The 144,179-nt window shown below is 38.8% G+C and overlaps 6 protein-coding genes and 1 pseudogene across 10 annotated transcripts in view; 3 read left to right on the top strand and 4 right to left on the bottom strand.

Moving 5' to 3' along the window:
• Positions 1–5,772: 5,772 nt before the first annotated feature.
• Positions 5,773–14,616, bottom strand: LOC128599973 (uncharacterized). Of its 2 annotated transcripts, XM_053612055.1 has the most exons (4): positions 13,274–14,616; positions 12,747–12,946; positions 9,871–9,951; positions 5,773–7,323 (listed from the first exon to the last, which is right to left on the bottom strand). In XM_053612055.1, exons 3-4 carry the CDS (start codon positions 9,885–9,887, stop codon positions 6,471–6,473), a joined length of 870 nt encoding a protein of 289 aa, XP_053468030.1. In that variant the 5' UTR covers positions 9,888–9,951; positions 12,747–12,946; positions 13,274–14,616; the 3' UTR covers positions 5,773–6,470. The 2 variants fall into 2 exon arrangements, with proteins under 2 accessions (XP_053468030.1, XP_053468029.1); XM_053612054.1 differs by having other exon boundaries at positions 12,747–14,616.
• An 8,207-nt stretch (positions 14,617–22,823) lies between these two features.
• Positions 22,824–66,299, bottom strand: tmem67 (transmembrane protein 67). The gene is made up of 28 exons (XM_053612151.1): positions 66,071–66,299; positions 63,913–64,001; positions 58,794–58,884; positions 52,980–53,079; positions 52,828–52,894; positions 52,600–52,671; positions 52,443–52,505; positions 44,403–44,554; positions 40,211–40,319; positions 37,349–37,435; positions 36,664–36,729; positions 36,436–36,592; positions 34,269–34,392; positions 34,077–34,182; positions 33,942–33,998; positions 33,753–33,851; positions 32,701–32,799; positions 32,165–32,251; positions 31,190–31,292; positions 30,795–30,934; positions 30,577–30,717; positions 28,539–28,619; positions 26,451–26,567; positions 26,245–26,361; positions 25,593–25,697; positions 25,407–25,509; positions 24,942–25,084; positions 22,824–24,242 (listed from the first exon to the last, which is right to left on the bottom strand). Exons 1-28 carry the CDS (start codon positions 66,267–66,269, stop codon positions 24,162–24,164), a joined length of 2,955 nt encoding a protein of 984 aa, XP_053468126.1. The 5' UTR covers positions 66,270–66,299; the 3' UTR covers positions 22,824–24,161.
• Positions 40,432–43,629, top strand: LOC128599774 (cytochrome c oxidase subunit 6B1-like; annotated as a pseudogene).
• Positions 66,295–69,993, top strand: rbm12ba (RNA binding motif protein 12Ba). Of its 3 annotated transcripts, none has more exons than XM_053612154.1 (2): positions 66,295–66,300; positions 66,776–69,993. In XM_053612154.1, the coding sequence occupies exon 2, from the start codon at positions 66,786–66,788 to the stop codon at positions 68,367–68,369; it is 1,584 nt and encodes a 527-aa protein (XP_053468129.1). In that variant the 5' UTR covers positions 66,295–66,300; positions 66,776–66,785; the 3' UTR covers positions 68,370–69,993. The 3 variants fall into 3 exon arrangements, with proteins under 3 accessions (XP_053468129.1, XP_053468127.1, XP_053468128.1); XM_053612152.1 differs by lacking the exon at positions 66,295–66,300 and adding an exon at positions 66,348–66,526; XM_053612153.1 differs by lacking the exon at positions 66,295–66,300 and adding an exon at positions 66,348–66,632.
• A 145-nt stretch (positions 69,994–70,138) lies between these two features.
• On the bottom strand, positions 70,139–84,329 carry LOC128600032 (uncharacterized). 2 transcript variants are annotated; one of them, XM_053612155.1, is made up of 13 exons: positions 84,139–84,329; positions 83,672–83,740; positions 81,083–81,113; positions 78,047–78,133; positions 77,828–77,967; positions 77,582–77,707; positions 75,799–75,844; positions 75,443–75,517; positions 75,208–75,333; positions 73,306–73,520; positions 72,999–73,103; positions 70,640–70,703; positions 70,139–70,494 (listed from the first exon to the last, which is right to left on the bottom strand). In XM_053612155.1, the coding sequence occupies exons 2-13, from the start codon at positions 83,726–83,728 to the stop codon at positions 70,472–70,474; spliced, it is 1,095 nt and encodes a 364-aa protein (XP_053468130.1). In that variant the 5' UTR covers positions 83,729–83,740; positions 84,139–84,329; the 3' UTR covers positions 70,139–70,471. The 2 variants fall into 2 exon arrangements, with proteins under 2 accessions (XP_053468130.1, XP_053468131.1); XM_053612156.1 differs by having other exon boundaries at positions 83,672–83,729.
• Positions 84,330–101,194: 16,865 nt separating this feature from the next.
• si:ch211-197h24.6 (uncharacterized) lies at positions 101,195–112,686 on the bottom strand. Its single transcript, XM_053612157.1, has 13 exons — positions 112,576–112,686; positions 111,939–111,993; positions 109,262–109,292; positions 107,915–107,992; positions 107,667–107,806; positions 107,369–107,494; positions 106,486–106,531; positions 106,303–106,377; positions 104,076–104,213; positions 103,181–103,389; positions 102,907–103,011; positions 101,583–101,637; positions 101,195–101,493 (listed from the first exon to the last, which is right to left on the bottom strand). Exons 2-13 carry the CDS (start codon positions 111,990–111,992, stop codon positions 101,471–101,473), a joined length of 1,080 nt encoding a protein of 359 aa, XP_053468132.1. The 5' UTR covers position 111,993; positions 112,576–112,686; the 3' UTR covers positions 101,195–101,470.
• A 415-nt stretch (positions 112,687–113,101) lies between these two features.
• The window catches only part of tex10 (testis expressed 10), a 34,194-nt gene continuing 3,116 nt past the window's right edge, over positions 113,102–144,179 (top strand). The window contains exons 1-15 of the mRNA XM_053611949.1: positions 113,102–113,204; positions 114,179–114,362; positions 115,704–116,230; positions 116,584–116,793; positions 118,765–119,011; positions 121,130–121,242; positions 122,269–122,528; positions 122,910–123,048; positions 124,292–124,461; positions 126,840–127,017; positions 134,691–134,779; positions 137,540–137,673; positions 142,106–142,186; positions 142,280–142,449; positions 144,173–144,179. The exon at positions 144,173–144,179 is cut by the window's right edge and continues 204 nt beyond it. Coding sequence (XP_053467924.1) covers positions 113,203–113,204; positions 114,179–114,362; positions 115,704–116,230; positions 116,584–116,793; positions 118,765–119,011; positions 121,130–121,242; positions 122,269–122,528; positions 122,910–123,048; positions 124,292–124,461; positions 126,840–127,017; positions 134,691–134,779; positions 137,540–137,673; positions 142,106–142,186; positions 142,280–142,449; positions 144,173–144,179 — 2,511 coding nt within the window. The 5' untranslated portion in view covers positions 113,102–113,202. The remainder of the gene's footprint in view (positions 113,205–114,178; positions 114,363–115,703; positions 116,231–116,583; positions 116,794–118,764; positions 119,012–121,129; positions 121,243–122,268; positions 122,529–122,909; positions 123,049–124,291; positions 124,462–126,839; positions 127,018–134,690; positions 134,780–137,539; positions 137,674–142,105; positions 142,187–142,279; positions 142,450–144,172) is intronic.

The raw sequence follows: 144,179 nt of genomic DNA, 5'->3' as shown, positions 1-144,179 counted from the left end.
AATATCAGCCTGGCCTTATGTGCTGCAGAACCAGCCTCTCAAGGGACTTCATTACATGTAATGTTCATGCCAAAGGCCTGAAGTTGTTGAGAGCATAAGGACATCCTTTCTTGGGCACAGGGACTATGCAGGATGTCTTCCAGACCTCAGGTACCTTCTTCAGCCTCAGGGAGAGGTTAAAAAGATGCCGGAACACTCCTGCCAGCTGCTCTGCACATACTTTAAGCACCCTTGGGGTTGATGTTGTCAGGGCCTCTGGCCTTGTTAATATGGGTCTTAGTGAGCTGTCGTCTCACCTGAGAGGTCGTGATTGTAATGACTGGGGTGGTTGGAAAAATGGTGTTGTGGGGATATGGGGAGGGGGTGATGGTGGGTAATGCTGTCTTCCTGGTTGTAGTATGTGTATTGATGTCATTCTTTGTCTTTGCATTGTCTGCTGGTGAGAAGAGACGGGGTGTGGCTGTCAAACCCCAATCTTGTGGTGCCGCAGGAAAGCCTATGAAGGTGGGGGCAGCTGAGGTGTGAAATGGGACAGCCATTTTGGAGGTGTGAATGGGGACATTTGAGGAGGAGGGGAGTTCAGCCTGCGTTGATGAGTCAAACCTGTTGAAAAACTGGTTTAACTCGTTGTCCCAACCCTTTGACCCCTCAACTGTTCCTTCTGGCCTTTTCATGCCAGTAATGGTCCTTACTCCTTACTCCTTAAAACAACCCCCCCCACACACACACACACACATACACACACACCTCTCACATTGTTCTATTGCAGCTTCCCCTCAATCATGTTCTTATAGCAGTCTTTAGCCCACCTCAGCTTCCTCCTCAGTGCTTTCTGTATTCCCTTCTTGGCCTCGTCGGAGTCCCCTGCAATGAAGGTGCTCTTCTTTCTGATCAGCAGGGCTTTGATGTCCCTGTTGATTCAAGGCTTGTTTTTGGGGAAGCAGCAGACCTTCTTGGTGGGGACAACACTCTCCTCACAGAACCTGATGTAGTCAGTTATACACGGAGTTAGACCTTCTATGTCATCCCCATGATTTTCCTGAAACAGCTCCCAGTCACTTGTCCTGTAACACACTGTTAGCACCTCCTCTACCTTCACAGACCACAGCTGCACAGTCCTGGTGGTGATAGGCTGCCTCCTAACAACAGCTTGTATGTAGGAGTGAACTGTATCAAACAGTAGTCTGATTTGCCAAGGGAAGGAAGGACAGTGACACTGTATGCCTCCTTGACATTAGCAGACAGCAAGTCCAAGGTCTTATCCCCTCTAGTGTTGTAGGTTACATACTGTGTAAAGTTGGTCAGGGTCTTTGAGATATTAATATGATTAAAATCTCTAGTACAGTAGCATAGACTTGTAGAATCTATGTCAATGTGCTCTGAAGCTGGTGGACAAACACCTTAATAAGATTCATTCATTCATTCATCTTCAGTAAGTACTTTTTTCTAGTCAGGGTTGTATAATATTTCTTCATTGTTGTTAATCCTGAGCACACTGATGGGAAAGGGTATAAGGAGAGATGGTCGAGGAGCCAAAGCCCTAATTCATTAATAAATTTCCTCAACATAATTAGGTATTAGTTAATAAATAGTCTGATTTCTATACTGAAACTGATTAATGATGGCTTACCATTAATGAGTTTCTACTTTAGAAATGTGTTTAAAAAGTACACTCACCATACACTTAGGAAAACCTGTACACCTGCTTATTCATGCAATTATCCAATCAGCCAATCATCTGGCAGCAGTGCAATGTATAAAAATGTTCAGATACAGGCCAAAAGCTTCAGTTAATGTTTACATCAAACATCAGAATGGGGAAACAAAATAATATATGATCTCAGTCACTTTGACCATGGTATGGTCGTTGGTACCAGATGGGCTGGTTTGTGCATTTCAGAAACCGTTGGTCTCCTGGAATTTTCATGCAGTCTCTAGAGTCTATATAGAATAGTGCAAAAAACAAATCTAGTAACTGGAAGTTCTGCTGCTGGTAATACGTTGTTGGTGAAAGAGTTTAGACCACTGGTTCAACCTGACAGGAAAACAACAGTAACTCAAATAAGCACTTTTACAACCATGGGGAGCATAAAATCATCTCTGAATGCAGAACAAATAAATCTTGAGGCGGATGGGCTACAACAGCAGACCACATCGTATTCCACTCCTGATAACCAAGAACAAGAATCTGAGGCACAGACTCACCGAAACTAGACAGTGGTCTTTTTCCAATCTTCATCTGCTCAGTTTCAGTGAGTCTGTGCCATTTCTACCAAAACTTTACTGGTTTAAATCTGGCTTTAAACAGAAACAGTGAGTGGCATTGCATTACAGTCCTAGTATAAACACACACTGTGAGCTACAAATGGGGATGGTGGGAGCTTATGTCATTATTCAGGATGTCTTCAGAGTGGACATTTGTGTGGACACACTCTATCCCTTTCTATTTATCTATAAGTAGCATGTACACATTTTTAATCCTGAGTAGTGGACACACCCACACACTCACTGGGAAATTGTTTAGGAGATTGTGAAGAAATTAGATGAGATTAGATTTGTGTCAAAAATATTCAGTTTAAATATTAAGTGTAACAAACAATTTATAGCCTAACAATCAAAACATTAACATAAGACTAAAGGCCTGCCTTTGTATACAGTATTGTTCACTTTGGGTTTCTGATCAAGAATTGCCCTAGCTATCTGCTCTCACATTTTGCTTTTGGGCAGGCACTCGATTTTTAGTGCTTCTTTTGAGTTTTCATTTGTGATAATATGCACAAGTTTAACAAGAACTGGTCCCCATTCGCTTCGCTAATAAGGTTTGAGCCATATTCTTTAGATATTACAGCGCATCGCATAAGTAATTCACTCTCTCAAACTCTTTTTCATATTGTGTAGTGTTACAAATTGACTTAATTAATTTTTACTATTTGATTTACACAATATGTCTACCATCTTAAGTTGAACAATATAATTTATTGTGACAAAGAGGTTGTTGCTAGTCATTTGTGAGTCGAAGATGACCATGACTACTTCGGAGGTGACTGAAGGGGCCAATCTGGGCCTGGAAGGCTCTTCTACATGTTAGGTACATGTGGGATGGTAGTGGGTTAGTGGCAGATGGTCACCCCTCACGCATGGCTGACTTCTGCTCTGCTGCTGTGATACATCTGACGTCATTATATGAGCTCCTTTGGTGATCTTGCTCCAGTTTCTCTTTGAGGGTTGCCTTCATGCCTTTCAGGTCTTCTGTACTTCAACTGTGCTCTTGCCCTGGTGTAGTTAACCATGCAGCAGCTCTTTCAGTAGGTGCCTGGGCCTTGTGCAGGAGCATGTGAATGGATACTGGCACACCTCAGAACTTCTGTGTCAAGGATCATATCCTGCGACTGAATATGCCGAATTCTTTGATGTGGAAGTGGATGAGCTGCTTTTAGAAGCTTCAGGTCCCAGTAGCCTAAAGGAGGGTGGTGAGAACCACTGCATGACAGATCTTTAGACTTGGAGAGTCCCACACTTTGAGCACTCCCAGTCATTCAAGTGGAGTCTGCTGAAAGCGTCACTGGCTTTGGCAATCCTACTGATTGTTAGCTTCTGTTATGGCTTGCCAGGCACAGGTAGGAGCATGACTTTTGTCTTTCTGGTGATAATGAAGTTGCCATATTATTAGAAGTAGTAAATCAGACTCTACACCTCTTGCTCTGGCATTTAGGGCACAGGACCACAGTTTCTTTTCACCTGCCATCTGTATCTGATATGTATCCATCTTTGCAGTCCTGAAATGTGACGGAAGGCATCTATTAATATGAATAAGAAGATGAAGAAGAAGAATGATGATGAAGAGCATACTAGGGGACTCAGGTTACAGGGAAGGTGTTGAATTCCTCTGCATTGTTTTACATTTACAATATTTGGCTCTCTTGTCTATTTTTAACAACCAGTCCTGATATCAATCAGGGGGTCATGGTGGCTTAGTGGTTATCATGTTTGCCTTGTACTTCCAGGGCTGGGGGTTTAATTCCCTCCTCTGCCCTGTGTGTGCAGAGTTTGTATGTTGTCTCAGTGCTTCGGGGTTTCCTCCAAGTATTCCGGTTTCCTGTCCCAGTCCAAAGACATGCATTGTAGGCTGATTGGCATGTCTAAATTGTCCATAGTGTGTGTGTGCGATTGTGCCCTGCAATGGGTTGGCACCCCATCCAGGGTGTCCCCTGCCTTGTGCCCGAGTCCTCTGGGAAAGGCTCCAGGCTGTGTAAAATAAGCAGTACAGAAAATGGATAGAGGGATGGATATATTAATCATTGTTTCACCAACTTCCATGTTTTTTTTTCCTTCATAAGATTGAACACGCACTCCCAATTTATGCTTCCTCACGCTGACTTTTAATTTTTGGTCAGTCTACAACTTTCCAGCTGGCAAATAGTGTCTGTGTTATGTTCCTGTAATTTCATTACCTGTTCTAAAATTTCTAAAATATATTGTTGCTCTGCTCAGCGACTTAATTACAACCTGATCAGCTGCAACATTTTAATAGCTCAAAATGTTTCATTTTACGGAGGAGTTTTTCATCCATCCATCCATCTTCAACCGCTTACTCCTTTTCAGGGTCGCGGGGGAACCTGGAGCCTATCCCAGGGAGCATCGGGCACAAGGCGGGGTACACCCTGGACAGGGTGCCTGTGAGGAGTTTTTTTTAAGGGAAATAATATTCTGGCCAGGAAAATGGTTATTGTACAACAATGGTTATTGTATTGTTATTGTTCCACTCTTTTTTGAAATGGTTGTGAACTTGCTTTGGCTACAAATGTACAAAAATAATAACAGTACAATTTTAATGGAGACATTAGAATCTAAAATATTTCTTTTAGAATATTGGGGTCTGTGTACATTGTGTTAATATGTTTTTAATTTTTCAAAACAATAACAAAAGGAAAATAAAAATTGGGTTTTCTTGGCACACACTAAAATAGGAAATGAATCATTTTTTTCCATAAAATGAGTCCGCTGCAAAGCACAAGCGTAGCTAGGGAGGTGGACTTTGGGTTTGATCACGCAACCCCTGCACTCTTAATCCATCTTCAATGCATATGGTTAGCTATAAAGCTAACTACAATTTGTTTATGAGTTAAACTGAAATGTAAATAAAATGCATGGGAGCCCATTCTATTGATATATAATGTACAGTCATTGGTTGGATGAGAGAAGAAGAGACCTGTGAGATTTGTAATGAGTACTTTGAAGGTCTAATTAAAAATGTAGAGTAACAAGAATGTTGTTTTTCTTAAAAATGTAAATAACATTTAAGTATTCCATTTTAATAATACTTGCTAAAGTATAAGTATGCCAAAATAATACTTAAGTATAGTAATGCAGTACACTACTGGTCAAAAGTTTAAAGACACTTGATAGAAATGTTTCTCATCTTAAAAACCTTATGATCTGAAGGTGTATGATTAAATGTTTGAAATCGGTGTTGTAGACAAACATATAACTCTGCCAACATATTCATTACTTTTATTAGAAAACTAACATTTTTTAAAAAATATTTTTTAAATGGATGATTTGGAGTGAAATATTCCGAAAAGCAGCCAATAAGTGTCCAGCATAGATGGGAACTCTAATACTGTTTAAAAAGCATCTCAGGGAAATTTATTACTATTCTAAAATGTGGAAAAATACAAATAAAAATAAAGAATGAATGTTTCTAAACTTTTGACCTGTAGTGTATGCTCAAGTATTTTCCACCCCTGACCACCACTTATACTACTTGCCCACCCAATATGCAGTTTTCAGAATGGAGATGAAAACAAAAGAATCCCATCATTACTTTTATTGCATTTTTGAGGGTGAATGGGCAAAAAACAAACAGAGCAATAAAAAAAGAACAAATGTACTTTTAAAGATGCAAAAACTACCATGTTATCAAAAACATTGAACAAAGTAACAATGAAATGCTAGCTGATATACTGTATATGTTATGAATATATGAAAGCATTTATGCAGGTTTTACATATTCAATATAATGAAAGGCAGAGCTTCAACAGCAGGCTTCATGGTGTTTCACAACCATCTTATGGACATCATTAGGAGATCAGATAGTCTTCTCCCATATCATCTGCGGCAACAAAAATTACTAAACAGTATAACATTATAACAGTGCTGATACTGAATCTCCTTCCATAAATGTTCAATAAACTTGCAGAAAGTGTCACCATATCAACAATTCTATGTATCACAAGAACATATTAATATAAACATGTCATTTTATATAGTGCAGCCTGTACTACTGTCAGAATTGTTGTTATAGAAATTAATCAGCACCTTCTGACCAATCAGAATTGAGAATATAACAGTGCTGTGGCATATTAGTTTCATTCAGACATACCTTCTGATTTTAATCAAGTGGTCTGGGTGTATTTGTCAGAATTACAAAACGTTTGTGAAATTATAGAAGCAAGAACAAACACTTCTGATCAAAAATAGATATTTTTCAATGTCTCGATTTCTGCCTCAGCCTCACGGAGAGACATTTTTTTTTGTGGCTCTCTTAACAGATTTACTGAATCCACCTCGCATGCACGCAATTTTTCAAAGAGCCTACTGTGATTTACAGGCAGTACCCAACCCCGCTTCATGTGGAAGGCCACGACTACATGATCCCATCTAAAATATTCACCTTCCTCATCATTCACCTCCTGGCTGTGTTTATAGTTATCTGAAGGAGACTGGCAGCACCAGGACATATGCCCTTGGCTGTATCCACACAAATGTTTATCATCAAAGGGTAGGCGAGGGTATTTCCTATAGTGCGTCATATATCGTGGATGCACCAAAACTGAATAGACAATCTCTTGCTTGTAGAGTCGTGTGTCTAACACACGCAGAATCGGAGCAGTTCTGTGGCAGTACTCCTTGCTGTATATCCTCAGGAGCTCTTTTAGATTAAAAGTGAAGCGGAAGTTGCCATAACGGGATTCACTCCGGAATGCAGGTGAAGTGGTGAACTTTTTCAAGTTTTTTTGGGGGGAGTCGAAGTCATTGGTCTTAGCACAGGCAATGTCATCATCAGTCACTGAAAGGCTCCACCACAGGAAGTTATCATGCCCTTTGAATCCTTCCTCTTCGAAGATTCCATGAAGACCACGCTTGTCAGTTACATGGCAAACATTGGCCACATTGAAGATACAGTCAGGATAACTGGGAATGTTTTTCTTCCCCAGGTAGCGGTCATTATTGAAGTCCTCTTTTATATCGGTTAATCTCACATGCTTCCTTTCACAGTATTTGTATTCACAGTGTCTGGAACTTGTGCCATTTTTCCATATTCTAAAAAGAAAACAATGTTGGGTTTAATTTGTCATGTATTTTATCTGTAGAGTTTTTACATAGTTGTACTAATTGAGAATGTGAATTCACTGAAATGTGGGCAAAAGTATGAAACAGTAGATTTGAGTATACTCAAAACAATGAGTCAGAGTGCTTCAAAACTGTTGTATATTGTAGCATTTCAAGGCATGTACCAAAGTGGTTGTAATGTTTTCTGGTATTACTTCCATTATTAAAACAATTTGACACAGTCATACATTATGGCTGTTTTGAAATGTTCCAAAGTTCTGGTGGTTTGGCACAAATGCTGACTACTGATCTCGATTCAGTTTTGTGAATCAGGGCTGACTAAAGCATAGCCAGTGTTCTGATAAACTGTCCTATCGAGACACCCTACCAAGAGTTTCTGAACATGTGCACTTCAATTTTGCATGCCCATAAATTTGTGGTTCTTCATATAGTATTTTAAAGCTGGAGACATTGTTCTGATAAAAAACAATTTAACACAATTTTACCTACTCCTCTACTGAATACATTTTCCTATAAGGTAACAGTAATAATGTACACAAAATAGCACAAAATAATTTGAGTATAGTTTTAACAGAGTACAACTGTTTGACATGGTAAAACAAATAGTTAGAACACTGGCTCTAACCAATAAATTACATAAGCGGCTGCTTAGGGGCACGCAACCACCAGGGGTCCTCTGACAAAATGTTGGCATTTAACCGTATGTTGCTGATAAAGATTAAAGCATAGTTCTAGAGGTTGATTGATCAGGTATACAAGTAATCATGTCCTGAATCTGTACTGCATACAGTACTGTGAAAAAGTATTTCTTCTGATTTCTTCTGTTTTTTTGTATATCTCATACTAAATTGTTTCAGAAATTAAAACAAAATCTAAGACAAAACAAAGGCAACCTGAGTAAACATAAAATACAGTTTTTAATTGTTATTTATTGAAGCAAAAAAGTTATCCAATACCAACTGGACCTGTGTGAAATTTTAATTTGTCCCCATAGTTAATTCCCCAAATCTATGAAACTGCATTCATAATGGGGTTCAGCTGGACTAGACACAACCAGGCCTGATTACTGCAAACCCTGTTCAATCAAATCAACACTTAAATAGAACTTTTTCAACAGCATGAAGATATCTAAAATATCTTACCCAGTAACACACTATGCCAAAGTTGAAAAAAAATTCCAGAAATGATGAGAAAGAAGGTGACTGATTGAAATACATCAGTCTGGGAAGGGTTACAAAGCTATTGTAACCCTTAGTCAAAGTCATTTTATTTAATTTTTAGTTTATTTCAAATAACATAATTGTAATTTTTTTTTATCATAAAAGAAACACTTTGAATGAATAAAGTGTGTAGTATTTTATATTTATTTTATATAGGCCTACTATGTATTTTTAACATGTTACAAATATAAAATTAGTTGTATTTCTCTGTTTTGTATTTATTAATTTTACAGCGCCATCTACAAGCGCGAGATCGTGACTACTGGATCTTTTCAGCTGTAACGGAATCTTTTGTCATTAAAATTTCAGCTTTTTTGTGGTTACTAAAAGTCATTTCGGGTCGCACTGGTGGAATATGTTTCGCTCACTGATCTATAGAGATCAGTGGTTTCGCTCCGCCCTGCTCATTGAGTCGAGGATTTCAAATGATTAACTCTGAGTCACTCAGTGGCTCGACCATGTAATTTGATTCACTCTGATTCAGTGAGTCGCGCATATAAACTGATTGACTCGGATTCACTTAGTGAGTCGAGTATGTAAACCGGTTCACCCTGATTCACTCAGTGAGTCGAGCATGTAAACCGGTTCACTATGATTCACTCAGTGAGTCGAGCATGTAAACCGGTTCACTCTGATTCACTCAGTGAGCCGAGCATGTAAGCCGTTTCACTCTGATTCACTTAATGGGTCGCGCGCGGTTGTGCTGAGTCGTTTTCGTTATGCTTTTAGCTCCGATATAATGGCCCTATTTTCAGTTTTACTTCGCCTATGATTTACTTTTTTTAATTTACAAAGAAGGAAAAGAACACAGGTTTCTTTTAAATGTTGCATCTGCGATTTTTTTATCATAAAAAAGCGAAAATGACGGGCTTTTTTTTTCTCTCCTGCCTGGATTTTGAAAATACAATCAAAATAACCTCCAATGTTTGTTTCAGTTTCTGACTTGAAAATACAATGACCAAAACTAAACAGACATTCTCCAAACTTGTTCGAAGTTACAAAATGTAGGCTATACGAGGCGTTCGTTGGTCTGACACTGAAAGCGAGGTTAAATAATAATAATAATAATAATAATAATAATAATAATAATAATAATAAACTGACATTAAACATAAAGAAACTCTGGACTGTAAAATTAAAAGCATTCCCAACACATGGTAAACTAAGTCTTGCACACACACACACAACTTATCTGGGTTCAATTATTATACTGCACTATAATTAGGCTAAGTGTGTTACAATTAATTAATCATTAATCAAGTAAATAATTTTTTAAAAAATATATTTAATTCATTACCTGTCATTACTAGCCATTATCACCTCTTGTTTTCTCTCCTCAGTGTAGAAACAACAAATGTTCCAGCTTTTTCTCCACCACCTGTAAATTACACACACGCACACACCCACACACGCACGCACGCGCGCACACACACACAAAGTCAGTGTGTGAATTGCTGTATAACCCTTAAGTACGATTGATTCAGATATCCGGACAGTTTGGGATTTTCCAGAGCTTTCTTGCCATGAATAAAAATAAATTCCCCACACGATACATTTCCGAAAACCTAAAGGTGCTGACTATTTACATGTGTTAGAAAAAAATGTTTCTATCATATTCTAAAGAAGCATATCCTAACCATTTGCCAAGACTGACTGAAAACTATTTTAAAGCCATGTTTGGTGATTTGGGACATACAGTATTTTCACTGGCCTTTACTTTCATCCACAACTGCATGTTTAAAAACTTATTTATTGGTGCCATACTTATTTATGACATCAATAAATAACATTTCAGCAACAGGATGTCTTCAAACCTTCTCCAAATTCATCATTAACATATTCTAATATTGTATGAACAGAGAGACGGAGTAAAAAATACTACATATGGCCTGAATTATATCCTACTACTTCATTTCTTACAGTAATAAAAATAGTAACAGGGAGCAGCAAATCTTCAGTACTTTCCAAGTTCATCTGTAAATGACCAGAAGTTCCTTTATAGAGACTGTGAAACAGAAGACAAGCCTGGAAGACATATGGAAGGCTGGGGAAGTGGTGAAACTCACTATCGGAGACGGCTAAGCTCCACTACACTAAGCACTGGGACTTTACGTGCCAGAACAAGGATTCTTGAATCAGCCATTGTGCAGGATGTCCTGGAAGTCATCCATGCAATTTCCCTTATTCTCTTATGTTGATATAGGCGATTTAGAATCAGTCACAATCACAATCATTTTATTCACAATATACATTTATATTTGTTAGTAATTTTTCTTGGTGTTTCATCACAACATGATACATTCAACACGTATCACAGATAACACAACACACAACACAATTTCCATTGTAATATCCAAATATTGCACCTTAAGCAGAAATTGGTAGTCTCAGTTGTAATTTATATTACAGTGGAGATAGAAATAGCAGCTGAATGCAGTTCAGAGTGCATTAAGAAGAGTGGTCCAATTGTGATATATAATAAATAATAATAACAATGATATAGATGAATATATTAATGAATACTATTTAAAATAATAATTATTATATATCTATCCATCCATTTTCTATACCACTTAATCCTTTTCAGGGTCACGGGGAAACCTGGAGCCTATCCCAGGGAGCATCGGGCACAAGGCGGGGTACACCCTGGACAGGGTGCCAGTCCATCGTAGGGCACAATCACATACACATTCACACACCCATTCATACACTACAGACACTTTGGACATGCCAACCAGCCTACCATGCATGTTTTTGGATTGGGGGAGGAAACCGGAGTACCTGGAGGAAACCCCCGCAGCACGGGGAGAACATGCAAACTCCGCACACACAGGTCAACGGTGGGAATCGAACCCCCGACCCTGGAGGTGTGAGGCGAACATGCTTAATTATTACATAATTAAAAAAAAATGTAATATTTAATTTGCCTTGCACCTCCAGGGTTGCGGATTTGAACCCCGCCTCTATTCTGTGTGCAGGAGTTTGCGTGTTTTCCCCATGCTTTGGGGATTTCCTCCGGGTACTCCAGATTCCTCTGTGCATTTCCAAATTGTCTGTACTGTGTGAATGTGTGTGTGTGTGATTGTGCCCTGCAACCCATCCAGGGTGTCCCCTGCCTCAAGTTCCCTGGGATAGGCTCAAGGCTCCCCTGAAACCCTGTGTAGGATAAGCGGTATGGAAAATGGATGGATGGATGGAATAATAATAAAATAATAATTTAGGACAATCAACTGGTAAATGAAAATAAAAAATGTTAAAAGGGGAAGGGGAATGGATAGAAGGGTGAAAGAGGCCTACAGGCTGAGCTGTAGCGCGTTATCACCTCTGACCTTGATGTGTTCTGTTACAGAGAACCACTGCACCATGACACAAAGAATAAGAAATACAACATAGTGAGAGACAGCCCTAAGTATAAATGTGTCATGAAGAATAAGAAATATAATGCACTCAGGATTTCAGGAGGTCTGAGTCAATCTGTACTATCAGTGAGTTGACAAAAGGTATGTGCAGTACATAAATCACATTTTACATCGAGTCTTAGAGATAAACATTAAACTTTACAAATTATCAGAAGCTCAAAGGCAGATATATAAAGGCAGACCTCCCTTAAGAATTTCACAAACTACACGTTACCAAACACCCATGCCTTGCAAATAGCCCAGCTTGGCATGCCAAATAATTATTTATTTATTTATTTATGTAAACCCAGAAACCTTGTTCCTTTATTCAGTACAACATGCTTAAATAAACTTCTATGAGTACAAACAGGATAAAGGTAAAGTAGCAAGCATAGGAGGATCAAGACAATTGTGCATAACATGCACTGCAATTTCAACAATGTTGTATCATAAGGATCAAATAAGTCCTTTTTCAATCATTCTGGAATCGTTCACTTAGTACCTGATGACTTGGACATTACAGTATTGTCTTTAAATGTCTAAAAATTTGGGGAATTTGAATTGATGTCTGAGACCAGAAATCTCTGAGTCAGCCTAATGAGAAATGAAACTTTGAGGCATGCTCAAACATGCCTAAAAGGAAATCCTAGCAGAAATTTTCATGCCAAAATTGTAACCAAAACCTGGTTAGATTATCTGTGTCCTACTAACTAAACACTATATATACTATATGTTAAGTAAAAGATCAACTGAGCCAGCTGAAGTATGTACTCACCAAATGAATGAGTCAGATGCAGTTTTCAAACCTGCTTTACTGATGAAACAGTCGATGGATAAAAAGAAATTCAAACCGACACAGCTCCACCTCTTCTGCTGACTTACTGCGTCCTCATTTGCTTGTGAAACTTGCTGATATACCTTCCATCCTGTCCAAATGAAGACTGCTTTGCTTCTGAATAAACAGATATATTTTTCCTTTAAAAGCAAAGAGATGATCACATCAATATTTTATTTTCATCCGTTTATTTCTTTGACATCCTCTTTTTTCTGCTCTTGATTTTTATTAATCTTATTTGAGAATAAAATAAATAAATAAATAAATAAATAAATAAATAAAGTATTGTGGACAAAACCAGACACTGTTGAAAATGAAAGAATGATTAACATAAATTGTGCTTGAAATAACATTTCACTTTTTATATAACAAGAATACACCTAATACATTTAATATATCTGGTACCAGTGTCACACTCTTACACACTACCATACTTCTGTGTTATTTCTGTGCTGAGAATAACCAACCTCTCAAATAATATCTGTTCAATGATTGACAGGGTAGAGGGGTCCTGGCAAACTGTAAACAACAATATGGAATATTTTAATCAATCAGTGAATAACCAACTCATGTATAACTAATGTATAAGGTGATTAAGACACTAGTTATAATCAAAGAAATTAGTTAATCCACCAGAACTTGTGCTTAAGAATGTAACTAAATGTTAATCAGTATACTGGTACCTGTCTGTGATGGGGATGTATGTAACCATTTTGGAGAGTAATCCTTTTTTTATAAAAAAAAAAAAAAAAAAGAGAGAGATTTGGTTTTACCATGCCAACATTAAAAAGAAGTAAGGGAGGGTAGGCTCAGGATTTCAGAAATAAATGGGGTGACTAAATGAAAAATGGGGACTGAGATCAGTATTTTAGAACTGTATAAATGATTGAACCAAGGCTGAACCCATCGGTTGATCTGCAAACCAGCTCGGCTTTGTTGTTTGACTAATAACGTGTCTTTGGGCATCAAGACCCCAGTGGTACAGTCAGAGACTGATACTCTTAGAGACTGTGTGCCTATTGTGTACTTATAAGGCCTCATTTATGAATCTTTCAGTGAAATTGTATGCAAATATTTGCATATGCCAAACTAAACTAAAAAACTGTACTCCATACTCACACGTGTATCTTGGTCAATGCAAATTACACGTAAGAAATTACCAAGCCTGTTCACAACACAGTTAATTTGCTATTAATGATGCCCACAAAACTCCATAAAAAGTAAAGCTCACAAAGAGCTGAAGACAAAACGATGCAGAGTGATGGCTAGTCACTGCCACCTTTCAATAAAAAGGGTATACAATGTATGATCACGGCAATCCTGGAGATAACACACATAACAGTTTCAACAGTGTTGTGCCAGAATGATCAATTAAGCCCTTTTTATTCATCTTGAAACTTTTCTCTTAACACTTTGTGGCTTGGACTTATTGTGATGTCTATAAATGTCTGAAATTGTCCTTTGAAGTTAGGTGAAGTCTGAAACCCAAAATCGAAACTTTGAGGCATTAATGAGAAAGGAAACTTTGAGACATGCCCCAACATGCCTAAAAAGAATTTATCATGACAAAACGTAAACCAAACTTACATTTACCATTCCCTGCTGAATAAATTCTTCGATTATATTCTGCCTCACTCATATGTCACTTTGGATAAAAATTTCTGCTGAATATGAAACATAAATGTAGCCTTCAACTGTTTTCATTTGATAGATGATCAGACATAAATATAATTTCAGTTGAATCAGTTCTGACTTTCAGACCAGCTTCAGTGCTGGAAGAAAACAATGAAGTTCAAACCAGTTCAAGAAAACACACAACTCCACCTCTTCCGCTGACTTATTCATTTGCTTGTAAATCCTGTATACCTACCCTCATCTTCAATCTTCTGACACTTCCAAATATATATATATATATATATATATATATATATATATATATATATATATATATATATATATATTTCTATTAAGACTAAGGCCATGTTAGTTTCAATATTTCATTCCCAACAATTTATTTAATTTAGCGATGCTCTCTTTTCTTTTTTCTTCTTTGCCCTTGATTTTTCTTCACCGTGGTTGAAAATAACCAAAAAATTGACACTGATGAAGGGTAAAGAATGATTAACACAAACTGTGAATGAAACAAGAATACACCTCATACACTTGTACTAGTGTCACACACAGTCTCACACTACCATGTCAGTGTTACTGCTGCGCTGAGAATGATCAACCTCCCAAATAATATCTGGTCAGTGGATTATTTTCCACTGATTGATAAGGTGGGGGGATTGAAGGGGGTTGGGGGGGGGGCTGACAAACTGTACACAGCAATAGATGGGATACAGTCAGAGCCTGTGTACTTGTTGGTATGTACAAGGCCAATGGGCCTCATTTATGAATCTTTCAGTAAAGTTGTTTGTAGAAATCCATACTTCCTACTCATGTGTATATGTTGCTAAATGAAAATTACATGAAAGAGATTACCAAGCCCATTCACAAAACAGCTGATATGTATTTAGTGATGCCCACAAAATGGTGAAAGTTAAGGGTCACAGATACTGTAGCTAGAAAAAATAAGATGACAAAATCGTGAAACGGGGCCTCTAAACATGATGTTTGCTGAATCTTCCAGTAATTCAGCTCAACCACTACAACATGTGAGGTATGTTGTGGATAAAAATGACATGAAATAAACATGAGGGAGACCTAGTATGAGTAATATGTAATTTTATTGAAAATTCACAGGACTGGTGGGTGCGTAATCCTGAGGAGAGCGGTAGGGGGAAGAAAATGGGGTGTGTCCTGGGGACATGGGATAGTCAGCAAAGGTGAAATAAGGAGAATACTGAGAGTAGGGTGGACTGACAGGTGAGAAGAGGGAAGAATGGTCAGAGCCCAGATCAGCGATGATGACATCATCCTCAGACTGAACACTGGAGGGAGGGTCTGTCTGTGTAGAGGCGTCAATACACACATTCACGGGGTGGATTCTGTATCTGAGAGGGGGGGATCCCCGCATTTCCATTTCCAGAGGGGGTGCTGCGAAGAACGTTAAGTAGCACCATGATGTCAGCAGTGAGATGTGCGAGCTGATAGTGAGTGTTCAGGTCCAAATCCAGCCCCTCCCGTAAAGAAGAGAAGGAAAAATGACGACAGGCACCTAGACACACAGAAGCGGTATTAGGCGGATATTGACGAATTGGATTCACACTTTAAGATCTTTTAAGAGTAACACACTATGGTTTATTAGTCAAAAAGAAGTGTAAGAGCTGAGGAGTGCAAACGCACACACACTCTCGTACAGTCAAGGGCAGGCATGTAGACATAACACACACACACACTCTCTCTGTCTCTCTCTCTCACACACACATATAACTTTATAAGAATAATAAAAAGGAGTATTAAGATATTATAAAGGTAATATAAAGAGTAGTAGGATATGTAGGATAGTAGAAGGGTAATATAATGATATTATGAAGTAGGAAGTACAGTAAACCATTTTGCAAGCAGTATAGCTATATATAAAATAGAGATATAGAGCAAATATGAAAATAAATTATAAACCAGAAATACAGAAAAATGTAATTTACTCATAATTCAGATGGTGAAGATTCTTGTCTCGCAAGGAAGGCCTTAATTTTAAGAGAAAACCATGAGGAGCCATTTATAAGGGTAGCTGAGTTAAGCTGCCCCCGCGCAATAATAGTGAGACCAACGTCTCTCTAAATTGTTTTGTCTCTCTCCACTTTCGAACCTAATGGTATCCAGAAAGTCCTCTTTCAAAACATAATGGTAAATTTCATAAGCCTCTTTCAAAACATAATGGTAGTGTAGATGAGCTCTTTTTAACCCTATTGGTATTGATATCATAGTCTTTCTGAAATATATTGGTTATCTACTGTGTAAATACAGTATAAATACTGGAGCTTGAGCTCTGGGTGTCAGATCACTTCTGAGAATTCTCATCGGTGTGGATCTCGTGTGGTGGAACGGAACCAATAAATCTGGACCCTTGCTTCTTCTCACTCACGGCTGGTGTCTTTTTTTTCTATCTCCAACTGGGTTTACAGATGTGAGTATTTGCTTCTATGTTGAATTTTAAGTGTTTTTCGGTAATAGGCTACATTTGGGCCAGCATTTGGCACCCCAGATGGGACTGGGCTAAGATCTATATGTCTGTAATCTCTCCTGTGGGACTTCACTCTCTAAGCAACAGATAGGCCATGTAGGAAGAAGGCATTGCAGATGCCTGTTATTTCAAAGCTCTGTTTTAGTGATCTGTTGTTACGATTGGGAAGCCCCGGGGTGGGAAGAAAGACTAAAGTTGGTCTCCAAAAGAACCTTGGGTGAGTGAGAAGAGGTAAGAGAAGTGTGAACCAATTGTAATTGTATAAGGGCTATGAATAAGGTTCATAAGACTGTTTAATGAAATTGTATGTGTTGTGAGTGAAAGTCCTGCAATACCGCTGGTTAAAAAATTCCAGGGCTGGATAGGAAGCAGGTGGATATGAGGCCTCAAACCCCAGATACCAGCTACTAGAGGTGGCGGCTGCATTGGTGGGGGACCCCTAATACCGCTGGATTGAGTCCAGGTCTGGATAGAGAGGGGTATAAATCCTGGGCCCAGGTCCGGGTCACGCAACTTAGGGAATGGACCCAGCGTGCCCGGTGTATGAATGTGTAATAACAAATGTGTGTGCTTATCGTATGAGTGTGGTGTGAGAGCGTGCATGCATGTGCGATAAGCTCTGAAACTTAGTTTTGGAGACAGTGAAAAATGTATTCATTAGTGCTCTGAACATGAGCTCCATACATAAGGAGATATGTGTGTTGGATAAGCTTTAAAAATTAGTTTTGGAGAAAGTTGCATTTAATTTATATGACTGTAAGCTTCATACATACGGAGCTGGTGTGAAGGCGCTTTATACTCTGAGACCACAATTGTGTGTATGTAATAAAATAAATATGTGTAATAGTGTGTGAATATAATATGTGTATGTGAGCTTGCGGGCGTTGTTTATAAAAAGGAGTGGTGTGTGTGTGTTCCTATCTGTTCTTATCTGTGTGTCTCATCTGTGTGGAAGAAAGAAAAAAAAGGAAAAAAAAATGTGTGTGTGTGCTCTTCAGATTGAGCTGGGTAAGAGAAATATCTTAGACAGAACATTGTGAGATATTTTTGCTTTTTTTGAATGTTTTGAATCTGGTACAGACTTTCTGTGAGTCGGGTGTGACTGTGTGTATTATGATTTCTTTGGTATCAATAACTGCTGTGTGAGTGTTTTAAAAAATTGGGGGAGCATGCAAGAACATTGTAAATATTTTAGACATCTGTCAGACTGCCCATTGTGTAAATAAGAACTTCCAAACCTGTAATATATAACCACAAAAAAAAAAAAAAAAAAAAAAAAAAAAAAGGAAGATTGAAGGTGGGGGGAAAAAGTGTGCATTTTCAGGCCATTGTTGAGAAATGAGTGAGTCAGTCCATGAATGTGTTGTTCAGTTAAATGACAAATAATAATAATATAATTTTCCCCTGTTGTATTCCTTCCCAAAAACACTTATGATAAGTGAAAAAGTACAGGCCCCAAAATTGGGTAATATTGAATAGGTGTTGTAAATATTATGTCTAAGAACAGTGTAAACATGTAAGAATTGCCGGATTGGCCGTTGTGTGAGGCTGTGTGAATTACCTAAATTTAAACTTAAGAATCATAAGATTAATTCAATCGTCTTAATTAATTAATTAATCGTCTTAATTAATTGAATGTATGTACTCTGAGTGTATGTGAGTCCCTAGGGCAGCTGGCTGGACCGAGTACGGACGGAAGGGAAAAGCAGACATAAATCGGTACGAGATAGGCTAAGCAGGCTGGAACAGTAGGACAAGGTAGGAGGAAAACATTTGGCTGTGAGGGATAACTTAGGGGATTTAGGGGGGGCATGTACAAAAGACTCTAAGGGCTGAGAGGTGTGAGACACGACCTGCAGCAGAGTTATGGCCGAATGTAAGAAAGAGATGAGCCCGATAGAGAAGGTGATAAGCAAACACTGTACAGATGAGAAGGACATTAGGCATTATTGTAAAAAATGGACTGAGAAGACTAGTGCTGAGTGGAAATGGCCCGAGGAAGGTACTCTTGATGAACAGCTATACCAGATAATGAAAGAGAGATTAGCTGTATGGAATGAACAGAAAAAAGGCTTGAGAGTGAGGGAGAAATGTGTGAAGACAGAGAAGATAGTGGACTGGTTTGTGAACGCAGGGAAGGAGGAAAAGGAGAAGGATAGACGGCAGAGAGAACGAGCAGAGGCAGTGGTACGGAAGAAAGAAGAAAGGGAAGCAAGCCTAGGAAAAAAGATAAAAGAGGCCATTCAGAAAGAATGGGCAGAGGCCCCACCCCCATATAAGTGATTTTTGAATGAATTTGTTTATATCCAGTTTGATAAATGAGGCCCACTAAGTGTAGCGTATGTTTCAGACAGACTTTTTTTTTTTTTTTTTATCAGTTGCACAAGGAAAGCTATGTCTGGTCCATCTGATAAGATCATAAGAGATTTTAAGTGGCCATCTGGACTATCTGTGACCCTCCTTCAAAGGTCAGATGGAGCTAGATAGTGACAGAAACTAGAAGCGACTAGTTACAAAGGGTCAAGCTAACTAACGGATAACAAATTCCCTTAGTCATTCATAACAATGGGTAAGACCAAGGAATATAGCTGTGATGTGCGGCAAAAGGTAGTTGAGTTTTACAAAATGGGATGTGGCTATGAAAATAGAGCACAAGCATTGAAAATGCCCATTTCCACCATCAGGGGAATAATTAAGAAGTTCCAGTCTACTGGAAATGTTATGAATCAACCTGGAAGAAGACGTATGTCTAATGCTGGCTCAAATTTAGCCTATTACCTGAAGACACTTAAAAAGTCAACATAGAAGCAAATACTCACATCTACAAACCCAGTTGGAGATAGAAAAATAAGACACCAGCCGTGAGTGAGAAGAAGCAAGGTTCCAGATTTATTGGTTCCGTTCCACTACACGAGATCCACACCGATGAGAACTCTCAGAAGTGATCTGACACCTGGAGCTCAAGCTCCAGTATTTATACTGTATTTACACAGTAAATAACCAATATATTTTAGAAAGACTATGATATCAATACCAATAGGGTTCAAAAGAGCTCATCTACATTACCATGATGTTTAAAAAAAGGCTTATCAAATTTACCATGATGTTTTGAAAGAGGCTTATCAAATTTACCATGATGTTTTGGAAGAGGACTTTCTGACTACCATTAGGATTGAAAGTGGGAGAGAGAGAAAACAATTTAGAAAGACCTTGGTCTCACTATTATCTCGCTGGCAGGGGGGCGGGGGGGGGGGGGGCAACTTGACTCAGCTACCCTTATAAATGGCTCCTCTTGGTTTTCTCTTAAAAATTAAGGCCTTCGTCTGTATTACTCCTGACTTTTTCCCGTGAGACAAGACTCTTCCCCACCTCCAAGTATATTATGAGTAAGTTTCTTTCACATTTTTCTGTATTTTTGGTTTATAATTTATTTGCTCTACAGTTCTGTTTCATATATGGTTATACTGCTTGGAAGTGTTTTACTGTACTCCATACTTCATAATATCATTATATTATCCTTATAATATCGTAATACTCCTTTTATTATTCTTATAAAGTTATAGTGTTCATTTATTTTATTTCTTTTATTAATGTTCTTATATATCCTTTTATTATTCTTATAAAGTTATAATGTTCTGCTTTCCTTCTGGCGGCACAGGCCTCTGTGTGTGTGTGTGTGTGTGTGAGTGTGTTATGTCTGCATGCCTGCCCTTGACTGTACGAGAGTGTGTGTGTTTCTCAGAGTGAGCTGCACTCCTCAGCTCTTATATTTCTCTGTGACTAATAAACCATAGTGTGTTACTCTTAAAGATCTTAAAGTGTGAATCCAATTCGTCAATATCCGCCTAATACCGCTTCTGTGTGTCTAGGTGCCCGTCGACATTTTTCCTTCTCTCCTTTACTGGAGGGGCTGGATTTGCATCGGAACACTCACTATCAGCTCGCGCTTCTCACTGCTGACATCATGGTGCTACTTGACGTTCTTCGCAGCACCCCCTCTGGAAATGGAAATGCGGGGTTCCCCCCCTCAGATACAGAATCCACAGAATCCACCCCGCGAATGTGTGTATTGAAGCCTCTACACAAACTGACCCTCTGCCTGACCCTCCCTCCAGCTTTCAGTCTGAGGATGATATCGCCTTCTCTGATCTGGGCTCTGACAATTCTTCCCTCTTCTCACCTGTCAGTCCGCCGTACTCTCAGTATTCTCCTTATTTCACCCTTGCTGGCTATCCCATGTCCCCAGGACGCACCCCATTTTCTTCCCCCTACCGCTCTCCTCAGGATTACACACCCACCAGTCCTGTGAATTTTCAGTAAAATTACATATTACTCATACTAGGTCTCCCTCGTGTTTATATCATGTCATTTTTATCCACACCACTATACTGTCTCAACGCACTGTGAAGAGGATGGTTCAAGTGGCCAAAAAAATCTCCAAGTATCACAGCTGGAGTATTGCAGAAATTAGTTGTTAGGATACATGGCATCATGGACTCAAATATCAACAGATATTAAATGAAAACCTGACCGCCTCTGCCAGAAAACTTAAAATGGGCCGTGGTTGGATCTTCCAGCAGGACAATGATCCATAACATACCTCAAAATCAACACAAAAATGGTTTACTGACCACAAAATCAAGGTCCAGCAATGGCCATCCTAGTCCCCTGATTTGAAACCCATAGAATACCTGTGAGGTGACCTGAAGAGGAGAGTCTACCAGCATGGACCTTGACAGTTGAAGGATTTGGAGAGATTCTGTATGGAGGAATGGTCTCAGATCCCTTGCCATGTATTCTCCAACCTCATCAGGCAGGAAGTAGCACAACGTATTCACTAAATGGATGCCAATAATTGTTACACACCTATATTTAACAAAGATATATATATATATATATATATATATATATATATATATATATATATATATATATATATATATATATATATGTATGTATATATATATATATATATATATATATATATATATATATATATATATATATATATATATATATATATATATATAAAATAAACCTATGTTTTGGTTGCAATTGTTTGATATCCTTGAGAGCAGAGTATCAAAAGGTTAAAAAAAAAAAGAAAATTTTTCACATCCTCCTTTGCTCATATGTACCAAGGGTGCCAATAATAGTGGAGAGCACTGTATGTTGAATTGATTATCAGCATTTAGTAACATAAATCAAATTTATCTGGCATTATTTAATTTTTTCCATGGCGGGTATTTAATTACAAATAGCAATTCAATTTCATGTTTATTAATGTAGTAAATAATATTAGTTGAGGGAACTATATGAAGTTGAATGAAGTTGTACAATAGTTTGATTATTTGTTTTTACTAATCAAAAAGAATTAAATTAAACCATACTAAGTTTAGTTAAATTTAATTAAAATAGGGTGGCACAGTGATGGTAGCGTTGCTGCCAGTTACTGAATTCCATCCATCCATAAATTTTCTGTTCCGCTTATCCTACACAGGGTTGCAGGAGCCTGGAGCCTATCCCAGGGAACTTGGTGCATGAGACAGAGGATACGGGCACAATTGCACACACACTCATACACCCATTCAGACACTACGGACAATTTGGAAATGCCACTCAGCCTATAACGCATGTCTGTGGACTGGGGGAGGAAACCAGAGTGCACAAAGGAAACCCCCAAAGCACGGTAAGAACATGCAACTCACACAGGGCGGTGGTAGGAATCGAACCCCCAACCTTGGAGGTGTGAGGCAAATATGCTAACCACTAAGCCACCCTGCTCCCCGGTTATGAAATGATTTAATTAATATTAGATTAAAAAATTAGGTTAAATCAAACACTCAGTCTAAAGTTTAGGTTCATTTATAGGTCAATAAATTGAAAAGGATTTCTTTCTTTCTGAGTTTTATTCCAGTTTTCTCATCTAGTTTTATGTACACTTTAATGTAAATCTCGATAAACTAATCTATATTTATTCACTTCCCTAAACAAATTATTATATAGCAGGCCAAAGAAAAAAGCCCCAGATACTTCACAATAAACATGCAGAGATGGAAATGTAAGCCTTGATCTGTTAAGTCTGTTTGATTAACTCATTTTTAAAAATCAGAAAGGAATGTCCGGTTCAGTCGTTATTACTTCAGTTCATCCTACTTTTCTTACCTCTGTTATCATGGTTCATGCCCGTGTTTGGCCTTGACTGTCTGGGTTCTAATCACAGGTGCAAGGAATGTGAAAGTTATGAGAATGAGCTCTCGTATCTGAGGCAGCCTAAAGAGAATGGGGGGAAAATGTGATCTCAGTGACTTTGGCCATGACATGGATTTTGGTGACAGACAGGCAGGTTTTAGTATTTCAGAAACTGTGGTCTGGGATTTTCACACACAACGGTCTACAGAGTTTAAACAGAGTTGTGCAGAAAACAAAACACATCTATTGAGCAGCAGTTCTGTGGCTGGAAATGACTTGATGAGAGAGGGCAGAGGAGAATAACTAGACTGGTTCCAGCTGACAGCAAGGCTAAGGTAACTCAAATAACCACTCTTTATAACTGTGGTGAGCAGAAAAGCATCTCAGACCACACTACATGTTGAACCTTGAAGCAGATGAACTTCAACAGCAGAGACCACATCGGGTTCCACTCCTGTCAGCCAGACAGCAATGTGAGTCTACAGACTCACTGAAACTATACAGTGGGAGGCTGGAAAAAGACCAGTGTTTTTTTTCCTATCTTCAACTGTGCAGTTTTGGTGAGTCTGTACCCCCTGTAGTCTCAGATTCCTGTCCTTGGTTGACAGCATGTTGTGTTTATAAACCCTAAAGACTGTTATGCATTAAAGTCCCATTAGATTAGTGGTTCTAAAATACTCAAACCAGCATGTCAGGTACCAATAACCCACAAAGTCACTGAGATCACATTTTCCCCTATTCTGATGTTTTTTTAAACGAATATTAACAGAAGCTCATTCGGTATCTTCATGTTTTTTACTTCTATTTACTATACAGCAGTCAATCAATCAATCACTCAATCAATACAGTCATTAATGATGTAGAAAAATACAGAATTTTATGTACTCTACACAAGAAACAACAAACTTTTAAACAAATCCATTAACAACATACAAGGCATCAAAAGACAACTAGCTTTGAGAATTAAAGTTGGCAAAGTAAGAACTACAATAAAACTGGCATTAAGGCAAAATGAAGAAGATTAAATAAATAAATTAGATGAGGAATCTTTTGTCAACCAGAGTTTTTCTGGCCAGGTTCCTGCGACCGGAGACATTTCGAATCAGCCTGAAGATCTGTGAGAAAACACACACAGATAGATTCTTATGATCATCTGAATTAACAGCTATCACACTTTGAATTTGTAACCTATACAGACCTAATTAAAACATTTGGCTTAAAATACAATATATAATTGTAATGACTCAATTATGTGCAAATATAAACTGTATTAAAAAAAAAATGGACATATGAAAAATTAAACTGAGCCAGGCACGTGACGTGTCATGTTGGGGAAAAGAATTTTTATGTTAATTGGACAGATTATTGGACATTAATTGGACATTATTCATTAAACACACTCAGAAACTCCCACACACAGATATTAAGTGGACTATGCCACTGGCTTGGACCAGCACAGCTAGAAAAAAGCACTGTCAAAAGACAATGGGTATTTTTCTCTCTCATCTCTCCCTGGCCAGAGAAAGAGAAGGGTCTGGGGTCATGAAGAAGGTGTGAGGGACACAAAGTCAAACAGACAATGGGCTAGAACACTCTCAGTATGCTGAAAAAAAGAAATGGTCCATGGTATGTATGTTCTATGTGACTCTGAATGTATAAGACTACATGATGTGAATGTCACTTCACTTAGCTATACACCTTAGACAATCAAATAAGCCATATATGACATGCATGTGGGTTTAGAAAACTACATCCCTTAGACATCCACACACACACCCACACACACATATATACATATACATATATATACTGACCATTTGCTGTACATATGTTAGTACAGCTGCCAGAATAAAGCTCTGGCTGCAGAGATCAACAACAGAGAAAAAGAGTGTGTCAAAGATCAACAGCGTCGCCTCGTTCCCGTAGAAAAGCACCTCAGCGAAGGAGTGAGAGTCATCTGGGGGAAAAAACACATCAAGTGATTCAATTCAATTAATTTTTTTTTATATAGCACTTTCAACTATGGACATTGTCACAAAGCAGCTTTACGGATATCCGGATATAGATATACTGTACAGTGTGTCCCAAAAGTGCTAGTCCCGTATGTATCCCGAGACTTTTGGGACACCCTGTAGGATTTAGATTTATCCCTAGCGAATGACTTGCCAAATGTATGATTTTGTAAATGAACAAAGCTCCTTGTAAAAAAATTAACAGTACCTGACAACCACATATTGATTCAGTATCACACAGTGTTATGTGTATACAGTATAGCTTACCATTATAAAAAATGCTTTTGTCCAGAGGTTCAATGAACTCCATTCCAACGACTCTTTCAAAAAACAGCTTATCTTTCACAATGTAATCCATGTCACGATGAGCCTGGTAGAGAAAACAAAACAGGATGACCATGCTGAACAGTGTCACGTGCATGAGTAATAACGATGTAGTCCACAAAGTCTCACGTGGTCAATAAAAGAGGCGAGAAATCGGTTCATGGTGTGATAGGCTTTTGTGTTCTGCTCGAACGGGTTGGCCGAGGCATCGATCAATCGCGAGGGCCCATTTCTCTGTGTGGTGATGGAAAAGACATTAATAATCTGCTCAGTAATGATAACCAGGACCTGTAAAGCTGTACGTGTGCGTTCACTCCAAAAACTAGCTTTTAATGGAAAAATCCACCCTGACCTACTTCCCTATCAGTCCGAGATTTCACTTTCTTTTGTTATAATTTCTTTCATCTACATGTTGGTCTATTCTCATTGCTGTTAACAGATTCCTACATTACCCACAATGCAGTTCAACTACCTGCTGATAGTGGCAGCATTAGGATTTAGCCCTTGCTTCATCTCTACCTAAAGAGAGTCATCTCTGCCTATTAACTGCTATTATAACTGCACTAACATTGTCTTTATGTGGCCTCAGTGTGGCACACAACGGCTACCTTCTTACAGGAATAATAAAATTACATCAACCAACAATTAGCACCAGAATCCCTAAGAACATCGCAATTATCTCAATATAAACATATTTCATGTGTTTCAGGGTGGAGTTTTCCTTTAACAACACAATTCATATCCCAATGAGAGAAACTAAACACTACTGATGTATGCTTACTCTACTAAGTGGCTCGAATATGCGATCATACTGCGCCCTCAGACGGCTTGTTATGGAGATCTGAAAAGTCTGAATGTCAGAATTAGGTAATAGTCCTCTCTGGCCACAAAGATTCTCCTATGGAAAGTGGAAACGCACACAAACAGAAGACATTAGTATCCCATACCGTCACATATTCTCAAAATTACGATTCAAATAAATCTTACGGCCTCTCTCTTGAGGTTTGAGTTCATCTCGTCCATATTAGTGTCGGCATGGCCGTGCACAGATCGGCCGTGGATGTAGTAGCCAAAACAGCGTAGAGAAAGCAGCAGGACTGATACCTAAAACACACCCAATCATGAAAACTTAAATACTTTTACAATAATTGAGATGCAACTTAATTTGCTGCAGGACAGCAAGTCCCAGATTTACTAAGGTACCAATTTAAAGTATGAATATGTGTGTGATAAATCTGATAAAGGACACATGCAAAGTGCGTGTTGTGGGTGACTGAAAAAGAACAACTGCATAAAAGTGCAAGTAAGGGGAATTAACGATATTTATTTATTTTTATTTTTGCATGTGCTAGTTAGGAAGAGTAACTGAAACTTGCCTACCCTATGTGTGTAATTGCACATCAGCACAGATTAAAGGGGATGACATGTCAAAAACAGTTCAAACTATGATACAAATGCAAAATAAAAGTGTGCAGAGTTTAAAGAGAGCATGTGTTCTGATCAGGAAGAATGTGTAAGGAAAACAGGCCATAAAACTAACTATTAATTGTTGTAAAAAGTCATCCCAATGTATTTGCATATTTCCAAATTTTAGGTAGGCTCACCAGACAGTCATTGAAGCAAAATATGCTAGAATCACTAAGAACTTTATTAAGAACACTATACTAATACTGGGTAGGGCCTTCCTTGGCTCTCAAAACAGCCTCATTTCTGCATGGTATGGATTCCACAATTCCACAAGGGCAGTGGCGGCTTAGCGGTTATGACTCTGGTTACTGATCGGAAGGTCAGGGATTCCAGCCCGGCGCTGCCAAGCTGTCACTGTTGAACCCTTGAGCAAGGCCCTTAACCCTCTCTGCTCCAGGGGCACTGTATCATGGCTGAAGAAAAGAATTTCACTGTGCTATAACCAATAAAGACTCGTTATCATTATTCAGATTCTGGTCCATGTCGACATGATTGTATCATGCAATTCCTAGACTTTCATGCTGTGAATCTCCCATTCTGTCACATCCCAAAGGTGTTCTATTGGATTCAGATCCGGTGACTGGCAAGAGCACTGAAAAACATTGTCATGTTCATGCCTTTGCTTTGTGACATAAAGGTTATTGTGGCTATGAAGGGATGCACATGGTCAGCAACAATACTCAAAAAGGCTTGTGGCATTCAAGCGATCATTGACTGATATTAACAGGTGTTCCAAAGTGTGCCAAGAAAACATTCACACATGGACTGTCGACACAAGGTAGGTTGGGTCCATGGATTCATGCTGTTGGCATCAAATTCTAACGCTACTATCTGTGTTTCTCAGCAGAAATCGAGATTTTTGCAGTCTTTGACTGTTCAGTTTTGGTGAGCCTGTGCGCCCACTGCAGCCTCAGCTTTCTGTTCTTTGCTGACAAAAGTGGAACCCGACGTGGTCTTCTGCTGCTGTAGCCCATATATCTCAAGGTTCATTGTGATGTGCATTCTCAGATGTTTTTCTGCTCACCACAATTGTACAGAGTGCCTATCTGCGTTACTGTAGCCTTTCCGTCAGCTTGAACCAGTCTGGCCATTCTCCGTTCATCTCACTCATCAACAAGGTGTATTTGTCTGCAGAACTGCCGCTCACTGGATGTTTTTTCTCTATTGCGCCATTCTGAATAAACTCTAAAGACTGTTGTGCATGAAAAGGAGAGTTTCTAAAATACTAAAACCAGCCAGTCTGGCACCAACAATCATCCCATGGTCAGAATCACTGAAATCACATTTTTTCCATATTCTGATGGTTGATGTGAACGTGACCCGAAGCTGATGGCCCGTATCTGCATGATTTTATGCATTGCATTTCTGCCATGCGATTATCTGGTTAGATAATCACATGTATGAGTGGGTGTACAAGTGTTCCCAATAAAGTGCTTAGTGAGTATGTTGCTTATTGAAATACAGAATTCTCAGAATTCTCCCATGCACGTTGTTTGTGCATGTTATCAAGCTTGCATATGGTTTTATACATGAACATTTTAAAAATATGTTCAGTGTGCTTACATTCTCTCCACATTCATACAGATTAGAACTGTTATGTAGACTCACATTACTGATGGAACAGAGATCCACAAACTGGCGAATCTTGTCTTCCACAAAGCGCTCATAGAAAACTGAGAAAAAGATGATCTGGAGAAAAGAAACATATAACATAGCTCAATATGGTGAACCCTGGATATGTAAGGAATAAAACGAGACAGGATTACTGTTGTTTTTACTGCCGTGAAGTTGATTATTTTCAGAACATCCCAAAGTGTTTTATGCCATGTCTGCGCTTACACCTTCAATGACATTTTTAACCATTTCTAGTTTCTTTCAATGTTGTGAAATTCCAGCAAAAATGTTGCTGATATGGTGGATGATTAAATTTCATACCTTCCTTAATTTGTTAATCATTTATCCATTAGTTAATTCTTTAATATTCGTTAATCCGTCATTATATTCTACAGTCACACATTTTTGTTGGTAACCAGTAGTTTAGCACATCTGCTTTTAATTATTTAGGCTTGTGTGTGTGTGAGGATGTAGGTAGAGGTCCTTGAAGGCTTTATTTAAGGCATAGAGGGAGTCCTACTCTATCAGGACTTATTTAAGGCACCTGTACCGAAGGCGAATGAAGGTGTAGTCATGTCCTCTTCTCTAATATGATGGATGGAATAGACCTGGAAACTAAAGACGTGTAATTCTCATGTTCTTGATGTTATGTTAGATTTTTACTATGTACATCTTTACTTTCCTGTGAGTTAGGTGTTACAAAAGACACCATGTATTAGAACGAGTGCATTGATATAAACCTGCGATTTAAATTACAGCGGACACTACTATCAGAGCTACTTGCACAGAAAATTAAATTAAATAGAGCAACACACATCCATTAGTAAGTGTAATAAACTGATTTTCACTCGTTTTTGTAACTGTAATACTGAAGAGACAAGAAAACAACCGCAGCGTGTTCTCAGAGTTGTGAATACTACGGCTGCATTCCAAATTGAATATTACGGCATTTATGCTGTGCTGGTTTGTTTCACACACAAAAAAAATATGATTATGTTTCTTATTTTTCAGGAATGAAACATTTCATATTTTGTGATGCAGGCCTCATGCCCAGTGTTCCCCGGCTCTGAATCCATCACGACTCTGACCAGGATAAAGCGGATACACTGTATAAAATGACATCTTAGCAAGTGAAAATATAGTCACTTATCTAGTATTTCCTATTGAAATATTACCCAAAAAAAACAAAATATAACATTATTAAACCTATTTCTAAGCTAAAATATCTGCCTATAGTATAAGAAAATGTGAAGCTTAAAACGAGTAAAAATGTCTCAAAATAGGTTTAATAATCTTATATTTGGTTTATTGTAATCTTATAATGGGAAATACTAGACACATTTGACTATATTCAAGATATTTTCACTTGGTAAGATGTCAATTTTTGCAGTGTACTGAAGATGAATGAACGAATGAATGAATGAATAAAGGAAGTAATAATGTAACGTCACTTAACACCCCTACCATTTCCAATCCAAATTTTTTGTTACATTTTTGAGAAATAAAACTGCAAGTTTATGGCAAATCTGCACTTATATAGCGCTTTTTTTTTTAACCTTAGCGGTTCCAAAGCGCTTTACACTGGTTCTCATTCACCCATTCACACACACACACACACACACTCTCACACCAATGGTAGAAGACCTGCCATGCAAGGTGCTCTTGGGAGCAATTTGGGGTTCAGTGTCTTGCCCAAGGACACTTTGGCATCTGGAGTCACGTGGGCCGGGAATCGAACCACCAACCCATAGGATTTGTGGACAACCCTCTCTACCACTTAAGCCACAGCCACCCAATCTATCTTATTTCGATAGTATGAACACAGCATAAGCAAAACAGACCATTTAAAATATGGCAGGATATTCTGTGAAATCCTGAATCATAAAACACAAGATTTCATGTTCAATTTTTTTGTTGTTGTGATTTTTGAAGTTCAGTTAATGGTTTAGTAGGCTATGTTATATTGTAGGTGTGTGCGAGAGGTGTCTTGTCAGTTCCATAGAGGAAAAAAAAAATTCTGGTGTGTGGGTACCTGTATAAAACCAATGCAAAGCCACACAGCAGTTGCCACACCGTAGCGCAGTATGCGGCTGTAGGCGGGTATGTATCCCTCGTCTGAGCGCTGAAGCTCCGAAGAAGGGTCTCTCAATGCAAGGCTGGAGAAACTCACCACCTGTCAACACCCCCACACACAAACTCTAACCATGCACATACACATACATCCAGGGCACAGCGTGCAGAGCAGCTCACCTCCAGGAAGAAGAGCACAGAGATGATCTGGAAGGTGGGGTTGATCTTACGGATGGTCTGGATCTCATTCCATTCATTAGCCACAAAGTACGTTCTCCAGATGCTGACTGTAGGTGCTGGGGTCTTTCCTTCACCACACCCTGAAAACATGCGCATATGTACAATACTGTAGCTGCTGTATCACTTAAGCCGCAGGTTTCATTTTGCTAAAAGAAAATTAAGCCCAGTAAAACATTGTGCGAAAGACACAAATCTGAATTATTGCACACTTGCTAAACCAGAGGTCTTAAAGCTCCATTAGCCTCACAGCTAAGTTGATAACTGTTTAATTAAGAAGACAAGAGAACTGGAGCATAACATTGTCACAGCATTACAAGAAAGATGATAAGAATAACCTTCTACAGATTTATTGGACTTGCCACCGCGAGGTCTCTCCCAGTCTATAAAGAATATATCCACTGACATCTGCAACCACAACTCATGAAGGAACTGCACCGCCTGAAGAATATGAAAGACAATCGAAATTACACAGTTAACGTATGCAGCTGAGTTTCAGAAATGTATACTGCTGGTAATTTACACAGCTGAGATTCAGAAACTTATCCAAATCGTATTTTTTTTCTGTGCACTACTGAAAAACAAGTGCAAACGATTAGCCACTCTTGCATAATGCATAAAGAGAAACTATCTTCAAAGAAATATCTGGTGTTAATTGGAGTTTGCATGGTTTAAATATTCTTCACTGTTGTATAAATTACAGTCGAATACAAATAAATTATTTAGAATGAAAATCTGCTCTAAACCAATACAAATACAGATATGAATATGAAGTGCACTTTATTTTTTTAGAAAGCTACAAGAAATGGTCACAGGCTATCTCGGTTGACACTTCAGGGGTACATCGAGACTGGGATCCCGCAGAACAGAAAAAGCTAAAGCAAGCATTCAGATATAAAGCTTGTGGGATGTTCATTAACAAGAACGTGTGGTGCGAGAGTATTTAGTTTAAATCTAAGTCAGTGTGGCAGAAGTTTAAATAATGCTACTAGTCTGTTTACATTTGGGAGCATAGAACCAACTGAATTCATGAGAAAATATGACCGAAATTGAACTGGAGTGATGTAGCTGAGGTTGATGAATCGTCAGAGCCCGAATTCACACACCATTGTGTCCAGGGACATAGTGGAGGGGTTCATATTTAATAATAATAATAATAATAATAATAATAATAATAATAATAATAATTATTATTATTATTATTATTATTATTATTATTTCAGGTTTAAATCAAAATACAAATTCAGATATCTGGAGCACTAAACAGATAACTACAGAAAGTGGAATTGCGTTACACACCTATTATATATTACCTTAAGTGCAAAAGCACATCCAACATATATCACAAAACTGTCCTCTTGAGCTGGTAATGGCAACAATACAGACACAAATTGCTGAGCCTGTAAGACAGAAGGAAAAAAAAAGCTAACTACTTAATCAGAATTTCCTACACAGCGTGGACAAAATATAGAACAAAAATATCAGAAGAGCAAAAAAGAGAAAAATACACACTTGTTGATATTATCATTATACTGTATAGAGTGTATACATCTACAATGTAGAGTCTGTATATACTCTTATTCCAACTGTGTACCACATTTTATACCAAAGCTTTAAAACATCTTTTAAATGAAATAAAAAATAAAATAAAAAACTTCTGCAAGTGTAAAGAACATCTCTATAAATAATGCAGTGTTTACAGTGTTAATATTATTCGTTATGTTATAGTTACAGTTAATAAAGCACTGACAAAGTTCGGCCAATTTGGCCTTTTTTCATATTAGAGATCAACCCAATATACAAAATTCTAATCAGGTAATTCAGTAATTATTGAGCAAAAAACACTGACCTTATATAAAATGAGCCAGTACAGACCAGTTCCCACGGTGATGAAGAAGAAAACATTTGCCAAATCTCCAGCATAGAACAGCAGGAACTTCAAAATGGTCTGAATGAAATAGAGGTAATAATAATAATAATAATAACAATAATAATAACCAACAATAGTAAGAATTTTGTTTACACATGTCAATACAATACAAAATCACCAAAAATGAGAAAATTAAAAAAGGTTTGGAAAAAAAGGTTAAAAAAAATAAACATGAGAGTTTTAGCATTTAGACACCATTATTAATTTTAATCAGTCATGCCATTTATTATTCTCATGCTTTAAAACACTTCTGCATTTGAGCTGTGACTAAAAGTTCACTAAAGAAAATCTGCCCAAAACAAATGCATATTAATATTTATAATTAACATGTAATGTCCATCTTCAGTGATGTCCAAGATTTATTTTGTAAAGAAATTCAGTAAAAAAAATAAATAAATAAATAAAGTGGTTAGAATGTACAGTACATAAGGGGATGGATAAGTGCATACAATGAGCTAAGCCTCACTGAACACAAATGTATAAATGACCTCAAAACTTGCTATTGGGTAGTTTTTCACACATTTGGTTAGATAGGAAGGGAGACCAGTAGCGCGACAAGGCCGAAACAGAACTCAAACTACACTCCCGTATTTCTACATCTGAAGAATTATTGCAAACAGAATTCATCTGCTGTGAAGATCCTATCTCCAGACTTATCCGTCCACCTTTTGCATTTGACTGAAGTGTTATTCTGGTATAAAAGACAACACATGCTACTATCGGTGTTAATTCTAATTGCCCGAGCCAAGTTTCTACTGTAACGACTGCATCATATACCTGCATTGCATTCTAGAACTCTCTCCACTACTTCTACATTGGAGTTCTCATGAATGTGGTTTCAAATAATCCATACGTTTTGGATAGCTTTTTGTTTTTTTAAATGAAACCCCATGTGACAGTATTAATCCCTTCTTTTAGTGTGTACATATGTATGTATGTATGTGTGTGTGTGGGTGTGTGTGCGTGCTTGCCTGTATGTCAATGAGAGGGGATGCAATCCTTCTTTTCCAGCTTGCCGTCTTTAATAGAGTGTACACAACAGCCACTCCACCCAACACACCCAGAGCAATCTGGACAACATGCACATCATAATGATCATTATAAAAAATTTTTTTTATCAGTTTGAAAAAAGCCAAACATATACTCATTTTAACACTCACATCAGTTTTAACTCGAGCTTCGTTCTGATCCATCTCATACTCCAAAGAGAATGATATCTAAATACACATATGTAAAGGTTAGCATCTGTACACACATGCACGCAAATACTCAATATTTACTTTATGTATACCTACAGCTACAGTTTGCTTGGCCTGGTCAGTGATGAGAATATCAGAGTAGGACACAGTCATCAGAGGAGGGTACACCTGACCTTTCTGGGTGTTTGGCACAAGCTGGAAACTACAAGCCACACAACACTATTAAGAACATGAAGCATCACAATTAACATTGTGTGCTGATGGGTGTGAATATCGCATGCATTTGACCTCATTTTCAAGTTACTGGCCACACGAATAACTCTGGGGGTGGAATTCACACTCTTTTCTCTGCCACTTAAAGTGTCTATCATCATCAGCCTTCGGGTCAGGTACCAGCTATTCATGTTAGAGGCTAGGACACACACACAAACACACGCACAGACACACACAAGATGCAGATTAGGACAAAAAACAGTGGCGTTAATCAAGTAGTGTTAATATAATAACTTGGCACTTGCACTGGGAAAGTTCTGTGTATTCAGAGTCGGCTTACGCAGGTGCTTATGTTGATTTTCTGGAGGGCCCATTCAGCTTATTAAAATTGCCTGCATGACACTCTAAGCTGTGAGGTTATCAGTTTGTTCTTGAATAGAAGCGTTTGAGAAGGGCTTTTTTTTTTTTGGTGCGTGTTTAGACCATCACCTTTAAAGACAAGCTGTTGCCCTCAAAGCCCCAAAAATCAGGGGACAGAAAATACAGAATGATAAAGCAGACAGCTTTTTACCCCCACTGGTGTCAAGTGCAACACGATGTAACTTAAAAGCAAGAAAGAAAATAAAAATCTGGTTTACACTAACACAATTATACACAGCGGATATAAAAAATTTACACACTCCTGTTTTAATATGTTATATAGCAACCAACAAAATTCAATTGAAAAACCAAACAGAAACGTGAAATCTGCTGTTGAGAGGTGTAGCAGAAGTGTGCCGAGATTGTAAATTGTGCCCATAATTTTATCTCGCCAAAAGATAGTAACATAAGGTCATGTAATGTGCATGCATGAGCTAGACTAATAAAAGAATGCCCATGGTTTGGTTAATTTCATGCACTCTTCTGTAAAGAAAACATACCAACAGTTTAAAGGATAAGCTGACCAAGCACTCATGTTGGTATGGTTACAGCTCACTTTTAGTAAGTGTAGTTCATCCATAATTTCATCCATATAAAATTTGTTCACCAAGATAAGCATTCACAGTAAAATCCCTAGCGTTGAATTAACACCCAGAGTGCTTATTTGAGTCCAATGGACTTATAGAAACACTGTAGGGTGTAAATTCAACACTGTGGGTGTTAAATCAACACTGGTAATTTTGCTGAGTTGTCTCTGATTAAGATGCTGTCTCATATGAGCTTCTGGGAGAACTAGCTAGTGGCTGGAGGGTGGAAGGAAAAAATCTAGAACTATAATCAAAGAATTTTGCTCAGATTTTAACCTGAGGCACTCTTTAAAAAGTAAGGTAGCCTGTTTTGACAAAACATAAACTCAGCGTAAAGATAATATAATAAAGGGTGCAACAGAAAAGCGTCCGGAAATCGCAAGTTTCGAATCCCAACAATGCCGCAGCCATCCGTGGCCAGGGGTCCAAGAGAGCCAAATTGGCTGCACCAATTTTACATACTCTCTCTCCCTTATCAATTTACAGCAGCACAAATCAAACATGGGCATCTGTGAGCTCATTCATGCAGAAGGGGGGCGGATCACACTTTCGTGATTACTCTTTTGTGATCGAATAAGCAGCAGTTCAAAAAAATGTGTTTGACGACTTCGTATGTAAGTCAGAGGAAACACGATAGCCATCTCCATTCAGGATTGGTAGCGGTCATATGACAGGGGATAGGGGAGAGCTGGCTGGTGGGTGGGAATTGGCCAAAACTAAATCAAAGAGAAAAATAAAAGTAATAATGAAAGTAAAGGCTTCTAATATATATATTTTTTTTATATATATATATATATATATATATATATATATATTATATATATATATATATATATATATATATATATATATATATATATATATATATATATATATATATATATATATATATATATACATACACATACATACATACATACATATATATATTTGTAAAAAGATGAAAGTGTTATTAAAATGACAGCATTATTAAATGCTAAAGTAAAAAGAGCCCTTTTTAAAACTTTAAATGAAGAAAAATAGAGGGAACCTGCTTTATACCTGCTAAGTTGAGGAATTTGTGGTGCATAAAAATAAATGACGGCTCACTTTTGTGCTTTGCTCTTGGAATGTCACTAATGCCGTACTGAACCTTAAAACTCTGAACATTACAATCTGGAGCATTGTTCATAATATATTGCCTTTCCAACATTAATGCCTCGTAACATCGAAATTGTAGCTCTATTATATGTTACCTTGGTTGACAAACTGGCCATTGAACTGCAGAATGAGGTTGAGAATGGGCACAGCGAGGAGGCGCTCATCTCCCGCAGTGTTCTGCTGCACCAGGAAGATGTCATAAAACAGAGGCTCCGAATAAGCAGCCAGGAGATCCGACACTGAGAGGACACACTGAGAAGAAAGAACGTGAGCGGCAAAAACACATACTCCTAACTGCATACACATGCACGTGCGGTACTCACATTTTGATTGTAGGCCGTCCCAAATGTGAAAGCAGCCTGCTGTCTAGTTAAGGTATCTGGACAAAGCTGCAAATACATAAATAAGTAAATAAATAAATTCCCATGAAGCCATTAAAGCACTTAGTATCAGAATAAGCAAATTTACATGAGGATTTACCATTAGATGTTTATCATACATCAAAAGGCATAAATTGAGATGGAAAGACAAAATTTATAGTATATAGTTTCTCTCATCTCTCATCATATCACATAACTAAACTTTCTTAAACAAAAGTGGAATACTAAATGGCTCCCTATTAGGCCTGAATTAAATGGATAAAAATATCATACAGCAAATAGTTAGTTGCATATTGGGCATATTGGCATAAACTCATATTCAGAGTTTGCAAAATAAACTGCCAACTGAAGTACAAATATTAAGTCAATATCAATGTGGAGCAGTCAGAGACCAGTTATACATATACTTAAGTCAATTTTCTGGGCTGCACATTCAAATTTTTACAAATGAAAATAAAAAAAACTTCAAGTGAGAAAGAGCCAATATGAACGAACCGCAGCTTTACCGCTGAACATATTTCCTCATACATTGTCTTGTGGCTTTCGCTTTATTTTGTCATTCTCAAATCAGTGGTTTGCCTGAAATCTTCAATTCACGAGGTGTGTATAAACCACAGCGCTGGTTTACCTGCAGGTTGCTTCTGCCTACATTCTCCCATCTTATAAACTCTCCTCGAACGGTGTACACTGCAGCCCGCAGCTGTATGTTTGTGTTCTGCGGGGACACACACAAACACACAAGGAAATATTTCAATTATTTCATTAGTTCATCCTAAACACAAAATAATGAACTATATTACTGAAAGCATTGCAAAGAATTAACATGTGTTAGGACCATACAAGAGTGAAAAGAAGGTCTTTTAATTCCTCTATAAAAAAAAAATTAAAAAATAGAGGCCTATTGTTTTTTTTTGTTATTCTTTTGTTATTCTGTTATTCTAATCTAGTGAAATAAAATACAAACCACATGAGAAGTAACGGTCACAAAAAGCAGGCTTCTAGTCTAAAATTGGATCATTAACATATCAGATTAAATTCTACAATAAATTACAGACATTAGATCATTTTTTCCATCAGATATGGAAGATATCTCTGCTAGCATCTAATACTGTTCCAAACCGCAAGCTTTCTATATTTGAGACTGAAATGGAAAAAGGATTTTCTACAGGCGGATATTTCATTAATGACAGAAAATGACATCATGGGGTTTCCCATTAGCTGTTTTTTTTCAAATATTTTCAAAATTCATGTAAAATTTTTTGTTGTTGTTGAAAAGAAAAGAAAAAAAAAACACCCAAACACCGGAAAAGAATTACCCAAGCTTGTGTGCGGATTAAAAAGACGAGTTGTGATAAAGAGAGCAAATGGTTTTTCAAGTGGCGGGTGGGGGAAAACCCATAAACCCACCAGATTATGCTATAGCTGAAAAATTTTAAGAGGTCATGTTAGGTAAATGAGGAGCCTGTTTGATAAATGCTGCTGTAAAACCAGTAAAGATGATGTTTTAATTGCTAAATTGCTTTCTAACCCATTATGCATCTATGCCTACTGCTTCTAATTTTATTTTTTAAAAATGATCATCGGGGGAAAGACACTTCAGTAGAATCTTAGAAATATTTAGATTAATTTCAGAATTTCTTAGTATTTCATACCTCCCTCTTTTGCTTTAATGACAACATAAACTTGAGATGGAATGCACTCCACAAGTTTGTGTAAAACCTGACGATCCATGTTAGATCAAATTGACTGCTGTGCTATCTGAACATGTGCTTCAATGGAAGCGATACGGCTCAAGGAAAATCTGACTCTTTGTATAAAAGATTTAACATGGTCAATCAAAATTTTAATTGTGACTTAGAAATATTGCTGATTACTGAATATTGAATATATATTACACTATGACATTTGCTTTCTTTGTTTTAGGTTTATTTCCATTCATCCATCCATTTTCCATGCCGCTTATACACAGGGTTGTGGGGGACCCAGGGCGCTCGGGGTACAAGGCAGGGGACACCCTGGTGCCAACTCATCGCAGAGCACAATCACACACACACACATTCACACACCCATCCACACGATACAGACAATCTGGAAATGTTAATCAGCCTACAACGTATATCTTTGGACTGGGGGAGGAAACCGGAGTACCTGGAGGAAACCCCTGAAGTACAGGGAGAACATGCAAGCTCCATGCACACCGGAGGTGCGAGGCAAACACGCTAACCACTGATCCACCATACCCCCTGTTTATTTCGAGTCTTTAAAAAAAAACAAAGAAAAAAAAAACAAAACAGAGTCACTTATCCAGGGCGACTTACATTTATCTAATTTATACAACTGAGCAGTTGAGGGTTAAGGGCCTTGCTCAAGGGACCAGCAATGGCAGCTTGGAACGGCTGGGATTTGAATTTACGACCTTCCGATCAACAGTCCAATGTCTTAATGACCACTGACCCCTATTTTTCCTCAATTTTGTTAACAAAAGCAATCTCAAACGCGTCACAGGTAGCCTGACTGGTATAAAGTGGTTACTGAAGATGAATGAACATCAAACATTAAATCTTTCCATTACAATGAAGAACACTGCATTGCAATTTTGTTTCAAACACTGATTAATGTGATTATAAAAAATCTAATCGTAGGCACAAAACCTGCCTAATTAGCATTATCCTCAGCATTGTGCATGTTAATACTGTCATAAAAATGCCCTGTCATAATTCTCCAAAAATGTAATTAAATGTTGTAATGAATAATAAATCATGATATCAGAAAAGGAGAGTCTCTCTCTCTCTGAAGACAAGTGAAGAATGAACATTGAAAATCGGTATCACAAATATGCTATATGGCCAAAAGTTTGTGGACACTTGACCATCACACCCATATGTGCTTTCTGAACATCCCATTACATGTTCCCTTTTGCTGATATAACAATCTCCACTCTTCTGGGAAGGCTTTCCATTAGATTTCGTAGTGTGGCTGTGGGGATTTGTGCTCATTTAGCCAGAAGCGCATTAGTGAGGTCAGGCACCAATGTCGGTGAGGAGGCCTGGGGATGCAGTCGGCATTCAAGTTCATCCCAAACGTGTTCAGTGGGGTTGAGATCAGGGCTCTCTGCAGGACACTCAAGTTCTCCCACTCCAAACTAGACAAATCATGTCTATATGGAGCTTGCTTTGTGCACAGGGGCACTGCCATGCTGGAACATGTTTGGGCCTCTTAGTTCCGGTGAAGGGAAATTGTAATGCTACAGCATGCAAAGACATCATATACAATTGCGTGCTTCCAACTTTGTGGCAACAGTTTGGGGAAGAACAACATATGGGTGTGATGGTCAGGTGGACACAAACTACAATAAAACATCAATCAAAATGTCATGCAATAAAGGCATTCCACCATGCCAAATTAAATCAATTTCAGATAGCTCAAATTGTCTCAGGAAAAAGTGCAAAAGCATACATGAACATACAGTACACAACAAATACATGCCTACCTTGTTTGTGCCTTTAAAGCTGAAGCCTACAGGTAGTGGTTCAGTCTGCAGAACTCTTGATGCCAATCCTGGCTGTTCTCCATAATACAACCAGGGCAGGTTAATCCTCCTGTAGGTGCAACACACAAACACAAAATTCAAAATCCAACATTTTTTTGTGCCACAAAATGCAAGCACTGATTATCAGAACTTTCATCAACAGTCTCAAATAAGATGAAGAAATGGGTGCAACAATACGGAGTATCGGAGCTTTTGATATGCCTGCATATATGTGAGGTGTTAAACATTTAACTTTCAACAACCACACATTCCTACCTCTGAAAAAGTAAGTTTAAAAACACATTTCTCCTGACTCTTTCAAGGGGATCCTTCGCTAAAGACACATTGGTTGTGGATCTGTCACTGAGTTTTGGTCAGTGAGGTAATTGAAGACAAGATTAAGAGTTAAAGAACTGCTCTGTTCAATTCCCGATTTCCCAACACCAACCAGACATGGAACTGCTTCCATACCAGAACTAGCTTGAATTTCATAGGTGTAATAAGACAGTGTCAGAAAAAGGACAGGACCTCAATCCCTGTGAATGGTACAGTATCAGAGGGTTTACAAGAGCCTGTTCCCATATCATTTGGGTTGAGAAGTGGGATGGACAGATTCAGGATGGAAGCTTTCATGGAAAGATCTAAACAGATTGTGGCTGAACCGTCTTTTTTTTTTTTTTTAATAGATTACCTCATTTCTTAAACATGTTCACTATGCTTAGTTTGAGTGCATGAAGGGTGAACTAGTCATGACATCTTGTGACCTTCGACCCACAACTTTCAGTGGATCACACTGTTCGGTTTTGTCACTCTGTCTTTGTCACTAGCAGATTAGCTTGAGCTAACAGCAATGACCATGGTCAGCAGGAAGACAGAACTGGAAAATTCCCACAAATCTTTAACGTCTGGTGTATGTGAGTACTTTGGTAATCTACTAATATACGACGCTAATGACCAGTGAGAGGCCCATGTCACAGTTTTGGATCAGCACAGACAGAGAACAGCACTGACAAAAAAGGAAGGATGTATTTTCACTTCCTTATCTCTAGGAGAAGTGAATTGCTCTCTCTGGGGTCATAAAGAAGGCATGGGCGACATGAGGTCACCCAGATAATGGACCATCCGTCCCTACACAAAAAAAAGAGAAGCTTCATTTTGGCAGTAATGTCAACATTTAACTTTGTCATCACACACACACACACACACACACACACACACACACACACACCCATGTACATACACACACATACATACATACATACATACATACACCCGTGGCTACACTGTAGCTATATTATCATTCAAGAAATTGAATGATATGAAATAAAAATGCTGTATAAATCATATTTCACATATACCTGACAAAGTAACAAGTATATCATAATACATCGGTGTGTCATTGTAGACAACTGAAACTGGACAATCCATGATATTTATTATTTAAATGCATCCATATTTGGGTCTTGGTACTTTGGGTTCATTGTCGTGTCTTATACTGACACAGAAACATTAATTAAAATAAATAAGTGTAATGCAATGCAATGGAATCCAGGAGTGATTTTGGCATGCAAGGGTGGTGTGGATCTTTATGTGATGATGCAGAAAAGGTGTTATATAACAGTTGGCACCCTCAGGATGTTAGCGAGTTATTGTTTAATTGATAAATGTATGAATTAAAAGTAAAAAATTAAAGTAATGCGATTTGATTAAAATGTTCAGGAGTGTGGGTCAGAGAGACCATGGGAATTAAATCTCCTCATTTACATTGTGTCTAACCAAAATATTCCTTTGTTATCAGTCTAATCCTAATTTCATGTTGAACAATGTGGGGATTTCAAAACAGGGTGATTTTTCAGTAAATATATTTCCAATGAGGCTATTCATATGAAAATTTCACCAGACATCAATATTAACTCAAGAAATCCGGAAATATAAAGAATTCACAACATTAAAGTCCATAAATGAAGTTATGAGTAATAAAGTGGAATGACACAGGAAAAAAGTATTGAACATGCTAACTGAAATATATTTAATACTTAGTGGAGAAGCCTTTGTTTGTAATGACAGCATCAAGATGCTTCCTGTATGAAGATATTAATGGGCCGCAGTATTCCGGTGTGATTTCGACCCATTTTTCTAAACGTATTGTCTTTAAATCTTGTTCAATTGGATTCCAGTCAGGTGATAGACTGGGCCATTCTAACACCTTTATTTTTTTTCTCTGAAACCAATTGAATTTCCTTTGCTGTATGCTTTGGATAAATAAAACAGCTGAACTCATGAAGACTGGATTCAGATGAACAATCAGCAAATAAAATGGCTGATACCAGGAGCACAAGATGAAGCTTGCACTGAGGTTCCGTTGGTTACAATGTCCTTATATACATTTCATGCATGGCAACATATCCAACTTTAATCAATCACACATGGTTCCCCTTTTTGCACATCCAATCACAATCTTCCACATGTATCCCAGTTGCATAATTTCCCATTATCTCCATCAGACCTTAAGTGTACTTATTTAGTGCAGCCCTGCATTTCCCATGATGTTTTTCCTGGTTTGTTTCTTACGTCACTTGCGTCATTACACTAAGGGGCCTATATGTTCTCGTACCATTCACGTTCTCTTCATTTACCCTTGAGGCCTTTTCCACCACGAATGAGTGAATTAGCTTTTCTAAAACAGCTGCTTTTCTGCTGTGTGCCTGCACCACAAGTGGGTAAGTGGATTTTCCATATTATCTGTTTCTGTGCTGTGTACTTATGGGACCTCTATTTATATTACTATGTGTCTTTGGTCAGACTCGTATTCTTAACAGTTTTTCATGTTCCATGTGTTTTATCTGTGGCTAGAAGTAAGGTCAAACACCATCAATCCTGGTTCTTCCAAGAGGAATTCTGGGAATCCCCAGAATTGGCCTCCCATGAAGAAGGAAAGAACTGATGCATCTACTCAAACATGCTTTAAAGTGTTCAGGTACACAGACTCCCAGGTACCCTTCTAAGCCACGCAGATTCCCTGGAAGGTTAACAAGAAAATGATGTGTCCTATGAAATCTTGTGTGAAACCATTTCTTGTATAAAAAAATGTAATGTTCTTTTGTGTATCTTTTTGTCAATGCACAAATCTTACTTTAAACTAGTTTCTGTGTGTGTGTGTTCTCTTATTAGATTGACTGCTCATGTGTGTGTGTCCTCTTATCAGTACATCTGTCATGGGGCCCCTCTGCTCTCGTTCTCCTGCACACACACATACTGCTCAAACAGTACACCTTACAGTCTCCCTTACATTCAGCCGTTTTCAAATGTGAGGTGAAATTTTAATTCTTTATATTTTATTATTCTAAATCCCTACATCATTTCCCACACCCATAAATTGGGGGAACTTAAAAGATCTTGGGAGAATCTAACATCAGATCTCCAGAGAGACTACATCAATCTCTCAGTTTCAGGCTACGGGTCTGTTCCATTCATCCCATTGATTGTGTAACTTTTACACATTAATTATAAATTAGTATCCATGTTCTACTTGTAGTCTTGGATGTAGTATAATAAACATTTGTAATTGTTTTATCCTTAAAGTACTCAGTGATACGACACAGTAAATAATGAATAAGTTGTATTAATAATGGTTTGAGTAGATCAAAGTAATAGAAAGTTAGACAAATAAATATACTGTAAAAGCTAATACTTTAAAGTACTATTAAACCACTGACAAGTAAATATAAAAGGGGTTTTCCTGCGGTAGCAGAATAATTGCTTAATTAATGCCTCAGATGCAGTAACGTCACTTTCCAGCGGAAAGCTTAGTATTATAAAACTGGGTGTATTAAATCTTTGATTGAACACTGAGATATGATGTTTCCAACATTTTAACTAAAAGTTTGATTCTCCTTTTTACTTCCATGGTGAAAAAAACATGCAGGTAGGAAGACCGCATACTCTAAATTGCCCCTAGGTGTGAATGAGTGTGTGAATATGATCTGCGATGGCCTGGTGTTCCACCCTGGGAAAATTCACCCACCTGGCTCACGGGGATAGACTCTGGATTCATTGCAACCCTGATCAGGATAAAGTGGTTACTAAAGTTGAAGAGACGAGTCAGATATTTGGAGAGTGGTGGATTAATTTCTCTGTTTGCATATGTGTGTACCAGTATGGGTTGTCCTGGTTGTTGCCCTGAGCCGCTGTTGCTCTGTAGATAGTGTAGTACAGGCCGCAGGCATCGGTGCTGATAGTGCTTGACTGCATGTTCATCACACACATGTTCCCCAGAGCCTGGCATGCTGTCCGATTAGTGAACAACTACGAGACAAGGGAAAACCCAATGTTAATCCAGTCAAGCATACACATGCAAACACACTTACACAAGTGACGACAAGTCAGTCATTTCAAAAGTGAATTTATCTCCATGTTTCAGAGAGCATTTTGCATTTGTAGAACATGAGCTGGAGCTGTTCTCCTAAATGTCACTTAAGAGACCCTGGTATTATGGACGATGGTTACTAGGTACACAGATATGACTTGTACATTTATTTTCTATATATGTGAGCAATAAAGAATCACAATTTATACAACAGCAGCAAGCTTCATGCCAACAACATCACAAACAAAGCATGAAATATGATTTTCTCAATTCTGTGCAAATTAGGTATGATTTGGTAAAGTGACAAATCCAAATGAGCGCATTGAATAATTCTGTGGATCAATCATACAACTGTGGCCCCATACAAAACTGGAAGAAAATCGTATAATCGTCGTTTCATCTTATTCTGTTATATACAACCTTTCATTAAATGTGTACCAAGACATTATGAAGAAAAATAAAGATTGAAAGGAAGTAGAAGAGATTAATGGTGCCTCTGGTGATTGCAGATAGATGTATATGTAATAGAGTTAGCTTGCTTTCCCAATCTACAAATATAACTAGCACAAAGCCTAACACATAACATGTAAACTTTTAAACAACAGTAGCTACTACTGTTTCTCCATGGAATAAAAAAGTAAAAAATTTCAACGCTGGGCAGTGTATGTCCATGAGTAACAACAGTAGCAGTCAAACTACAAGAAACTACTACAACCTGCAAGTAGAGACAAACTACTAGAGACATGAGTACCTTGTTATTTGTGTGAACGTAGGGTGAGTAACAAAGGAGTGCAGGTTTAGGGCCTGCTTTTATTGCTAAAATGTTTTTTGAGTTACCGGTGGGGGGAAAAAAAAACTGAAAATAAGAGTCGGAAAATGAGATTCTCACAAACCTCCAGTTAGGAGCTAATTTTAGCCTCAAGAACTTTTTAGGCCCCAGAAAATGCTCATGAAAATGTATGTATGCATGAAGGAATGGAAATGGCCTAATAGCTAACCATATTAAAAGGCATGAGGGTTGGCAGGTTCTCTCTAAAACTGAGAAAACCATACAGCATACTTCCCAGACCACAAACTTTAAATGCAGCTTCTCGTATCTCAAAATAAATTGTTTCAGATTTTCAAATAAATTACAACATAAAACAAAGGCGACCTGAATAAACACACAATAGAGGGTTTTTTTTTATTATTATTACTATTGAAGCAAATTAAAAAAAAAAAAGTCATCCAACAGTAAAGCTGGATAAATTTTGCTGCTTAAATAAAAATTTAAAAAATAAATGAAAACTGTATCGTTTTATGTTGTATTTAATTTGAAGATCGACAACAATTTATTTTGAGATATAAACAAAAAACAGAAGAAATTAGGATGGGGCCCACATACTTTTTCACAGCACTGTATTTCAATCCTTTTCAATTTTCAGAAATTTTCAATTCCTCATCATTTCTGGAATTTCTTTCAACTTTGCCATAGTGTGTTACTGGGTAAGACCTTTTAATCACCGTCATGATGTTGAAAAAGTTCTATTTAAGTGTCGATTTGATTGAACAGGGTTTGCAGTAATCAGGCCTGGTTGCGGCTGTCTAGTCCAGCTGAGCCCCATGATGAATGCAATTTCATAGATTTGTAATTGCAGGCCCAGTTGGTATTGGATACCTTTTTTTTGCTTCAATAAATAACATTATCATTTAAAAACTGTATTTTGTTTTTACTCAGGTTGCCTTTGGTTTATCTAAGATTTTGTTTTAATTTCTGAAAGAATTTAGTCTGAGATTTACACAAAAACAGAAGAAATCATGACAGGGGCAAATACTTTTTTACAGCACTGTACAAGGGCAAGAGAGAAATAGTTTGTATATAATGTAACCTTATTTTTGACAGGTATAGGTCAAAGGTCAAAAAGATACATATTCTTACTCTCTATATCTAGGTCAAAGGTCATGATCATAAAATATATTTATAGTTATGTTAAATCGGGATCACATACATTCCTGACACAAATGTTACCATACCTGGTACGGCCATATGTATTCCAGACACCCACACACATTGCACACATGTTCTTTCTTTTCACATAGAATATGAAACACTCTGAGGTAGGTCATAAAAATATATATAGTTATGTTAAATCTGGATCACATACATTCCTGACACAAACGTTACCATACCTGGTACGGCCATATGTATTCCACCCACACACGTTGCACACATGTTCTTTCTAACACTCTGTGGTAGGTCATAAAATATATTTATAGTTATGTTAAATCGGGATTACATACATTCCTGACACAAACGTTACCATACCTGGTACGGCCATATGTATTCCACACACATTGCACATGTTCTTTCTAACACTCTGAGGTAGGTCATAAAAATATATATAGTTATGTTAAATCTGGATCACATACATTCCTGACACAAACGTTACCATATATGGTACGGCCATATGTATTCCAGACACCCACACACGTTTCACATGTTCTTTCTAACACTCTGAGGTAGGTCATAAAAATATATATAGTTATGTTAAATTGGGTTCCCATCCATTCCTGACACAAATGTTACTATACATGGAATGGCCAAGTAGGTTCCCATCCGTTACGGATAAACACAGACACACGTTGCACACATGTTCTTTCTAACACTCTGAGGTAGATCATAAAAAATATATAGTTATGTTAAATCGGGTTCCCATACATTCCAGACACAAATGTACATGGTATGGCCATGTGTATTACACACACACATCCAAACAAAAATATGACACACACAAACACACTTTATTTTCACATTATTTAAAAGGAATTTAAGTGTTATGTACTAAATTACCATAATTATGAACACAAGTTGTTAAGTTGACAATCATTTTTAAAATTACGTTTCTCCATCTAGATTGTCTGCAGTAGAATGCAGTCTTTTAAACCAGGAAAAATGACTGCCTTTAAGTTGTATAACAATAGTAAGTAAAATCTAGTGTGATTTACATTACAAATCTCATACGTAACATCTCTGCAGGATTTAAAGACGTTAAAGCACTGAATGAAATGAGCAATATAGACAAAAAAGAAACACTCTGTGTCTACTACTGCTAAATATGACTAGCATTAGCTACGTGTAGTAGTGCAAAATAGTCCATCAAATGTATTAGCAGGTGTAGCCTATACACGAGTCCACTATTGGTCATATCACAATTGAGAACATGCCCCAAATTCATTGCTTTAGTAGAATTTAATTGTAAGTGAAATGATACTCACATTGTAATGTCCTTAGTATTTGTTCAGTCTACAGGTCCTCTAACACTCTGTTAAATGAATAAATGTAAATGTACTACAACGTAAATTTTGTTTTAAATCAATTAATGCAGAAATTACACACAATATTAAGTTGATGTAATTATCAACATTATTATGTCAACACAACTCATCAAAATAATGTGTACAACTTTAAATATTTAATTAATTCAGTAAATTAGAATTTTTATCTTGCAACCACACATTAAATTTAGATTGTGGGGTTTGTTTTGTATAGCTCCGCTGTTAGAAAATACATGATGGTTGAATGTGAACATAAATGAGCAGAATGTAAGCTTGTGAAATAAATGAAACTTTATTGATTGCACTTTTGAGAAATTGGCATGAGTTTGAATAAAAATTTACTGAAATAAATACTCTAAAACATTGATATACCCGAAGAAATGTAAAAAAAAAAATTTTCAGCCATTTTCACTGAAATATTTCAGAGATTTTTTTTTTTTTTTTTACACTAGTTTACACTAAATGTCTAGTAGAACCTTTTAAAATAACTCGACTGCTTCTATAACTTTGGCTTGTAGTGTATATGACTGCTCCCGGTCATAAACCCCTACAAGGAAATAAACATTAATCATTTTGACTGCAGAGCAGGAGTGGGTAAAGACAGACTGGTGATCTGATCTACATTATATATACGTGTACCTTAGATAACGCCTCTCTGAACGCCATGGTGGGACGTTCCTGAGTTGAAGTACTGTACAAGTCCTAAGCATTAGATCACCCCAATTACTCTTGTATACTCTTTTTCCATACTATCGTGATCTTTGCCTGACAAAGCCATACACAAAACATATTTGACATTTGGGGCCTAATTCTAAAATCACCAGATACCAAATGCACAACCGTTTTGTCTTGCTGCCATCACAAAATAAAAATGTTTAAACCTTAAGTAACAGTCACGAAGGATGTATATATTTTTCACACTACATGAAGTTTTGGGATCCTTATAGACTGTGGAACAGAAATGTACTCAGTGTGTCTCCACCGTTTTATTTCATATTGGAGTACAACCATTTTTCTTTTTTACCATTAAGGATGAAACACTTGTTTCTTTTAAAACACCATCTTTAAATGTTTTTCTACCTCCTAACTAAACCCTCAGACTTAAGACATGATCTTTGGAGTTGTTGACGCCCTGCTCAAGGTTAAACAACAATGTCTTTACATTACTTTCATTAATAAATTGTCAAACTAACCTCTTGGTTTTTTGGGGTTTTTTTTGGAGCAAAAGTCAGATCCTCTCTCATTTCAACAGATCCTCTTGTTGGTGAATACACAGCAATCTTCTAAGGGTATTAGGATTTCTTGGAGCAGACATTGTAACAGATAGTTGCAGAGTTTCTTCTGTGTTTTAACTACAACGTCTTAACCATTATTTTAACACTGAGACACACGACTCCCTTTAATTCGTTAACAAACACATTTGTAAGAATTCTGGTCAGCGAAACCCCCAAAAGAACACCTGTGTGTGTCTCTCTCTCTCTCTCTCTCTCTCTCTCTCTCTCACACACACCCACCCCCGCACACCCACATGGTCACCAGAGGTCATAAATGTACTGCTGGGACATGGGATGTCAAAGCATAGACAAAAGCTTATGTATTTAGCGACAGTTCTGTGTAAGTATCCTCGTTGGCGAACCATTTTCTGAAATCTTGTTTATAGTTTAAACAAAATGCACGATTCTTTTAAAACACCGTCTTTAAAAAAGGATTTTTCACCCTTAAAATAACCTGGTTAGAAGGTAGGATATGTAATACATATTTTCATTTTCTTCAGACATATTGTCACTTCAGTCTCCACAACGAATAACACCGATGGTTTTGACCTTTCTTTCAGTAAAAGAGAACAACGACATCATACAGCCTTGAAGGACTGTAGAAATGTTTTACACATCACAATGTTTTTCTCAACAACGTAGCCAATAAATAGTTCAATTATTTCACAAACCTCAGTCTGTTCATTTCTTGACAGAAGGATTACACATAGATCATACACATAGGGAGCTACACATGCATAACATTGCCACAATTCTAATACATCTACCACATTCAGTCACCAGGTCTAGTATTTTCTGATAGATTAGTTACACAAACTGATAATTACCACAGAAGTAATTTCAGAAACAAAGATTCACTTAAACCACAAATGTACACATTGGTAGGGATCGTAAAACCCTGAAACACACGACTTGTCCCTTAATTCATTAACATAAACACACTGTAAGCATTCTGGTCAGCAAACCCCAAGGAAACACATGACTCTCTCTCTCGCTCTCTAACACACCCACACACACACACGCACACCCACACACTTCAGACACTGTCACCAGAGCTCATAAATGTAAAATTTACACTATCTACAGAACTGTCACCCCGGGAAAACACATGTGTAGGACAGTGTGTATAGGCCTACAAGACATCGCCCGAAAAATGTGTCTTCTAGTTTAAACAAAACTCTCGATTCTTTTAAGCAACACTTTAAACATTTTACATCCTAAAGGGTTAGGTTTAGAAGGCATGTGATACGCGCGTTTCTTATAAAACACCGTCTTTAAAACGTTTACCTCCTAAAGGGACCTATTTAGAAGGTATGTAAAAACTTTTTTTTTTTTTTTTTTTTTTTACATTTCTTCGGGTATATCAATGTTTGAGTATTTATTTCAGTAAATTTTTATTCAAACTCATGCCAATTTCTCAAAAGTTCAATCAATAAAGTTTCATTTATTTCACAAGCTTACATTCTGCTCATTTATGTTCACATTCAACCATCATGTATTTTCTAACAGCGGAGCTATACAAAACAAACCCCACAATCTAAATTTAATGTGTGGTTGCAAGATAAAAATTCTAATTTACTGAATTAATTAAATATTTAAAGTTGTACACATTATTTTGATGAGTTGTGTTGACATAATAATGTTGATAATTACATCAACTTAATATTGTGTGTAATTTCTGCATTAATTGATTTAAAACAAAATTTACGTTGTAGTACATTTACATTTATTCATTTAACAGAGTGTTAGAGGACCTGTAGACTGAACAAATACTAAGGACATTACAATGTGAGGATCATTTCACTTACAATTAAATTCAACTAAAGCAATGAATTTGGGGCATGTTCTCAATTGTGATATGACCAATAGTGGACTCGTGTATAGGCTACACCTGCTAATACATTTGATGGACTATTTTGCACTACTACACGTAGCTAATGCTAGTCATATTTAGCAGTAGTAGACACAGAGTGTTTCTTTTTTGTCTATATTGCTCATTTCATTCAGTGCTTTAACGTCTTTAAATCCTGCAGAGATGTTACGTATGAGATTTGTAATGTAAATCACACTGGATTTTACTTACTATTGTTATACAACTTAAAGGCAGTCATTTTTCCTGGTTTAAAAGACTGCATTCTACTGCAGACAATCTAAATGGAGAAATGTAATTTTAAAAATGATTGTCAACTTAACAACTTGTGTTCATAATTATGGTAATTTAGTACATAACACTTAAATTCCTTTTAAATAGTGTGAAAATAAAGTGTGTTTGTGTGTGTCATATTTTTGTTTGGATGTGTGTGTGTAATACACATGGCCATACCATGTACGGTAACATTTGTGTCTGGAATGTATGGGAACCCGATTTAACATAACTATATATTTTTTATGATCTACCTCAGAGTGTTAGAAAGAACATGTGTGCAACGTGTGTCTGTGTTTATCCGTAACGGATGGGAACCTACATGGCCATTCCATATATAGTAACATTTGTGTCAGGAATAGATGGGAACCCGATTTAACATAACTATATATATTTTTATGACCTACCTCAGAGTGTTTCATATTCTATGTGAAAAGAAAGAACATGTGTGCAACGTGTGTGGGTGTCTGAAATACATATGGCTGTACCATGTATGGTAACATTTGTGTCAGGAATGTATGTGATCCCGATTTAACATAACTATAAATATATTTTATGATCATGACCTTTGACCTAGATATAGAGAGTAAGAATATGTATCTTTTTGACCTTTGACCTATACCTGTCAAAAATAAGGTTACATTATATACAAACTATTTCTCTCTAGGGCACAAAAATGACAGAAATTCATCTCTGAAGTAATGTTATGATATCAGGGAAATAAATGAAGCAGTATGTGAAAAGCAGTATATTTTAAACAATGAAAGCAGCAGGAAGGATGTGGTTATAAGCATCCCTCCAGAGAAGCACAATCTGTTCTCTCAAATAGTTCCTTTAACTGAAGACCTGGGGGCACTGAAATAAGGCTAATATCACTGAATACTTTTTTTTCTTAAGTATTTGAAATCTATTTTATTTTTAGTATTAAAATTTTGAGAACAATTTTTTTCCTGGTTTATCAAATATATATATAAAAAAAACAGACATTGCAAAAATAAAACTCATCACAATTTGGAAGGTTAAAAAAATGCGAGTGAGCGAGTAGGTGTGTGCGTGTGTGCGCGCGCACGTGTGCGTGTGTGTATCTATACCTACCAGACATGCAGCTGCAGACGAATACAGGAAGTGAGAGAACCAGGCAGAAGTAACAGACAGGCCCTTAACGACAGAATATAAGAAATGAATGTATGACATTAGAGATGACAGAGCACTCCTGCTTATGCAGCAGTTTAACGTCAGATCAAGTACTTACCAACTGAGCAAAGTTGACTGTGGAAACAACCATAGGGGGCAGGGTGTTGGGAGGGAAACACATTCCTCCAGCCTGTAATACATAAGTATGTTTCACACATTAAAACTGCAAAATAAAAAAATTAATCTAGCTATATAAATGCTACATAAAGTAAATAAACTGGAGCATGTACATTATTGTAGCTTATACAATACGTCACCAAAGTATACCGCACATTCATTTTCTTACCAGAATGTTAGAGCCACATGTGCAGGACTGAGATGTGTTGATGAAGGAGTCCTGACATCTCACACATCTACGCATACAGGCAAAATAAATATACAGTATACACAGACAAAGAGAGAGAGAGCGAGAGAGAGAGAGAGAGAGAGAATGACCACCTGTTGCCTTTCATGTCTGGGGAAGAAAAAGCTGGATCTGTTCCATTACACAACTCACATAGGGCTTCTTCGAGAGGGGTTCCATCTGCATTTCTTTCCACTGATAAAAGACAGAGTGGCAAATATTTAAGGAATAAAACATGACAGTGTGTGATGTTACAGGAAAAGAGGGAATAATAGGGTGGTGTAATTATCACCTCGAAGCTGATTATTTTCATATAACAGCAAATCTTTCTAGGGACACCGGATAACGATCAGGCGTAGATACCACATGCATGGTGAGAACATGAACCAAGCTATGAAACGTCTGTATAACATAACGCAGTGGATTCTACTCCTCCTTCCTACATTGACCCAGCTAGCTCACAGATTCAAACCATAAGATTAGTCTAACAGATCTAGATCACATTCAAAAGGAATAAAAGCCGAGTTCACGAAGATTGGATTCAGAAGAGTTAGGTTTATTAGCAGTCAAACAAGACAGCAAACAAAATCAGGGTATCTTGTGCATGTTTCTACCTCTATCCAATCACACATCTGCCCCTTTAGCTTACATCCAACCAGAATTATCTACACGTACCCCAGCTGCACAAATTCCATTATATCCAGGAGCTCTTAGGTTTTTCACTTAGCACTGCTGAAAATTTTCCATTATCTTCACCTTGGTTTGCTTTCCATGTCATGACATTGAGGAGTCTATTACTTGCCCCCATGACCCATTTCCTCTATTTACTCTTGAGACTTGTTCTACCATGGGTGAGTGAACATTCTAACATTATCTTTACTGTAAACCTGTGGGACCCTATGTTTACTCTACGTGTTTTTTGGTCAGATTCATGCCTTCAACCTTATCCCTGTGCACGTGTGTGTGTATTTACCCTCTGCCTTATCAGTGCAACTGTTGTTGGGGCCCCTTTATTCTTGTTCTCCTGTATAACAATTACATCTCCTATTCTTACTTTCAGGTGATGTCATTCCACAGCATTTTAGGTTTTTAAAAAATATTTTTATCATCCCAGATTTCCTATAGATATATTTGAAATACTGTAAATAATGTTGTCATATGGAAATCATTCCTTGTTGCTGAGCTCCTGCCAGATCGGTACTGGTTCTGAATGAGAGGGGAACTTCTATTTCATCCCCCAAAACACCAGGGAGAGTTAAAATCACCTGGATAATCCATGCTGCAATGTCAGGAGGTACCGATCCACCTCAGGACTAAGTAGAAAGGTGTTCAGAAATAACCACCGCACTCATGGCATTCGGAAGAGTGATGTTAACCTTGTAGAACGTGCAGAAGGTACACTCTGACGCAAAAGCAGCAGCAGTATTGCTTTCCTGAAGTGGCACACTTTTAAGTAATACTCATAAATAGGAAAGGTTCTTCATAGAATAGCGTGCCCCGGTACAAGCCGGTCGTCCGACCTGCCTGAAGGCCAAGGTGACGTCATCCACCAGACTGTGTGCCAGTCTCTGTTTATAAAGGGGAGCTTCTTGTATCTTCCCTAGGTGGCATATAAAGAGTTGATCTGTTAGTCAAAATGGTACAATAAGTACCAATGGGCACATACTGGGCATTACAAGGGACAATCCGAAGATGAATCTTTGTGGAAGTCTGCGAGGTCAAGCAATTGGTTAATAAAAATAGGTTATATGACTTTGGGTAAAAACCCCAGGCTCAACCATGAAGTCATGTATCAACCCAGCCACAAAGGCTTGTCACAGAGGCACGTAGTTCTTCCACTGATTTTGCTCAATTGATACCAAAAAAAATCAAAAAGCCAGACTTTAGAGGAATGTATTTCAATTCTGTGTCCTGGATGAGCTCATAAGTGGAGGGAGGCTACAGTACAAAGCTGAGATCCCACACTGGGCTCTTGGGTGGCTGCCAAAGGTGCCCTGCTTCCTTCAGAAGGTCTGTGACAATTTATGAGCCCCTAGTGAGATACCATCCATGGTGCTATGATGCACTACAATGGCTGCCACATACACCTTCAATGAAGATGGAAACTTTCTGCTGTCTAGCAGGTGCTGTGGGTAGGTTAGTACTCTTGGAACCAGGCAGCAAATTGTAGGGTAGTGATGTAATGTATATAATTCATGAACCAGTTTCCATCTGAGAGCACACAAGACTTGTGTCCTAGACCTAGGTTCAGGAGTGTCTCTTAGATTGCATGGTCATGGTGCTCAACCAGTTCATCAATCCCAGGGGCTAATCCCACTTGTGCAAGTAACCTGGCTGAAGGTTAGGCCAGATTTTGTTTTTGTTGTTATGTGGCTAAATAAAATATATTTAATTGGCACAGAGTCAAAATAACGTCCAATTCTACCTCTGAGAAAGCAATTTTTGCTGTTTGCCTTTTAGGGAGTTTAGTGGGCGTCACCAAAATAGATGTGCTATGCATGCACCTAGTAATTTGCAAGTGATTAACATTCATCAACATACACATAGGACTATGAAGAAAATCATCTTTTCTAAAACTTTTGAAAATCTGACATTATTTACTTTGGTTTGGCTTAAGCAAACATTTACACAAGTTTAATAAATGAGGCCCATTGCTATTAATTCTAGACTTGAAGTGACCAAGGCATGAACAAGTATTTTAGTACTAGACTAAGAGATGAGAGGTGGAGTCTAAAGATATTGATACCACGAAGAATCATTTCAGTGTTATTGTTGCGTGTTGAGGTCATTCAGGTTCAATGGCCACCAGAAACCAGTGTGTTCAAAGAACACTCTAGGCATTACAAATAGAATAACACAGCAAAGGAAAAGGAGTCATCTAACCTTGAAATGTTGGTCTGACTCCCCAAAGATAATTCTGGGAAACATGTTCAATGCCTGGCATTGTCTTTCAAACTAAGAATTTCATGTTTGGAATATGAACATGCAAAAGATTCAACCTGCAGTTGAAAATCCATTACGGTCACAAATTTTGGCCCCCCTGCATTTAGAGTGAGGGGAAATAAGTATTCGGATGCTTTTGACTTTGTTATTTTAATATACTTCCAATGCATATGCATCTACTTCAAATGTATGCCTTTTTAACTTCAAACATAATTTTAAGAGTTTGTACTTGTAAATATGAATATATGTATTCATAATCATAAACAAAGTTAAAAAACAAAATTGATGGGGGAAAAAGGTATTCAGACATATGGTTGTTCATACGAATCCTAGAACACCATATCCACAGAGGTGGAAGCATTATATAAGCATCATGAGCTGCTTCTCTGCAAGTGGTATTTGGACTTTACAGATCATTGAAGTAGACATGAATGGAGCAACGTACTGGGACATCTTAGAAAAGAATTTGAACCCATCCGCCAAGAAACTGAATCTGGAGAAAAGATGGATGTTTCAATAAGACAACAACTCCAAACCATACAGCCAAAATAACATAAGAAGGCCTTCTTCCTTGCAAAAGCATTCTAAATCTTTTAGATTGGCTGGGGGTCTCCTGTGTACAGCCCTCGTCAGGTCACCCCACAGATTTTTCGATGCATTTAGATCTGGACTCTGTCTGAGCCATTCCAAAACCTTGAACTTGTTTTGGTGAAGCCATTCCTTTGTTGATCTGGAAGTATGCTTCGAGTCATTGTCATGCTGAAAGGGGAATTCCTCTTCATCTTAAGCGTTTTAGCAGAAAACTTAAGGTTTTGTACCAAAATTGAATGGTATTTGGAGCTATTCATTATTCCCTCCACCCTGATTAAAGCCCCAGTTCTAGCTGAAGAAAAGAAGCCACAACACATCATGCTGCAGCCTCCATGATTCACCATGGGGATGGTGTTCTTTTGGTGATGTGCTGTAGGGGGTTTTTGCACCAAACATAACTTTTGATATTATGGTCAATATGTTTTTATGGTCTCATCAGACCATAACACATTATTCCATATGGTTATGGCAGTTTGGATGTATTTTTTTGCGAACGCTAGCAGGGCTTGGCTGCATTTTTTCTTAAAAAAGGCTTCTGTCTTGCCACCCTACACCAGAACCCAGACATATGAAGAATTCGGGAGATTGTTGTCATATGTAGGAGCAACCAGTACTTGCCAGAAATTGCTGCATTTATTTTAATGTTGCTGTAGGCCTATTGGCAGCTTCCCTGACCAGTTTTCTCCTGATTTTCTCATACATTTTAGATGGATGTCCTGCTCTTAGTAGTGTCACTGTCATTCCATATTTACTTCACTTGTTCATTATTGTCTTTACAGTGTTCCATGTTACATCCACTGCCTTGGACATTTTTGTAACCCTCTGCTAATTGATCTTTTTCAACAATGAGATCCCGTTCTTGCTTTGTAAGTTCTTCGCAGCTCATGACTTTTCCAGTTAGATGTTACCAAGAAGATGTCAGGAACATCCTATAGGAACAGCTGTTTTCCCTAAAACATTTGTGATTGTTTTTCATTTGATTTTGATTGCAATTTCACAATAAAGGTGAAAAGGATTCGGACATGGTTAAGCTTAGTTGAATGGGGGTTTTTTTACATCAGAAAAAAACTGCCATTTTAACAGGGGTGTGGAGACTTTTTATATACACTGTAGTACCAATTTCTCCAGATTGTCCATCAAAGGGACACTTGTAACCTTGAGGAATTGAAGATGATTTGCCAAGAGGAATGGGAAAAAATTGAACCACAATCCTACAAAAAAGCTAATTACATCTTATCATAGATGTCACACGGCTGTAATTTACCAACAACAGCTTTGCAACAAAATACTAATGTTGGTTATCTATGGTGTCCAAATATACACCCATTTTGTTTTTCCCGATCAATTAAAAAAAATCTTTATTTATGCTCATGAATACATATGTTTTTTTTCCATATTTGTATGCACATCAAAATACATCATGCATGCAAATTTGAAGTGGATATTTCCAGTGGAAGTATATTAAATAATTTTTAAAATAGTATCCAAATACTTATGAGACTGGACAATACAGAATCTCTCCAGATCCTCCATGATCCTATCTCCTCTCTTGTGGACTCTCCTGTTCTTCTCACCCCACAGGTTTTCAATGGGGTTTAGGCCTCTGGGATGGCCATGTCAAAAGATTGATTCTGTGGCCATTGAACCTTTTTTGCTGGAAGATCCAAAGACAAACTAGTTAAAGAGTTCTAGAGGAGGACAGATCTTGGTCCTCCATGCACAATATTTTCAGCTCCTTTATATTCTTAGGTAGATGCAAATTTTTGTTTTCTTTGTCATTTCTTTGTTGATTTGGAAGTACTTCATGCAATAAACATCTTCCTTTGTACATGCTACATGCAACTTATCTGAAACATGCCATGTCAGAACAGAACACGCTCAGTACAGACTACATCTCCCGGTAAATGATAGTCTGTAATAAAGAGAATGGAGCAAAAAAGAGAACTCAAACATAAGAGAAAATCCAAATAATTACACACTCCTCAACAGAGTATTGAAATGAAATACTCTGGTATTTATTAGAATTTACTGTGCCACCAATTCATGAACCAAATCAAGTCATGAAAGAAATCTACCCATAATACTGAAGTAGCTCCTCTTTCCTTTTTTTTTGCAGTCAAATTGGCTTTGATTTTAATCATTAATTCTAAAATAAGTCCAGATCAATGCCATTTTTGTAATCTCTTCATTAGCATGACAGTGTACACTAAACTTACATTACGTAGTATCACACCATGTGATTCACATGGTATGAGTAAATGTAAACACTATCAGAGGGACAGCAGTATCAATATTTATGCATCCTTAATTATTATTATTATTACTACTATTAATATTGTTATAAAAAGCTGTAAAACAAAAAAACAAAAACTCACCAAGAACACTGTCTTCAGGACACTTGCATTTCCCATCCTCCCCCAGTCCGCCTGGACATCTGATACATTCATATCCATCCCGCGTAACAGCCTACCAAACAATGTGACAACTGTATTCAGTGTATGATATGATAACAAACTAGTCTAGATGTTTTCAGTTCCAGTCCTGGCACTATTCTCAACATTACACAGTTGGGAAATATGTGAATATCTAACAACGGGCATACAATGCACAGTTTGTTCATCATTCTGTGGTGATAACACTCACATTCCACTGCATAAAGGTCACAAATGACTTACCAGTGTGGACACTTAAAAAACATCACTATTCATTATATACAGATTAATAGTGAACATCCCCCTCAAAAGATACCAACAAAGTTTTTAGCATTTATAAAGGCAACAAGTTATTGGAAAATATCTCTATCACAATCAGAGTACAATGTGCACAAGAAGCTTCCAATAAGTCGATCATTTTTACGTTTCCTGCTGTGGTGCACTTTGATTTCTTGAGTTTAATGGATTCTCTACTATACTTTCAGTTTACAGACATGACAACATGATAGACTCCCAGAATGTAGTAAAGACAAAGTTTAAGATCAGTTGTAATTCACACACCTGATAAGCTGTAACTTATCAGTGAATTATAAAGTCTGATCTGGAGGGGGATTGTGTGTGTTGAAGCATTTTAAGATATGCATAACAATATGTAGTTTTGCTGAGGGTAAGATGCCAATAAAGCACTGATTCTGTATTATTATTATTATTATAGGATTTTTTTATTCAACATTTGCTAAATGGCAAGTATTTAATAATGAAAATGAAACAATTGATATAAAACTGGTGTTGCCTTCCAATGACTTGTTATAGCAAGTAAATATAGTAATAATGCCAGACACCTTGCCTTATGATTTTCACATGATTCTAAGAAACATGCAGTATAATGTTAATATATAATATAACACCAAGAATGTGGAGTGTGAAACTATAATCACATTCATTGTTGTTGAGATTCTAACTGAATTGTTTCTCTTTATAAAGATCTATTCAAATTCTTACGCTGAAATCTCTTAGAGCAATACCTTGTAAATGCATCAGTGAAAGCATCACTTGGCTGTGTACCTACACTCAATCTAGTGTCATAACTGCCTGTCAATGTGTGACTCACCTGGTTCTTTCACATGGAGTGATCTACCATCACCACTTCTATTGTCACATTGGATTTTGTGGGTTGGACTGTGAATCATCTCAAGTTATGATCAGACTCTGAGCATTTAAATGAACAACACTTGACTCAGCCCAATCAGAATGAAATATTTGTAAGTCGTACTCATTTGTAAGTCGCTTTGGATAAAAGCATCTGCTAAGTGAATAAATGTAAATGAATAAATGAAATATAATCACAGTATCAGTATTGTATTTTCATTTTGCCCAGACCTAATATGTCATTTCGCGTCCAAGATAATTAACTGTACATCACACCTACGAAACTAGGTAATCAAATGATAAGCGTTAGTCATGATAGTCCATAACCAAGGTGGATGATGTGGGTATAAATTTGCATAAAAATGAATACACAAGTCTAGGATGGGGAACACAGGTATAGTTTATTGATTACTGAATAAGATTGGTAGGGCTGTAGAGGTAAAATTAGCCTCAGTTTGAGTGGAGGCATGTGATACAGTCACAGCTGGCCGGATACGAAAAGGGAGGGGGAAATCCCGGAGGAATAGAGTGGTGCAGGGATGACGTCATTTTGTATGCAAAACCCAAATAGAGTTAGCATTTTAACCCTTCCGGTTCCATCGTCCACAAGTCAACGGGTATTTTGAATGAGATTTTGTTTAAAAGCCTGAAATAATTGTATGTGGTGAACACAAGCTCAAAATATTTTCACGTTTTATTTTATTTTATAAAATACACCAGTAATACCCCACGCATGATTTTTTTAAAAAAGCTTTTATGTGTATTGAAAAAGGTGGTTGCTAACAAGTTGCTAAATTGGACTACAGACATTGTCTGGGACATTAAATGTAATGCGATGCCGCTAGCTTTAGCAGAATACCCAGAGTCAACGAAAATACCTTTCTTGTTTACTGTTTAAACTGTAAGGCTGGTGCCAAGATGTCTGAACCTAGAAAGAACTACTCTCTGAGGACAAAGGACTACTACGAGAACGAACACTCGATCTTTCTCCCACAGAAGTAGCATCCTCACCTGAGATAGCACATCATGCTGAGTGGAGCCTGAAAGATCCTCACTTCCTCTCTTCCCACACCCTTTTCTTTCTCTGTACTGAGATCATCTTAAACACACCCAAGGTCTATATGCATTACATAGCATGTTTTAATGCAAAAAAGATGTAGATTATACAGGTTTACTGTATTATAAAAAGGGCCTCAGTGCGACTGGAAAATATGGTCTCATTCCCTCAACAGCAGTTCAAATAAAAATATTGCATGCCGTTAAAGGCATATTCTCCCAAGGTCCCTAACTCAAATTACCTCCTGTATGTAAATAAGGTACATCCTTCCGCAAACATGATATTATAATCACAAACTGCACCATTTGGTGGCCCACAGAGCATCTGGGTATTTAGGGGAGAGCTGGCCAAAGATTCGGGGAATCTGTAGGCAGATCTCCCATACGATCACTGTGTGTAGTTTTTCTCTACCAGGTATGTACATTTTGACTCTCTAATGTTGTATTATTATGTTTTGAATTAGACTGTAATGTAATGTTGAATGTAATTCTTTCTTATTATTATCAATAGTAGTATTGGGTTTGGATGTTTTCATACCTGGTTAAATAAATTATTAGACTTGATTATATTCTGAATTATTCTGAAATTATTGTCTCTAGTAGATTACGTTAAATCCTTGTTACAGCAAATCTGCGACCAGGTTAGTACAGGCTAAAATCCAGGTTTAGGTGGAGCACTGGGGCACACCAATTGAGATTTTAGTGTCCAGGCTAACATTTTTGCATTAAGTTAAGTGTACTTAGAGTGTACAGGCTCGATAGGAAATTTCCCTTTAGGACAACATAAAGTTGATCGACCAAGTCTAAATAGGATGAAGTCTAAACCTCTGATTACTGTAATATTCTTCTAGTTAATGTGTACATAGGAAACTATGGCATGATTATATAAAGCTAATTTTACTCAGATATTATTGGTCTATCTTTGTAGATTTTAGTGGTCATGACCTCTGACTAGAAATAACGTTACTATAACTAAGGGGACTAAATAAAGTACTATTTAGGAAAGGGCAAGCATGGGTCGGTCGTCTAAATAATATTAGACAATTACCTCTGGCTAATGACCAAGACTGGCGAGTTTGTGACCGTGAGATCCGCGTACATGACCGCCGCGAGACTCGCCATGGAACCCGAACGAACGAGCACAATTTAAAGCATAGAATAAACTAGAATTAATCAAATGTAGACCAAAAGTATCAAAATACAAATAACTAAGAAATAAATACAACATTGAGGTTTTTATAATTGGAGTCAGATTTAATTTAAGAGAATTAGAATGACAAATTTAATAATCTAAATGTATTCACATAGCTTCAAAAAGACAGAAGCACACGGGAATCCTTCTACCACGTCATTGGATACCGTCGTTGGACCAGTGAGTGGACCCCTACAATATCAACATTACCTTTTATCTCCAACAGAGTAAATCCGTATTATGGAAAATGATTTTAAGTCAAGTTTGGAAAACTTGTCGGAAGCTTGGTGATGGTGACATTGTCGAGCTACCCTGGTGTAGTTCGTTTATAGCATACTGTTAGCTTTTTATTTCTGCCGATTGTATTTAGGCATCAAAAGTCATAAAAGTTGTGTTAATTTGTGAAAATTACCTTGATGGACAGAACGTGTTATTATTCTAAACTTTTGTTGATCACAGAGCTTATTTTTTGCGATAATCCAAAAGTCTATGTGAAAATCCTATTGGGTTTTTGTCGAGGGAACCAGTGTGATGCTAACTTACAGGTTCCGGTACAAAATGACGTCACCCCTGCACAACTCTATTGAGGAAGATCAGAGTTACACGAATAGGGCAGTTAAGTCCACTGCCAAATGTGCCAGCTGGTGATGTAGGTATAGTTCCAGGCCGGAAAAGTTGAGCTGACGAGCAAAAGAAGGGCCAGTAGTAGAAGGGTGCCGGGCGGCTGACAGAAAAAGAAAAAAACAATAAGAACACAGTGTAGAAATATAATCGTACTAAGAAGCACTTAACTCACACTAGCATAAACACGAATAGGCTTGACACCAACAAAATATAACACAAGCACAATATGTTTTAACCTATAATATGAGTCATAAAAAATAGAAGGCATCAATAATAAGAGGGAAAAACTCACCCACAGTAAGAGGAGTGATCCAGAGAAACAACGCGCTTAGATCCACACAGCTTGATGCCTTACATGGGAATACCGAACAAGGGCCAATGGGATTTTTGTATATGCCAGGAGGAAGAGGTGCAAAAATAAGGGGAATGAGCCGAAATTGGAATACAAGGGGAATCCAAATGGATGACAAACGAAGATAAGGTGAAGTCAAAAAGTCAAGAAAGGAAAATAAGGGGACTCCAAAAAGCCATAAAAGGAATAATATGGGAAATTCCAGATAGGGAGACAGGAAAAAGACTTTTGGTTCTGCATAGAGGGGGACATGGTTTAAGGCCCGTTCACACCAAGATAAGGATGAAGACATAGTTCTAAAAATCGTTCTAAATATAAACAAAAAGCAGAATCCACACCACGACTATAACGATAAACGGCACAGAGAAACGATATTGTTGGGATCACTTTCAAAACCATTAACGATAAAAACATTGACAGCCAATCAGAATCCATCCTGCTTTAAAGAGCTTGAGCATTTAAAGCAGCAGACAAAATAACTGCAACACGTGCTTAGAATAAACAGAACGATATCGCGTGTTGGTGTGGACACTAATATAGTTATCGTTATGGTTATCTTGATAGTTATCGTTCTTGGTGTGAATGGGCCTTTAATCAGGTGTATCAGTGCAATTGTGCTTGACGCTGGTCATTTAGGATCACTGATGTGCTCTTCTAGTTTGCTCGCTCTTAAACATATGAGCTCATACCGGTTTGGTGTCTGTGCACTTTTGGCAGGTAATGAATCCTCCGTTGCTGCTCAGGACCTTGAAACCCGTCTGACACTCACAGCTCAAACCTGTTGTAGAGAGTACATAGCATTACACAATATGCTACAATATATTGACAGAAATAACTGATTTTTATATGTGTTTCAGAGTCTAACCAGTGTTGCCAACTTGCTGATTTTGTTAATAGATTTGGCAACTTTTTAGACCTCTTTTGCAACTTTATTTTTAAAAAAAGAACCTGGTGACAAATGTAGTGACTTTTTGAGGAGACTTTAGTGACTGTCCCGCACTCCATATGGCCCTCCAACTCACATTACAGCTGCTGGTTAGACGAGTTGAGAGAACAGGTTCGGTCTCCTCATCAATAATGTTTAAAGCCTGGCTGAGGGCGTTTTCACACCTGGCTCGTTTGGAACCTTGTGCATGTTCTCCCTTGGTCTGGTTCACTTAGACACATACGAACAGGCAATCACGCTTACATCCGCACTAAAACATTCGGTCCGGTCTGATTGCAAACAAACTCTGGAGCGGCCCACTTGGGGTGTGAAAGCAATCCGACAAACGAACCAACCTGTATAGCAATGCACGTTGGGAACTTCATTACGTAAAAAGTGTGTTTGTTTTACTAATGGCTCACAACATGAATCGTGGTTTGGACCAAACTTGTACCAAAGACACGGTAAAACCATTGAAATTTGGTCTGATGAACCTATTTCTGAACAAATTTCAAAAACGGATAAGGTGTTTAGCAAGCATCTCAAGGCTTTAATCGCTCTGTGAAACATTGATTCCCACTCAAACTGATAAATTATAGCAGCTACAGCTAAAAAGAAAGCCACAATAAGCTCTTAGAGCTGCTATCTGTCCATTTTGATGGATGACCACTATGGGCAGAACCCCAGAACATAAACAGGTGCATTGTGACCAATGAGAAGACAGTTTACTTACATGTGACTTGCATACACACATTTTGGTACATTTTGAAACATTGCTTTGACAAAGAGAACCGAACCAAGGAGAAAATACAACATTCTATCAATTTTCTATCAACATTCTATCAAAGTCCCCGTTTCGGAACAAAGCGCAGAACTACAGATCTAAAAACACTCGGAACTGCACTTCTGTAAACCATTATTCCCAGCAACCATTCAGTAATCAGTAGTAGCTGACCAAGACATTGGTTAAGACATTGGACTATTGATCAGAAGGTTGTGAGTTCAAAATCCCAGCACTGCCAAGCTGCCACTGCTGGGCCCTTGAGCAAGGCCCTTAACCCTCAACTGCTCAGTTGTATAAATGAGATAAATGTAAGTCGCCCTGGATAAAGGCATCTGTCAAATCCCGTAAATGTAATCAGCATTATTTCCAACAGCCAATCACTGATCACCATTGCTCCCAAAAGACTAACCACCACTGTGTCCCATCTGAGCACTAATTTGCTTTAAGACGCTATTACTGTCTATATTTACAAGTAATAAAAGAAAGTTATTCCATCTCTAACCATTTCCTTCATCAATTTCCAAACTACTCACTAAATTGCTTCATTTTGTCTGGTTTTTTTTTTTTTTTTACTAAAAATTATTTAAAAAATGATAGTATTTTTTTTTTTTTTTGAAATATGTAAATAGTTAGTTTGGTCAAATGACCAAAGCTGTCTATAAGAGACATCTTATAATCTATTTTCTATTCTGATCCAGCTCAATTTTGTTTAAATTCTACTCTATTGCCTTCAGAAAATTCTTCATGTTTTGATATGCAAAAGAGATGGCAACGCTGTGTCTAACATAAGCTTAAGTTTCAGTTTGCTTCCTGTGTTTATCAAAAAATACCCATGTGCATTTTTTTTTTGCCTGTATAAATCAGATTATTAAGGTTATATAGTTGACGGTTAGCTATTGCTACCATACCTAGCAAAGCAATCAGATGTAAACTATCCAACAAACTAACAGATAGCTGTCTAGCCAGCGCCATTGACTGAGACTGAATCCCAAATAGCGACCTGTCAGATAAATAGCACAATAACTAGGCTACAGACGACATTATTTCATAACCTACATATTGGACTTCTACAGGGACTCGGAGCTATTTGGGTTGAACCTCAGAAAAGAGCTGGTGTAGCATCGCTAGCTGGACTTACCTGATGTACTGCTGACTTGGTTCGGTCCACATTTCACACAAGTCAAGCTTGAAATATCAAAATAATTTTGGACCCCACAATCCGACGGTTGCGAAGAAGAAATAGAAAACTGTTGGCAATAAATCGGGTTTGAATTTAACAGGAAAACGAAAAAGTATCCGTGAATCAGCTCGGGTAACTTTAGCGTCCCCGTCGCCATGGTGCAGTAAGCACAAACGGAAACCACGTGAGTAAGTAAACCCAGCCTCTTCCAGTGTAGGAAAAGTCTTTACTCCACCCTTGAAAAGTTGCAGGCAGAATGCACCGTTGCACTTTGCTCGCGCGAGCTCGTGCTGGAGTAACGTCGGGGTTTAAGTGCGCACGTGAACGGTGCTCCTTTTTTCCCGCTCCGCCGACTGAAATAATTATTACGAATTAGACCAAACGGTAGTTCCGTCTTTCACGAAATCGTGAAAGGTAAGTTGTTTAACGAGACGATATGACTGTTTTCCCCCTACTTCGTTGGACTTCTATTTCTCTTTCAACTCCTGACGAAGAGACAGAAAGAAAAAGCGCGGGAGTTGTGAGGGATTTTTTTTTCCCTTTCTCGACGAATTTAATCAAGACTGGGATTTCCAGCCCCCCCGTGGGCTTTTGTGACATTTACACCAGCTGTTTATGTTGAATTGCTTATAAATGTTTGCTTTGTGTTTTGTCTTCTCTTAGCCAGGCAGACATGGTGATAGTAGTACTGCGTTTGCAGGGACTGACTATTGAAGCAGGATCTGAAGACATTCGCAGGTTCTTCCATGGCTTACCTATCCTTGAAGGAGGTGTCCATATCATTGGGGGCAAGATGGGTGAAGCTTTTATTATATTCAGTAGCGAGAGAGCTGGACAGTTGGCCATGCTGTGTTCTGGAAAACAACTCAGAGGGTCGACTGTTAGCCTTCATAAAAGCAGCATGACCGAGCTTAAGCACAAAATGGCGTTGAGTTTGAGGAAACGGAAACGTGCTCCTACTGAAAGTGAACCTGTGCCTCAGACAACAGCAGCAACAACAAACCCAACAGAATATTGCACTCGACTGAATGTAGTGGCTACAGTTGAAGGATTGCAATCTAACAACCACGTGAACCAAGATCAGTCACCACCAGTTATTACTTCTCAATTAGAAAATCTACCCAAATCGGGTAAGGACGCAATCAAAAAGAGTTCAGTAGGAAACCGAACACCACCTGTTAACAATCAGGTAATGGTTACAGAACCAACGAGACATCATGTGGAGACGAAACATGAGGGAGTAAGAGAGGCAAACTCCTGCAAACCGGGTTATCTTCGTCTTTACGGACTTCCGAATACGATCACCAGAGATGAAGTCTGCCAGTTCCTTGATGGACTCAAAGTGGTGGATGTAATAACCGATACTTTACAAGGCGAGGACCAGTGTTGTCTAGTCAAGACGTCTAGTTTTAAGGATGCCAAGGAGGGCCTGAAATCCAGCCGTAGTAGCCTGAGGGACTTCCATGTCGAGGTTAGACTGGCACATGAGAGAATGTGGGAAAATGCCATGGAGCATCGTGAAAATCTCCCACGCTCCACATTCTCAGAGGAGGTCAAATTCTCTGCAGAGGGCAGATTGCACAGGAATCCTCCGGCGAAAAGTCCCTGCTCATTTTTGGGATCGAAAAAACGGCGCCGCTCTAAATCGCCATCCTTTGACACGGAGTACTGTGTCATGGTGAAGAACCTTCCTAAAACTGTTACCAAGACTGAGATAAGGGGCCTGTTCTCATGTCATGACATACCAAACAGTAAAATCCTGCATCTACTAGACAAGTGGAAGGAACGAACATCTACTGCCTTTATAATATTTACAGAGCCAGAGGAATATACCTCAGCCATGAACATGAATGGCATTGCAGTTGGCTCACAAATAATTGACGTCTCCTCCATTACTAAGGAAAAAATGAGGGACCTAATGTCTCAGAACAGATGTACTGACTCAGAAAGGGCACGTCCGTGCAGCACACAAACTCGCCCGGTTTTGTCTTGCATCTACGCGCGGAATTTCCCTGCTGCTGTGAGGAAACCGGAAGTGAAAGCCTTTTTCGGTGTGCATGACGTCAGCGAAGAGGACATCGAGTTGCTCGAGGACGAAAACGGCAACGGAATTGGTGAGGCTGTTATTCGATTTGGATGCGAGGAACGTGCCAGGGAGGCTCGTCGTCTACACGGAGAGCGCTTCAGGCAAGAACACATTCTGCTTACCTGTATTTCACCACAACAAATGAAGGACATCTTGCACAAAAATCAGTGAACTCACATTTTGGGTAGGATGTACATCAGACTCAAAAATGACTCTGGGACTGTTCATATTTCAATGAATGTAAAAAAAAATGCATTGTATGGACTATCATTCTTTTGGTCCATTTGAAATCTTTACGGCCGAGTGTTTAGCGAAGGCATTCGATATACCTGTGTATATTTTGCACAATAAACCGTGTTTTAGATCACTGCCTGTGGATGTTTTCTCTTAAGTCATTTGTGCATGCATCTGATAGGTGGACACGACTAATACAAGGAGAATACCAAGAAGCCCTATCTCTGTCATTTCATCCAATGTTAAGGACATTTTTCACCTGAACTGGAAAATGTTTTTAAAAAATTGTATATGAATACAAAATCATGTAGTTCAGTGTCCATTGTTTCCCGACTTATTGGACACCCTGTAGCATGGCAGCATACAGAATTTTATTTTGTTTATTTCTTTAAAGAGTGCTTGATTAAGTTCTTGATTAACTAAAGATATGATCAAAAACTAAGTTTAACACAAATTTTCATTTATATTTGCTCATTTTCGGCAGATGCTTTTATCGCCAGTGATGTACAATTGAGAGAGGACGCAAGTGAGCACGAGGGTTAAGGAAGGCTCAAACAGAGGTGACTTGGTGGTGCCAGGATTTTAACTCACGACTTTCTGGTCTATGGGCCAAAGTCATAATCATGGACTCACCACCACCATTTGAAATACACAATTCTCAGGAAAGTGCAGTTTTATGAAGCTGATCTTAGAATCTTGATTTCCACACCGAGTCGTTAAACCAGGTAACAATGCACCAAAAACTACTCGAGCATTTCAGCTTAAAACTTACAGGTGCATCTTAAAAAATTTGAGTATTGTGGAAAAATTTGTTTTTTCAACTATAATTTAATTTTAAAAAGTGGAACTTGCATATATTCTAGATTCGTTACGCATAATGTGAAATGTCATGCTTTTTTTGTTTTAACCTTGATTATGGCTTACACCTCAACGAAATGAGATGAAATAGAAAAATACTGTCCACCTGAGAAGAGCTCTAATCAGTGAATTAACTCAAAACACATTTGTACTAAAAACACCATTGCTCAGTAGTCCAAAGTCCTCTTTTCAGATGAAAGTAACCTTTGCTTTTCATTTGGAAATCAAGGTCCCAGAGTCTGGAGGAAGAGTGGAGGCACAGAATCAAAGTTGCTTGAAGCCCAATGTGAAGTTTCCACGGTCAGTGATGATTTGGGATGCCATGTCATCTGCTGGTGTTGGTCCACTGCGTTTTCTCAAGTAGAGTGTCAATGCGACTACATTCCAGCAGGAGTTGGCACCTGCCCACAGTGCCAAAACTACTGGTAACTGGTTTGCTGACCATGGTATTACTGTACTTGATTGGCCAGCCGACTCACCTGACCTGAACCCCATAGAGAATCTATGGGAGACAAAACTCAACAATACAGATGAGCTGAAGGCCACTATCAAAGCAACCTGGGCTTCCAGAACACCTCAGCAGTGCCACAGGCTGATTGCCTCCATGCCACGCCGCATTGATGCAGTAATTTGTGCAAGCCCCGACCAAGTATTGCGTGCATAAATTAACATACTGTTCAGAATGTCGACGTTTCCGTACTATAAGTTCTTTACTACAGTAATTAGAGATTTGATTTTCATGAGCTGTAAGCCATAATCATCAAGCTTAAAACAAAAAAAGGCTTGAATATTTCACTTTGTGTAATGAATCTAGAATATATGAAAGTTCCATTTTTTGAATTAAATTATGGGGGGGGGAAAAATGAACTTTTCCACAATATTAAAAATTGAGATGCACCTGTAGCTTCAGGAACTATATAAATATCAGCTCCGGAAAAAAAGAAACTTTTTTTTGTTTACTTTATTGAAATCAGTGTACAAAACATTTCTAGAACTGCACCAACAATCATTAAGATTGACAAATCACTAGTCAGATCAATCCTTATTTATTTTAAACACATACTGCAAAGCGCAAGTCATTTAGTCTTCAAATTAAAACATTAAAGGAAACAGGTTCATACTGAAATACATTAAAACAGTTGCCACATTAAGAATAAGTTGGACAGGATCATGTGGGCTGCTCAGTTATAGAATCTTGAAGGGCCTGCAAGAGAGAGAGGAGAGATGAAATCAAGTTCATTGCAATTATTTTGGACTAACTTCTGATGTATAATTCTCCTGTAATTCTCAAATGATCACAACTGCTAAGTGCATGAGCAAGTTTAGTGGCAGTCACGCTGATTGAGCACCTGACATACTGCCGGAGAATCTGTCGGGGCTCAGTGGCAGGCGGGAAGAATTCATACTAGGTCCCTGGAAAACATATGAATTAACACACTTAGGACGGTGGCCAATAGGAACACCATACTGCACTACAAGGTTGGCCATATAAAATAATACATATTTTAGTCAATGCTAGATTAAGGAAAAAAGTTTTGTATGAAACCCTTGCAGTTCAATTACACAATAATCAAGTATTACCCAATGTATTCCTACTAATAATCCAAAGCAACATGCAAATTGATTACATGATCTTGTCTGTATGTGTATTACAGGAGCTTTCAAACATGAGCATTATTAAAAGCCAATCCAATTCAGAAGTAATAAGCTATTTAAATTTGGGCTTCAGAGTAGTGCAGTGATGAAACATTTGCTGTATCGTTGGGAGACTGAAGGCCCTTTCACACCGAGTGTGACGCAATAACACAAAGCGAATCACCAACGAATAATGCTTTCAAACCGAAAGCAAAACGATTGTTCGCCTTCCGCTAATTCACACCTGCACCATAGGTGGCGCTGACCGAGAATGCATTTTATGCCTACACACTAGGTGGCGCAACCCACTATTCAGCTGATCGGCCTATCGTCTTTGACCACCGAGAAGAATCACCACTTAAATGTCAGTGCGTAGCACCATAAGGTACACAGCCTGTTACGAAGCACAGAAAAAAAAACCAAAATGGATTTGAAAATGGATGTTGCTGTGACTTATCAAAAAAAGTTCTCTGTTCTCAGAGACCAATGATAAGAACTCATCATCCGTTCTGATCTCTCTTCTTCTGCGTTTATACTGTTTTTTCAAAACAGATCTCTGTGCTATAGCGCCACCAATCTCGCCATTTTGTGCAACAGCAGCGGCTCCGGACACGTGATCTAAATCTCAAATCTAACTGGATGGCCGGTTTTCATCACGAAGCGATGAGAGAAACAATGCTACGTTCACACACAGCAATTTTATCGCTGCAAGTCGCTGTACTATGAAGTCGCAGGTAGGCATTCCTACTACTGGTTGGCATAGTAACATCGGTGGTGCAACTAACATTCCACTTGAGACAACCAACCAGTTTTCTTGTTGCTAAAATAAAACATTATGGAGAGAGGATCTTATATAAAATTAACAAGTGTATATATGCATCATATCCTATGAGATGAAGGAGAAGCAGTGTGCTCGGCCATCTACCTGCGGCAATAGCACGAGCACTAGCTTAGCTTATGGCCTTAGTGCGTTTAAAGCAAAATAATAATAATGAAACACACTCGCTGTTTTGCAGTCGAGCAAAAACCCCAAGTAGCTCTCATCTCAGTAAGTGAGTGTCGCCATCATGGTTTCATTCGCTATCAGTTTGAAGATGACTGGGAGCCGGACCACAGCTCTGCGGCCATGGCCTCAGTGTTTCCTGGTGAAGTGTCTGGCTTGGTGCTGATCGTTCCCGGGCGCCGAAGCAGCAACAAGCCAGACACTTCACCCAAGATAGGAGCTACGCTGGGATTTTGTAGTATTGCAACAAAAAGTGAATGTTTCATTATAAATTTAATAAATTTTTTGCTTTAAACCCACCAAGATCCTAAGCTAAGCTAAACTAATTGATACTGCCAAAATGGTGTTCTGCTAGTGAGCGTCATCGCGTTGTACATTCACGTCGCTTAATCACACTCAGTGTGAAAGGCCCTTGAGAGTTCAAACTGCCATGATGGCATAGCTATCTGCGAAAGAGAGTCCAAAACTGTCCCTGCTCACTGGGTGGGATGATTGGCTTCTATGAAATCTTCCCATGATTCATGACGGAAGCTGCTTTTGTGCTTTTCTGCCAAAGCTTATGTACTGTCTGGGTAGAGGATATGATGCTATGCCAGAGGCTAGCTAACATGGGGTTAAGAGTTTAATTTTATTTTAAGGGCATGTTTAGTATCAAGTGCTACATTTATGGCAGGAGCAGGGTTAGTAATAATAAATGAATCAAAATATATAAATGAATACATAGGTAGATATACATAACAGGCACACAAATATAAATAAATACGCATGCCTAGCTAACGTGCGAAGTGAAAATCGGTGGATATTACTTGATTTCATGAACAGGCTCAGATGAGTGATTTGACTCTGTATAGTCTACCTACCAACCAAAATGCATTTTGATGGATGGAATTTAGAACAAGTAGTTTTAAACGAAAAGAAAGGGAAATGTGACTAATTTTGGATCCCTATAAAAGTATTAGAAATTGCTGCTCCTTTCTAAATGCAAAAAGCGTTTCAACGTCACTGGTAAGTTATCGTTAAAGTTACGGTGGTATAGTCCCCACCCCAAGTATTCCAGTTGCGTTTCTTACCGAGGAGATACTCCTGAGGCGGTATTCCATCAAGACATCCGTGAGCTTCTGTGTGATCTTCAGCACGATCTGAGCATCATCTTCACACTCAATGCGGAATGTGTCCTAAAATAAACAAGACCGAATAAACCCCGCGTCCACAGTGTATAACTGCTGGCTTCTTGACTCGAATTTAGCTTCATGTTTCTCCAGAAGATAATCATCATACGTTAATGGAATTAAACTAAGTTTGTTGTAAACTACAGTGGCAGTAGTGCAATGTAAATAAGCTTTTCAATATTCACAAGACAAACATATAGAACTATACCAGACATCTGAGAAGTGTTGCGAGGGTGTTGTTGGACTCTGGGCCTTTAGATCTCATCATTCTGTCGCTGCTATTAGTCAGCAGATCATCAGGGTAAGCTCTGCCCATGTCCTCGCTTCGTGGACCCATTCCAAATCCGTCTGAGCCCATGTGCATGGATCTGCTGTTGGATAAACACTGCATGCTCTCTGAACCTCCCATCATTCTGTCTGGTCCTGGTGAGGACATAAGGTCTCGCTTTAGATAGCAATAACTAAAATATAAGATCTGCACCATTACCCATAAATGCTCCAGAGCACTATGTCATACTCATGTTTTATGGTGTGTAGAAACTTGAACTGATATGCAGTCCATATTTACTACATGGGTGACCAAGTAAAGGAACAAAAATAAGGTGCTGGACCGCCACAATGTGCCTTGGCATGAATTCTTCCAGTCTTTGGAACAGAACTGGAAAGACAGATCACCATTCCTCCAAAAACTATTCCCTTAACAAGTGTCTTGATGATGGTGCTAAAGAGTGCATTCTAACACATCAATCCGAAATCTGCCATAGGTGTTCAACTAGGTTGAGATCTGGTGACTATAGTGGCCATAGCTTATGATTTGCATAATTTTAAAACATTCCGTGAGCCCCTGTGCCCTGCGAATGTGGGCACTAACATCTTGAAAGAGATCACTTCCATTAGGATAGAAATTTTTCATCATAGGGTAAAAGAGACCGGTCAGAAGAACTTTGTATAAGTTTGTAGTGACCTTTAACTATAAAAGGTAAAAGTGGACCCAAACCATGCCAGTAACATGACCCCCACAATATACCACAACCATCTGACCTCCTCAGGGTTTTTTCTTTAATTTGACAATGTGTCCTTTTTTCATCAATCTGCCAAAAATAATTCATAATGAAATCGAGGCTTCCAGGTTTTCAAAAAGATTAAATATCACAATTTGGGATCTTCTCTAATTCTGGTCTGCAAAACATCTCAAGCTCTAGATGCATCACTGTTCCACTATTCTGGCTGAATAGCTGCCCAGGCTGAAGCACCTGGCAAAAACACTGCTGCATTGTCTTGGCTGTATGTTTTAGGTTACTGCCTTTAATGTCGGTCTAAATGGTAAATGGTCTGCGCTTATATAGCAGTTTTATCCAAAGCGCTTTACACGGTTTCCCATTCACACACCAATGGTAGCAGAGCTGCCATGCAAGGCGCTAACTTGCCATTGGGAGCAACATGGAGTTCGGTGCCCAAGGACACTTCGGCATATGGAGTCATGAGGGCCGGGAATCAAACCGCCAACCCTACGATTAGTGGACAACCTGCTCTACCACCTGTCCATCTCTTGTTCACTTTCCTGACAAAACCCTTCTCTCCCATTTGCTTAGACTGGGTGGGTGGCTTCTCTAGTTAGAGCCTCAGTGGTCTCGAACCTCTTCCATTTACGAATGATGGCGGTCACGGCATTCTTCAGAACTTTCAAATCTGCAAAACTTTTTCAGTACCCTTACCCAGATCTGTACCTCAATACAGACCTGTCTCTGGGGTCTAGAAAGAACTAATTTGACCTTATGAATTGTTTTTAGCATATAATGTCAGCTGTGGGGATTCCCAAATCATGACAATGTGAATTTTAATCAATTTGGCAAATTAATTCAATAAATCAATGGTTTAGTTTTTTATAAATAAATTTACAATCCTGTTTTTTTTTTTTTTTTTGTATTATTGAGCATTTTTGCACACTAATGACAAAACATTTTATTTAAACATTTATAGAGCAAGTAAAACGTTTTTAAAAATAATCAATTAAGGGGCCTGAATGCTTTCTTGAATACACAATTTGTAATTCATTTTATATCTATCTGGGTAGGTCTAGACATGGAAATAGTCTATTAATTGGAATTACCGTAGCGGTCAGGGCTCCTCATGGGGGCATCACCCGGACCGCCACGAAAATCAGACATCATGCCACCCCGAGGTGTGAACTCATCTGCAAAGGGCGAGTCCGATAAACCACCACCAAAATGTCTACCTGAGAAAATACAAGAGAATGTAGATGCAAAGTTGTCTTTTGTTTCACTGAGACTCCCAAAATAGGTCCACAAAGTTTCAAACCTTCATACATATACAGCTAAACTAACCTTCATGAAAATCTCCAGGAATTGGTCCGAGCAGACTTGTAGGACCCTGTCTCATTACACTAGGAAATGCAGACTCTGATGCACACAAATACACAAAAGGACAAACAGTAAACACAGGGAATACGCATTAATACACAATTATTTGTTGCATTATCCTATCCATGTACATATTGGAACATAAACCACTGTGCTCCCAGGACCACGGTGCAACATACACAACTATATGTACATAAGAATAATTTCTGAGCACAACCAACTAATCCATGGCTGCCAGAGGTGGTGTATTGATAAGGTATAAAATACTAGCAGCCATTAGAAGTGCACAGCTGAATTTTGCAGAGTGAGGCAGGACTTACTCATGTGCTGAAAGGCTAGCACATCACCAGGTTCCCTAAAGACAATCTGAAGAGAAAATAGACAAATGTATCATCTGAAATTTGCATGATCTAAAGAAAGTCATTCTATGCAAGGATCTCTCCGGTAATAGTGACTCAGGAGGGAAAGTACTTCGGATACCTCATGGCAAGCTGATCACATTAAAAAAATTTTTTTTTTTTTTTAAAAAAGTCCTAGATAATGAAAAATGTGAGACAAATGTGATAACATGACAAATATCAGACTTCCGTAATTAAACACTCGACTTCCCTGGACCAACTTAAAACATGAGCGTTAAAAACAAGAATTGTGCCACTGTGCTTCCTTTTATTCACTATACATTAGGGGTGCATGATTATGGCCAAAATGAGCATCACAATTATTTTGATCAATATTGAGATCACGATTATTTATCATGATTTTTCATTGATTTTAGGGGCAACATATTTTTATTGCACTTTCACATTTAAATAAACAGACCGCTGCTTTCACCTCCATGATGTGCTACATTCCTGCTAATATATAAATCTATGCGTCAAATTAGACTGAACCTTAAATTTCATGATCTCGTAGAAGCAAAATATAAATAAAACTGTACCCAAAATATAGGATAAGTAAAAAGAAAAATGCCATCAACCAAATTAAAATATGCAACCAAATGAAAACAATTCAGGCGAATGCAGAAAGGGCAATAACAGTATTTACAAGAGGAGAGACGCAGCCAAATCATCCAATAGAGTTGTGCAGGGACAACGTCATTTTGTACCGGAACCCAGAAGTTAGCATCACACCGGTTCCCTCGACAAAAACCCAATAGGATTTTCCCACAGGCTTTTGAATTATCGCAGAAAAAAGCTCTGTGATCAACAAAAGTTTACAATACTAACATGTTATCCATCAAGATCATTTTCACAAATGAACACAACTTTTATGACGTTTGAAGCCTGAATACAATCACTAGAAATAAAAAGCTAACAGTATGCTATAAACGAACTACACCACGTTCGCTCGACAACGTCACCATCACAGAGCTTTCAACAACTTTTCCAAACTTGATTTAAAACATTTTCCATGATACGGATTTACTCTGTGGATGAATCTTCATACACAGTTTTTTAAATTTTTTTTTTGGAATTGCGCACAGCATACCTGAACCAGTTTATCTGCAAAGTTTTTTCCTGTTCAGCGTGATGACCTTTAATATCCCCGACAACATCTGTAGTCTCATTCAGCAACTTGTTAGTGTCATAATTTCCCCTCGTGCAAGCTCTGGAGCTCGAAGTGAAGCTGGCAGCTTGAGCACTAAAATGCTAACTCGTTTCTGGGTTTTCGCATTACAAAATGACGTCATCCCTGCGCCACTCGATGGTGATTGGCTGTAAGTTTAGGAAGCGCTTGATTTGATCTGCAGCAGAGTTTTCTATGAGCGGATGACGAACTTTAAACGTCAGTATCGCAGTCGATCATGTTCGTGTAATTGTGGGCAGTGAAAATCGTAATTGCGATCGATATTTGATTAATCGTCCAGCCCTACTATACATAATTTAACTACTATGTGACCAGGCAATTCCAACAGCAAAAAACAAACTGAACAACAAAAGTAATTTGATCTCATCCTAAACAAACATGCCTGAGAATGTGTACTGTATGTGATAAATGCTTTCTCTGAGAACATTTAAACAAAGGGGTTTTTTTTAATGCATGTAGTAGATTACAAAATGTAAATGAAGTGTACATGTTTAGATTGCACTCGCTGATTCCCACCTTGATTCGTCCTCTGCCCTCAGCATTCTCCACCTCAGCAGCAATTACTCTTATTTCCTTTTTGATAGCTGGGCTCTTGGCTGCTTCCTCTTCTCCATGAGGCATTTTTTCTAGGTGAGCATGTTTCTGTTGATCAAGGAAGAGAGAAAACTGTTATGGCACATATGGAAATGTTTTGCCATAGCCTCTCGTTAATAAACGGAGTAAACGATGAAGTATATTTGATTTGAGAACTACAAGCCTTACCAAGTATTTGAAGCAATGCCTCCATCCAGTAATATGAGCGACCATCTCATTCTGCAGTCGCTGCACCTTACATAGCCTACACTGGTAATGAGGAGCTACTGACTGGCTGGGGCTGCGATACTCCCATACATAGTGTAGACCTACACACACACACACACACACTCAGTACTCACATTTCCACAATGTGCTTCATTTTCTCATTAGGATTATATTACGTACCGATAACTGGGATAACTGGATCTGTTATAGCTTTCAGCCGTTTGTTGAGGGCGGGTATGGTCTGAAGGGATCCATTCTTGGTGAACACTGATGGAAGTTGCATAAATTAGAATGACAAGATTGCATCCCATATAGCATGATACTACACGATAAGAGAGCTCTAGACATTTTAAATCATTCAAAATGATTGTAAGTACACTTCAAAATCAACAGCGCAATTAATTACATTGTTGCGCTTCCCACATAGGCATCAACAGAGTGGAAAAGCTGTGGCAAACCAAGTGAGCCACATTTGAAAATGTACTACTGAACAACATATAAAAACTCAGTCCTGATTAATTCTACTGGTCAAAACACTGTGCTTACCAACAACAAAGTACGGATGTCCCAATCCAATATCAAGCACCACTATTTGTGCTGACAGTTGGCTGATTCTGTAGATATTGGATCAGATTTAAAATTTTCAGAACTGATCCAATGGCCTATTTTTTCCTTTTTTTGTTCACAAATTCTCTTAGACATCATGCTTGATGTTTTGCAGAACTTGCCAACAGAAACTTATGGAGAATTGGTTTGTGAATGGTTAACATTTCTCCATAAATTCAAGATGGGTAGGCTTTCTGGATGTGCACAATACCCATTCTGATGCCAGGGAATCTTAAGGCACATACTGAGTGGACTACAAGGAACTACCCTCCAAATGAGTCCTGATGGATTCCTGTGGTCAAAATGTCCACCAAGAAAGCACTGGTTTGGAGTCAATCACATTGCGGCTAAGGTGCTTGTAAACTATGTGGTCTTCCAGAAATTAAGGATGACCAGAACGAGGAAGGTTTTGTTAACTTTCCAGAGGATTCCAAGTTTCTTACAGATGCACTTCGACCCCAGTGTCATATTCCAGGTGGTTACGTTCTAGTTTTAACCAGTAGGCCGATCAATTTCTGCAAAACAGCACCCGAGTCAGACTTGTCCTTTACTGGATATTAGCTATCCTTTACTGAATGTTGTCAAATACAACATACAGTACAAAAGCTGAAAAAGTTCCTGCTTGAACTGGCTTTGGACCGCATCTCTCTGGGCCACTGCCCGCCACGTTTGTTCAACAGAAACCGATCTTATATGGACAAGCCATGAGAAGTCCACCTTTTCACCTGACAAATGACACTGACGCTTGTGAACTGGTCTTTGATTATTAGGAAAGCGTATCCCAATGCTTCCTTCAATTAATCTGCTGCAACATTAAACACTCCTGGAGATAATCTGGGCTTGAAATATTCATTAACTCATGTAAAATAACTCGCAAACGCCCCAAAGCAGACATCCAGTCAGTGATACAGGACATTACGTTTCTAATGTTGTTCAGGCTAAATTCAGATACCAGGGTGTCTGCAGGTATCAAGTTAAATTTAGGACGTTTTGAATGCCACTTCAAACATAATTTAATACCAAATTTGCAGTAATTTAAAATGTAATTATTTGTTATTTAAGCATTTTATAATGCAAAACCTGGAATGTACTTAATTGGGATGTTTTGTTTATCATTTCATTTACAAGGTCTACATTTGATGGGTAAATTTTTTTTTAAATGATGGCACAAAGATTAATTTAATAAAAAGAAAATGGCAGAAATCTGTTGGTATTCTTCCAGCAGGTCAATGCTTGATACAACCATCTTTGCCTCCAATTCCAGCTGCAAGTCTAACTGAACTGCCCATTGTACCATATTCAAATTCATGTCATTGAACCACTTCAGCATAGCTTTGGTAGCATATGTAGGATCACTGTCCAGTTGGAAGGTGAACTTCTGCCCCAGTATCTTGCAGAGAGAAACAGGTTCTCTTCAACATACTCTCACAGGAAAAACCGTTCATATGCAACTTCTTTGCAGTAGCTTCTACACATGAATATCAACATTCTGTCACAAGCACCCACTTGTGTGTGACTGGGTTGCTTTTCTTCCAAGACTGCTCTCTGCCTTGCCCTCAATCCTGACTGGTTACCTAATCCCTCCTGATGAGAAAAATCCCCGTAACATGATGCTACCACAACCATGTTTCACTCGGGGGAGGGTGTTCTGAGGTCAAACTTAGCACTTGGTTCAAAAACGAAAAAGGTTTTGGCCTCATCAGACCAAAGAATCTTTTCCCACATTTGCTGAATCGCTTGCTTCTTACATGCCTTTTGGCAAACTCCAAAGAACAACTTTTTTTTTTAAATCGGCTTTCTTCTCGCCACTCTTCTATGTCGTCCAGCTTTGTGATGTATCCAGGCTATGGTTTCCGATGAACAACTTCATGCAGCCAAGCTATGGATCTCTCCAGCTCCTTTACCTTTGGTGTCTTGGTTGCTTCTCTGAGTAACACCTCCCAGTCATGAAAATTTGGTGAGAGAATTGTGGTTATGCCAGATTTTTTTCATTCTTAAAACAATGAGTTTAATGGTTCTCCATGGGATGTTCATAGCATGGGATATTATTTTTATAACCATCACCTGACTGATATTTTTCCAGAACTTTATGGCTGACTTGTTTTGATAGTGTGTAAAATATTATTGTGGTGTAAAATACACATTATATTAAACAGCTGGTGTAAAACAAGCCGAAATTGATGCCTTTGGCAACTGACCAATCAATAATGCAATGGATGCAAAAGACTGGAGTAGGTCTAAAAACTACTGGACCATACTTTTAAGAACGCTGGTAGAGAGAAATCAAAGACCACGTGTATTCAAATTTATGACGATACTTGTTTAGGCCTAACATCTGTAAAACATATGCTAATTTCTGTGTAGGAATTTAAGGACCTACGGACACCCTGCAATAATAGTGTTAGAAAAATAAATGCAAGACACAACACTATTCATTTTGTTGAAAATGGTTCTTGAAAACAGTTAAATCCCATCATGGCCATAGGGGCTGGTTTTGTGTTACATTAAAGCTCTAGAGACCTCAGACATGGCACATGGCAATGATATCACCAAGGCCAGAGAGTTCTGAAGGTCAAAAGAAGAGAACAGGGCTCTGAGGGCAAGACTTACCTATGTCCCCACTGTAGACCTGCTGCTTTTTCTGTCATAGATGACAAGTAAACCCGTCGAAGAGAGAGAGAGATAAAGAGGAGTTAGAGAGACAATAGTAAGCGAGGTTGGGAACAATACCCCAACACTCCTGTGATCCGTCCTCCTCTTCGATGCTCTCCATTAGCAGAGGAGGCTGTTCGTGGGTATGAAGGTTATGGAGCCACAATCGACCCTACCAGTTAGTCATAGACTTGTACTGGAAGAACAGTAATCTGTCTCTTCCCTCTACAGCATGGGGATTATTTAGGAAGACATGAAAACAACAGTCCATGACTAATACCACAGGATAAAAAAAAAGTTAGGTAGCAAACTGCACAGGGTTTATGCTTAATATTGCATATGCACCAGTGCTCATGTGTGATTTAAAAATCAGAAGAGACGTATGGGGTTATGACCCCTGAGAAGCATCTGTCCTCAGTTCCTACTTGTGAGCATGCATTGAAGATCTTTGTTGTCATTCTGTTGACGAGAGCTTCACATTATGCAATGCATACACAGCACTGGCTCAACAATTTAATAAAAAAGAAAAAACTCAAAAGCTAGTAAGACATTTACACTGTAAAAAATGAAGCTGAAAAACAATGCTCCAATACAAAAAGTTGTTTTTTCCCCACCCATTTAAAGAGTAGGGTTTAAAATGAAGATAGTGGCAAGTGTAACTTTATAATTTTGCACGTTCATAGTTTCCAGAAAGTCATCTGATAATGACTACCTGCTTTTTTTTGGACATGGACTTCAAAGGCCATGAATTTTTACATTTTTGTTTCCACAGTGTTTACACACATGGTAATAACAACAACAACAACTGTTAATAAAAGTTATAAAAACAATAATAGGCATTTGCAATCAGAGTTGGAAGTACAAATCTTGCAAAATACATCTATACAAACTGTCAGCATGGAAATAATATGAAGATTAGAAAATCTTTTTTTTTTCTTTTGTAATAAAGCTAATTGTAGACCCTAGCAAGAGAGGTCAAAGGAAGAGAGTGTGTTTCAGTGTTTGCAGAACAGCTCCTCCACACACTCGCTTCATGCTTGTGAATACCTTTCTGTGTAGGCATTGTGCACTCATTTTTAATGACCACGCTCACAGGTATACAGTTGTGCCAAAAAGTTTGCATACCCCTTGCAGAATCTGCCAAATCTTAATAATGTTAACAAGAGGGATCATGTTTTTTATTTAGTACTGCTCTGAATAAGTTATTTCACACAACAGATGTTTACATATAGTCCACAAGACAATATAATAGCTGAATTTATAAAAATTACCCTGTTCAAAAAGTACATATGTTTGATTCTTAATACTGTGATGTTACCTGGAAGATCAACGACTGTTTTATGTTTTGTGATAGTTGTTCATGAGTCCTTTGTTTGTCCTGAGCAGTTAAACTGCCCACTGTTCTTCAGAAAAATCCTCCAGGTCCTGCACATTCTTTACTTTTCCAGCATCTTCTGCATATTTGACCCCTTTCCAACATGAGCTATATGATGTGATCCATCTTTTCACACTGAGGACAACTGAGGGACTCGTACACAACTATTAAATAAGGTGTAATCAAGGTGTTGATTATGAAATCAAGCGTATGTAAAGTTTTTAACTGGTTAATTTGTGTATATGCAGTTATTATCGTGTCTTGTGGACTTTATGTAAACATCTGGTATATGAAACAGCTTAATTGTACTGCAGCCAGCCACTAGAGGGCCTCAGAGACATTTTGCCTTCACTTTTGTCTCCTTGTTAGGACGCCCACTCTTACATACATTGTTTTAAACTATTAAAACAGGTACATTTAAGTAAGCCATTGTTCTGTCCATAGAATTACGTAATCATTTAACCTTATGTTGCTTAGCAACCAGCGCTTCACTGCGTGGCGGAAGAATATCAGTAATAATCAATTACACGGTTTACTGAGCACTGGATTTTTATAATATTGATATGACGTCATTTTGGAAGATTCATCCACAGAGTAAATCCGTATTACGAAAAATGTTTTTAAATCAAGTTTGGAAAAGTTTTGTCAGAAGCTTGGTGATGGTGACGTTGAAGTCGCGCGACCGTGGTGTAGTTCGTTTATAGCACACGATTAGCTTTTTATTTCTAGCGATTGTATTCAGGCTACAAACTTCATAGAAGTTGTGTTCATTTGTGAAAATTATCTTGATAGACAAAACGTGTCATTATTGTAAACTTTTGTTGCTCACAGAGCTTATTTTTGCGATAATACAAAAGCCTATGGGAAATCCTATTGGGTTTTTGTCGACGGAACCAGTGTGAAGCTAACTTCCAGGTTCCGGTACAAAATGACGTCATCCCTGCAACACTATTGTTTTTATAAAACCTATAAGCCACTCGGGGCCGCGCGTTAGTGATTTTATCACACATTTTAAGCGGGTTCAGCATCACTGTAACCCTCACCTTCTGCTTTATTAGGCTGCATGTAAACACAGCTAGTTCTCGCTAGCTCGGTCACTAGCAAACATGCAACACCGGCACACCGCCATGTCCTAATCAGTCAGCTCTGCTAAGTAGCCAGCATTAACTCACCTTCCCGGGGTTCTTCTTTTTCTGCTGAAAGGTTTGCGCTCGAGCTGAAGCATCCATCCTGTCAGAAATCTCAAAATGTAACAAGGACCAAAATTAAATTACACGAAGCTATTATCCATATTATCCCAACGCCAAAGAACGGCTTAGCGTCTTAGCTTGCTAGCATAAGTCTTATTAGCGGCTTAGCACTAGCATAGCACAGCGACCTTGTAACATTTAATTTTTTTACATTTCACAATGGGGAAAAAATCTCAGAAAATTACACTTAAATATAAATGTGCAGTAATAAACAGACACAGAGTCACCTCTGCATTAATAATTAAACAACAGCTAACTTAAGATTACTGATAGTATTAGCGATGATGCAGTAACATTAAGAGAAACTGCTTTTTATTAAACACATAGCACAGCTTATTTTAAATTAATTGAGAGAAAAAAAACTATTAACAATAACGTGCTGCAATTACCTCCGTTACGTCTTCAACAGGGGTACAAAATCAAACTGTTTACACCTAATACTTCTGTTTTCGTCCTACGCCTCGGTGAAAACAGGAAGCGTAATGGCTGGAGGACCGGAACATATCTCTCTCTATCACTCTCTCTCCATAGCCACTGGTTTCAAAATAAAAGTCATGCGAGCTCTCCTGTAGTTGCGCTGGCATTTAACCCGACAATCTCCTGAAATCAAAATTGGTGTTTCAGAGCTTTTTGTACCCGTCCCTTTCGGTGTGTCTCGATCAACTCCCTAGGTCATGAATCACTATATCCTGTACAAAAATAGTTCTGGAGATATAGCCATTTTTAATTTTTATAGTTTGTCAATTCCAAGAAAATGATTAAACATTTTTAATGACTCATCCTGGGCTTGCATTCTGTTTGTCCAATTAAACACAAACCCCCGTGCGAGTATAAACGGGCCACCCCAGGGAATGCTCTACATTAGCAGCATCTTCACAAATATGGTTCATCTGTGTATTTTTTTTTTATGCGTGTCTTCCCACACACTATTCCTTCTTCTAACCGTACCTTGGTTTATTTATTTCGAAGAAGGTGGAATTTGCGAAAGTTACATGACAGGAATTTTCAGAGAAGTGTTTTATCATCTTGGGGTTGTTCAGTACTGGAAGGTCTTTCTTTTTGGGTTTCCCCATCAATAAGGTATCCCGTGGAGGTGAAATTGGTGAAGGCAGTAGTGAAACAAGGCCCCCTTAAACGCCTCACTGTTCATATTTAGGTAGTTCTCTAAACTACTGTCAGGGGTGAGCGTGAGCAGTGGAGTGCATTGCCTAAAGTTATCTCTGTGACGATGGTTCCTGCTGCCTCCAAGTGTTTCTGGAGCTCTTTCTGGGTGGTCCTTGTCTCTCGGGCTACTCTTCTGACTACTCTTCTGAGTATGGGTTATGTTTTTGCAACAATAGAGTTGCGACGGTCTTGGGAGAGCTCTTTGCTTTTACCCATCATGAGATGTTTCTTGTGTGACACCTTGGTAACAAAAAGCCTTTTTTATAGACCATCAATTTACTAACCCAGCTGATATTAATTTGCACAGATAGGAAGAATAATTTCGTTCTAATTACTTACGGAATTTTTACGGACTTTTTCAAGGTATGAAGTTTAAGAACTGCTTTTTCCTAGTATGTTCAATACTTTTTTCCTGTGTCATTCCACTGTATTACACATAACTTTATTTATGGACTTTAATGTTGTGAATTCTTTATATTTCCAGATTTTTTGAGTTAATACTGATGTCTGCTGAACATTTCATGTGAATAACCTCATTGGAAATATATTTACTGAAAAAAAAAATGTTGACACTTTCTATATTTATTTCCCCCACTGTAAATTGAATAAATATGGAGAGAGTATGCAACCATGTCTTAAGCCCCTACACATTTTAAACCATTCTGTTTATCCTTTTCCCATTCGAACTGGTGCATCTTCTTCATTGTAAAGGTTGTGCATGAAAACGATCAGGTGTTCTGCTATACCCATGCTTCGTAGCGGGGCCAAGATTTTCTGATGATTCACACAATCAAAAGCCTTGCTGTAGTCGATGACATACATATAGATATCCTTTTAATATTCTTTGGCCTTTTCAAGGATTCATCTCACATTTGCAATGATATCCCTTGTCTCTTGCCCTTTCCTGAATCCTGCTTGATCTACAGGCAGTTTTGTTTCAAGTTGGGTTGAAGTCTCCACTGAAGGATCTTGCTGGCATGCGGGATCAAGGTGATTGTGCGATAATTCCCACAGAATCACTTTTTTTTTTTTTTTTTAATAATAGTATGAACACAGAACTTTTCCAATCTGTTGGCCACTGCACTGTATTCCAGATTTCTTGACAGAGCTTTGTTAGTATTGAAACAGCTGCAGTAATTCAATGGGAATACCATCAACACCAGGTGCCTTCTTCTTTGATAAGGCTTTTAATGCTGCTTCTACTTCTTTTCTCAGTACTTGTGGTTCTTGTTCGTAAGATATAGTTTGAAACACCTGTTGCTTTGCTTGATCTTCATGGTACAGTGACGTGGTGTATTCCTTCCATCTGTACTTGATCTCCTCTACAGCGTTGAGCATGCGTCCTTGAGCGTCTTTAATCATTAACAATTCGAGATTTGAAGTTTTTCTATAATTCATTTAGTTTCATGAAAGCCAACTGGGTCCTGCCCATGATATTTTCGGATTCTATTTGCTTGCACATGTCGTTGTAGTACTTTTCTTTGCCTTTTCTGGCTATCAGCTGAAATCTCTGGTTGAGTTCAATAATTCCCTCTCTTTGCCTTTTTACTTTAGCCTTCCTATGTTTTTTAAAAATATTCAAGGTTTCTTCAGTCAACAATTTTGGCCTGCTTTCTTTTTGTTGTCGGTAAAAGATTCTTTCACTTGCTTCAAGCATGACTTTCTTTATGTCTGCCCATAGCTCTTCTGGTGCTCTGTAGTCTGTGGCCAACGCAGTGAAATGATTTTGCAGGCACTCTCTAAACACTGGTGGTATATTCTCAAGGTTGTACTTTACCACTTGCCTGATTGACTTGCTCTTCTGCAACTCGAGTTTGAGTCTGTAAACTAGTAACTAGTGATCTGCACCACAGTCAGTTCCCAGCTTTGTCTTTCTTGGAAATATTGAGCTTTTCCATCTCTCACTTGCACATACATAGTTGACCTGATTTCTGTACAACCCAATGGTCCATGTGTACAGTCACCTTTTGTGTTGTTGAAAGAAGGTGTTTGAAATAAACATTTTTGCTCATCTTGCAGAACCCGATCAAATGTTCTCCTGCTTCGTTCCTGATCCCAAGTCCTTATTTTCCAACCACTTGGCCTTCTTCATTTTCTCCAACCTTCGCATTCCAGTCTCCCATAACTATCACTACATCTTGTTTGCATGCTTGGTCAATTTCAGCTTGCACTTGTTCATAAAACTGATCAAGTTCTTCCTCTTCTGAATCTGGTGTTGGTGCATACACCTGGATAACAACTGTATTGATGAATGTTCCTCATAGACGAATAGAGATTGCACGATCACGGAGTACATTGTATTTCATTTCAGCCTTTGTGAGCTCTTTCTTGATTATAAATGTGACTCCGTTTCTCCTTCGCTCACCATTTCCAGCATAGTATACCATATGATCATAGTTCACTTAACTATGCAAGCGTTTCATTTAGTTTTTTACCACAACCACTTTTCCTTGATTCGTACTTCTCACATTCTAAAGCTAGACTGTAGGATGCAGTTAAATCAAAGCCTTCGGGAAGTCTCACTGCTGATGTTGATGTGCATGAAATGAGGGTCAGAAGCTGTAAAAAAAAAAAATAATAATTTAATTAATTGAATTAATATTGGCTCTTCCCCAGTAACTTGCTGAGTGCCTTCCATCCTGGGCGTCTTATCTAACATAATATCAGGATTTAAATGACTGTTACTATCCGTACAGTTTTTATGGCAGGATAGAGAAGTAGATTGCCACGCATTTCTTCCACGCAGTTAATGTTGGTGTTGTTGCCGTCACTTGTACGTGATCCTCCGCCTTCAACACTGGATATACTTTCACCGTTAGTATAGCAGTATAGAATGATGTACGCACCCTGGTGGTGGATTGAGGAGAGGTAGACTGTAATTCTTGATCATCTTACCCCTTTTTTTGTTATTGTTGTCATTTTGGGGTTTTATGTTTGTTAGGGGTTTTTTTTGGTTTTTTTTGTTTGTTTTTGTTTTTTGTTTGTTTGTTTGTTTTTGTTTTTTTTCTCTGGTTGTTTGTTTATTGTTTCCCCCTTTCCTTTGGTTTTGGCTGTGGTTGTTTGTTGGGGTTGTTGGGTGGGGTGTTATGTAAGATGTAAATTTTCAATAAAAATTCTATGTTCATAAATAGTATAGCAGTATAGCCAGTCAGTATAGCCCTTTGGGTCATAGCAGTGCACAAGCCCGACCTCCACGACAAGGTGACAGCTATCGATCGTGCACCGTTATATACTATAGCAAAAATCATTCAGGAACTCACAGAGCACTTGGAAGAATGAAGGGGCATTGACCATCAATAAATGATGAATATCAAATATGCATATTGCCCAGAAGTGGTAATGAAGGTTCTCTTCCATTCGTCCCCCGTCTCTGATGCATATAAGTTTACAGGGGCACTAACAGAATCTACATTGGTGAAAACATTAACACCTCTCAGCTCTCGGATACATATACAAGTGCATCTCAAACAATTAGAATATCGTGGAAAAGATTTTTTTTTTTCTATAATTTAATTCATAAGGCCGATTAGAGCTCTTCTCAAGTTGACATTTCTGTATTATACATTCTTTATTCGAATACTTTGAGACAGATTTTTTACAAATCAGAATTTCATCTTTCATTTCCTGGTATTTACATCTAGATGTGTTAAACAACTTAGAACATGGCACCTTCTGTTCGAACCCACCCATTTTTCAAGCGATCAAAAATATTGGAACATGGCCGGTGTTTCTTGTTGATCAGGTGTACTCTGTTAGATTAATTGTTTAAACAATTAATAGCTCTGTATGTCTACTCTTGGTTTGAACCCTCAGTTTCACCTGGGAAGACTGCATTTGTTGTTAAAAAGGATAAACCTATATGAAGATGAGAGAGCTATCTATGGGAGAAAAGCAAGCCATTCTGAATCTAAGAAAAGAGGGAAAATCAATCAGAGTGCATAGCCTATACAACAATTTGGAATGTCCTGAAAAAGAAAGAAACCACTGGTATACTAAGAACCAGCCATCAAACAGCAACAGTTGATGACAAACACTATCAGAACTGTGAAGAAAAATCCAAAAATCACCAACAACCTCTACAGGGCAGGGGTGAAGGTATCACAATCCACAGTTCAAAGAAGTGCTGAATTTTGCCTATTACCTGGAGACACTTAACATAGAAACAGATACTCACATATTCAATTGGAGAAAGAAAAATAAGACACCAGCCATGAGTGAGAAGAAGCAAGGGTCCAGGTTTATTCGTTCCGTTCCACCACACGAGATCCACACAGTTTGAGACGCCCCAAAATGCGATCTAAAAAACCAGAGCTGAAGCTTTTCTATTTATACAGTTTTCTTAGGGTCAGGATGACCCAGACATCAATATGTTTAGACTTAGCTATCCCGGAACACCATTACGTACATCAATTGGCACTGTTGAGCGACCCTTATCATGCAGGTGCAGTTCCGGCTCCAAAATATATTTCGTCTTGTTTCACTCTTTAAAAATAACTTGACCGTGTCTGTGTCGCTTCCTGACTGGATTTTAGTCGAGAACGGACACTTTCAAACACACCATCTCTACATTATGAGTAAATTTTATGTTTGTTCTTCATTTAGTTTTTTGTTTATAGTGCTTGCATGTACATTACCCTATAATACTTTTTCATGAGATTAATTTCTGTTTTCTGCATACACACCAGGCCTCTGGGTGTGTGTGTGTGTCTCTTAGTTGACCTTCTGCCTGCGTGCAGACGTACTCCACCTATGCTCTGAGACCTGCCGCACTTAATCAAATACATGTATTGTTATCCTCCTGCACCTTGCTTATCTGTGTGTTGTGTCTTAGGTGAACATCAGTTCATACAGTCCACCAGCCCAGTGAATTCTCAATAAGATTACATATTACTCATACTACGTTTATTTCATGTATATTTTATATACAACATTTCCCCCTCTGAGGCTATAAAGCCTCACAAACTACACATATATATTGTTTTGAATCCTGACTCCTTTGATTACACGTTGATTAACTGTGCACCCCCTAAATAGTGATTATTACTACTACTGTCGTTAGTATAAGTGGCTGCTACGAGTAACTACTTGATTGGATCTACACGTCCCTATCTTTCTCAACTGGGCCTGCCAGCCCTCAGTTTTGTGTTTTTCGGTACTGTGCAGTGTGTTGCTTCTGCCCAAAAAACAATCCTCGCACTCAGGGGTGGGCGAAAAAACCTCTAAGGAGGAAAAATTCCCACCCTGCCAGCACCATGTGCTCGACAGCACCATTATACTTCTCTCGTGCCTGATTGCGTCACACTTCATTGCACATCACATGTCATATCACAAACATTTTATAACAACCCAAATTGACAGTCTCTGTTGGCAGTATCTCTCTGTATAATGGCTGTCTTCGGCCCAGGCACTTTACGTACCCTTGGGCCACCCTTGGGGAGAGGTTAGGCTTACACCCAGGGCATGGCTCATCACATCGTCTTCTCATCCTGGCCTGCCATTGAATTGAGAGTTCTGTGGTAATGTCTCTTGAGGGCAGACCCCCCGTTGACAGCTTCGTACAGGACCTTCACGTGTTCCCCGCCACCTCGTCATCGGAGGATCCTCGAGCATCCTCAGGGATCGGGGGTCGCATGTTCTTGTAGTCAGCTGCTTCAGCCATTCTCTTGTAGTCAGCTGCTTCAGCCATTCTCTTGTAGTCAGCTGCTTCAGCCATTCTCTCGCTGCTCATGGTGACCACCACCCCCCGTTGAGGCGGTAACGCCTCACCCTTCACTCCTGGGCTGGAACACCCCTAGGTACACAAGTCGGGGGTCACGGGACAAGGAACTTCTGTCTCCTCTCTCCGTTCCCAGCTCTGGTCCTGTGAATAGATAGCTTCATACATAGCAGTTCGTTATCTCATATATGCTCTTAGTACCATCTGCAATTACTCCAACAGCAGTCCTTCATAAGGAACAGACAGGCACAGACATGGGTCGACCCCTAAGCATTTCATGCGGTGTTAGATACATAGTCTGCATGCGATAGGTCACTAGTGCAAGAGGTAGAGCATCTACCAAAGCAAGTTCAGTGCCAGCACACATTGCGTTAAGCTTAGCCTCAAAGGTACCATTTACCTTTTCCATTATTCCCTGTGACTGAGGGTGATAAACACATCAAAATCTTAATTTATTCACAGTTACTGTAATACTGTTCTTGTTTTTGTTTTTGAAACAAACGCTGAGCCATTGTCAGAGCTACTCTGAGATATGCCAACTTGAGGAATTACCTCTCTGGTCAAAAATTGAATAACTGCTCCAGCAGTCTGTAGAAGGCACTGCCTCCCTCCATCTGCTAAACCTGTCTATCACCAAGTGCTTAAATGGTCTTTCTGGCATGTGCACTATTGATACTGATCTTCCCTTTCTGACATTGTTTTGAGCACAAATTTCACACTCAGATTATCATCCAACATTGCCTGTAAGTACAGAGATCATTCGTCTAGCTGTTTTATCTTTCCCCTACCTTCCCCATCACACACTGGTTAAAACCATGGGCATCTGACATTCATGCACTGAGAAGTGCATTAGGTACAATCAGAATTCAATTAAACTATTTGCTCGGTAAGTGGCGTTCCAACGCTTTTTCTAAAACTGCATTGCATTCAAACAACTCCAAACAGACGACACAATCCATGGGCATAAACAGAGTCAGTATTTATCTATATATATTAGCAATTCTACCCTTAACCAGTTTGCACTCTGTAGTGATAGTTTCCAATTCAGCCAAAAGGGCAGAGCAGGGTGCTCATAATGTTTGTGAAATTTCAGACACAAAATCTTTCAGATGGAACGTCCAAAAAGTTCAAACTTAGGCTCGAGGAAATATGAATTTCGTGTGTTCTCAATGACTGGCTCCACAGAATTAATTAGGCAATACAACACTACAGTTGGTGTATTAGGCACACTACTAGGTTTAATAATTAACTTTTGGGTGGCACATAGAATAACCTCATTGTCACGTATCGTGACGGAGCGGAGATAGGACGGATGCAAGTGCAGTATGAACAGTTGTTTATTTTAAAAGAGAGACAGGCAGACAAATCCAAAACGTGATCCATAAACGTAATCCAAAACAGGCGAAGGTCAGGCGATCGGCAAACAGGCATACACAGGGTTAAACATGAATCAAAACGAGAAACATGAACTATGACGAGGAACTGGGAGCGGATAACCCAGCATGAATTAACTCTAAACATGGAATGTGACTATGACTACTATACGAACTAATCTAACTCTACGATAATCTTCCGCGTTGTGTGCTGGGAGGTGCGCGGTATATATGTGGACATGATCAGCGTCTAAACTGCTAGCAACTGAGGGCAATACAGACACACGTGAAATCCCAGCCAATGACAGAACAGGGAGAAGACATGACAGAAACATAAACAAAGCACACGTGTCCAGATGTCACTACTGTCAACAATGGAAAAGCAGGTGCTCGCGCATTCGCGCTTAGAGCATGCTGCTTCAAGGGGAAATCATGACAGAACCCCCCCCCAAAGGCACTCCTCCCAGAGTGCCATGAGTCATCCCATTTCATTGGCGGCCCCGGCCCCCTGGGCTGAATGTCCCAAGCAGAGCCAGGAAACCGCACAATGTTCTTGGCGGCGCAGGGAAGCGGAGTGACGTCCCTGGCTGAACAGGGAGGCAGAGTAATGACCACAGCCGGGCAGACAGGCTGAGCGACGTCCTCGGCGGAGCATGAAAGCGGAGCGACGTCCTCGGCAGAGCAGGGAATCAGGGCGACGTCCTCGTCGGAGCATGAAAGCGGAGCGACGTCCCCGGCTGAACAGGTAGGCAGAGTGACGACCACAGCCGAGCAGGCAGGCTGAGTGAAGTCCTCGGCAGAGCATGAAGGCAGAGTGACGACCACAGCCGGGCAGTCAGGCTGAGCGAAGTCCTCGGCAGAGCATGAAAGCGGAGCGACGACCACAGCCGGGCAGGCAGGCTGAGCGAAGTCCTCGGCGGAGCATGTAAGCGGAGCGACGTCCACAGCCGGGCAGGCAGGCTGAGCGAAGTCCTCGGCGGAGCATGAAAGTGGAGCGACATTCACACCAGGGCAGGCGGGCTGAGCGAAGTCCTCGGCAGAGCTTGAAGGCAGAGCGACGTCCTCGGCGGAGCAGGAAAGCAGAGCGACGTCCTCGGCTGAACAGGGAAACAGAGCGCTGTACTCAGCAGAGCAGGGAAGCAGGGCAACGTCCTCGTCGGAGCATGAAAGCGGAGCGACGTCCCCGGCTGAACTGGAAGGCAGAGCGACGTCCTCGGCTGAACAGGAAGGCAGAGTGACGTCCTCGGCTGAGCAGGAAGGCAGAGCGACGTACTCAGCGGAGCCTGCAAGCTGAACTTGGCTGGTCATATCAGCAGACTGGGATGTGAGCAGAGCTTGGTCGTCCGTGTCAACAGACACTTGGTTATGCATGTCAGCAGACGTGGACGTGAGCAGAGCTTGGTTGTCCCTGTCAGCTGACTTGGGCGTGAACATAACTTGGTTGGTTGGGTCATCAGACGGGAACATGAGCAGAGCTTGGTTGTTTGTTTCAACAGACACTTGGTTGTGCATGTCAGCAGACTCGGGCGTGAGCAGAACTTGGTCGGCCATATCAGTAGACTTGGGCTTGAGCAGAACTTGGTTGGCCGTATCAGTAAACTTGGGTGTGAGCAGAACATAGTCGGCCATGTCAGTAGACTTGGGCGTGAGCAGAACTTGGTTGTTAGGCTTAGATATTAGCGGAACTTGGTCAACTGGATCAGCAGGATTGGACGTGACATCAGGAACTTGAGACTTGACTTGGACTTCAGGGACTTGAGACTTGACTTGGACTTGGACCTCAGGGACTTGAGACTTGACTTGGATTTCAGAGACTCGAGACTTGACTTGGACTTCAGAGACTAGAGACTTGACTTGGACCTCAGGAACTTGAGACTTGACTTGGATTTCAGAGACTTGAGACTTGACTTGGCCTTGGACCTCAGGGTTGAGTTCTGGTGCTGGAGCCTCCCTGTTGACCTCTAGCTGGAGCTCAGCAGGTGAGCCCACCTCGTGGGTCTCAGGTTCGAGCTCTGAGGTCGCCAGGTTAACCTCCGGCTGGGGCTCTGATGCTGGGGCCGCCCTGTTGACCTCTAGCTGGAGCTTGGCAGGTGAGCCCACCTCGTGGGTCTCAGGTTCGAGCTCTGAGGTCGCCAGGTTAACCTCAGGCTGGAGGTCCGGAGCTGAGACCTCCCCGTAGGTCTCGTGCTGGAGCTCTGAGGCTGCCATGTGGACCTCTGGCTGGAGCTCGGCGGGTGAGACCTCCTCGTGGGTCTCAGGTTCGAGCTCTGAGGTCGCCAGGTTCACCTCCGGCTGGGGCTCAGGTGCTGAGACCTCCGATGGGCACGCCGAGGTCACCCTGTTGACCCCGGGCTGGATCTCTGCACGGGCTCTCCGGTGGAGTTTCTTATGCTCCCGCCAGCTGCTCTTGAAGCATTCATGAGAGCAGTAGAATGCTTCCTGGAGACCCAGTTTTTTGCAGGTAGGGCATTGTAGCTTGGTCTCCCTCCTGCAGCCCTCAGACATGCATGTTGGTGCCACCTCCTCCACGTTGGCTGGAACCTGAAGCGGATCGGTGGAGGCTGACCTGTCAATCCCCTCATAATAGAGGTTAAAGGGCAGGTCAGGCTGGGGCTGTCCATTGACTCTCCACCCCAGTAAATCCAGACCATGAAGCTGCCCTGGTTGCGTGAACTCCTCCATAAAAAGTTCTGCAAATTGAGTGACATCCTGGAGGGCAGAGGACCCAGTGCTCACCAGCTGCTCCGCCCAGTCACGGGCCGGACCGCAAAACCTGGACACCAAGAACCCGATCCACTGTCTCTTAGTAGGCTTGGGATACGCCAGGCTGCAGAAATATTCCTGGCAGCTGAAGAGGAACTCCAGCGGGTAGCTCCCCAATCCCGCTGTCTCTGCCGGCAGTTCAATGGCGTACCGCTGAGGGAACTGCACGGACAAGAAATGCGGCCAGTAATCCGAACGTTTCCCGATAAGGTATTGTCCTGCTACTCCCATTGTAGCGTAATGTCTCCCCTGTCCTCCTGCTGCATCCATGTTAGGGCAGAAGATTCTGTCACGTATCGTGACGGAATGGAGATAGGACGGATGCAAGTGCAGTATGAACAGTTGTTTATTTTAAAAGAGAGACAGGCAGACAAATCCAAAACGTGATCCATAAACGTAATCCAAAACAGGCGAAGGTCAGGCGATCGGCAAACAGGCATACACAGGGTTAAACATGAATCAAGGTCGTGGTCACGGAAAACAGGGTCGATAAACAAAACGAGAAACATGAACTATGACGAGGAACTGGGAGCGGATAACCCAGCGTGAACTAACTCTAAACATGGAACGTGACTATGACTATTATACGAACTAATCTAACTCTACGATAATCTTCCGCGTTGTGTGCTGGGAGGCGCGCGGTATATATGTGGACATGATCAGCGTCTAAACTGCTAGCAGCTGAGGGCAATACAGACACACGTGAAATCCCAGCCAATGACAGAACAGGGAGAAGACATGACAGAAACATAAACAAAAGCACACGTGTCCAGAAGTCACTACTGTCAACAATGGAAAAGCAGGTGCTCGCGCATTCGCACTTAGAGCACGCTGCTTCAAGGGGAAATCATGACACTCATATCCTGTTCTTTCAAAATAGAAATGACCTGGTGTGATGAGTGTAAGATCAATGTGTGAGAGAGCAATTTTCCCAGTGATCTGCACTACGAGAACAGCTCCAGCCATGGCACGCAAACGTGCTGGCAATCCTTGTTCCACCAAATCCAATGTTATCAATAAATAAACTGAAGACTTGCAAGCGGCCCACACTCCTGAGCTGGGACCCCCTCAGCGGCGCCCCCTCTCTCAGTCACGTATAAGAAAAAGTCTTTGTTGTAGTTTGCCAGCCATAGTACAGGTGCAGAGCATAAGTCCATTCAATGTCAGGCTTTTCCTTAGAACACCCAGATCTCAGGATTTTGTCATGAAGAGAGCAATCAGTGATACACTGTAGACCATACTTGATAATGTCCAGGAAGCTTAACATTTGTTGTGCTTTATGGGGCGGAGGATGACCCCAATCATGTCCTGTCGGCCTTGGGAGCGTGCAAGGGAGTCTCTGACCACAGAGGAGTAAACCGCAGGGGAGTCCACAGCCCCTGAGGGAGACGCTCCCAGGTGTACTACTGATCTAGGAATGTTAAGGGGAGTAATAGCCTTGAGTTCTCATATGCAGGCACACTGGAAAAAGAGCTGAGCACAGTTCAACAACAGAAAAATATTAATTATCACATGGAATCGAATAGGTTACATTAGGGACATCTGGCAGTAATGGAGCTACTGGGATGACTAGTTCATTGATTTTGCAAATTTTGGGTAAAATGCCATCCTCTTCTAGCCTCAAACATTGGTTACTGGGTGTGTTGTATTGCAGAACTTATCACAGTTGTTATCACAGCTTGCTGTAATAATGCTAGACTAAGAGGGCATGTCCCTTCATCCTTTTCTGAGGATGGAGGATATTGTTTACAGGACACAGGATGAATATACTACACTTTAGCTTAATACAGTGTACATGTTACTTCCCATGCTTCAACCTTTTGTAGCCCATAATGTGCCCGGTATGTTAGCAAGTTCAGGATGAAGGATGAGGGATGAGGATGAGATCTAGACATGTTTTTACAGTTCTCTAGTCTCTTTTATCCCACTAATTTCTTTATTCAAAACAACCTACTGAATTTGTTTTTACTCTGTACAACAATAGTATTTAGTTTAAAGGCTAGACGTGCATGCACCCCCTGTCCGTTTAGAACTGTACCACACTCAAAATATCACTCAGACCCTTCATACATGACACCTTTAATTTTGTTCACTGTATTTTAAATATATCTAATTAGGAATAATGCGTAAATGTCTTTAGCTTAGTCTAGCATAAAATTTATCATCTATGAGCTTTGATTTAACACCCATTTGTTTCCTTGGCTGAGCGCCATTTGTGAAAGGCATAAAAATTCCCTTTATAAATGTATCCATTTCATTTAAACCATATTTTATCATATTAAGGTAGTGTTAAGTCTACTCATGTCACAAACTACATTTCCCATCCTACACTGCGGTACACAAACATGGCTGCCATGGACTGCAATTCCCAGATCACACACACCTGCATCCAGTTCACAGCTCAGTCACAGATACAGTATAAAGACTTTCAATTCTCTCACAGATTGTGCAGCATATGCTCCATTCCTCGTGTTTGTGACCACTGCACTGTATTATTTAAATATTGCAATTCATACATTGTATGACATATCCATAGCACACCGTATAATATATATATTTGTATATTCACACAACTACTTTATTCTATTCACCAATCTATGGTTCAGAAAAGAAACATCACTCAAACTACACTGTTGCAAAGAGACTGTGATTGAACTAACCTAACAAACATGTCCCTGCAGCCACATCAACACAACATGTCAGCAAAAGAAACCATTATGCAACGCTGCCTACTCCAGATACTCGTACTCCATGCAAAACCCGAATTCAACATTAACTAGTCACTATCTTATTCTAATGTGAAGGACTCAGATCACACATCTGTAATGGACATAAAACACCTTACAGAAAGTTTGAAAATAAGTGCAGACTAATATTACCATCAAATCTTACTAATTATTCATCACTGGACATAAGCAGCATTTAAAGAGAAATATGCAGCAAATTATTCACCATTGTGCAACATGAATACCACACGCCAAAAGAACTTACACCGCTCGACTTAGCAGAACAGGAGTTACATTATTATTATTATTATTATTATTATTATTATTATTATCAGTATTATTATTATATTTATTTATTTATTTTGAGTTCATTGCAATCATGACGTGAGTGACCAGTTGGCATGACAACATCAGGTCACATAAAAATGTATAGACACGTACACATATAGGAATCAAAGATACACACATTAGTTATGGTTATTCCAGCTCTTTTTAGTGAGTCAGTTCACTTGACTCAGCTCAGCAATAAGCTCCCAAACAACTCTTCATTCAGTATGACTAATGGCTTTTATAATTCAGCCAAATTTAGCAATATTTGGACCTATGGTTACTGTTTGTGCACATATATCACTTAAATTGTTCAGTTCAAGCTAATTATACTAAATCTTTAATCATACATAATTTTGGATTATGTTCAGCATAAAACCTTAAATAATATAAAAACATCAAACATTATTACCCATGGGTATTGAGCGTTTTATTTAGCTTGATCTATCCAAACCTCAACCCATTCCAAACAAATCACACTCGCACTCACTACACTGCTGGACTACAGGTCTAATACGGCTGTGAAGGTTGTCAGTACTCTCTAAAAACAAATGTTTAGGCTCAACATTAACTCAACAGGGGGAATGTTTTGACTTAGCCTGATAAGGAACACATTGCACATGTCCCACTTCGGTCCTTGTGATTTGGCCACAGAGAGTTAGGCAGAGACTGTAACCTTGGGTCTGATTTACTTTTCAGTTTTTATATCTTTGGTATTAAGTTATTAAGTACACCACTCACAAGGAACAGGTTCAAGTGTTAGCTGATCAATTTTATCGTTGGTCAGGCAAAAATGTCGATATGCCTGAGCAGAAGAAACAACGTGGCACAAAACATAAACTGCCATAAAAGTTCTCTCCGGACTGATAAAATCAAGAATACTGATTGATTTTAACTTTTGCAGAAATATGTTTAAATATTTATTTATATATCGAGTCACCTTGACTTTAATGTGTAGTGTGAAGTTTGATAACTAAAGGATTGTAAAAAGGAAAAAAAAAAAAAAAATCTTTCGCACACATTCTCGCCCCCTCTCGCGCGCTCTGTGTTTAGATGAACGTCATCATGGAATTCAAAAGACTTTCATTCAGTTTCCAAACAGGGAAACACACGGAAGTCAAATTAAAATGAATAGAATGATTTGGAGCTCCGGCGCGCAAGCCAGCCATGTATACAATCTAAATATGGAACTGTATACAATCCGCTCAACACAGTCTCAATCCAGTCTCCTGGTGTCATGCCAGGAGACGGAAGAGCCAGGCCGGACGGAGACCCTCCCCCATAACATGGAACACACACGCACAGTAACTCCATAATACTAAACAAACAATAAACACACATAAAACTCTCTCAGGCGAACCACACACAGTTTTGCAAAACACCAATAGTTTTTGAGTTATGACAACTTTAAATTAATTTCAACCAACGAACTACACTGAATTGGAGAAATCACCTTTTCCTCTACAATCAAATGTATTTTCAATTAAAACTCATTTAATAATCTGTATAATAAACACAAGTTTTTAACTTGATTACTCATAAAAATCATGTTGTTCCAACTAGTTTTTCCACATTATTTAAACGGAATTTAAGTGTTATGTACTTAATTACCATAATTGTGAACACAATTTTTTATAACTTACTAACTTCAAGTTGTATAACAATAGTTACTAAAATACTACAAATATTATACCTAACATCTCTGCAGGATTTATAGACAAGGCACTGAATGAAATGAGCAATATAGACAAAAAAGAAACACTCTGTGTCGACTACTTTTTATCTCCCATAGAACTATCCACAGTCCAAAGGCTGCTAAAAGAGCAAGTTGACTACAATTGAGCTATTGAGAAACCCTTTATTATCACTTAATTTATGGAATATAAACGAAAGGTCCAAATGGACTTTCTCCTCCACATTTCGAGCGTCTGACTCACTCATTTCTCAACAATGACTTCTGGGGCCTGAAAATGCACACTTTTTTCCACCTTCAGTCTTCCTTTTTCCCTGGATCACACAATCTGGGAATATGTTTTTATATATTACAGGTCTAGAAGTTCTGATTTACACAACAGGCAATCTGGCAGATGTCTAAAATATTTACAATGTTCTTGACTGCTTCCCAATGTTTAAAACATTCCTACAGCAGTTATTGGTACCAAAGTAATTATTATAATACAAACAGTCCCACCGGACTCACACCCCAAAGTCTGTACCAGATTCAAACATTCAATGAAAAAGCAGAAATATCTCACAAAGTTCTGTTTTACCCATCTCAATCTGAAGATCACACACACCTTTTTTCTTTCACACAGAAGCAGGCCTGCACAGAAAAGAACACACACTCACTCACACCTATCTCCAAAATTAATTTTTGGAGTTTATCACACACACCAACTCCTTATGTATGAAGCTTATATTCATATAGATTAAAGGCAACGTTCACATTCGTCTCCAAAACTATTTTTCAGAGCTTATCAAACACACATAACTCCTTATGTACGGAGCTCATGTTCAGAGCACTAATTAATACAACATTCTTCCTGGTCTCCAAAACTAATTTTCAGAGCTTATCACACACGCCTGCAAGCTCTCGCACCATATTATATTCACACACTGTTACACCTATTTATATTATCACACACACATTTGTTAATACACATTCATACACCGGGCACGCTTCTCTTGACGGGTTGAGAGCAGAAATATGGAACCTATACTAAAAGATGAAAACCACTCATCAGCAGTAAGAATAGGCAAGAGAAGGCCAGATTGGAATTTGCAAAGAAATACAGAGATGAGACACAAAAGTTATGGAACCAAGATTAACATCTACCAAAATGTTGGAAAGACCAAAATGTAGCGAAATAACAGATTTCTTCATGGCCCAAAACATACACGCTTATTGGTCAATCATGGTGGAGGTATTGTCATGGCTTGGGCTTGCATAGCTGCTTCTAGAACAAGCTCACTAATCTTTATTGATGACATGAAGTCATGATGCTAGCAGCAGAATGATTTCAGAAGTCTACAGAAACATGCTCTCTGCCAATTTACAGAGAAATGCATCAATTCTAATTGGGAGGAACTTCATCATGCAGCAAGACAATGACCCAGAACAAGTGGAAGTTTTACACTGGCCAAGCAAATCAACAGACTGTAACCCAATAGACCATATGTTTCACCTCCTGAAGAGGAGACTGAAGGGAGAAAACAAACAACAACTGAAAGAAGCTGTGATACAAGCCTAGAAAAGCATCACAAAAGAAGAATGCAACAATTTCGTGATGTCAGTGGGTCGCTGGCTTGATGCAGTTATTGCAAGCCAATAATATACAAATATAATAATATAATATAATACAAATTATATACAACCAAATATTAAGTGTTGTTTATTTTAAGACCATCTGTTCCAATGCTTTTGCTCACCTAACAACTTAGTGGTCTGCCACCAAAGGTGACACTTTCTAAATTATTTAACACATCTTTTGATCTCAAACCCAAATGTCTTCAGTATATATCCAAAATAAATAAATAAATAATAATAATAATAATTTGCCTTGTTTTCTAATACTTTAGGAGAGGACTGTACATTAAAAAAGTTGCCACATGAAGAAAATGAAAATATGTAGGACATCATCACATGGGCTGTTCAGTTATAGAATCTTGAAGGACCTGCAAGGGAGGAGAGAAGAGATTAGAATGAACATTTATCACAACACCTAAGTGTATGAACATTTAAACTGATGGAGCATCTGACATACTGTCGGAGAATCTGTCAGAGCTTAGTGGCAGGTGGGAAGAATCCATCCTAGATCCCTGGAAAACATTTGAATTAACACAGTTAGAACAGAGGTCAGTAGTAAAGCCATACTGCAATGGAAAGCAAGGCATATAAAAAAATACATATTAAACCACAATGTTAGATACAGGAAAAAGTCTGCTATATTTTGTGTGGAATCACTGCAGTACCATTACACAACAATATCTGTACCCATTATATTCTTACCCACTATATTCCTATTATAGTAATTCAAAGCAATGTTGCATTCACCCTATTGTTTGCAAGAGCTCAGATTGCAATTAGGCCACCATATAAGTATGTTCACATCATATCAGATTATGATTAGGAAATCTATATGGAGTTCACAGCCCCACCATTTATATCAGACTTTTAACTTTTTTTTTTAATCTTCATAAAGTCCTTGTTCACAAATCTATACATTTTAAACTCATTACCAGTTTTGAGTGAAACATGTGACTCTAAAGGACGTTCGCTATTTGACAGATATAAGCCAATGAGAACTGCAACACACGCTAATAGAGGTCCCATTGGGGCAGGTATACGCTCTGCCCCATGTTTGCTTTTCACTGGATGTGGAGCAGTAGACAAACTGTTAATGGCGAGTTTAAATATACTCTGCAGCCACCAAAATCTTGTTTTATAGCAAACAATTGGATTGACTTCTCATGAATTTTCACAAATGCAAAGTGTAAGTGCAGAAAGTGGGTCTATGATGCACAGAACCACTTCTATTATAATATATATATATTTTATATTATATATTTATATTTTATAATATATATAGCAAGGATTGGGATTGGACAAGGGGGCTTATGGGGTAATGTGTATGCATCAGAAATGTATGGGGAAACAATTATTTCACACTGTCTCCCTTTTTTGTGATTTGTAAGCTGTTGATGAGCTGGAGATGATGCTGAATTATGAAGCCTGTAAACCCTGATTAATGATATTATCTTGAACAGTTAAACAAAACTATGTCTAAAACCGCTCAACATGAGTTGCTAGACTGTACACTGGATGACTGCATGCTGTCAACTCTCAACTGCCTATTACAAGATTACTCTAAAAATTCACTTGACAATAGCCTATAGCATAAGTCAGGTGTGATAGACTCTTTACTTCACTTTGTTTGAGGCGATCATCTTGCCCCATTAAAATCTATGGTCACAAGCTGCTGCTGATGAACGTGTACATCTCATTGGACCCACAAATTAGTTGTTTTGATGGAAATGCCCACAATGCCCCCAACCTCCCCCCAAAAGTTTGCCATCTGAATTTGTTACCGAGGAGATAGTTCTGATGCGGTATTCCATCAAGGTGTCTGTGAGCTTTTGTGTGATCTTCAGCACTATCTGAGCATCATCTTCACAGTCAATGCGGAATTCATCCTAAAATAAACAAGACTGAATAAACCCCACTGCCAAAGTGTGTCCCATTTAAATTATGAACATCATCATTATGAACGTCAGTGGAATTAAACCTGCAAGATTTTTAAAAATCTTTTCAATAGCTATTCTATCTTTTCAATATTCACAACAGAAATGTATAGAACTATACCAGATGTCGGAGAAGTGTTGTGAGGGTGCTGCTGGACTCTTGGCCTTTAGCTCTCATCATGCCATCACTGCCGTTCATTGGTAGATTATCAGGGTAAGCTCTGCCCATGTCCTCGCTTCGTGGACCCATCCCAAATTTGTCTGAGCCCATGTGCATGGATCTGCTGGTGGGTAAATGCTGCATGCTCTGTGGACCTCCTCTCATCCTGTCTGGTCGTGGTAGGATATTAAAATACATTAAAAAAATATAAATTTAGAGCTGTAATATAAGTTTCGACCTATTTAGTTACATTACAGCATATTCTTTTTCTCCCCCCTAATATTGTTATGCATATAGACGTTTATAGTAAATTTATTATTTAAAAAACCCTGAAAATTGTATACTGCATATAAAATTCCATATAATACAAATACGCAGAGGGAGTGTTAGGGTTTCCACAGACTCGTACCAAAGCCACACCTCAGTCTCTGGATTTGAACCCTACTGAAAATGGTCTGTGGTCTGAATTACAGAATAAGTCCACATGCACAGACCTGAGCATGTAAAGCAGAATGATATGTTGTGCATGAAGAAGTGGACCAACATCCCTCTACAAGTGTCCAACCTTGTTAGACATTACAGGAAATGACTCAAAGTCATTATCTTACTACTTAAAACAACTTTGTGTTGTAAGAAAAAAAATACATGTTTAAATGAAACTATACAGTCCCCTGTTATGTTTGAGCTCAAAATACCACTTACCACCATCGGATCATTTTTTTTTTGCATTTTCACAAAGGATGCCAATAATTCTGGAAATATGTAAGCAATTAAAGCAAATAAAAAAATGTATTAAGATGTATTAACAAAAAAATCATAACGCAATTCTCTACTGTCTGGCCCCATTTCGAATTACCATAGTGGACAGAGCCAGAGAGTCCACTCGTGGGTCGACCACCATGCATGTTGGAAGGAAAATCTGTCATCATGCCACCCCGACTTGGGAACTCTTCTGGGAAAGGGGTGTGTGAAAAGCCACCACCAAAAGGTCCACCTGAGGATACATGAGAGACGCACAAATGTCTTTTGACCAACTGAAACCTCCAAAATACACAAAGCTGTTTGAAAAGAGTAATTACACCTCATTAAAAAAAAAAAAAAGTTAAAGATGGAAATTAATTGCTTTGTTAAAAAATAAATAAATAAATAAATAAATAAATCACATTAGTCTTTCTGAAAATGACAGTTAAATCAATGAGGGAAAAAAACCCCAAACAAACATCATTTGTCATTCAGTCTCTGTAAGTACTCCTCTGGTTCAGCTGTGCTATAGGCACAATGTGCTAATGTTTACTGCCTTCCAGTGACGATACCCTCCACACCTTCTCATGCCACAATATTTAATTGATTAGAGTTGAGCAGCTGAGGAGTTGGCAGGTGTTTTTGGATTATTACAATCAATGTGCCATACATAACCACAGGCTCCACTGGAGGGGAATGAGCACAGTACATTTTCAATAAGAGTCTTTTCATAAATTACTGGTCTAAGGTTGAAAATGAAGTGCACGTGTAAATGCTTATCTGTTTTAGTTAAGATGTAGACACAGAGAAAGATTACAATAGAAAAGAGTACTTTCATTGATTCTGAATAACGTTACAAACAGTAATTAATCAGAAAGACTGCAAGTTAACTTTTATAGCATCTAGACCTGAAATAAAACAAATGAGTAGGAGCTTTTTCCCAGCACTTTGTGATTAATGTACAACCCTGTATGTATGCTCACTCCAATTTCTACCAAGATTGGCTTGACTGCACTGTTTTAAAGGTGTCTGTGTTTTAGAGTGCAGGAGAACAAAATGCTTTTTAAATCACTGTCTAATTATCACTATGAATAGAATCTGCAGCAGTGTTGGGGGAATGAGTGAATTTACGTGGCACACTTGAAACCTCTTGGTGCTCATTATATTAACAAGCTGTTTGACTCTCTCTCTCAGCTCAGATTAAGAGCTCACATTCGCAATTACCCTGAGTACCATTCAGTTGTCAATGTCACACTTGTGACAGAATACTGGAGCTACTCAGAACATGATGAGACGTGAATTTGGAGCGGAGTCCTCTCTCCCAAATAGTCTATTCACTGGTCCAGAAGCAGGAGCAGCAACATCATACTGTGCTCTACGAGCAGGCTTTGGATCAATAATCTCCCTCTCCCACACCAGGTTGACACCTCAATATGACAGAGGCATACCTAAGAATGTTTGAGCGCACTGTCTTGGCCTGTGGTTGGCCAAGGAAGGAGTGGGGGCTTTGCATTCAAGTCCTCCTGATGGAAGCAGCCCAGCTAGATTACACACTAATCCAAAGAGTGGTGTAGCGCATCGGTCTCTCTCCAGGGGGACACTGCTGGCACTTCTGCTCTATGGTGTTGAAGAAAGGGACCATCTATTCACCTTTGCCCAGAGACTCCTACATGCCTGCAAACATTGGTTGAGATTGGACCTGGCACACCACAAGGAGGTCATGAAACAGACTGCATTGGAGCAATTCATCAGATGCCTTCTAGCCAAGACATGAGAATGAGTCCACTGCCACCAATATGACTTCAGTGAGGCTGCCCAGTTGGAGGAGGACAACCTACCCGTGTTCACAGACCCAGGGAGCAATACTAGCTTCTGAGGCCAAGGGTATGCTTACTTTTTCCACAGTAGAATAACACATCTATTGATATTTCTGTTAAATAAATTATTGAAAAAGCTAATTTTCCTTGTGGTTTTGTTCAAGTACATCAACTATATTAATAGGCACTATTTCAAGGATGATCAAATGCTTGTCCAAATATGTAAAGACATTCATAGATTTTAGTTCACATTAACCTTGACAGAAAGTGCCACTTCAGCACGTCTTTCAAGTGGGAAAATCAAAATAAGCGATTAGTAAAGTGGGTAATATTTATAATGTTAAAATGCAGAGTTTCTATGCAAAAAGTTTAAAGGATTGCAGGTCTATATTCTAGGACTGAGAAGGTTTCCATTATTAGCATAACGGTTTATTCATGTGATTGCTCATTTTGACAACCCCTCCAGCTTGCTTCGCCACTCTATTACTTTTTCCTTTCCCCTCACACATATACAAACAAACTAACCTGGGTAAAAACCTCCGGGAACTGGTCCAAGCAGACTTTTAGCACCTGGTCCTCCCGCATTGGGAAATGCAGACTCTAATATATGCACACACACACACACACACACACAAAACTTATGGTCAACGTCTAGCGGAGTCAAGTATAAAGGAATATCTGAATTTTTCAGAGTGAGGCAGGACTTACTCATGTTCTGAAAGACTGGTACATCACCAGGTTCCCTAATGACAACCTAAAAAGAAAACAGACAATTGTGCATTACAGAGTGAATCCTCCAGACAGTTATCCTACACAAGGATCTCAGCCTATGTTCTCATCTCACAGTGACTTCGGCAGGAAAGTGCTTTGGATATTCCCTGGCAAGTTCATCACATAAAACTCAAAAGCTGCTGCTATTATTTGTGTGACCTATTAAACTCAAAACTGGTGCAACATTGTGAAGGTGGTAGAATACAAACCAATCAGAACCGGAATCAGCTGCTTTATCCGAGTTCAAGATTTGAGATTAGAGTTAAAATGTCATATATTACTGAAGAACCTGAGAGAAATGAGATCCAGTGTCAAATATCAGACTGCTTTAATAAAACATTTAACTTAGCAGAACCCTCAAATGGGACATGGAGATGGTGTATGACTATCACAAGGAAAAAGAATAGCAGTTTTCCAGCCTGTTATCTAGTTAGTTAAACTGATTTAATGCAATGGTGCTTATGTTAACAGTTAGGAGTAATTCTTTCTTCTGAATAATGTGGGTTTTCATTGTATGCATGCTCACAGTAATGCTATGCAGAGTTGACAGCATATCTAAAACAACAAGATAACAGATCCTCTTAACGTAAACATAATGTAAACGTAAAGGACCTCCCCTTTTTGCTTTGAGTTAATGTTGGTGCGTTCCTGATTTTGCGGTTGTATTTTCTGAATGTGATGTTGCATTTTTGCTTTGTTAATGTGTGTTCTGTCGCACTGTACACTGTATGTGAGGAATGCTTACTCTTAGGGCGCTTTTTCCAGATTTTATGTACAAGTTCTAAACAACAGGATTTAAATCAAGTGCACAGCGTTTCACCTTGAGTTGACCTCTGCCCTCAGCTTTCTCCACCTCAGAGGCAATCGCTCTAAGTGCTCTTTTGGTGTCTGGGCCCTGTTTTACTTCCTCTTCTTTGTGGGACACTTTTTCTGGGTGAATGTGTTTCTGTTTATCGAGTGAAAAAAAAAAAAAAAAAAGGAAGCAAATTTATACAGCAGATAGTAATATGTTTTAGTCCCGCCCCCCATTTCTAATAAGGGTTAATAACCTGGGGGGTCGGGGGGGGGGGCAGTGTTCACACTTGACGTACAGTTGATTTGAGAACCACGGGCCTTACCAAGTATCTGAAACAATGTTTCCAACCAGTAATATGAGCCACCATTTCATTCTGTAGCTGCTGCACCTTACACAGTCTACACTGGTAATGAGGAGGGACTGACTTGCTGGGGCTGCGATACTCCCATACATAGTGTAGGCCTACACACACACACACACACACACACACACACACACACACACACACACAATCAATACTCAATCATTTCACAGTGAGCTTCATTTTTTCATTAAGAATACATTACATACCAAGAACTGGGTCTGTGACAGTTTTCAGCAGTTTGGTCAGGGAGGGTACAGTCTGAACGGATCCGTGCTTGGCGAACACTGATGGGAGTTGCATGAATTAAAATGACAATATTACACCCTATAGAGCATGATACTAAACATGTCTTAAGGTAAGAGAGCACTGATGATTATCATTCAAAACAGACAAGAACAAAAAATTTACGACATCATCGTAAATATACCTAAACTTCAGGGAACACTCAATTACAGTGCTTTTCCCGCATAACCATCAACAGAGTGGAAAAAGGTATGGCAAAGCAATTGAGTCACATTTGAAAATTTGAGCGATGAATATGCTGAACAACATATAAAAACTCCTGATCAATTCTTTTGGCCACAACACAGTGCTTACCAACAACACCTTGGTACAAAGCAGGGATGCCCCCATTCCATAATCAAGCATCTCTATAGGGCCGGCATTTGCTTGATTCAATACACTCGTATTGGATCAGATTTGACACTTTCTGATCCGCTGGCCTATTTCTTTATCATGAACACGATTCACAAATCCTCTGGCGTTTTGCACAGACTGGCAATGAAAGCTTCTACATTCATTCTAAATAACAATATAAAGCATGGTTAAGCTTTATCTTTATTCTTTGTGGTCCTCCAGAAATTTGGGATGAGAAAGAAGAAGGTTTTCTGAACCTTCCAGAAAATCCCAAGTTATAGATAGATGCCCATTCTATCTACAGGATAGACGCTCCAGCATCATACTTCATGTGATTCATTCTACGTTTAGCCAGTATCTATTTCTGCACAACAGCACCTGAATCAGACGCGACCAATTAAGGCCATTAATTAGATGGAACAATTGTTTCGCATATATAGGTTTAGAGCAGCTGATATTGATGGCTTGACCAGCAAACCTGCCCTTATCCTTCACATACAGTTCATGTTTGAACTGGCTTTGGAGCAGTGCTTACCAGGGCCTTGTACCAAAATTCTGCTATCAGTTAATCTGCTGCACCATTAACTATTATCCTGCAGCTAAACTGGGCTGGAAAAGTTAAATAACACAGGCCCAAACACGGCAAGCCAAACATTAAAATAGGGGATACAGTTTCTAATGTTGTTCAGGCTAGATTTTAATAATAATAATTCTTCTGGGGGAAAAAAAGCATTTTGTTAAAAAGGACAAACTGAAAAAGTGTTAAATGCCATTACAGCCTTATAAGCTGAATATGTGTTACATTGAAAACTGAAACTCTGAAGACCTCAGATATGGCACACTGGTAATGACATCACCAAGGCCAGAGTGCGCTGAAGGTCAAAATGAAAGAACTGGGCTCTGAGGGCAAGACTTACCTATGTCCCCACTGTAGACCTGCTGCTTTTTCTGTCAGAGATGACAAGTAAACCCATCAGAAAGAGAGAGAAATAAAGAGGAGTTAGAAAGACAGAATAGCATGTGAGGTTGGGAGCAATACCCCAACTCTCCTGTGGTCCAGCCTCCTCTCCATAAGTAGAGGAGGCTGTTCTTGGGTATGACGGTTATGGAGCCACGATCGACTCTACCGGTAGATCATAGACTTGTACAGGGAGAACAGTAATCTGCCTCTTCCCTACTACAGCATGCGGATTTTTTTAGGCAGACATGAAAACAACTATTAGTCCAGGACTAATAACTCAGGATAAATTAGGCAGTAAGCTGCACAAAAGAGACATACTGTATGGGGTTATGACCCCAGAGAAGAATCTGTTCTCAATTCATACTCATGAGTATGCCTTGATGATCTGGGTTGTCATTCTGTTGGATGGAGCATCATGTAACACGATGCATACACAGCACTGATGTTAGACTCCCACTAGCTTGTAAAGTCTAGTCATTTATTTATGATGGCAAAGATAACTTTTAGTATATGTGAAACAGCAGACACTGATATGTGTAGCTAGTTCTGTATTCTCTTGCAATTTCATGGTTTCTGCAAACAAAGCTTATATTCAGTCATCGGACAGCATTGAAAATAACAATATTAAGACACTTGGCGTTCTCATTTATAGGTAGATGCTTGCACGCACATTTGCCTACTAGCCCGTAGTACATAAATAACATGCAGTGCATTCATCCCCCTTGAACTTTTCTGCATTTTAGAGCTATAGTATTGAAGGGGTGAGGGGAGATTATTTATACAGTTATTTACTCAGCAAACATGTGCAAAAAGGTTCGCTGGCCTGACAAGACCAAAACAGAACTTTTAGGACAAAGAGCCTTGGACAAAACATTACGTCTGGAGGAAACCCAACACTGTGAAATCACTCTGAGAAGGATGGTGGTAGCATTATGTAGTGGGGTTGCGTTTCATCAGAAGGAACTGGGAAATTGGTAGTCGTTGAGGGCAACGACTTATAACCCTATAAGAAAAGCTCTTCCCATTTGCAAGAGACTTCAGACTGTGGCAGATGTTCACTCCAACTGGACAACGATCCTAAACATTTTGCAGTAGTAGGTATCCCGAAACTCTGTACCTGAATGTGCTACAATAGCCCTGTCAAAGCCCAAACTTCAATCCAAAATCTGTGGTTTGAAGATTGCTTTCAGTCACTGATCTATATCCAATCTGACACATTATCACACATTTTTACCAAGAAGAAAGGATCCACATGTGCAAGCTGATATGTGCAAAAAATATCCCAGAAGCTGTAATTGCAGCCAAAGGTATTTCTGCCAAGTATGAATCTAGGAGGTTGAATATTAATGTATCAAAAGATGTATTTTTGGTTAATTAACATTTGTGTCACAATACAAAAAAACTGGCGCTGGCCTGCCAGTCCCCTGACTTGAAACCCATAGAAAATCTGTGGGGTGAACTGAAGAGGAGAGTCCACCAGCGTGGACCTCGAAATGTGAAGGATGTGGAGAGATTCTGTGTGGAGGAATGGTCTCAGATCCCTTGCCATGTAATCTCCAACCTCACCAGGCATTATAGGAGAAGACTCAGAGCTGTTATCAATGCAAAGGGACGTAGCACAAAATATTGACTAAAAGCGTGCCAATAATTGTTGCATATCTATATTTAACAAAGATTTTCATTTATTTATAAACCTGTGTTTTGTTTGCAATTGTTTGACATCCATGAGAGTATACTATTTTTGTGAATTTATTAACAAAAGATCAAAAGGTTTAATCAATAAAGACAATTGTTCCACAGCCTTTTTTGCTCATATTTACCAAGGGTGCCAATATTAGTGGAGGGAAATGTATATATGCGTGTATATGCACCACCTCTGGGTACAATTGTTCATAAACATGGTATTAGCTTCCACTGCTATGCTGTTGGCATACAGCTGTAAGTTTCTGAAAAGCCAGATGAGCGTAATAAAATTAGCAACTGAGCAACTTCCTCAGTTGGTCAAGAGCTTTCTTATTATGTTATAACTCTAGATGGCATCAGTGAAAAATCTTGGTGTGATAATTGACTCGGTTTCAACCTTTAAGTCTATGCTAAAAACCCTGTATGCTTAGACATGCATTTACAGCTGTGTTTCTTTAGTAAAGGTGCAAATCTGCGGGTGTCCATGGTCATAGAGTATTCTGGTAAACCGGGAGGTTTCAATGCGGTCAGTGCCTCAGGTTCTCCACAACACGTGCATCATTTTATTTCTCCAAGCTATAAAAAGGAGGTGGATTGCCATTAACAGTTTTTAAAAAAAATGTTTTATGCAGGCTACCAAGTGAAACATCCCATGGTTTCCTTATGACCTGTCACAGTATCTTGTTGAAAATAAAGTGTAAATGCTATATCGTCATCACAAGAGGGCAATTTCAACAGTCATCCGAAGATCACGGGCTGTGAAAACATAGCATAAGATTTCTCCAATATATCAGAGGGCTTGAATCTCTTTGGCAGTGCTGTCCAACAGCTAAATAAAAGTGTTTTTAATATCACACAGCTCAGCATGGGTAAAACAGTTGACAGTGAGAAACTGAACTAGTTTCTGGAAGGAAACTATACAGAAATATATGAGTTATGCTTTAACCCACCTTGCCGCTGGTCTGTTTCAGCTGATAAGTTTGTGCTTGAGCCGATGCCTCCATTCTGTGAGAAATCCCAATATGTTAAAAAATTTTTTTTAAATGCATACAAAATATTTTAAATAATCTTATACCACAGCACTCTTGATTTTTTTTAAAATTCTGATTGGTCAGCAGGTGTTGACTAGGTTTCCTTTAACAGTACTGGCAGCTCTGACTTAAATCACAAGTTTATATTAATGCACTGATGAACAATTATTTATAGCTTCTATAAAGTAAGCAATACACAGGAACTGACTTGTTTTTGGACGTGCCATATTACATGTAACAATAAACGGATAAAAAGTAGCTAGTATAATTCCTTCGTCGCAAGACAGCCGCAGTGTAAAGTTTATTATTATTATTATTATTATTATTACCATTATCATTATTATTTAATTAACAAGAAAAAACCTTAAGGAATCATCTACATACATATTATGTTCAATAAACAGACACAAATATTCTTCTCTTCATTAGGAATTAAACAGTAGCTGATCTAAGGTTAGTAGTGATGCCATTAGCAATAATGCAAGAACATTACAACAGAACAGCTCTTTACTAAACACCTCCCTCAGCTCTGGTATCAATAATGTGCTGCAATTACCTCCGGTTTCTGCTAAACAAAATACCAAATTTTCCACAAAATGAAACACTTCACAATCAACATGTTTTGTTTGTTTGTTGGTTTGTTTTTGGTTTGTTTTTTGATCAGGCAAACGGCAGGCTTACCATGGCGGCTTTTAAAATAAAAGTCGTGTAGGCGCTTACTGTTTTTTTGTTCCATCTGTAATACTTTTTTTAATATATGCATTATAAACATTATAAAGTATAAAATACAAACTAGAGTGTATGTATAACGTTTATTTATTTATTTATTTATTTATTTAAAAAAAGGCTAAAACAATTTAAAGTCTGCACAGTTTTATTTATCAAATTATTTTAAAAAATCAGACATATGATTCTTCACAGACTACTTAATTTTATGCATATAATAACGTGCGAGAATATCAACTAATTGTAATTAATTACAATGTTTATGTTCTTGCTTGTGGCGCTGTATTTATAAATTTAATAGAATAAGTTGCTGTAATTATACTCAGGCAGATGCGCAGGTGCCTGTATACGTAAAGGACCCTAAATGTAGTAGATTGACTACAGAGCCCAGTGATTGCTCAAATTCATATTGATATTGATCAAAATCGTATTGTTTTGATTTCAAACCCAACCAAACATGTGAGTATGTGGTTATTTATTGCTCGTGTAGGAATTAAAGAAGGAAATGAGACCTGCAGTGGTTTGGATAAATATTGCCAGGACTCGCATGTTGCTAGTTAGCAGCATCTCTCAGGTATATGGAAATCCAGAGCTATATAAAACAAACCTAATGTAGAATAAGACCGATTTTAAATCATGTACGATTAGCGTTTTTTTGGTACATGAATAAGAATATACTCGTTCATGTTCCAGAAAGCGTTCACTCGTGGTTTTGCTCTAAGTTCATGTGGAGGGTTGCCAGATTGGGCGGAAGTCCTCCAGAACCGAGCGATTCGTGCTGCTGTTCTTGATGTAGGAAGGGAATTTAATGACCTTGAAGAGAAGCTCCACTCTGAAACATATTCACTTTGTTTATGTTGAAATATTTGTGTGCATAGCGGTGCTGGTGCTAATGTGTTGGCTGGTTCTGTATTTTTATTATTCTTGTGAAAAGTGAGCGCTTGTGTGCTTCTCTGACGTCACAAGGTGGCTATTGTAGCCCAGTTACTGTACTGTACTGTACTGTATATACACTCCTACTCTCTCTGTCTCTCTCTGGCTGAGACAGTACCTACTGCGTCTGATTCAGTACCTACTGCGTCTGATTCAGTACCTACTGCGTCTGATTCAGTAGCTGCTGTGTCCGATTCAGTAGCTGCTGCGTCTGATTGAAAAAAGACCAAAAAAAAAAACCCTACAGATTGTCATGTTACTAGAAACTGCCGTCATCTGTCCTGAAGACTTTCCCATGACGGAAAACGTAATATTAACTGAACTGAGTCGTGAGGGATCCTTAGTGAATTGAATAAATGGTTACTTGTTTAACTGTAAAGCGTCACGTACTACATATCGCGATCTTCTCATCTGTCAGAGCTAGAGTTACACCTCTAGCTAGTATTTATGAAATGGACTCACAGTCTGTTCTGTTTGATTGTTCCTTTCTGTTTTAACAGGAAAATGTCAAAGAAGAAGAAAAGGCAGGATGATTTCCATAAAGTTAAACTGAAAGTTGGCAAGAAGAAGCCCAAGGTGGAAAATTCAACCAACGTCAACTTCAAATCGAGGAGCATTCATTTACCGGATCAGCTGAAGCGCGATGATGGTGGACCGACTACACACCGGCAGCTCAGCATTAAGGTTCACTTATACTCCCTCATCCGAGTTAGCTGCCCTGGGTTGCATAACTAGCTACTCCTTATGGCTATGTTCCTAATATGCCACTGTATTAACCAGTAGATCAATATAGAGTTGAGTGCAAAAGTTTACATCCCATCACGAATGAGTATTATAACTGAGCGGATCTGTGATATGAAACCTTTTAGGTGGTTTAAAAGCCAAAAACTGGGCATAGAGCTTGTTAGTCGTGGTTGGCGATATGAACGAATGTCATATCGGGGGCAGTGGTGGCTTAGCGGTTAAGGCTCTGGGTTCAAGCCCCAGCACTGCCAAGCTGCCACTGTTGGGCCCTTTAGCAAGGCCCTTAACCCTCTTTGCTCCAGGGACGCTGTATCATGGCTGACCCTGCGCTCTGACCCCAACTTCCTGACATGCTGGGGTATACGAAAAAAAAGAATTTCACTGTACTGTACTGTAATGTATATGTGACCAATAAAGACTCATTATCATATCACGATTCTCGAAAGCATTTTTACAATATGTATCATGATATATCCAGTGCATAGGTTTGCTCATAAATTGCACTAAAGGAGTATTGATGCAAAAGCCGCTATAAATAATAATGCTTAGTTTTAATAAACAAATGTATAATAAATGTGTTTTTAAAAAAAATATATTTAAAGTTCACCTATTATGGTTTTTCAGATATTACCTTTCATGTAGCCTGTTATAGAGCTGTTTGTGAATGTAAAAACATCTGCAACGTTTCAAAAATCAAAGCGCAGGACAAACGGCGTTATTGACTCGCAAAAGAAGGAATCGATTCTGAACAGCTGAAACGAGTCGTTAGTGTTTCCAGACTTACTTCCTGTACTAATCTACGTAGGTTTATAACAAAAATGTCTCTAGACACGTTTAATGAGAGGGTATATATGACAAGATAAGATTAAATCACAGTTGTACGTTCTTCTTCCATTTTTTTTTGTGTGAGAGTCAAACTGTAATTGAGAACTAACTGCGGGTAAGAACAGAAGTTTTGAGTGGGAAACTGAAGAAACGTCTCACCTCATGTGGCATAGGATTGGTCCGAAGAATTGTTCCAGCCAACCGTTTGGATTTGTCGAGAATCTCAATTCGGATGTTGCTTGTTGCGCTGTCGCTGTCGCGCATATACTTAGAAAATGAACAGTTGCATTTCTCTTGCTCGTGTGAGTGTAGGGTGAGACAGAGCTCTCCGCCATCATAATCAAAACCCCATTTGAGAAATATATCTTTGTGAGAGATTGTTTTCATCGATACCGTTCCAGAAACCGGTGATCTAATTCTTTTGTTTCCTGTGTCTCCTGTGTTCCTTTCTCCCAGGATCTGCTGTCCCAGCTGCACCACTACAGCAGCAGCGTGAAGCAGGGTGCTCTCGTAGGCCTTCGGGAGCTGCTCTCAGCACATCCATCCCTGCTCGAGCAGCATGCGTCAGTCGTGCTCGCCGAAGTCGCCGCACTCTTCACCGATAAAGACGGCGCCGTGCGGGCAGCCGGTTCACGTCTCCTGCGTTTAGTGGCGCAGTGCATGCCAGCCGAGCGTGTGGCTCCCTTCTTCCCTCTGCTTGGCGCTCACCTCTCCTGCGCCATGACCCACGTCTCAACCGGCATCCAGGAGGACGCGCTGCGCGTGCTAGACGTGCTGCTCGAGCACTATCCCGCTCTGCTAGCACAGAGACACACCGTGCTGCTCTCAAACTTCCTCGAGCTCATCTCGCAGAGGCGGATCAGTGGCACCGTGGACAGGGGCCAAGCCAGTGGCGATCGGGCAGAGAAAGGAAGCTATGCGCTTTCTATAAACACTAGCAGATCTGTTACAGCGCAGCAATGGAGACTCACGGTCCTGCTCAGGTACTGAGATCAATGCGTGTTTGATTTTTTTGTGTTTTTTTTTTTTAATGCGATGTACATTGTGAGTATAAACCAATGCGCCATTTTTAGACAATTCTGTAGTTTTCTGATGTATTCATAAATGGATTTTTTTCCATGCTTTTTAAGTTTGTCATAATTTGTGTGAAAAATGCAAATTTGAAGTGTTTAAACAGATTTGCAATAACACAAACACAATGTATACACTAAAGTGTGTTACCAATTAGTTCACTTGATTATTTTATTTATATATTAGTTGTTGTTTATGCAAGCTTTCTATGAAATATCACAGGTTTGTACATTGTCAAGCGTGTATTCATTTCGTCTGCGTTTAGGTTGGGCCGGTTTCTTCAGGCAGTAGTGGAGGAGAGGACTACAGAAGATGATGCAGCGTGTGGAAGTGGCTTCGGGACGTGGAGCGGAGAGAAAGGGATGGTCACACCTGTGGAAATCCGCTGGGAGGAGCAGATATTCAGTAAAGAGAGCATTCAAGTGTTTGAGAATTCTGGAGCAAAGCCCACGCCACGCTCCACCTATCGGCTAAGGTATGCTGTGTTTTTAATGGAATCGCAGGCGTAATACTAAGTACTATTTGTAATGTATATTGATAGTAGGCTTGTGTGATTTAGATTTTTTTTTTTCCAGTTTTTTTTATTCTTTCTTTAAACCAATAAAAATGTGCGATTAAAGATTTAATCATCCAGAACTGATAGCCCAAAAACACAGGAAAAAGAGCATTTTTTCCAATTCAGGTTTAAAGTCAGCTTTATTGTAATTTTTAGCACATCGCACGGCAATGGATGAAAACGAAACACAGTTCCTTCAGGAAACTACCGTGCAACATGTAGTAGACATAGACGTCGATAAGGACTGAAAGACAACAGTAAATACGGACAATAAATACAGATCGTAAGGAACACAGAATCACACAAAATTAAACAAGTCGCATAAATAGGAAATATATATAAAGTGTGGCAGCATTTGGGAGATAATTGATATGATACATACAGTTAAAAAAATAGTGTCACTATCAGTACTAAGTGAATAAATATTATCTCTGTCTCTATTATATATTATATATATACTGTTAATGGACATAGTAATGTAAGATAATAATAATATTGCACTTGTTGTGTGAGATAGACTGAACAATAGTATGACTCTTTGGCTGGTAGGTCAGTCTTAGGCCATGGTAGTGTTAAAGTGACGATAATGCAGTTTTGGGGGGGGTGGTGTTCACAGTTACACATGACCGTTCAGAAGGTGTCTCCTACACTTAAGGAGAGTAGGGGACAGTGTAATAATAATATTATTATCCGCGCAGTCTGGAACTGCTTGTTGGCAGTGGCAACCATGAAAACTCTTACTCAAAGTGTATAAAGCTGGGCAGCTCTGGTAATATAATTAAATCGGAGTAAATGTCATTACATAACGTGTAAGATTGTGCAGGGAGGATGAAAAACGTTAGATCACACAAGCCTTATTGATAAAACCAGAACAAGTCGGTCTGATATATACGAGGCAAGAAGAAGACAGGGGAATTTGGCCAAAAGTAGTATTTATTGCAAATACTGCATTTTGTGTCAAATTTGTGGCTTTGTTAGAAGATCTAGAAAGCACCTAGGTTGAATCTAGGTTGATTTGTACACTGCCCCTGGTTGCTAAAAGGGGAGAAATATAATTAAATCCACATGTAATGTCATATAAAGTTCCAGCAGCATGTTGGTTGTTTTAATTGGGTGTATGTTTGTCTGTAAATCATATAGCATTTGGTACACCACTCGGCTCCTTGTGTAGCATTGGATGTTGTTGGTGCCAGTCTTGAGCAGACTGCAAAAATCTAGCTGGGACCTTTGGTACAGTTCTATTTTTCTTGTGGTAAAAGTGTTTGTACATGGTACAGTGGGAAAAGGTTCTAAGTATACAGGCATTGGCAAATTTTCTAGTTGCTAAAGCAAAATGTGGAAGGGATAGGCATGGCACCATTGTGTTGAACTGCCTGTTCAAAGCCTTATTTTGAAAAAGTTTGTTTTTAATCAAAATATGACGTATATCTGTGTTTGAGTAAAATAAAAATAAAAAAGTATTGTAGTTCATAGTAATCGTGTATCCTTCACCATCATACGGGATTGTTTAATGTACAAAATATTTCTGTTGGGGTTTTATCTTTCCAGGTTTTTACAATAGTTTACTTCTCAAGAAATGTTACATTTAAAATGAATTTTAATGAGCCATTGCATTCCCTTAAAAAATGTGTCTAATATTATAGTTCAATATTAGAACCTGAAATGCAGAATTTGTTCCTTTGCCAGTTTTCCTTTCCTAAGGAATGTTATTTCATCCCAATATGTTTTGAATTTACGCTATTTTAATGCATTTATAACCACTAATCGTTCACAGGTGGGTTTGCCCCATTATTCTGCCCATATTCAATCAACTAAAAGGAAAGAGTTGTGGCCAGGCCAGTTGTGTTTCAGTGTTTGATGTGCATCTGTGTTTGACTCGTTATGCCCTAGGCTGGATTTGGAGCCTGGAGCTGGAGTGAGTGAGGACCTGTGTTCAGCAGAGACCGTGCAGGGTTTCGCAGGCACGCTAGTGCCTCTCCTCCTGGAGGTGTGGGTGGAGGCCGTGGGTGGAGGACGAGCTCAGACGGACAGCGGGCACCTGCTCTCAGAGGAAGCCATGGCACTCATGTTCCAGATCCTTACGATACTACAGCTACTGAGACGTCTCGCACCTCAGAAAGACCAACAGGATATGCTGGTGTGTACACACACACACCCCACGACCACTGTAGTACAGCCATACATTATTGTACTGCCATGCATTAATAGGTCAACTACTAGGTTAGACTAGATCACAATAGGGATGTAGCCGAACATGAATACATTAATCGAAATGAACAGATAATGTGTTCTAAACAAATATACAGTTGCAATCAGAATTATTCAACCACCAGTGCAAATCAGGTTTATTGTCAAAATTTACAGTCTTTCAGCTGTTTGTGATGAACAAATCGAACAAAGGCAATTGAATGCTTCAGGTGGTTTCCCCAAATTCAACTGAAAACTTATAATGACTTCTCCAGTTTCAGTGTTACTCAACAACCTGAATAGAATCCCTCAAAACAGTACAAATATGCAAAACAGGTGTTGTCTCAAGCACACCTGATGCAACTAATCAAGGGCTTCATTAGTTGCACCAGGTGTGCTTGAGCTGGAACACATGAAATTCCTGGGTAGGGGCAGAAAATAAATGAAATACCTGGACGGGGCAGAAAAAGGATCTAAAAGGAAATCACTTGAAGCATTCGTTGTGTTGAACTGTTTCAGTTGCTTTTGTTTGATTTGTTCATTGCAAACAGCTGAAAGTCTCAATTTTGACAATAAACCTGATTTGCAATGGGGGTTGAACAATTTTTATTGCAACTGTATATACAGCGAAGAATAGCTGTGATATTTGTATATGTGATCAGCAGAGACCTGAGATATGAGCTGCCAGGTGATATTTGTAAATGTTTTTACTTTTGTGCAAGAGTCATATATGAAGCTTGTGGGACACAAACAGAGCACAATGCATTTTCTTCATCCTTAGTAACAGTATCAGTAAGAGTATTAAATGATGCTACTCATTTGTTTATGTTTTGCGAAATAGAGCCAGTTAAATTAATTCGAAAATATTGCGTAGATGTACAAACAATAACCATAACTGCATTATGAGCATTATTAACATAAGCATTAGAGGTCGACTGATAGTGGACTTTACCGATAAGTAAGTAGGGCAGTACCTGGCGATGGCCAATTAATCAACCTATAGTTTTTTAAATTGATTTTAAAACTTATGAATGAAAACGTAACACTCAAAGTAAAATATTTCTGAACTTTTATTACAAAAATAAACAGTACAGACTTTACAATGAAAATGTACTGTACTTTTTTTTAAAATGAAATAAATATTAATATATATTAACTATTAATAAATATTAAAGTAAATAAAATATGTACATCCAAACTGAACCAAATAGGAACACTCCAAATAACAAAAATAGAGACATCCAAATATATATAAACACTTCACAACAAAATCTGTCAGCGATAGTTTTTATTTCGCCTCTAGAGGCCGCTCTCGTACTGTATAAAGACAGCGGACCCTTCTCAGCCACTCTGGCAATGAAAAACTATCGGTGTGGATTTTTGCAGGTAACAGATCATTCCAGCAATCAGTTCTCGGTGCAAAACCGATCAATCTGTTGACCGCTAATAAACATTCCCACGTACATCTCTAGTTGAGATCAGTTATGATCTAGAGTGATGTAGCTGAGGTTGAGGAACTGTCAGATCCAGAATTCACACACTTGCTGTTAGTGTTGCCATTTTTACCGCTGTTTATTTCCCCTAGTGTATTTTGTGAAAAAGAAAAAAGAAAAATGCTCTTACACTTTAGGCCCCACCTACTTTGGGTGTAAAACTGAATACAGTCCTAAACAGATACAGCATTATGTTACACTCCTAGAACACACAAATGATATATTGGTGCTAGTGTCACCATAAATACTGTGTATCCAATAGTTAAACTTAGCAGATAACAAGGAATCTGCCCAGACGATTTACATGGACAATGTGAAAATGCGCCTTGATGTAATGATGATTCTCATGATCTAAATCAGTGCATTTGTTATGTTTCTTGTGTTTTGTGAACCTCTCATTTTTGGAATTGCCCTCAAATCTGGCTAACATACTTTAAAGAACAGCTGAAGTTATTGTTCAGTAGGGGACAGAATGCTTCCCAGCATGCTGTTTACCACACAGGCTACTCTCAAAGGAAACATTTCATTTTGTCATTTGAGTTGAGTACTGAACATTGGCCTCTTGTGTTGTGTAGGATTCCTGGTTTCGAAATTCTTACCTGAGTGATTTCAAGCAGCACTTCATGAAGAATTTCCCCTACGGACAGCTAGAGGTGGCGAGACACAAGAAGAAAATGGATGGGAAAAGGTGCATTTGCATAACCAAATGTTAAAATCTTAGACGTGCCGGTTTTTTTGTTTGTTTGTGTTTGTACTTGCATTGTCTTTATTGAAACCTCTTGATAAAGGATATACATATACCTTTAGCTTCCAAGTTCCTAGCTAGTTATGTTCAAAATCATACTCAGGTAGTTTTACATCATGTGTAGGAAATTCATGATGTGTGTGATGTGGTCTTCTCCGGTCATAGCTCCTCTGCCTCAAGGTTCAAAGCGTTATACATTCTGAGATGCTTTTCTGCTCACCATGGTTGTAAAATGTTTCTGTAACCTTCCTGTTCGCTAGAACCAGTCTGGTAATTCTACTCTGACACTGAATGTTTTTTTTTTGTGTGTGTGTGTGTCACTACCTAAGCTAGTGAAAACCTACATGTGTATGTGATAGGGCTGGGTATTGTGACCAATTTGGCGATTTGATTCGATTCTTATTTCTATGTTTTCAAATTGAATTTGATTCAATACAAATTAGTTATCAATATTTCATTTAAAATGTTAGTTTTGCAGACATGGAATCCATGTTTTAATATAAATGCTGGTAACGGAAACCCTCCTACTTAGCTATATTACTGAAATACGCATTTACTTTAACAATATTGTTTAATTACTTTTTACTTTGAGTAACAAACATTGTAACATGAAATCATGAATAGGCATACAGGGCACCCAAGGTAAGAACAAACTGCACACTGGTAAAAAAATAAATAAATAAAAAATTGTAAATGTGCAACAGTGAAATTCATTAACAACTTGAAACACGTTAAAGAAATAAAACCGTTTTCAAAAATTCAAAACATGAAAGATGGTGACATCTTCAGGACGAGAGGTGAACTACAGGTAATATTCACATCCTCTCAAGTGAAGCACACACATTTCCCGAATCTATATTGTTCCGTTAAATTGAAGATCGATTAAAATTGGAGAATTTTTTTTTTTTTTTATAACCCAGCCCTATTATATGAACCAGTCTAACAAAAGTGCAATCTCCCTTCTTATAGGAACAGGCAGCAGGTGATTGGTGGCATTAATTCTGCAGGAACCGTAGAGCCACTGGCTCTGAATGTCATGCTGTGTCAGGTAATGGTGACGCTCAGCCTGAGGGGGCGGGACCACATCGCTGGCCAGGATGCTGACTGGCTCGGGCCAATCCGAGCATTTGTTACGGACACTCTGTCCAGTGGTGGGAAGCTGAGCTCGAAGCACCTCGCCGCTCTGTTGGAGGTGGTTTGGAGGATGATCGTTACCCAGCGAAGCCGTGGTGAGCCTTTTCGGCCGTCGTAAATGTTCACGTTAGCTTCAATATGACGGCATTGCCAAGTGATAATATTATCATGGATACTTCAAAAGTCTATCACTATGTCTACGCTGCATTTAGAAAGCTGTCTACTGAGACACTACTTCTGAAATAATGAAAAGTTCACTGGTCGCTACTGAAATTCCTGTTTGGTTAAAAAGTTGCCCAATGACTGAGAGACATGTAAACATGTAGATTTTAAAGACGCATTTATGATCATAATTTAAACTGTAATGAAACTTATTTAATATGGCTTATGTAATATCTTGGGTATCTGTGCCCCTTCCTAGATAAGTGATGTTGGATGTAAAGTGTGTGTTTGTCTGTTTGTGTGTGTTTCTTCAGTCGTGACCGAGGAGCTCCTACAAGCTGTGTATATTCAATATCAGCAGAAGAACTTGGTGCTGTCTGTGCGCACCCTGTTGCTGCGTTTCTTAAGTCAACTCTACATACAAGAGCACCAGAACCAGACTCATATTGCCAGGTAATGTTGGTGTTTTGATGAAACTGCTCACTACTGTACTATAAGCAGCATTCCTAAATAATGTGCCCCTATGCCACATCGAAGGTGTTACTGTTTTTGATCTAATATTCACTATGGTAGGAAGTGGCCAGCGTTAATGTTTGCGTCACCCCCATACCCCTCTTCAGACTGTTCCCATTTCCGTAGGAATTGCCGGAAATATAATGATCTGCATTTTGTTTTGATGAAAATTGCTTCATGTGAAACATCTCCAGTCTCAAGCTTCCTGATCCATAATCGACATATTTTATTCAAATGAAATTTCATGTCCTAAAAGCTGTACAAAAAAAAAAAAAGAAAAATCCAATGTTATAATATTTTAAATGTCTACACACCATGTGGTTTAAATATCTTTAAGGATCTCTATCTCTAAGAGGAAGATCTTAAGATTGGCAGTTTATATTTGGTTTATATTTATTAGCAATATTTTAGCTGAAAACGGTCAGAAACTGTCATTTTGGTTTTCAGTCGAAATGAACGTAATGTCAAATCGAACACTTTACAAATCATTTCAGTGGTGATGATAATTAGAAGGTGAATTTATAGAAGCTTTTTTTATTCTCTGTGCAGCAGAAGCGCAAGAGTAAAAATGTCAGCCACGTACACAACTGATTTGTAAAAGGATTATATTTAAAATGCACTTTTTTAAATTGTTTATCGTGCATTATTGTGGAATCACCTAAAAATCCACCATCCTGCTGAGATTTCGTGATTGCCTCTGCCAGCAAGCAGTTCCTGACTACACAGCTGATATTGTTATTACACCCGCATTGACGTTACTTGGTCATGGACATGGTGGAGATGCTTGTTTTTTTTTTCTTTTCTTTTTTTTTTTTTTTAAGGCTCTGGATGATTAAATCCTTAATTGGAATTTTTTTGAACATGGTAATATCAGGAGAAAATCAATATTGCACAAGTTACAGTAGCTACAGAAAGGGGCATCATTAGAATGATCCAGACTTACATTTGGATGCCACTGAGGCCAGCGCTGAAAATTGCTGTTCAAATCCCTGATCATTATCGGCCTAGAAAAATCCTTTCACATCCAACTATACACATAGCATCCATCATCCAGGCGAGGCCATTTATTGTAGCCTAAAAAGCTACACTGGTGCACGATGGTCAAGTTTCAGGGTTTTCCTTAAGGGTCTGTTCTTGCTTCTTTTTTACCTGATGATTGTCTCCCTCTCTTTTTCTGTCTCAGGAGCAGGATTTTGACGCGGTGGTTGGTGTCTTTGCCGCTGCAGTTGGCACAGTTGGGTGGCCGTAATCCCAAACTGTCTGCACAGATCCTGCAGACGGTACAGTCGGCTGCAGCCTGGGGCAACAAAGACCTGCTGCACAGCCTGCAGACGCATGCAGACAGCCTTTATGGTGAGCACACGTGCACACACACACACACACACACACACACACACACACACACACACACACACACACAGTCTTATACACTCTAGTTTCCTTATTTATTTTATTTTCTAACATTCTTAGCTGATTTAAATTGCTATCCCAAATTCAACATAACATCAAAATCATATCACAATAATAAAGTGAGGTATTTCCAATTAAATAATATATACTTAACAGCCACTTTAGTAGGGATACCTGTACATCTACTCATTCACACAATTATCTAATCAGCCAATCATGTGGCAGCTGTGCAGTACATAAAATCATGCAGATACAGTTCAAGAGCTTCAGTTAATGTTCACATCCAACATCAGAATGGGCAAACGTGTGATTTACTGAGATATTCACACATCACGGGCTATAGAGTTTACACAGAATGGTGCAAAAACCGTCCAGTGACGTTTCTTTTCAGAATGCACAAATCATCAATCATCATTCCTGTCAGTCAAGAACAAGAATAACCAATGTATCTGCATGATGTCATGCATTGCGCTGCTGTCACACGATGCATGGATGAGCAGGTGTACAGGTCTCACAGGTCCTAATAAAGTGGCCAGTCAGATATTTGTCTGGATTGGGGGGGGGTACCCCTAATGGCTGGTCTTCATCAGGAGTGTGATGAGGTAAAATCAAACTTATCCAATACCAACTGGGCCTGTGTGAAAATGCATTTGCCCCTCAATTCCCCAAATCTATGAAACTGCATTCATAATGGGGTTCAGCTGGACCAGACACAACCAGGCCTGATTACTGCAAACCCTGTTCAATCAAATCAACACTTAAATAAAACTTTTTCAACAGCATGAAGTTGGTTAAAAGGTCTTACCCAGTAACACACTATGCCGAAGTTGAAATAAATTCCAGAAATGATGAGGAAGAAGGTGATTAAAATATATCAGTCTGGGAAGGGTTACAAAGCTATTTCAAAGGCTCTGGGACTCCAAAGAACCACAGTGAGAGCCATTATCTCCAAATGGAAAAACTCAGCACAGTAGTGAACCTTCCCAGAAGAGGCCAACCTTCCAAAATTCCTCCAAGAGCACAGCAACTACTCATCCAGCAAGTCACAAAAGAGCCAAGGACAACATCAAAGGACCTGCAGGCCTCTCTTGCATCAATAAAGATCACTGTTCAGGACTCCACCATCAGAAAGACACTGAACAAAAATGGGATCCACATTAAAGCTTGACTGAATTTTGCCAAAACACACCTTAATGATCCTCAAACCTTTTGGGAGAATGTTCTGTGGATTGATGAGTCAAAAGTGGAACTGTTTGGAAGACAGGGGTCCCGTTACATCTGACATAAACCAAACACAGAAATCCATAAAAAGAACATCATACCTACGGTCAAGCATGGTGGTGGCAGTGTGATGGTGTGGGGATGCTTTACTGCTTCAGGGCCTGGGCAACTTACAATAATTGAGTGAAACATGACTTCTGCTCTCTATCAGACAGTCCTAAAGGAGAATGTCTGGTCTCCAGTCCATAAGTTGAAACTGCTTCAATAAATAAATAAAAACTGTATTGTGTGTTTACTCAGGTTGCCTTTGTTTTATGTTGTATTTTATTTGAGGATCTAAAACAATTTATTATGAGATATACACAAAAACAGAAGAAATCAGGATGGGGCAAATGCTTTTTCACAGCACACCGTGTGTGTGTGTGTGTGTGCGTGTGTGTGTGTGTGTGTATATATATATATGTACACACACACACACACACACAAACACACGGGGGGGGGAGTCATTCCATTTTGCTGGAAGATTATGAAATTTTGTCTTTTAAGTGGTTGATACTAAATGTGACGTGATTATATAAACTAAGTTTTTTTTTTTTTTTTTTTAAAAAAAGGTTTTTCTGTCTCGTACACACACACATACAGAACAAAAACTATATTGTTAATGGTAAATAATCAAAGCCATACACAACAATCTCTATAGCTCTCTGAAAGTGTGTGTGTGTGTGTATGTGTGTGTGTGTGTGTGTGTGTGAGAGAGAGAGAGAGAGAGAGAGAGAGAGAGAGAGAGGGAGAGATAAGTCCTCTGTAGTTTCATGTTTCCAGAACACAGCGCTGCCATTGTGTGTGGCGGCGCTGGTGACATCAGCAGTGCGTCAGTAGCTAATAATGTCTGTCTATCTGTGATCACTTACAGGGGAAGAATACACTCTCTCCCCATTTTGCCCACACTTTCACACATACACACGTTGACGTACTACAGAGTAACACTTTGATTAGTGTATCAGGTGGGGGAGCTCTTTCTCTTTTCTTGAAACATTTGAACTGGTAACAATAAATTCTGCATGCGGTGTGTGCGTGTGTGTGTGTGTGTGTGTGTGTAGATCCTCAGGAGGGCTGTGTTGTGTTGTTGCCGGTGGAACAGCAACAGCGCTTGGTTCAGATCCTGTTCTACCTGCCAGCGTTTCCCGCTGATGTTCTGGCCTGCCTCAGTCAAGTGTGTAACACAGGCAGGGTTTCTGCAAGTCTTGCTGCCACACTCATCCGCACAGTACACTTCAGGTACAATACACACACACACTACACTCAAACAGAAGCCCCCTAGTTGAAACAGTGCTGCACAGAGTCCTATTTAAATATCCAGTCCTCTTTGTTATACTGTCTTATGATGCACTACCTGCTCTTGTGTTGTTATTCTGTTTCTTTGAGGATGTCCCGTTGGTTAACACTTTTACCTACGTTACCCACAATGCCATTCGATTACCAGCTGATAGTAGCCCAAGTGGGAATTACCCCTCGCATCATTTATTTCTAAAGCAAGCGATGCAGCAGAGCTTTAATCCTTTACTCTGTCCAGCTCGCTCTCTTCACCATCTGAAGCTTGTCATCTCGTAGGTCACGAGAACTCGCTGATAGAAAAATGTTAAAATACAAATATGCAATTAAAATTAGCTGAGAAAATGTAACCGAGGCAAAGTTCTGATGTTTAGCTCTGAGTAAACATATAACCTTTCCAGTCCATTACGGGAATCATAGAGAGAACAGACGAGCCAGTTCATAATGTGATAATGTGAGCAGATTTGAGCATTTCTCTTTTATTTCAGTTAATGGTCCCATTTCGCATTATACACAGACAAAGCTGACTTGCGTTGGCTAATACCTGAGAGATATTTTCAAAATTTGTGATGCAGTGATGAGGTTTTTTTTTCTTTTTTTTCCCCCGGAAAACTTGCAATCGCAGGAAATTTTTTTGCACGGTCTTTCGCAGTGATGTTTGTTGGTAAATGAGACCTTTTAGCTGTACTCGTGTTCGACGCACGTGAATTGAAGAGGGCTTTGGCTGATTGCGCGCTGTGATGACGTCATACGATGTGTCTCGGTCCAGATCTGTGGTAAATCTGCGGTAATTTAGAAAAATTGCAAGCTCCTCAGATTATTGCTGAGTTTGCTTGATTTTGCGTTCATTTCTATGATCGCAAAATCCTGGAAGGACTGATTACTCCTCATATACCACAGCGTTTTGCCAACACTACCAGTTTTTTTTTTTTTTAAATTTACTAAAGAATGACGCGTCATACTTTTTTTTTTTAGCAATGTATTGTTGTCTTTAATGTCGTGAAATATCTCCGAAACAAGTTAGTCCCGGTTATCGCTCATGTTATAACAACTATAAACTTCGTGTTCCATCACCAGCATCTAATTTTTTCTCTCTCTCTCTTGAAGTTAATAAAATTTAAAAAATGCAGCTTGTCCTGTTACTGAGAAAGTGGAATGCGTAAACATCTCTGTCCTGAATTTTGTCCATGTGGTGGAAAACTTAACTTAAATACCGTTTTTAATCACTGTATTTGTTTATACGGAGCGCCGTCTATACAAGTCCTTGTGAATGTGTTGCTACTAGAGAAACAACAGTGTCTGAGGACAAATGCGTTAATATAATCCTGTGATTTGTATTACAGCTAGAATTACTGTCAGAGCTGCCGCTATAGTAAATGAATCAACACCTTCTAACCAATCAGATTAAAGAATTCATCAGCACTGGAGTACAGAACTATTTATTGGTCAGCGGCGTGTGCAGGAACACGCGGTTTTGAGAACCTGTGTGGTTATGTATCTAGACTCAAGCCCCAGACCCCCAGACAGGCGTGAAAGCTTGAGCTCAGATTGTTCATGGCAGCTAAGCGGAGACAGCAGTCGAGGCGCATACGTTCGTAATAGAATCAAACAATTTAAGCAGCCAGAGCATGATTAAAGGGAACATCTTAACGTCTGATTGTCCTTATCTCCGATTGGTCAGGACAAAGCCGACAGTCACTGTTGAGCTAAAGCAGAGGTCATCCAGCGTACAGGTACAGTGTATTCACTGTTCATGTAGCTTTTATTATTAGAGACCGTCATTGTAGTTAGACACGGGTCTAGTTGCGAAACACTTGCGTTTGCACTTTAAAAGTCCTTGAAGTTTCCGTGTTATCTGGGGAATGGCTGCAGTTTTTAACTGTTGGTTTGTTTGTTTGTTTCTTTGGTTTTTTTTGGAGGGTCCATGTTGATTTGTGGAACTTGAGCAGTGAGTGATTGACAGCGTATTTTGAAGTCAACCACATGCTGTGAGCATCAGGACATGTGTGTGTGTGTGTGTGTGTGTGTGTGTGTGTGTGTGTGTGTGTGTGTGTGTGTGTGTGTGAGAGAGAGAGAGAGAGAGAGAGAGAGAGAGATGCGCTGTGGCCCCTCTGTGGTTTTTAGACACTAGCCTAAAGCCACTCTTTTATTTGTGTGTTTTCTTACAATTCTAATGGGAGCTCTGTCTGCGAACACAGTGAGTGTGTGATATTGTGTGTGTGTGTGTGTGTGTGTGTGTGTGTGTGTGTGTGTGTGTGTTATACACTTCAGTTCCTCAGGGCTGTTTGCTCACTAGGATGAGTGTAGAGCATAGACAGGAATAAGGGCACTAGAGGTAACGGCTACTGGTTGCCATTCTGCAAAGGCAGTAGGGGGCAGTATTGCACTGTTTATACAGTTTGCATTGTCCCTTGATATTTGGCCATTGCAGCATGCCTTGGGTCACTCAAACTCCTGACCACATCCTAAACCACAAGTCTGTGGAACTTTTACCAAAGCTATGAACACCATTCTTCCAAACGATATTCCCTCAGTTGATGTTTTGATGTTTGGTAGAGAGCGCTGTCTAACACAGCAGTCCAAAATAGGCATACAATTTGTTTGATATCTATCTAGTGACTGTAAAGACCATGGCATATGATGTACATCATTTTCATATTCCTCAAACTATTCACTTACCCCTACGCACCGTGGATGGGAGCAGGGTCATCCTGGAAGAGACCACTCTCGTCAGTGTTTCATCATAGGATAATGGGGATTAGTCAGAAGGGGATGAGTCGGCCCAAACCATGCCAGCAAAACGCAGTAGCATAACAGAGCCACCATGTTTTTGTTCGTTTGTTTGTTCGTTTGTTTTTTCTCTTTAATTTGTCACTCATTTGTTTATGTAGTGGTAGCAGGCTTAAGTTGTAATGTTAATTTTACTTCATTTTTTTTTAAACTTGTAATAGTACTGTTTCTCTAATTCTCTATTAAAATGAACTTTCAGTATTTTAAAGCTTAACTGAATTTACACCTTATTCAATTAAAATTTTATGCCTTATACCACTTTATGACGTTTTTAAAAGTAATTGTATTTTTAGGCATGCAAGGTTTCACTGTCACAATAACTAACATTTTATAAAAAAATTCAAAAAAAGAAATTTAGTAGCTTATTCACTCCTTGTTCAGTGTTTATTATTTCTTTCAATTCATGGTCAAGAGGTACATTTTTTGTCTTTTTTTTTTCATCTTCTTTTTCAAATGTGTTTTTAATGTGCTTTAAAATGATTGTTAATAACTTTGTACGTGAAAAGCAGCTCCAAAATTCTGAGCCAAGAACCGTTTGAAGAACGAAATGTGACCCGAGTCATTCAGAACGCATTAGTTCAAATTGAAGAGGATACCTTTTTAGCTGTTTGCGAAATACTCATATGAATCTGAAATATATCTGCATATCCTGTTCGCACATCACGTGCTTTATTTAATTAAATAATTGTTGCAACATTCAAGTAAAAACCCAACCATGCTCTTACCTTAAAACGTGTTAATTGTCGTCTTCTAACAACTAACGTCTGATACTGACTCATTTTTCTCAGTTACACCGATCCTCTATGTGTTATGCATTAGTAGCTGTTGCTACTGTTTTCGGTAGAAACTTGACTTTTCTTAACGAAGAATGATGTAATCTTGCCTGAGAGAACAAAAGATTTACCTTTATTGATAAAGTGTTTTTTGTAGTGGTTTGCTTATAATTATCTAGAATCTTTTGCTCATTGAAATAACTGCTTAAATCTGTAGGTTGAGCACATGCATAAGTTTAGTCGTGCACAATAAACAATGCCTGATGTGGTGGAAGGTTTCAAACGTCATTGTGTATTAGTAAAGAAACGGCCAATTTTATTAGGAATTTTGAGTGAACACAAGAAAACTTACATCACAGATAAACAAGTTGCTTGTTGTGAGAGGGTTTGAAGTCACTAAGTTTGAACCTGAGAAAACATTGAGAGTAGCTTGAGTTAAATTCACTAAATGTATAGCTGCTTTGATAACAAATGACTTTTTTTTATTATTATTTTTATTTATTTATTTATTTATTTGGTGACTATTTAACATTAGAAAATGTGAATAGTTAGAAAAGTTCAATAGTTCATCTTCATTAACAGCTTTATCCTGGTCAAGGTTGCAGTGGACATGGAGCCTATCCTAGGAACGTTGAGCATGAGGTGGGAATACTGTGGAAGCAAAAAAAAGATTTGACATAAAGATTTGTAGGTTAAAAGCCTTTGTACATTTAACAATGAAATGTAAACTTCATTGAATTCATCGCATAGAATTACATTACAGCAAAAACCACACATTTATATTTATTTGTTTTTGAATTAACTTCCTTGAAATTTTCAGTGTTTAGAAATTCACATTTTAAAATTCACTCTTTCAAAAAAAATCAAGTATCTGTCTATATATATCTATCTATCTATATATATATCTATCTATATCTATCTATCTATCTATCTATCTATATATATATATATATATATATATATATATATATATATATATATATATACACACACACACATTATATAATAGAATATAATTATATAATAAATAAATAAAAATCTCCCCTGCTGTTTTCAAATTCCAATCTGGGTTACCCTTGAAAGGCAAATGCAATCGAGCCTGGAAGGCAATGAACCGATATCTATCCAGTTCACATTCGGTCTCTCATTCCAGGATTGACTGCCTTCGCCTATCCCTGGATCGCCCAGATTCTTTACTTGTGTTGTGAGTTTTGCAAAGTGATTTTGACTGGTCAAATTTGAGCAGTGGATCGCACAGCCCGATTATTTTTCTGAATTTCTGAAAACTAAATTATTACATCTAAATTTATGAACATTAATCAGGAAAAAGATATTTGAATATTTTTGGCTTATTTTAGTTTTTAAAAATGTCAACACTGAACTAAAACTACTTCAGTCAATTCAGAACAAAAAATAAAAATTTGTCAATTTTCAAATGTGTTCCAATGCTATGGATTCAGTATTTCATAGTGTTATTTATTTTATTTTATTACATTTTATCACATAGAATTTCTCATTTTCAACATTACATTCATATTTCGACATTAGGTAAACATCCAGAATATTGTGTAAAGAGGACTAAAACAATGCAGAAGCTTTTTATTTATTTTTTATTTGATTTTTTTTTCTCCCACAAGATTTTCAGTGCATATGTTTGTTCGTTGTGCAACCTATAAAAAATTATTTGTGGTGTCTTTAAATGTCATGTTACAGTGGTATAAATAATGTTCGAACTCTTGCAGCTTTTGTTGTAACAGAATACAAAAAAAAACACACACACCTGTACTACATTAGGGACATCCTACACCATGTTTACGGTTGGTTGATTTAATTACAGTCCCAGATGAATTATTAGAAAAGCCCCTGAGTGCTCGATTTGATGCAAAACTGTGTGTAAATGGATCTATATATGATCTATATACATATGCTTGTGAACTGATGGAAATTCATTACATTATAAAATCCACACGCGCACACAACATACAAATCTGATTACAGCAGCCTCGCACTACACCTGGGTCTGCACGCAGACGTCATGTTTCCTGCTGAATATTTAAACATGTCGGCGGTTTCCACTGGATGATATGGCTGTTAGATGTGCTTGGCGTATATGGATCATGCAGCCGCAACAGCAAGATTCAGTTACAGGTCCCTTTCATAACAGAGATGATTACGTCCAAATGAATAGTGTGAAGGTGAACAAAGAATCAGTCGTTGAGCGCAGCATCAAGATTCTAGTCTTCAGGTAAAATTAATTATTTGTAGGAAGCTTCAGAGAATTTGCTGTTGTTTTTTTTTCCACCTATAGCTATTATTAGCCCAGTAAATTGTCTCAATTTTTTCATTTTATACATAAAAAAATGAGATTTTTTATATATTTACAAACACAACTAAATAAATGAAACCCATTAGAGTGCTGTAATAGTTTAGTTTTACAGGACAGTGTGAGAGAATGTGTGTAAGTGTGCACCCTGTGATTGATGGTCGATGAGATATTTAAACACATCACATGAAACCGTACCACGTGCAAATTGAAAAAAAAAATTTTTTTGGCCCACTCCCCACTACATTGCCCAATCTAAAATAATCCAGTTAGCAGAGACTGTGAGCATATTGTCCTCGAATGCTCACCACACATGCGTATGGACACACACACACGCGCACATGAGCAGCCTCGCTCAAATTTCTTTTATAGAAAAACATGACCGAAACGGTTCTCTAATTATCTCAGTGATCCAGTAAAGTGGCAGTTTGGGTGTGTGTGAGTTTTAAAATGCATATTTCAGCGTTTCCATGTTCATTTTTTGCACTTCTTAACAAGTTCTTTAACAAGTTTCTTTAACAAGGATTCTTTTTAAGGCTGCACTTCATAAGTTTATTTACAATTGCAGCTGAAAGAAAATATATCGCAAAGGCCAATCTGGCAAGAACAATTAAGAAAACATGTATTTACTTTCACTTAATATATATTACTTTAACTAAGCTGTGCACCATTTATGGGGGTGGGGGGTGGGGGGCAGTAGTAAAATACTACTTTACGATTTTTCTTTTTACCAAATACTGCAGTCAAAATGCATAGTAATGTAAAAACATATCCTGCAAAGGTTAGTAGTGTAGCACCAAATGACAAATGATCTGGTGTGCAGTCCAGGGTCTCTAGAGCAAGGGTTCTCAAAACTCTAACAGCCAGGGACCCATTTAAATGTAAAATAAATTTCACAGATCCCTCAGCAGAGATTTAATTTTATTAGGCTCATTATTTAAACGTGTGCAGTAATATTCTGGCTATTTATCAGAGCCAACTGGCTATTTAACAGACCACATTAGGTCCAAGTTGACATTATTTGTTGTCATTATTTCATTTGTGTTTGTTTATTGTTTTGGAGTTATTGAGGTTTGGATTAAACTTGTTCAATTCACATGAGCAGAATTGGCTAATAATTATAATAACTCAATAGTACATATACCACTGTATTAATCAAATATTACTATTATTATTATTATTGTTGTTGTTGTTGTTGTTGTTATATCATAGACCCCATGCCTGAGTGTCTATGTTGAATTCTTAATACTTGATTCAATTAAATATATATATTTTTTAAAAAACAAAACACAAATAATTTAAAACATCCTTCCCAAGTCAAAACACAGTAACTGATTCTCACAGTTAGATGTTATGAAAATGCATTCGGTGACTTTAGCACTAATTACCGGCCCCGATTGGATGGCGTCTAGTTAAAGAATGTTCTGGGGGACAATCCGGCGAGGACGCTGGTGTGCTAAGCTGAACCAGCTGAGGTAAAGTAAGGATAGGGATTCCGCGCATCAGATTGTGTTCGACGCAGCCGCGTGTGAAGTCAGTATATTAACACTGGCCACCTTTTTAATGTGTTTTTAGAGGAAATGGGGGGGATCTCAGGTGTCTGGTATTTTTAGACTGACATTTTCAGTGCACACACAAGCACAGTGGGACACATTGTAATGGGAGAGCAGATCAGTGCTGGACCACTGCGCAGTAATGTGTGTGTGTGTATGGGTGTGTGTGGTCTTGTGCAGGTCTCCTTTAAGTGGCTGGTCCAGCAGTTCGCAGGATGTGCCAGTGCGGGACGTGGATTACTTCAGTTTCCTTTTCTCAACACTGATAGGTATACACACACACACACACACACACACACTGGAATATAAATTGTAATGAGCTTTTTAGGTAGCATTACAGTGACAAAAACTAATTAAAATAAATTGAGTGCATGTGTACTCTGTTCATCCAGTTCATCATTTCAATAAGAACTGTAACAAGAACAAGTTCTTTCCTTTTCTTTCGCTTTTTTTATTCCAAATTTTATTTTATTTTATTTTATTTTTTCTTTGTTGACACTTTGGGGCTAATGTTAATAATAACAAGAATTTTGTGTTGCTATATATTTCATAGTGACTGGATGCTAGAAACATTTACAGTCCCCTCCAAAAGTCCTGGAATGTCAAAGCCAATTCTTAGTTTTTGCTATACATATGTGGGTTTGAGATCAAAAGATGAATTTGAGACAATAGATCAGTATTTCATATTTCATTTCCTGATATTTGCATCTAGATGTGTTAAACAACTTAGAACATGGTGCCTTTTGTTTCAAGTGATCAAAAATATTGGAACTTGTGACTGACCGGCATATCTTGTTACCCAGCTGTGCCCTGTTAGATTGATTCTTTAAACAATGAATAGCTCTGAATGTCTACTCTTGGCTTGAGTCCTGGGTTTCGCCTGTGAAGACTGCAGTCGTCGTTAAAAAGGATAAACCAACGTGATGACCACAGAGCCGTCTATGGGAGAAAAGCAAGCCATTTTGAAGCTGGGAAAAGAGGGAAAATCAATCAAACATTGGACATAGCCAGTACAACAATTTGGACTGTCCTGAAAAAAGAAAGAACTCAAACGTGTACTAACAACTAGACATGGAACAAAAAAAATTGACCTCGCCTTGACTGTTTTTGCACCAACTATGGTTTCTGGCTGAAAAAAGGGGAAATGAGTCTCTACTGTAGAATTTGTCAAAATGTTTCTATAGTCTTGCTATGGCCCTCTCAGTCTCCAGAACTGATTTGAAGCCAGAGTATGACATTGCTATTAACAGCACTATTTGACCATGTGTTATTAAGGAACATCTTGTGGTGATGTGAAGCCGAACATACTCAATGTCTTTATTTCATACATTTTTTAAGGGTCACTTATACACTACATAGTGTGAACTAAGAGAGTTCAGGGATGTTGTACACACAACTATATAAAGTACAATTAGTGCCCCAGACCAGTGTTTTTTAAAAAAAAAAAAAAAAGGTATGTCAACTATGTAGGACAGCTGTAATGATTGCACTTTTTTACACCATAGTAATATGTAATACTAGGTAGGACCCCACCTCTCTTTGCTCCCAAATCATCCTCAATTCTCCATAGCATGGATTCCACAGGGTGTTGGAAACATTCCTTCGAGAGTCTGGTTCATGTTGACGTGATTGCATCACATAATTGCTGCAGATCTCCTCTTCTAACACATCCCAAATGTGCACTGTTGAATTCACATCTGGTGACTGGGAGGTGGGTGAGTGGGAGGCCATTGAGGTACACTCAACTCATTGTCATGTTCATAGAACCAGTTAGAGCCCACTTGTGGTTTCTGAAATGATGTTTCATAATGCTGGCAGTAGATATTATTACATGGGTAAACTGTGGCCATAAAGTGATGCATGTGATCAACAACGAAACTCAGAAAGGCTGCGGCATTCAACGAATGCTCGATTGGAATTAATGGGCCCAAACATTAAGCGGAAAACATTCCCCACACCGTTATACCACCTGGGTGAACTGTAGACACAAAGCAGGGTGGGTCCATGGATTCATGCTGTTGATGCTAAATTCTGACCCTACCATCTACATGTCTCAGGAGAAATTGAGATTCAACAGATCAGACAACGTAATTCCCCCAGATTAGGCCAGCCTGTGCCCACCGCAGCCCCAGCTTCCTGCTCTCGGCTCTCAGTAACGGAACCCGATGCGATTCTCTGCTGTTGTAGCGGATCCATTTGAATATTCAATGTGGCCTTTCACACTGAGCGCAATTAAGCGACGCGAATGTACGATACGATGACGCTGTTGAATCGAAACAGTAGATCCCTATGGAGCTATTCACAACGGACGCGATCAATCGTGGTGCGACAAAGTGAGTTTTATTTTCCGCCAGTGTGTTGATTTCCTAACCCCTAATTTTTGTGGGGAGGGGGAAGTTAGGGGTCAGTTAAGCGTTCACGGAAGAGGTGGGTCTTTATCCGTTTTTTGAAGATCGTGACAGATTCTGCTGTCCAGATTGAGGTTGGAGGTTCATTCCACCACTGAGGGACAGTCAGTTTGAAGGTTCTGGAAAGGCACCTCATGCCTCGCTCAGGAGGCACTACCAGGCACCAGTCGCAGGTTGCGTGAGGGAACATAAACTTGAAGGGGAGTGTTGAGGTAGGGGGATGCTGTTCCAGACAAGGTCTTATACGTGAGCATGAAGGCCTTGAATTTGATGCGATCAGCTAAAGGAAGCCAGTGGGAGGGAGATGAAGAGGGGTATGACATGGGTTCTTTTGCGCTGGTTGAAGATAAGGCGTGCTGCTGCATTCTGAATCATCTGAAGGGGTTTGATGGCACTGGCTGGGCGGCCCGAGAGTAGTGTGTTGGAATAGTCCAGTTTTGAGATTATTCTCCTTAGGTCTGTCCACCTCTTTTGTGAATTTGACACTTTTCCCCACAAAAACATTTTTAGAGCCTAATTTATTTTCACCAAGCCAGGGATCCCCAAAGTTGCTTTCGCTGTATTTACATTTGGTTGTCAAGCAGTGCTGGTCTGAGACTGCTCGCTCTTTCTGCTTCTCAGGTTTCTCATCTGAGAGACTGAGGACTCTACAGCAGGCAGATGATGAAGGTTTGCTGCCGTCGTCAGCCCTCTCACCCCTCAGCGTGTTCACCACACCACTCGAACAGTTCACGCACCACTGGGTCGTGGTCGAGGTGGGATTTCTTGTCTTTCTCCCTCTCTCTCTCTCTCTCTCTCTCTCTCTCACTCTGTCTCTCTGTGTACTCAAGGCTCAGTTGTTTCTCGTCTGTGCCAGCTTGGCATGCCTTAATGACCATGATGACTCACACACACACACACACACACACGCGCGCGCATGCACGCATGCACACCTTACTTCCTGACCCCTAAGTAGGCGTAATAGAGTCTATACCAGGCGCCTCCTTCTTTCAAGTCTTGTCAATCAACCCCTTATTTTAGCCGTTATCAAATAAACGGACCATCCACAGTTCGTATTCCACACACACGTGAGTGATGTAGTTGCCCCCTGGAGAGCAGACGTGGGGGGTAGGGATTGGGGGGGGTTTATCACAGTGCACCGGCTCCATATTTCAATAAGGGCTGGTTATCGGAGCGCCGCTGGCTAAAGTGAAATGCTAATGCCAGCCAGCGGACACCATCAGCAGCTGACATTTTACACGGAAATTAAAACCTGACAAAAAGCATGCCCTCCAGCTATGTTCTCTCTCTCTCTCTCTCTCTCTCTCTCTCTCTCTCTCTCTCTCTCTCCTACTCTAACAGCTCCTACATCTCTCACTCACTCATACACACGCACACACGCATGGGCCTGATAATTCCTCAGTACAATTTCGGACAAGCTTTCATTTCGATGTCCGAGTCAATCAGTGATTCTGTACGTGGCTGTAACGGCTCGCATCACCACGGATACTGTAATGAGAGGTGATGCCAACAGGTGAGGCTGACGGAGAATAATAAGGTCTAATGAGGGAAAGAGTCATCTCTCACTCACACACACACACACACACACACACACACACACACACACACATATACCCTCATAAAGTACACTTTCAATGTCAAACTTAATTAATCCAAGTTGAGAAATAGCCTCATACTGTGTCTCTTCAAATACTTTAGCCAAACTTTTTGTAAAAGTAGGAAATAAGAAATAATATCCTACTATTTAAAACAACAGAAGTCCATCAACACAGAATCGTTTTCCAACACTTTAGATTCTGACCCTCTGCACTAGCCGTGTTCACGTCATGTCACAACGGAAATTACGATCCTCTGACCGTGTTCGCATCTTTGTTTTCGTAGCTCGTAGTCTTTGCTTTGTAACTCATAGGAAGCTCAGAATTTTCTGAACAACCTGTGCTGTCAAGTTAGGAACCGAAAATCTGTGTATCTCTGTCTACTTAACATTTCCTGTCACTGTTTAATACAGTTGAGGTCATAAGTTTACATATGCCTTGTAGAATCTGCAAAATGTTAATAATTCCAAAAATAAGAGCGATCATAAAAATTGCATTTAGTTTTTTATTTAGTACAACCCCCAATAAGCTATTTCACATAACAGATGTTTACATAAAGTCCACAAGAAACTATAATAACTGAATTTACACAAATTACCCAGTTCAAAAGTTTACAAACGCTTGATTTTTAATACTGTGTGTCGTTACCTGGATGATCAGCGACTGTATTTATGTTTTGTGAGAGTTGTTCATGAGTCTCTTGTTTGTCCTGAGCCGTTAAACTGCCCACTGTTCTTCAGAAAAAATCCTTATTTATTTTTCCTTATTTATTATTCACATTTTACAGATTCTGCAAGACGTATGTAAACTTATGACCTCAACTGTAGTTAAACACGTACAGTTATAACTATTCATCTGAATGTTATACAGTGTTGCTCAGCAGTATGACGATATCAGTATCAATGCATTTTTCTGAAATGTTGCTGTTATTGTTTTGTTTTTTTTCTTTTCTGTTTGTTTGTTTTGTGTTTTAATTCCAATAGTAAACCTTGGAAGCAGCTGATTTAATGTTAAACGTTTGTATTGAATCTTTAAAATTGTTAATTAAATTTTTTCTATAATATTCTATAGTTTTACTTTTTATCTTAGTAGACATTAAATTAAGGTATCGGCGAACTCAGTTTTCATAGGTTTTTTTTTTATGCACTGTTACTGTTTTCCTGGCAGTTTTTCTTTTTTTGTATTAGTGTATTGTAAATTAAACAACTTGGATACATAAAACCAAAAAAGTCACTGTATTATTGCAAACACCAGTTTAGCTTAAGTGCATATTATATACTATCAATTGAACGTGTGTGTGTGTGTGTGTGTGTGTGTGTGTGTGTGTGTGTGTGTGTGCACGCGCATAACTGCTGGGTGTTCACTGCTTTATTGGCAATCAGGTGTATCCAATCTAAATTGTGTGTAATGTGTGTTAACACAGTTAGTTTGATTAATGTTAGATAATAACCTGCTCTGAATGACATTCCCATCTGCCTTCATCTGTTTAATCCAATCCTCTCTAATTCTATTAGCACTATTTGATTTCAGCTCGTACGACACACACAGGCACGCACACACACACACTTATTTATTGTTTGTGCTCATAAAATTTAAGTTGAAACAACGAGGAGTTGTCGCTAATCTGTCCGGTGTCAACATCCATTACCACTAACGGCTATCGGTGGCTAGTTAACCCTTTAAATCCTGTGTGTGTGTGTGTGTGTGTATGGTAGTTTTGTTCTTTGAAGGCCTTTTTTTTTTTTTTTTTTTAATCAAAGGATTCTTTATCTCATTCTAAATATGTGTGCACTCATGTTTAATCAGTTGTGGATTGCAGGATTTTGCCCCATATCTGGCAATAAAAATGATTAGGACATATTTTCCTAAGCATTACAAATAGCCATTATAATGATCTTAGATTATACGTAACATAATACTTTTTTTTTTTAAAGTATAAAGTAATATCGGTCAAAATTTTGTACTTTGTTTTCATTTTCATAACTTCAGTATGAGTATACAGGGCCCTCCACTAATATTGGCACCCTTGGTAAATATGAGCAAAGAAGACTGTGGGGAAAAAATGTCTTTATTGTTTAACATTTTGATTAAAAATTCACAAAAATACTCTTTCTACTCTGCTCTCATGGATATCAAACAATTGCAAACAAAACATAGGTTTACCAAAAAACAAAAAAAATGCCTGTTGAGGTTGGAGAATGCATAGCAAGGGATCTGAGACCGTTCCTCCATACTGAATCTCTCCAGATCATTCACATATCAAGGTCCACGCTGGTGGACTCTCCTCTTCAGTTCACCCCACAGGTTTTCTATGGGTTCAGAGGACAGAGATCGCCATGGCAGGACCTTGAGTTTGTGGTCAGTAAACCATTTTTGTGTTGATTTTGATGTATGTTTTGGATCATTGTCCAGCAGGAAGATCCAACCACGGCCCATTTTAAGCTTTCTGGCAGAGGCAGTCAGGTTTTCATTTAATATCTGTTCATATTTGAGTCCATGATGCCATGTATCCTAACAAAATGTCCGGGTCCTCTGGCAGAAAAAACAGCCCCAAAACATTAAAGAGCCACCACCATATTTAACCATGGGCATGAGGTAGTTTTCCATATGGCTACCTCTCTGTGTGCACCAAAACCACCTCTGGTGTTTATTGCCAAAAAGCTCTATTTTGGTTTCATCTGACCATAGAACCCGATCCCATCTGAAGTTCCAGTAGTGTCTGGCAAACTGAAGACGCGCGAGTTTGTTTTTTGGATGACAGTAGAGGTTTGTTTCTTGAAATCCTTCCAGACAACTTGTGGTGATGTCAGATTGTAGTTTTGAAGACTTTCTGACCCCAACTAACTTCTGCAATTCTGCAGCTGTGATCCTTGGAGATTTTTTGGCCACTCGAACCGTCCTCTTCACAGTGCGTTGAGACGATATAGACACACGTCCAATTCCAGGTTGATTCAGAACATTTCCAGTTGGCTGGAACTTCTTAATTATTGCCCTGATGGTGGGCATTTTCAATGCTTGTGCTATTTTCTTATAGCCACTTCCCATTTTGTGAAGCTCAACAACCTTTTGCTGCACATCACAGCTATATTCCTTGGTCTTACCCATTGTAATGAATGACTAAGGGAATTTGGCCTGTGTTACCTCATATTTATAACCCTGTGAAACAGGAAGTCATGGTTGAACAATTTCCTGTTCCTAGTTACCCAAAGTGTACTACACAAAATTAAAAACATCAGTGGAAATATACTTCAAATATATTTTTCTCATATAAATTCATAGGGGTGCCAATAATTGTTGCACACCTATATTTAACAAAGATATATTTTGTTGATAAACCTGTGTTTTGTTTGCAATTGTTTGACATCCATGAGAGCAGAGTATTTTTATGCATTTTTTCATCAAAAGGTTAAACAATATGTATATATATAAAATATGTATGTGTGTGTGTATGTGTGTGTATTTATGTATATATATATATATATATATATATATATATATATATATATATATATATATATATATATATAATATAAAAAATTATAATATAATTTTCTAAAAATAAACATTTGCCCTGTTTCTGCCTACCCTACAGGAAGTATGTCACTGTTTGGAGACGTTGGGCTCTCGAGGGCAGTGTTTTGAAATCTTACAAAATGCCATCATCAAGAACCTGGTCAGTGTAATGCTATGCATGATGGGTTTTAAAAAAATCTCACATTTTTGGATCTAATTGACTGATTTTTCGTGTCTCTGTATGTGTATCTAGTGTGGGTTGGTGGTGGTGCCGGACTGCTTGTGTGCCTCCCTGTTGAGGTGTATTCCACGGTTGCTGGATCACAGCCTCCTGCCCAATGACACACTCCTCCACTTCTTGGCTGACTGTTGTCTGAGCATGCTCAGTCTGCTGCTGCAGCTGGAGCAAAGCGCCCGCAAGAGGTTTGTGACAATAACATACATTTGAGGGGGGAGTTCGTATCAGGCTTGTTGTGCCGGTGGAATATGAGGGTTGTAACATAAATCAAAGAAACAAAACACCATTTTTGTCGTTTCTGATGAAAATACATTGGAAAAAAAGAACCTTGTTGCTGTAGAATTAAAGTCGTTGTGAGTAACGCCATATAATAGTAAAAGCAATATCGCTAAGTTCCTTATTCCAAATTAATAAAAAAGGAAAATCATCCCCCCTCTCCCTACCAAACAAAAAACAAAAGAAAAGGCACCCCTACAGTGTCCATCCAGCTATAAAGGGCGCAGTTATGTGGTGTTTATAGAGTGCAAGTCTCTGATGACTCACGTCTATGGTTAAAAAGATAGCCTATAAAGTATAAAGACTATAAACATATGTCAAGTACAGGTGTGCATGTAGCTTTTATACACGATTTACACAGCCAGCATAAAACCGCAGTATACAAAGATTCAAGGCATATAGCTGAAAAGCCATAGAGTACAAAAACTAGCATGATGCTGTATTATACAAAGGAGTGTTGGGAGTCTGCATTTCTAAAGGTGAACATTTTAATCACTTGTTATCGCCACCTTTTACATTAGCAACTGCCGCTAACTGTTTAGATACTCTGAATAGCTTTTGGCATCCTTCAATGTTGTAATAAATTTCCAAATATGACTTCCCAACCCCAATCAAGAAAGTTTGGGGAGGGGGGTGCAAACTTTTGCACACAACCGTAGACATGGAGTGATTTGTTCATATCTAAATATAGCTCATAATTGGGGGGTTTTGATGAGTTTACATCGTTGATTTGTTAGAATTTATTATTAGGGGCCAAGCACCGAAAGTGCGTAGGTACCTTATTGTAATTGTATGTTTTCTTCTTATGATTATACTTCCACATGGGAGTCTATGGTAGTGATGGAGGACAGACTCGGCTACCTACGCAGTAACTCTGCGCATCTCTAGCACCACCAACAGGACAAAGTTGGACATACGTTTGCAATAATAATACCAACTTCAACGTCGACCATGATGTTAATTTCCACCACACTGGATTTTCCACCGTTTTGTTTTTTTCTTTTCACTTTTTCCTCCTATAACATTTTGTCAAATCATCATGAAATTTGGACCACAGCATTGTGAACCCAACCTCAATTCACCATACAGGAAGTGACATCATTTCTCAGCAACACTTTAACCTATTGTCACCAAGCATATGTTTAGCACACAAGCTAAACAAGCTGAGATGGTCACTGAAAACAGGAAGTGAGGCAATATCTCAGTAACAGGTTGATGTATGGCCATCAAATTTTGGGAAAATTAAGTGAAAAGTCGCTCCAGGAAGCCGTCACACTTTTCTGTCGTCTCCCACTGCAACCAAACACTGGCCAAGTTTAAAATACATAACAATAAAATGTGTGAACATGAAATGTACAATGATCTTGTGTGGCCACGCCCCCTACATGAAGTGCTTAGAATCAAAACAATCAGTCTGTATTAAAATAAGGTGTATGTAGACACACCCATCTCTGTAATTTATCACATATGTATCACCCATAATTACTACAGAAAGCAACTTTATTAAACAGACCCAGACGTAAGAGTTGCGTCGCTTTAGCTAGGCCTCTAATATTGCACGAACACACAAGATTTTGTTGTTTAGAATTGTTTTTGAATCACTCAGTTGTCACTCGTCTCTCTGCTCCACAGGGATGCA

This window comes from Ictalurus furcatus, chromosome 23 (assembly GCF_023375685.1).
Source record: "Ictalurus furcatus strain D&B chromosome 23, Billie_1.0, whole genome shotgun sequence".
Lineage (NCBI taxonomy): Eukaryota > Metazoa > Chordata > Actinopteri > Siluriformes > Ictaluridae > Ictalurus > Ictalurus furcatus.
Note: the sequence above shows the minus strand (reverse complement) of the source record. Positions and strands in the feature narration are given on the sequence as shown.

What these genes read in the sequence shown, in the direction of transcription:
- tmem67 (XM_053612151.1), bottom strand. Translation starts at nt 66,269, where the DNA reads ATGGCGACGGGGACGCTAAAGTTACCCGAGCTGATTCACGGATACTTT. An exon ending in AAGCTCGAGTTAAAACTGAT is followed by an intron (nt 33,852 to 33,941) that starts GTGAGTGTTAAA and finishes CATGTTGTCCAG; the next exon opens with ATTGCTCTGGGTGTGTTGGG. An exon ending in TAACATATGTACAGCAAATG is followed by an intron (nt 24,243 to 24,941) that starts GTCAGTATATAT and finishes GTTTTCTCACAG; the next exon opens with ATCTTCAGGCTGATTCGAAA.
- si:ch211-197h24.6 (XM_053612157.1), bottom strand. Translation starts at nt 111,992, where the DNA reads ATGGAGGCATCGGCTCAAGCACAAACTTATCAGCTGAAACAGACCAGC. An exon ending in CTCTGGCTCTGTCCACTATG is followed by an intron (nt 103,390 to 104,075) that starts GTAATTCGAAAT and finishes TACCACGACCAG; the next exon opens with ACAGGATGAGAGGAGGTCCA. An exon ending in CTCTGACAGATTCTCCGACA is followed by an intron (nt 101,494 to 101,582) that starts GTATGTCAGATG and finishes CCTCCCTTGCAG; the next exon opens with GTCCTTCAAGATTCTATAAC.
- LOC128600032 (XM_053612155.1), bottom strand. Translation starts at nt 83,728, where the DNA reads ATGGATGCTTCAGCTCGAGCGCAAACCTTTCAGCAGAAAAAGAAGAAC. An exon ending in AAAAGAAGAACCCCGGGAAG is followed by an intron (nt 81,114 to 83,671) that starts GTGAGTTAATGC and finishes CATCTATGACAG; the next exon opens with AAAAAGCAGCAGGTCTACAG. An exon ending in TCCTGGAGATTTTCATGAAG is followed by an intron (nt 75,334 to 75,442) that starts GTTAGTTTAGCT and finishes GTATTTTCTCAG; the next exon opens with GTAGACATTTTGGTGGTGGT.
- rbm12ba (XM_053612154.1), top strand. Translation starts at nt 66,786, where the DNA reads ATGGTGATAGTAGTACTGCGTTTGCAGGGACTGACTATTGAAGCAGGA.